Source organism: Salvelinus alpinus, chromosome 15 (assembly GCF_045679555.1).
Source record: "Salvelinus alpinus chromosome 15, SLU_Salpinus.1, whole genome shotgun sequence".
Taxonomy (NCBI): Eukaryota; Metazoa; Chordata; class Actinopteri; order Salmoniformes; family Salmonidae; genus Salvelinus; species Salvelinus alpinus.
In genome coordinates, this window is record NC_092100.1 from 12,133,987 (window position 1) to 12,278,165 (window position 144,179).

The 144,179-nt window shown below is 44.8% G+C and overlaps 2 protein-coding genes and 1 non-coding gene across 9 annotated transcripts; 1 reads left to right on the forward strand and 2 right to left on the reverse strand.

The window, feature by feature from the left end:
* Nucleotides 1-1,287: 1,287 nt before the first annotated feature.
* LOC139539490 (E3 ubiquitin-protein ligase UHRF1) lies at nt 1,288-16,288 on the reverse strand. 3 transcript variants are annotated; one of them, XM_071342494.1, is made up of 18 exons: nt 16,161-16,267; nt 15,149-15,223; nt 14,731-14,893; nt 14,363-14,629; nt 13,993-14,141; nt 11,992-12,207; nt 11,653-11,768; nt 6,371-6,557; nt 5,777-5,900; nt 5,498-5,605; nt 5,181-5,285; nt 4,910-5,016; nt 4,316-4,478; nt 4,020-4,157; nt 3,800-3,923; nt 3,272-3,423; nt 2,819-2,917; nt 1,288-2,714 (listed from the first exon to the last, which is right to left on the reverse strand). In XM_071342494.1, exons 3-18 carry the CDS (start codon nt 14,881-14,883, stop codon nt 2,568-2,570), a joined length of 2,355 nt encoding a protein of 784 aa, XP_071198595.1. In that variant the 5' UTR covers nt 14,884-14,893; nt 15,149-15,223; nt 16,161-16,267; the 3' UTR covers nt 1,288-2,567. The 3 variants fall into 3 exon arrangements, with proteins under 3 accessions (XP_071198595.1, XP_071198596.1, XP_071198594.1); XM_071342495.1 differs by lacking the exon at nt 15,149-15,223 and having other exon boundaries at nt 14,731-14,888; nt 16,161-16,288; XM_071342493.1 differs by lacking the exon at nt 15,149-15,223 and having other exon boundaries at nt 16,161-16,288.
* Nucleotides 6,006-6,142, reverse strand: LOC139540580 (small nucleolar RNA SNORA22). Its single transcript, XR_011668240.1, has one exon. It is a non-coding gene; the product is annotated as a small nucleolar RNA SNORA22 (small nucleolar RNA).
* Nucleotides 16,289-20,729: 4,441 nt separating the features above from the next.
* Nucleotides 20,730-101,358, forward strand: LOC139539491 (dynamin-like GTPase OPA1, mitochondrial). Of its 5 annotated transcripts, none has more exons than XM_071342499.1 (29): nt 20,730-20,858; nt 22,205-22,523; nt 24,443-24,539; nt 25,227-25,343; nt 25,913-25,954; nt 28,383-28,471; nt 37,187-37,240; nt 37,477-37,587; nt 37,822-37,908; nt 38,388-38,501; nt 39,307-39,387; nt 39,528-39,602; nt 40,113-40,184; nt 40,285-40,384; nt 40,596-40,726; nt 41,025-41,097; nt 46,338-46,410; nt 47,334-47,449; nt 53,894-53,958; nt 54,083-54,159; nt 55,407-55,572; nt 56,523-56,675; nt 59,545-59,653; nt 59,915-60,135; nt 68,426-68,542; nt 69,159-69,252; nt 69,639-69,749; nt 99,070-99,142; nt 99,534-101,358. In XM_071342499.1, exons 2-28 carry the CDS (start codon nt 22,206-22,208, stop codon nt 99,132-99,134), a joined length of 2,928 nt encoding a protein of 975 aa, XP_071198600.1. In that variant the 5' UTR covers nt 20,730-20,858; nt 22,205; the 3' UTR covers nt 99,135-99,142; nt 99,534-101,358. The 5 variants fall into 5 exon arrangements, with proteins under 5 accessions (XP_071198600.1, XP_071198598.1, XP_071198599.1 ...); XM_071342497.1 differs by lacking the exon at nt 20,730-20,858 and adding an exon at nt 21,251-21,474; XM_071342498.1 differs by lacking the exon at nt 20,730-20,858 and adding an exon at nt 21,252-21,474 and having other exon boundaries at nt 37,477-37,581.
* The last annotated feature ends 42,821 nt before the right edge of the window (nt 101,359-144,179 follow it).

Consider the following 144,179-nt stretch of genomic DNA (forward strand, 5'->3'; position numbering starts at 1 on the left):
CGCCTCTTTCTACAATCTATTTTCCTAATATCTGATTGCAAACCTAATTTTAACCATAAACTTGAACACAATGCTAACCGTATGCCTAACACTTAAATTACAAAAACCAACAAGCAAATTGTTTTCATTTTTTACTATAGCAAATTTTGACTTTGTGGCTGTGGTAACTAGTGGAAACCACCAAAATGGTAACAAAATGGAAACTTGTACTACAGAATTCCTCGGAACTGTTTTTTTATTTTAAGGAATGTTCTGTTGATCCAAATGTAGCCATGTTCTTAGAAACAGTGCAGTATCCTTTGCAACAAAGAAATACGTGTAAATGTTCTTACAACCAAAACCAATAACATGGATATCAGGCAATGCTTGCCCAGAAAAATGTAACATGGGGCGGCAGTATATTAGCTATGATTTCAAATTGTATTAGTTACATGCGCCGAATACAGGTGTAGACCGTACAGTTTAATGCTTACTTACGAGCCCCTAACCAACAATGTAGTTTAATAAAATTGTTTAAAAAAAAAATACGAATAAGCAAAGGTAACAAACCCTCGACAACTACTGTGATTATTATTATTTGACCATGCTGGTCAAACATTTGAACATTATGAACATTTGAACATGTTCTGTTATAATCTCCACCAGGCACAGCCAGAAGAGGACTGGCCACCCCTCATAGCCTGGTTCCTCTCTAGGTTTCTTCCTAGGTTCTGGCGTTTCTAGGAAATTTTTCCTAGCCACCGTGCTTCTACACCTGCATTGCTTGCCGTTTGGGGTTTCAGGCTGGGTTTCTGTACAGCACTTTGTGACATCAGCTGATGTAAGAAGGGCTTTATAAATACATTTGATTTGATTAACGAGCAGCAGTAAAATAACAATTATATATAAATAGTCTCACTGAATATCGGTAGTGTCAATGTGCAGTGGCACCGGTTAGTTGAGGCAATATGTACATGTAGATAAGAGTAGCAGCGGGAGGGGGCAGTGCAAATAGTCTGGGTAGCCGTTTGATTAGACGGTCAGGAGTTTTATGGTTGGGGGTACAAGCCGTTTAGAAGCCTCAGACCAAGACTTGGCGCTCCGGTACCGCTTGCCGTGCAGTAGCAGAGAGGAAAGTCTATGACTAGTGTGGCTGGAGTCGATTTAGTAGTGTTTCAAATGCAGTTCTAAAATGGACACAGAATTATCTACACATTTTATTTTTCACAATACTGTGGTCATTAAACTGACACCTAGGACAAAAAGGCACCATTACATCTTTTGTTAGCGAGAAAGTAACATTTAAAATTTGCAATTTTATAAAAAGGTTTATTGGAAAATTCTGCACTTTGTAAAAACATGTGCAAGCAACTTCTAATACTACATATCAAAAAACAATTCTAAAAATATACAATTTTAGAAAATATACATTTCCAGTTTATGCAAATTGTAAAATTTGAGGTATTACTAACATCTGCAGCCACTGGCATTCATTTGCAATATTGGAGAAGAACAAGCAAAAATATAAAACTGAGCAAAATTTCAATTCTGGGTCTTAAATATTTCCTGTTGAACCACCAGAGAAAAAAGTTTAACAGAGCTAGGTGTTTAAGTGTTCTATAGCCCTGCCTTGAATCAAAAGCATTTTGTGGGACACCTAAACAGGAATTGTGCACAACAGTACAAAGGTTACGCATGACATCTTTGGGCTTGTTCAGAAACAGTGTGCTTCGACAGCAGTTAAAGGATTAAGGTGACATACATTTTACAATTAAAAGGGATAATTATGACAAATTGCAACAAAAATCAATAATTTTATAGATTAATGAAAGGTATAGATTTCTGGTGAGTAAATCTGCTCCCCTCAAATTGAAATCAAATGTTCACTAACTCCATCAGATTACACATGGGAAAAGAAATGTTAAAAAACTTTTGTAAAGAGTACACACAAAACAACGAGTACGTTTGTTACTGAAATGACCCTCACATCCACCATGAAGTAATTTCTATAAAACGTTTAAAAAAAATAACTTGGGGGCGATGGGGGTTCCAATATCAAATCCATACCGACACAATAAATTGTTTAAATGGGGTCGCTAACAGATTTATCAGTTGTGCTTCGCTTAAGAAATACATGAGTTACGGACAGTTCTATTGGACATCAAACTTAGAATATAAAATACATTCAATAAGGGAGTGTTTCCTAAATATAAGTGTATACAATTGATTAACATGTCCATCTGCTCTAACAAAAGATTCCGCAAAGTATACACATCATAGTCATCTTAAAACCACATGTGCTTGAAGGAATTAGACTTGTGTATTAATTTTGGCAGTTCAAGTTAAAATGCATTGTTAACAGAATAACATTAAGGTTACAGATACATTTGATCAAGGCAGTTTAATTACATCAACTACAGTTAATGACAAATAGGACCAGAGAAGAGGGGGTGGCATTTCGCCAAACAGACAGTGTTACATTTGTAAAATATATTAGGAAAAGTAATTATTTTTGTCTTTACTGAAATGCTTAACTTCCCTCATAGTTCATGTTGTCTCCATGCTGGTCAAGCATGTGGAACAAGTTATCACCGTCCACTGCTGTATCCTGGGAAGAACTGGTTGAGAATGGCTTGGAGGGGATTGTTGACAGTCATTGGGTTGTTTTTCCCCAGATCGTGCCTACATGCCGGGCATGAGTACACCTCTGCCTTGAAAGACCGCTGAAGGCATTCCTATAAAAAGGAAAAGTGCAACTTTCAATCTCTTGTCTATTTTTCTTGCTCTCAAAATGGACAGAAAGGCAAAATGTCAAGGCTAGCAAAGAAGATCAACTTACCCTGCAGACATTGTGTTGGCACTCGGTGGTGATAGGTTGAAAGACCACTTCCTGGCAGCATATACATGAGAAGACTTCCTCAACTTTGTTCAGGAATTTCTGGAAAAGCAAAAGTAAACTGTTAAGTACCTAGTATCCAAAGCCATGGTGAGGAGAATGACATGGAAAAGGAGAAGCTGCAAAACCAAGTCATTTTACACATCCTAATGCTTTCTATCAGCCCTTCAATGGACATAACGTAAAGACAATGCTCAGTACACCACCAGTGATGATGACAATCAAAAGATCCAGCATTAACATCAATGCTTGCCTGGTTAAAAAGCTTCAGATGGTCATATCAAAAGTGATTGGCTTTGCATTAGTCTCACTGAGAAAAAATAACATCCAATCTGGATAAGTAAAGGGTAAATAAATTAATTCCAATGGTGTGAAATCTGACGAGAACTTTCTTACCGGGCCAAGGGCCAGAGACTCCATGGCTTCACCCCACAGCTTCCTGTTGGACTCGTCACCCTTGATCCAAGCCTTCTGTTCTTTGGTCAGTTTATAAGCCTCAACTTTCATCTTCTTGGGAGTTCCCTTGGCTGGTGACAACTTCTCTTCAGCTACAAAATAGGTTAGGAGAGGTACATTTACATTTAAGTCATTTAGCAGACGCTCTTATCCAGAGCGACTTACAAATTGGTGCATTCACCTTATGATATCCAGTGGAACAACCACTTTACAATAGTGCATCTAACTCTTTTAAGGGGGGGGGGGGTTAGAAGGATTACTCAGGTAGCACATGGACACAGAAGGTTGGGAGAAAAGAGATGGACACCCATTTAGAACTTACTCCACGGTCAATACCACTCATGATTGTAAAAGTGAGAATAGTGTTCATTAACCATTTGCACCTGTATTCTGTTGGAAATCTGAATGCTACCAATGTATTTTGTGTGGCTAAAGCTAATTCTGCAGCTACTTTGAAGAAGTACCCACCATTACACTGAGACTTTCTCTTCCGCTTCCCTTTGGTGGGTGTTTCAGTCACCTCATTTTCCTTCTCCTTGTTCTCCTTTTCCTTCTCCTTGGCAGCCTGGGCCTCCAGATAGCCCTCAGGATACTACAAAATATTAAAAGGATGTAGACTCATCAAAACGAGTTATAGAAAGGCATAGAGTGCCTGAGCTGCAGTTAACAGGATAATCCGTGCCTCTACCTGCATTGTGAGTCCCAGTTTCTTGATGCGTTCCTTGCCATCCCGGGTCCATGGCGCTGGCTCGTAGTCGTTTCGTTTGAGCAGGTACCTCCAGACCAGGAAGCCGGACTTGCCCTTCTCTGGCCAGTATTTCACCACCTGGAAGAGATGAGGGAATTGTTGAGTCAACATGGAACCACAGGACAAGACAAAGGAAGCAGGCTTGTGAATTGCTAAGGGTGTAACAATACACAGTATTTTCATATTGAAATTTATTTCAGAATCAACATCCCCATTTCACGCCTGGGCATTCCCACCTTGTAGATACCGTCGTATCTGTTGCCGTCTTCGGGGCTGAACTTGCTATGCTTGCGGCCCTTGGAGCTGCGCACCACCCTGACCGGCTTGCCTGCCTTCCAGTCTTTGGCCTCAGCCCCGTCCTTCTCGTTCACCGACGCGTTGCAGTTCAGAGCCAGAGCTCTGGGTCACACAGGCAAATGAGGATTGGGTCATTCAAATGATAAACAAATTGTGGATGGCAGTGAATAATCCATGCCAATACTTTACAGACAGTTTAAACAGCAAATAAGATGTCCTACTTGAATAATTTTGAATTATACTGAATACAATAAAAGGTGAATTGTTAGAACAGGTCATGATTGTTAAAAACAGTCAACCTAAAGCTCAAGAGGCATAGACATAAAAAGCAAATAAGCCCAAGCGTCCACCCATTTCAACCTCATTCAAGCCACTATCACACACGTAGCGTTAATAGTGGCATGGGGAAAGTTGTGCTGGTCTGATGAATACATGTAGGAGAAGAGGTAACAAGAACACACTTCACTGTAGCACAGATATGGAGACCAGGGGAGGTATACCAGCACCAGTGGGTGTTCTCTGTGCAGACTTACCTGTTCATATTGGTGAGCTTCTGATCACACGACTGTTCAGCTGTCCTCTTGTTGCCAGACAGGTCTCGTCCTCCTGAGCCGGTGTAGGTGAACTCGTTGCCATTATCCTGGGAACCAATTGAAAACCAGAATTTGCACAGTGACTTCTCATGCTTAAGGTGTTCACAACATTCCGTTACATCTAGTCAGACTTAATCTTCCATTTACTTTTTAACTATGTACATTATGGGCACATGTAGTAAAGGAAAAATATGGAAGAGAGCTTATGTACCTGGTCGTCTTCATAACCCCCTGCCAGCACTAGGGAGTAAGATCCATCGTTGCTCCTCCCGTGGATCCCAGCTACATGTGGCCTGTGACAACCAGACTCACTCACCTGTACACAGTGTTTAATGTCAGAGAACAACCTACCAGGACCGACAGCCATTACAACAAACACTAAGGGGTTCATTCAATCAAATCCACCCACAAGACTCCTTTTGACATCGTCAAATTAAAATGACAATGTTTTTGGGTATATTATACAAAAATAATAATACTGCAGTTATGACTTTCCTCTTCAGCCTGTTGCAAACAGAAGTGACTCACCTGGACCCTGAACTTCCAAATACTTCCAACGGGGACGCCAGGTACTGGGCCGTAGTGGTTTGAGGGCACGATAGTGCACTGCTTGCTGCGGCCGACACAAGCCATGCCCTGATAGGAGAAGATGTCGTGTAAAAACACTTGGGTATACACAGTTTACTAAACTAACAACAAAAAGCTCAGAAGGGTAACTGGGTGTATGATGTCTCAGGACCCATCATTATACCTCTGCTATTTCACTAAGAGGTAGATCCACCCATTAACATTCCTCAATGCGCTTACCTTTCCCCAGTCTCTCTGGCTGGTTGAGCTAGCGGACGCCATCTTGGATTTCTTCTTGCTGTCCTTGAGTTTCTCTCCTGCTAAGACCACTTCACTGGCATCGTTGCGGCACTCGGGACAATACCTAGATAAATACAGAGGTTAAAGCAAGCAGGGAACAGGACATCCAAAATAAATGCAGTATAAAGCCACTGCATGGCTCGTGTAGTGTTAATATGGGCATGTGGAACGTTGTTCTGGTCTGCTGAATACATGTAGGAGAGAAGACAACTCCCCCAATGCAGAGGTAACAGACCACACTTCACTGTAGCACAAATATGAGACCAGGGGGAGCAACACTAGCACCCGTGGGTGTTCTCTGTGCAGAGACTTTTTTCTTCAAGTAATTTGGACAGTACAGCTCACGGTAGAAAGAAACTAATGAATAATACTCAATTCAAATTGGCCAAATAAACAGCTTGAAATCACATCAAACTCCATTTAGAAACATGCTTCAAGTGCATGACTAAGACAGTCACATAAGCAGCTCTAGAAGGGGGTACTGGCCAGACAAACAGACTGCCAGCACAGACATCAGTACTGTAGCATACTTACCAGTCGTCATCGTCGGGGAGGCTGGTCAGCGGGGGGTTAAGGCAGTAGATGTGGAAGGCCATGTCACACTCGTCACACAGCAGCTGCTTGTCAGGGTCCTGCTTCACACCGCACATGTGGCAGTTGCACCAGCGGCAGTTCTTTTTGAGGTCATCTTTGCAGTGTTTGCACTCGGGTCCGTTTGACCCTGGAGTAAAAACAGGAGCGAAGACAATGTCAGCCCTTTGACTGTGTAAACATTAAGATGAGTACTGTAAACACTTCAGTAGGAGATGCATGTGTGTACTGGGAATATTTAAGATGAATAAAGTTCATATTAAGTTAAGAGTAATTCACACAATGCTTAGCATATCCACACGTTTTCCCTTTCTGCAACACACATGATTTCCAGTGTTCTGTTTGTGACACTGATGCGTGTTGGTTGATGGTCACGACACTTGATACTGAATGTTATGGGTTGTTCTCATATCATTTGATAGTGATTGACGTCAGCTACTGAAGGCACAAGGACACACTGAATATTATAGTATTGATGACATTATGAACAATGTGATTCTGTAGCAGCTGGCAAAATCACAGTCTAATGTTTGTACTTCGTACAAGCCTCTCAGGCTGATGTTTAGAGAACATTTGATACCGTCTGATTAGACCAGGGCTCTCCAACCCTGTTCCTGGAGTTACCCTCCTGTAGGTTTTTGCTCCAACCCCAGTTGTAACTAACATGATTCAGCTTATAAACCAGGTAATTATTATAAATCAGGTTGGCTTGATAATGGTTGGAGTGAAAACCTACAGGACTGTAGCTCTCCAGGAACAGGGTTAGAGAGCCCTGTATTAGACTATAAAAGTCCTTCTCCAAGAGGCCAGTGAGATATTTTCTATGCTTCTGAAGGCATTTCCCTAAATTCTAGTATTAAACTGGGTTCTTCTTTTCGACTGCTCTCCTTTTTTAGTTTGCCTGAAAATTCCAGTTACAACCAGTGTTTTGGATGAATCCACACAAGCAAACTAAATATGCTCAGGCAGCACTTTGTAAAAAACTATAAGAAGATATTGATTTGTGTAGCCATCATAACTAAAAATGAATCTTGTGCTGGATCGCGAAATATGTCAAGATTAATCCCAGTCTCTATGGTAACAATAGTATGTGTATGTCGTTTTCTAACATCTGCCTCCAACGTTGAACTAAAACCTGATTTCAGCCTGCAGAACATTTGCAACTCTGCATGTGCTTTACATGCACCCTCATCCTTCATGAAAACCGGGCTGATAAATGCACGGACCCTACACGAGAACAGACTAAACACGTAGGCCGTTTGTGACAAAATAGAAACTACTGCGCTGTCTGCATCTGTGTATTGAGTGCAAGTCAATTATTTACATCAGTGTATAAAATGTGTTGATACTTCAATTTGCATTGATATTAGTGAGAGTATGAGTAATGGAAGGGATAGCTGCTGTTTTACGGGCTCCTAACCAACTGCTGTATTGTTTCCCCCCCCCGCATTGTTCATAACTTATTTTGTACCTAATGTTGCTGCTACCATCTCTTATGATCAAAAAGAGCTTCTAATATCAGAACAGCGATTACTCACCTCGAACAGGAAAAATATATTTTTATTTAACGAGTGAGACGCAAAGGCTGTACTGCTTTCGTGACCAGGCCCAAATCCACATCATTCGCGTGAAGATGGAGAAAAAGGGGTCCGTGGTGCCTTGTGAGAATTCAGAGACTAATGGGTAAACCTCGACTACCGTCTCTACTTTTGGCCAACTTGCAATCATTGGGAAAAAAACAGAACAATCTACAATTAAGACTATCCTACCAACGAGACAAACTAATATCTTATCTTTCACTGAGTCGTGGCTGAACGACGACACGGATAATACAGTTGGCTAATAATATACAGTTTTCCATGCATCAGCAGGACAGACCAGCTACGTCTGGTAAGACGAGGGGCGGGGGTGTGTGTCTATTTGTCAATAACAGCTGGTGTGCCATGTCTAATATTAAAGAAGCCTCAAGGTATTGCTCGCCAAAGGTAGAGTACCTCATGATAAGTTGCAGACAACACTATCGACCAAGAGAGTTCTCATATTATTCGTAGCCGTCTATTTACCACCACAAACCGATGCTAGCACTAAGACTGCACTCAACAAGTTGTATGAGGCCATAAGCAAACAAAAATAAAATTATCATCCAGAAGCAGCGCTCCTAGTGGCTGGGGACTTTAATGCAGGCAAACTTAAATCCTTTTTACCTCATTGCTACCTGCAAGTCACATGTGCAACCAGGGAAAAGAAAATCCTAGACCACCTTCACTCTAAACACAGAGACGCATACAAGCTCTCCATCACACTCCATTTGGCAAACCGGAGCATAATTCTATCCGCCCGATTCCTGCTTACAAGCAAAGACTAAAGCAGGAAGTACCAGTGACTCGCTCAATACAGAAGCGGTCAGATGATGCGGATGCTACACTACAGGACCATTTTGCTAGCACATACTGGAATATGTTACGGGATTCATCCAATGACTTTGAAGAGTATACCACCTCAGTCACCGGCTTCATCAATGAATACGGCGACGACGACGTCCCAACAGTGACCGTACGTACATATTCCAACCAGAAGCCATGGGTTACAGGGAACATCCGCACCGAGCTAAAGGCTAGAGCTGCCGCTTTCAAGGAGCATGACACTAATCCAGAACTAGATGACCCATAAAACAGGCAAAGTGTCAATACAGGACTAAGATTGAATCCTTCAACACCGGCTCTGATGCTTGTTGGATGTGGCAAGGCTTGCAAACTATTACAGATTACAAAGGGAAACCCAGCCACGAGCTGCCCATTGACGCAAGCCTACCAGACGAGCTAAATGCCTTTTATGCTTGTTTGAGGCAAGCAACACTGAAGCATACATGAGCACCAGCTGTTCTGGATGACTGTGATAACAGTCTCGGTAGCCGATGTGAGCAAGACCGTCAACATTCAAAGCCGCGGGGCCATATGGATTACCAGGACGTGTACTCAAAGCATGCGCAGACCAACTGGCAAGTGTCTTCACTGACATTTTCCACCTCTCCTTGTCCAAGTCTAATACCAACATGTTTCAAGCAGACCACAATAGTCCCTGTGCCCAAGAAGGAGAAGTTAACCTGCCTAATTGACTAGCGCCCCATAGCACTCACATCAGTAGCCATGAAGTGCTTTGAAAGGCTGGACATGGCTCACAACACCATCATTACAGAAACCGGAGATCCACATACCACCCCAACAGATAACAATCTCCCTTTCCCACCTGGACAAAAGGAATAACTATGTGAGAATGCTGTTCATTGACTACAGCTCAGCATTCAACACCACAGTGCATACAAAGCTCATGACTAAGCTAAGGACCCTGGGACTAAACACCTCCCTCTGCAACTGGATCCTGGACTTCCTGACAGGCCTCCCCCAGGTGGTAAGGATAGGCAGCAACACATCCGCCACGTTGATCCTCAACACAGGGGCCCCCCAGGGGTGTGTACTTAATCCCCTCCTGTACTCCCTGTTCACCCACGACTGCGTTGCCAAACAACTCCAACACCACCATTAAGTTTGCTGACGACAACAGTGGTAAGCCTGATCACAGACAACGACGAGTCAGCCTACAGGGAGGAGGTCAGAGACCTGGTCGTGTGGTGCAAGGACAACAACCTCTCCCTCAATGTGAGCAAGACAAAGTAGATGATCGTGGACAACAGGAAAAGGAGCCGACATCACCCTTTCCCCCTCAGGAGAGTGAAAAGATTTGGCATGGGTCACCAGATTCTCAAAAAGATCTACAGCTGCACCATTGAGCGCATCCTGACCAGTTGCATCACCGCCTGGTATGACAACTGCTCAGCATCCAACCGTAACACCAGGTCCTCTACTCCGACAATTAATCCATACATAAAAGTCATCCAAATTGTTTCTAGTCATCTCTCCTCCTTCCAGGCTTCTTTTTCTTGGACTTTATATGGCAACTAACTTTCATAATAAGGTGCATTACCACAACCGACCTCAGTTAATCTTCAATCACCCACGTGGGTATATGTTCCTAAAAACCAATGAGAAGATGGGAGAGGCAGGACTTGCAGTGCATTCTATGTCACAAATAGAATCAACTCCTATTTTAGCGCCTGGCAGCACAGACGCTCGTTGGCGCGCGCGAGCAGTGTGGGTGCAATGATTGAAAACGTGTGTAAATGTATTTCTCGCAGCGCGTCTGGTTTGTGCATGGTGTAAGGCGCTACAGAGGGCAGTGCGTACGGCTCAGTACATCACTGGTCCAATCTTCCTGCCATTCAGGACCTATATACTAGGGGGTGTCAGAAGAAGGCCCAAAAAATTGTCAAAGACTCCAGTCACCCAAGTCAGAATGTTCTCTCTGCTACCACACAGCAAGCGGAACCGGAGAGCCAAGTCTAGGACCAAAAGGCTCCTTAACAGCTTCTACCCCCAAGCCACAAGACTGCTGAACAATTAATCAAATGGTCACCCGGACTATTTACATTGACACTCCCCCTTAGATTTTGTACACTGCTACTACTTATTATCCATGCATAGTCACTTTACCCCTACCTACATGTACAAATTACCTCAACTAACCTATACCACCACACATTGACTCGGTACCAGTACCCCCTGTATATAGCCTCGTTATTGTGTTACTTTATAAATATAACTCTTGAACTGGATTCTTTTATTTAACTAGGCAAGTCAGTTAACAACAAATTCTTATTGACAAAGACAACGCTGGGCCAATTGTGCACCGCCCTATGGGACTCCCAATCACAGCCAGTTGTGATTCAGCCTGGAATCGAACCACGGTCTGTAGTGATGCCTCCAGCACTGAGATGCAGTGCCTTAGACCGCTGCATAATAACTATCCTACTGTGTACGTGGATTCAGTCAGATTCTGGTGCAAAACATTTGGCACAGTAGCAAAACAGAAACAAACTATTGGACAAATCCAGGTAGGTCCATTAAAGGGGCGGCAGGTAGCCTAGTGGGTTACTGGCCCAACGCGCTAACCGAAAGGTTGCTAGATCGAATCCCCGAGCTGACAAGGTAAAAATCTGTCCTTCTGCCCCTGAACAAGGCAGTTAACCCACTGTTCCTAGGCCGTCACTGTAAATATTTATTTGCTCTTAACTGACTTGCCTAGTTAAATAAATAAAAATATATAGTTTTGTTGCGTTTGCTTTCTAGTGAAGACACCCGATGAAATCCAGCTAAACAGCTCCAACTTACTTTTCAATGGACTGTCAGATCCCACTCCAGATCCATCCAATGCTCCAGGCTCCTCGATTTTGTAAATTTCAGTCAAGAACATGATCCTACAGTCGTTCAGGGAGTCACCGGCATCCCTGAAATAAAACACAAGCTCTTAGGATACCTGTCATGGTACTACTGTGCAAACAAAATGCCAATGGAAAACTATGGCATCAACATAATAAAAAAGTGCAATCTATACCGTGTAGATAATATATAACAAGTAATCAATAGAAACACACTATTGAATTATTCTATGAGAGACAATGTACTCTCTTTTTGCTTATTAAAGCAGAGATGAACTGGACCAATTATTACCCGAGCAGTATTTTGGTGTAGATCTCATGCAGGGTGCGTGTCTCCCTCTTCCTCTGGATCTGGGCATCGTACCAGTAGCCGCGCTCCTTGGGTTCGTCGGGGTTGAAGTTGACCATGACCACCATGCCCACTTCTAGCTGGTGCCACTGGTAGACAGTGCGGGCACGCGGGCGCACATCCTTGGAATGCAGCGGCACCACACCATTCTCTGGGTAGCTAGAGAGACCACACAGAGGCAGTGTCAGTATTCAGCTCAGATGCACACGGCAGGTGCTTCCTACACAAATGGGGCTTTTGTAAGCTGATTGACATATCTGAAAGAACAGAAGCAGCTCAAAGTAGTGTTTGAATTCTGAGGGACTTGACTGCCGGGGGCACATTGGAGTAATACAAATCGTTAATTTCAAATGTTCCTCTGGTTTTTACACACTGGCAGGCAAAACAATGTGGCATGGTAATGTACAAATTATCAAGCACAAATATTTGTAATTCGTTTGCCAATTGTCGTGTTATGGAATTATATATATATTTTTGCATAGACTTATCAGGAAAGAAATGAATGTCGAAGCCCCACTAGGAACAAGGTGTTCTGCAACAGATACAGAAACCGAGTGGTACACTGTGGTATTGGCAGCATGTGGTCAAAAAGAAATGGGTGCATCCCAATAGTATCTTTTGTCCCCTGAAGCAGGGCTTGACATTAACTTTTTTAACCACTAGTCCTTTAAACGTGTCCAATTTTTTTTATACAACAAAGTCTGTAACACCTTTTTTACACCGTTGTATGACGCAAAGAAGCACTTACAAAATAAAATGCATTACTATATTTTTAGAGAATCAGACAAATGTAGGCTATACCCTCCCCATTAGCTTCTTTACATATTCAAGCATGTTTCAAAATACAGCAGTTTCACGTGAGATGGAAATATTTATTAGAAATTAAGAGATCTAAAGATGCATCAACTAGCATGGGTTACTGATATAACTAGGATTATGGCTTGCCTGCTGGACAACACAATAAAGTTGATTTGAAAACCACTAGAACATGTGGAAAATGCTGGTTTCAATGGCATATTAAAGTGTTTTTAAAATAATTCCCTCAACACTTTTAGTTGTATTTTGACTAGGCTACTTTGAAACAAGGTAAGACATGCTTTATAAAATGACAAAATTAAGTTGAAACAATTAAATCATTTCAAAATGCTGATCGCCTCCACGCAGGGTGATGTGCAACAGGCGCTGTCCATATAATCTGAACGAACCGTATGTCGACTGAATCAAGCCTTCAGACATTAATGTAAATTAACCTGCATTAGATTTGTGAAACATGACCTATTAGTGTAATTTAAAAAGTCTCATTAAAGTTAGACTCCATTTCCCAGCGCCTCCCTCACGTCTGCATTGGTTTTGACAATTTGCATATCACCTACAATTTGTCCCGTGGGCTTTATTTTTTATACATGTAGGCCTACATGAAAAACAGATTTGAATATTATTCCAATGTTGGCTCTCTGATCCAATTCTGATATAAGTAATTGTTTGATATTGTGCAATGATTAACTTGTTTTTTTATTTTAAAAATGTACTTGTCCATTTGTACTACTTAAATCTATCATGTCATCCAACAAATATATATATATTTTTTTTTAAATGTCCCAGACAAGAGTTAATGTCGAGGCCTGTGAAGTGTGCACTCGTTCACGTCACACAAAATCTAAAAGCATTAGATGGGTGAAGACCTGGGCTAGTGAGAGTATCACAATATTTCTTATACCAGTCATTTCCTTTAAAAATCAGTAAAGGGAAGTGAACAAGTGCACCTTTTGGGAGGAAGGAGAGATAATTGGGACATGGCCAATCTTTTCCCCCCCATTGGTCCACCTCTTTACTAAACGGCAATAAGTTCCACATGAACACATGTTTGTGGAGGGTAACAGTCACCAGTGAGGCATGACATATCCATCCGATCTTTAAATATAAAATACTTGATAAAATGCTCACTCTTCATATTTGACATGGTAGTGAATAACTTCCTCTTCGCTGGGTTTAGTGTCAGAGCCCTCCTCTCCAGATGTCTTTGTAACGTTCACAATTTGGGCCTCAAACCAGGCACCCATGTTCAAGTCTCTGGCATCAACAAACTCGTTAATCTGGGGGGGAAATTACACAAAGTCAATATTAAACAAATGTTTAACTTGTGTTTTGCAAACTTTAAATTAAGACTAGCTATTATATTCAACCCCAATTCAAGAACTCCAAAATATTAACGCAAATAACATTTTTGATTTTAAGTTAAAAGCATAATTTCACCCCATCAAATGATACCAGTTCAGCAAATACTAGGGCTTTTAGAGATCCGCCCTGTGTTTACCTTGTAACAGCCAAAGCCGGGGTCGACCAGGTCTGGAAAGTCGGTTTGGGTGGAGGTGCCAGCTGCCTGCACCTCGGCCTCCCCGTGGGTGGAGCTCTTGTCCGACTCACTCTGCGCCGAGCTACAGCCAGAGTCAGAGTCAGACAGCTCGGCCTCTTTGTCCTTGCTTTTGAGGACAGCAGCAGGGGGCGCGGCCTGTCTAACAAGCAGCTGCACTATGTCGTTCAAACCCACGTTGTAATCAAAGATTGTGTGGCCGTCCTCCATCTGGGACCAGAAACAGAACATATTCATACAGACATGATTACTAAGGACCCCAGCAACACGGTTGTAACTGAATTAAACAGAAAAGTATCCATCTTCCCCACCTGCTTTCCCCGGTAAAAAAGCCTCTGCTTCTCTGGGTCAACCTTAAAAAGTTCCAAGATCTTGAGGCGCAGCTCGTCCACCTTGGTAAGTTTGGACAGGGAGTCAATCCGGTGGGTCTCCTTGCCATCCATGGTGCGCACTTGAATCCACATTGCAGCTGCCCTGTGCAAAGGGGAGCCAAACTGTGGGTTAATGGCAGCATTGCACCATCTGAGCTTCAAAAGCAGCACCATTCAATGTTTCTCCCACTTTCCTTTGAGTATTACTGTGCCAACTATTGATCAAGTGGATCAAACATTCATTATTTACTTGAAGAAATACTTCCCCAAGTCCCATTCAATGACTGGGGGAACATTCAACAAACATGCCATGCTGATTTTAACAGTGCGGGAAACTGGGTGAGTAAGCCACTCCTACCCTTTTAAATGCAGCTATTGCGACCCCATCCTGGCGCGAAGGCAGCGCTCGTATCAAACAACGTGGCTTCGCTTCCTGACAATGTTCCAAGCGCACATATTTCCAAGCGCACATATTCTCGAAACTTGAATAGAATTGCTATGGTAGACAGTATGAAATATAATTCGTTTTATTTTACATTAGCTAGCGAAGCTTTGTGTTCAGCTGGGAGGAGGCTGGTTCTCTCGGGTCAGCTGGGATGAGCTACACTGTTGTGGCAGTAACTACTACTGTTACTATACTTGACCAGTTACTTAGACTTACAATTGTTGGCTGGTTAGCTTGCTACACAAACGAACCATTAAACAATATTGGGAAACAATTGACAAGCAGCTCGCTATTTCAATTGACTAACTAAATATCAGGTAATTTAATGTAATAATTAGCTAGCTATGATTCAAGAAAACGCGCTATTTTGTTTTCTCGGCTGGTGGACAAGTAACACTAACTAACATTAAATAAACAAGATCAGTAATATTCAGCCGTCGTAAACAAACATTTTTGCAATAGCTAACGTTAAGTAAGCATCTTAGTAAGTTAGAACTAACTAGCTAAGAAGTCATACTAACGTTGGTTAACAGCTAATGTAATGGGGGTAGCCATTGAAATGTTGAAACTAACTAGAGATAACGTTATCATCCACGATAGTAACAAATAGTACACTGATAGTAACGTTAATCGACATTGACAGCACAGCACACCACGTTACATTAGCCTAGCTAGCTAGTTAACGTTAGCTACAACATCAACTAATAGGTTGGAGTTGCTACAACTAGCTAACCAAAGGAAATATTATCGTTACATTGATGGCACTTACACATAGCTTGTGAGTTACCATGCAAACTGTCGAGTGAAATTATAATATTAATAATTCACTACCAAAAGTTAGCTGGTTGGAATGAGGCATTCACTGTACCAAGTTAGCTAGCAACTTATAAAAATCAAACTTGCCAAAGAAGAAACATTACGTTACCTGTTCTTTTCTTACAAATGCAAATAATTATATGACGTTTATTAAACCGTCAAACGTAATCCTATACTACTTCTTGATCAAATTCACAACTCTTCTGTAGACTGCTTTTAGAGGACTCAATCAATAAGACTCTTCAACAGTGAATGTCGCCGCCTTCTTTCCGCTATTGGCTATTACCATTCTGAATTTGTCTCTGATGGGCTGAAATTCCTGTCAATCAAAACTGTGACCGGAGCTTAGCCTCAGCCCGCGAAACTAGGGTCTCGCTGGCCTTCCCTCTTCCGAGAATTTGGCGCCAGATTGATTGTACCGTCAATTTACACAAACACAGAAACAGAACTGTGTTCTACAAACTTTTAGCACAACTTTATGCCTGCGAGATGACAGATCGACACCAAACATTAGATACATTTGACAAAAAATGCACAATGTGATTTCTTCAAACTGAAAAACGACTTTCTCATAGCAAACTTGATGGCCACAGCCATGTCCTGCCAGAGCGTGATGTTGTGCATCCAGTGTTCCTGTCTTGTTGTTCAGTTTGGCGGGAGAATATCATGCCAAGTGTGAACAAAGTAACATCAAACTCCGTTTTTGTTCACAGTTAACGGAAAACCTCCTGATGCCCTAAATAATGTTTTATATTCATGCGAGATCCAACCCAACACTAAAACGATGAATTCCTTGTTTTAAAGGACAGCACCCTGCTTCAAACGCCACTGTTCATCTTACCACAACAGCGTGATAGCGTTGGTTCTTCTATGGATTTTATATGGCATTTGGTAACTAACTTTAAGGTGCATTACCATCAACAACTGGACTGGAGTGTGGACCAAAGAGAGAAAAATCCTAACGATTCTCATCTCCCTAAGGAAACGAAATACATAATTAAATACTACATCCCCGGAAGATTTTCTCAGCAGTTCACTTAAGCTTGGCTCTTCAACACCATTACTTAATTCTAATAACAGACTCTCCCTTTCCCTCCAATATTTCTGCCATTGAAATATGTTCCACTGTCTCCACATTGATCACACCTCCCAGTTGGATGTTTTCCTTCCAATTTCAATTTGCTGTTGAGCTTTGTGTGTCCCAGTCTCAGCCTAATGACACTTTCCTACCTGAGAACCTCCTTGCCTCCACCTTTTCCTGAATCGTATACAGGTGTCTTCCCTTTCCCACAAGACTTGCCATTTGTTTTTTAACACTGTTCTTATATATCTTAAGTTCATCAGTGCTGCACAGGAGTCAGACTACCCTGTGAGGCCTCACCTTCAACCACTCTGCAGCCAAGAGTATGGCCAGCAACTCCAATGTGTAAACAGAGCTTTCCTTTACAGCAACAAATAATCTTCAAAGTATGTGACAGAACATGAATGATGCTCTGCATCTAACAGAAAATAGACATATATATGAGAAAAGTGCTATAACATAACACCCATAATGATCCTTATCTGCACTATAATCAAAAGAAACCCCATGTGAAATGCAAATCAGCAGCATTGTTTGCCTCAGTATTTAGGAAAAGAGATGTGGATCAAACCACAATTTAGGAGTGTAAACCTAAGCATTTTGAGTGGTTCTGGGTCTATAAACCGTCTGGCACCTTGTCCGGCAGACCCTACGGTAGCATCCTCTGCTACAGACTCTACGACAGACCCTCCGAGGAGCATGTCCCTCGAGGTTGGATTCGGACTCACCCTATACAAGTAGAAACAAGGAATGTTTCAATTCATAGTGTTCAATACACATTATGAATGCTTTGTGAAGCCTCAATTTAATATGATTTATAAGGCCTTTATTAAGTGGCGCTTCTGCCATCACTTATAAAGTGCAGGTTTATGTAATATTTGACATAGTGGGTTATGTCAAATTTGACATGGGTAGTTATGTCACACAGTTATGTCACATTAATGAACCCTATATAAAGCATGATATATGGTTATAGATGATTTGTGACATATTTGTGTAGTGTTTATGAAGCCTTTATAAGCTTCATGTCATTTAAAGCGGGACCATGTTTTGTTATGTGTCGAGAAAATCCTAATTATTCACTTTCTTTCACATACTTTGAAGATTATTTGTTGCTGTAAAACAAAAGCTTAACCCTGTGAGATGAAAACATTTTATTATCCTTCAGAAATACGTGCAATAGGGCTCTGATTATCATTTGTAGAACAATATTCTGGAAACGTTGCAAAATGCGTTGCATTGAGCTTCAATAGTAGAAAAAAATGTGTGATAAGAAAACTGAGAAATTATATTAAAATCACATCAAAATGGATCAAAAACATTTGACCACTGCAAATGTTAGTATTTTCCTATCAAAAACATATATATTTTTAAATGATAAACTATTTTGTGGGCTTTCTATGTATGGAGAAGATACACTAAGTTTGTGTAGGCATCCAGTGTGGTGTCAGACAAGTGTGTCACGCCCTGATCTGTTTCACCTTTGTAATTGTCTACACCTCCCTCCAGGTGTCGCCCATCTTCCCCATTATCCCCAGTGTATTTAAACCCGTGTTCTCTGTTTGTCTGTCAGTTTTTGTCTCGTCAAGCCTACCAGTGGTTTTCCTGTCGTTCTCTAGTTCCTGGTTTCGACCATTCTGCCTGCCCTGAGCCTGACTGCTGTTCTGTACCTTGTCACACCACCCTGGATTACTGACCTCGGCCTGCCCTGAGCCTGTCTGCTGTTCTGTACCTTTCGCACTCTGCTCTGGATTACTGACCTCTGCCTGCCCTTGACCTGTCGTTTGACTACCCCCCTGTTTTTGTAAATAACTTTGGTTATGTCGAAACTGTCTGATTCTAGGTCTTCTCCTGAGCCTTGACAGAGTGGACAGTTTTCCAATGTTTGAGGCTACTGAAGCCACAATAATCATACTGACACACAACAAATACTACTAAGAGATGCATGTGGGTCTAAGATGCATTATATAGTGTTTATTTTTTAGGACCTGTACGGGTACAATTTAGGAAATGTATTTTTGCAATGTTGGGTCTGTGTTAAGTCACTTGCTCTTGTTCATAAATGTTGAGAAATGATTTTGCCAATAAAAGCAGTGTATACATTCATTTTATTTCCTTTCATGAGTCATTAAACATGCATCATTCCGCAGTAATGGTAATGGGCATCACAAAATAATTGAGAGATTTAGTAATATTATGAAGTGTCACAGGTTCTGTTTTATTTGAGTGTTGTTTCCTTAGGTTACCCCTGGAGGGCGCCCTTACCTTGTTTTCCAGGTTACACTGATTATTTCTTATTGGTTTCACCTTCTCTGTTCACATGGTTGCCTGGTTATTTAGGTTCGTTCCTCAGTTGGCCTGTATTGTTGCTGTGGTTTCATGATTTGTTAGTGTGCTCTTGCCTTGTTTCATTTTAGACTCTAAGTAAAAGTTCTGGATTTACCCCTACTCATGGGTTTGAGTTCGTACAAGCATTATTGTCACAATGAAGCAGAATGCATTTTGATTAAGTGTTTACACTTTGAAACAGCTCTCCTGTATTTTACGGTTTGTCTACTTGCTCTCACATTCATACATTGAGTCACTAATAAAATTATGTTGGTGCGACTTCTGTGGGCTGTGTGTCAGTGATGTCATAGAAAGTATTAGTCGATAATGTTATAGATACTTCTGGTTGGGTATATCCATATTTTTATTTAATCAAAAATGACCAATAGGTTAAATGTCAATGTGATGTTTCTAATGAGGTGTTACCCAGTCTGACACAGTAACACAGGCTCATGGTAGTTCCATCACTTTATTCATGAAACATTCAACTGAAGTACTGTTGAATTTCATTTATTCTGATGCAGGATGCTCCTTCTGAGCAGTACCAATATGGTAGATGGTGGCATCAGAGCCTCTCATTGGCCAACACATAACATTAGCAATTAGCATAACATTAGCAAATAGTGTTTGTATACTGTACATCATTGCTCCCCCTCTGCCTCAGCCTGATGGTGAGACTATGGGTGCATCTCAATTGGCTTCTCCTCGTGTCCTCTCTCCTCCCCCTCAAAACACATTGGAGGAAAAAGCCAGAGGTCCCGCCCCTCTGACCTTCTCCTCCAATGGGTTTTGATAAGGTGAGGAGAGCGGATGCGAGGAGAGGGCAATTGAGATTCTCCCATGTTTTCCACATGTTGGGGGCATTATTTAATGGTAAAAGCACACTTTTTTTCATATTTAGCCTATTTAGTGTTCAATAGATCATTGTAAAAATCAGACGAATCAAATCAAATTCTATTTGTCACATGCGCCCAATACAACAGGTGAAATGATTACTTACAAGCCCTTAACCAACAATGCAGATTAAGAAAATATAGTTAAGAAAATATTTCCCAAAAAATGTAATAATAATAATGAGGCTATATACAGGGTGTACCTGTACCGAGTCAAAGTGCGGCGGTATAGGTTAGTCGAGGTAATTTGTACATGTATGTAACGGATGTGAAATGGCTAGCCAGTTAGCGGTGGTGCGCGCTACTAGCATTTCAATCAGTTACGTCACTTGCTCTGAACTTAAGTAGGGTTGCCCCTTGCTCTGCAAGAGCCGTGGCCTTTGTGGAGCGATGGGTAACGATGCTTCGTGGGCGACCGTTGTTGATGTGTGCAGAAGGTCCCTGGTTCGCGCCCGTGTCGGGGCGAGGGGACGGTTTAAAGTTATACTGTTACATGTAGGTAGGGGTAAGTATCTACTATACATAGATACTAAATAGCGAGTAGCAGGAGTGTAGAGAGCAAAAAGCAATGACACATCATAATTGTACAACGTTGAATAGTTCATTTTGATATTGTGCATTATCAGACCATCCACACCACAGATAATGAGTAGTAGTAGATGTGTGCAGTTTGTTATGCCCTCAAGCATTTGTGGGTTAATTATTCCGTTTTGTGAGGTCTACAGCGTCCATGGTAGAACAATTATTAAGACAACATTGTATTTTTAGTCTGATTAGGTGTGGAAATTCTTACATTTTTTTTTTTTATCATAATTTATCCAATTGATTTAGCTATATGTTGACAAATTAGAGAACATTACTATTGACGTGACTGAGTATGTGTGTAGGAACTTGAAGCACCATAGACAGTTTTGTCAGTGCTGATTTGGAGGTTGGACTCGTTTCCAGCAAGCAGACATGTCATTCTGATTTCATGCTGTGTCCTTTTTAGTTAGCAAGTTAACCAATGTGTTCCCTCTGTAAAAATGATTTGAATTGTGCGTGAGCGCGAATATAACACATTTTCATTTACCCGTTGTTGGTAATAGCATTATGTTACGAGTTGGAAGCGCAGTGGCCTGGTAAGTAGGGTAACAATATTTTCGAAAGCTCAACCTTTAGCGTTAGCCTGCTAGCTAGATAAATAGATAGCCAGCTCGCTATCTAACAGTAGCTATCTGGGCATGAGGACGGTGTTGCTCGCTGTGCTATATTGAGATAACTACCTAGCAATGTTGACCACAATGCTAGCTAGATAGTTTATGCAGAATTCAGCATTCATTGATTGACTTAACAGCAATAGCTAATTGATGACAATGCTGTACTTCTCCTAATTACATGACTGTCTTGCTAACGTTAGTTTAGTTGCTTGTTGCCTAGAGGCTGGCTACGAAAAGCTTGTTATTACCCTTGATGATGTTCAAGAAGGTAACGCTAACAGTTAGCTAGACATTAGCTTGGTGTTAAACAAATTGGAATCACTGACATCAAGTGGACAGCTAGATTGGGTGTGGGTTAGGTAATTATCTGCGAAACAAAAGGTTGACATTGTAAGTTAACGATGCATTGTAGCTCAAACAACGTTACTGTATTTAGCCAGGCAGATGTGCAGCTACTGTAGCTAACTAACGTTATTTGTTCCCCATTCAATCAACACTATCATGCCGTTGTTGTTCATCATGTTGTACTGTACAGTATACGATCAATCGTTCTACTCATCACACCTAACTGATGTCTGCAGAAGGTACAGCGTTAATGTTGCTTGTGGGTCTAAATCCCTGACACATTTTTTCCATGTCTCTGTCCTGTCAGCATGGCCTGCAGAAACCTGGTCTCCCCTAACATGGGGGTGAGGTTCAGGATGCCCTTACAGAAGCTGCACCCTCTGTCTCGTGCCATCCACCACCGGTACAACGCCAGTGTCACCCCCCCGCACCGCTCGGCCGCCCGCCACTTCACCTCCATGTCCCGGCTGCCCATGCAGCCCCCCAAGCCTTCCCCGGGCGGTCACGGCAGCTGGCGCTACCAGCAGCACCGCAACTTCTGGATGCTCCGCCTGGCCTCCAGGCTACTCAAGCTCCGGTACATTGTGCTGGGCTCAGCAGTGGGAGGCGGGTACACCGCTAAGAAGGTACAGTACATTTGAGGTAGAGGAGAGAGAGTTGTATGGTAACGGCCAGTTTCCCAGACACGTATAACCGGAGCCAGGTTACTGCCCCATAATGTTGTTCGAAAGAAGCTGTTGTACTTGTCTGTTAGACTTAAGACACATGATACAAGTGCATCTCTCATCTAAATACCAGTTGGCACTCTGATCTCTAATTGGCTGGACCTGCTTGGTAAGCGCAGTGAGAGTAACAAACACATAGAAAGTGGTTTACTACCGTTCACATTGTCCTTAAGCGATATTGGCTTTGAGTGCTGCTTTTCTAATCCTAATGTACGAGTCGCTCTACTTACCTCCACTCCCAGTGGAACAGAGGTGACTTGCTCTACATTTGATTGGCGCTCTGCTAGGGTATGTGTTTATGCCAGACTGCCAGCACAGATGAGATTCCCTTATGAGCTGGTTATTTCAAAACCCTTTCACTATATGGACTAGGTTTACATATGATTCTGTTGAAGTTGATCTTGTATAGGCTAGATGTGTCTAGACTCCCCTCACACCTGTTTTTTAGCCTAGACTCATACAACATAGGTAAAACGACCCTTGTGTTTTCCTCTAAGAGTTAACCCTCTCATGTCACTTAGAATGGGAAATACAGTGCATTCAAAAAGTATTCAGACTCCTTAACTTTTTCCACATTTTGTTACAGCTTTATTCTAAAATGGATTTTAAAAATGTCTTCCCTCAATCTACACACTATACCCCTTAGTGACAAAGCAAAAACAGGTTTTTATACACATTTATAAAATGAAACAGAAATACCTTATTTACAGACCCTTTTCTATTAGACTCGAAATTGAGCTCAGGTGCTTCCTGTTTCCATTGATAATCCTTGAGATGTTTCTACAACTTGATTGTATTCAGTATTCAGACCCTTTACTCAGTACTTTGTTGAAGCACCTTTGGCAGCGATTACAGCATCGAGTCTTCATGGGTATGACGCTACAAGTTTGGCATACCTGTATTTGGAGAGTTTCTCCCATTGTCAGGTCTCTAGAGATGTTCGATCAGGTTCAAGACCGGGCTCTGGCTGGGCCTCTCAAGGACATTCAGAGACTTGTCCTGAAGCCACTCCTGCGTTGCCCTGGCTGTGTGCTTCGGGTTGTTCTGTTGGAAGTCACCATTGGGTTCTTGGTCACCTCTCTGACCAAGGTCCTTCTCCCCCGATTGCTCAGTTTGGTCGGGCGGCCAGCTCTAGGAAGTGTCTTGGTGGTTCCAAACTTCTTCCATATAAGAATGATGGAGGCCACTGTTGTTTGGAACCTTCAATGCTGCAGAACTTTTTTGGTACCCTTCCCCAGATCTGTGCCTCGACACAATCCTGTCTCAGAGCTCTATGGACAATTCCTTCGATCTCATGGCTTGGTTTTTGCACAGAAATGCACTGTCAACTGTGGTACCTTATATAGACAGGTGTGTGCCTTTCCAAATCATGTCCAATCAATTGAATTTAGCACAGGTGGACTTCAATCAAGTTGTAGAAACATCTCAAGGATGGTCAATGGAAACAGGATGCACCTGAGCTCAATTTCAAGTCTCATAGAAAAGGGTCTGAATAATTATGTAAATAAGTTCTGTTTTATTTTATAAAAATGTGTAAAAACATGTTTTTACTTTGTCATGATGTGGTATTGTGTGTAGATTGATGATGGAAAACATGTATTTAATCCATTTTAGAATAAGGCTGTAATGTAACAAAATGTGGGAAAAAGGAAGGGGTCTGAATACTTAACAAATGTATGTCCAATTATTGTACCCTAACCTATCCCTTGAAATATTGTTGTTGTTAATCTTTAACTGAGGTAATTTGTTTTCCCATTATCACAACAACATTTTTAAGTTGACCATGTGATTGAAATGCCACGTCTGTTCTGTTCTTCCAGACCTATGAGGAATGGAAGGATATGCTGCCTGATATGGGTGAATACAATTGGGTAATACCTGATTTCTTTTGGGAGCTGAGTAAACAAATTGACCTCGGTAAGATTTTTTTCTGGTTCAAAATGGGGTTTAGGTGGTAGACTTGGCAGTAGGTGTGTTGGTCGACTGGAACATTTAGTGGCCCTCCTTTCTACTCGTTTTTCCATGGCTTATGCCATGTTGTTATGCTGAGTGACTCAAACATAACAAAATCAGTGGGCCCCATGCTATCACAAAGAACTCCTGAATCCATCGTTTCTGTAGTTTTAGATTCTCCTGGACCGTCTAGCTTTATTTTGGTGATTGTTAGCTATCAAAGATGTTATAAAAAAATATATAGATCCATTGTCTTTTTTTGGGTACTTTCTGTCTGTTTCACTTTACACTGAAAATGTTTTTCAATGCCCCCAAAATATTCGGATTTGTTTTACTGTTTGGATTGAGGAGGGTCGAAGAAACACATATGCAGAAATCCCCTACGTGAAATGACTCATTAGAAGCCTGTGAACCAAAAATTCGTATATAGATTTAACACTGTTAAATAACTTGTCATGTTGGTTTAATTCCTGTTAATCAGTAAAGTGTGTGTGTGTGTGGTTAATCTGACGTGAATTGTATGTACTATTTGGGCTGAGCCAGTGCTGTCTTTCTGTTAAGGCTGCTCAGTTAGTTTGGTTAATTTGATTCCCATGTTCAAAGGATAAACTCCACCTACCCTACCCTATCACAATTCTCTTCTGCACACAGATAAACTAACCAAAATGCTGCCTGAGTTAGTGGAGATTGCCAAGTTTCTACCAGAGTTACCTGATTTAGATAAGATAGGAGAGAACTTCACCTTCCTCAAGAGCATCCTCTTCACCGGTGAGTACAGTCTTGTCAGATTAAAAAATAGATTGCCTTTTTGGAGGCTATGTCAGACAAAGCGGTTACTAAACTCTTTTTGGCCAGGATTGTATATATTTTGTGGCAAAAGTGATAAATTAACATCTTGAGCTTTGTGAACCTAGAATAGCAATAGCAGCTGCTTCAAGTGGTAGAAAAATGTACGTCATTGGTAATCTGAACTTGAAGTGGGCTTCTTTTGTTGATTCATACCTGCATGCCTAGCAATCTACCTTCATACTTTCCAGCAAAAAAGCATTTAGATTTTTGCTAATGTACTGTCAGTTGCAATCACTTAACTTGCCCGATTTAGCTATTCTGCATTATTAGTAGTTATTCTGCATTATTAGTAGTATCACAATGACGTGCACAGATTGCACACGTAGCCAATGGTATCTGACTCTGGACTTAAAGGATCCAGCCATGACATCAAACTCACAGCAGGGCCTTGAAACATGTACCCTGCAGTGACCCTGCTCCGACCCCTTTGCTTCAGTCTTTTGATTTGTTTTGTGTTCTTCCCTTCTCCTCCTCTGCGTTCTTCACAGGTGTTGGTAGTAAAGGAGCTTCTGGTCAGCGTTTGTTGTTAGGTGTGTATCCCCTACACTCAGTCCCCCCTCTCCTCCATGGTGCTGTTTGAATACCCACCCCTCGGCGTGTGTGAGGCAGCCCCTCGGCGTGTGTGAGGCAGCCCCTCGGCGTGTGTGAGGCAGCCCCTCGGCGTGTGTGAGGCAGCCCCTCGGCGTGTGTGAGGCAGCCCCTCGGCGTGTGTGAGGCAGCCCCTCGGCGTGTGTGAGGCAGCCCCTCGGCGTGTGTGAGGCAGCCCCTCGGCGTGTGTGAGGCAGCCCCTCGGCGTGTGTGAGGCAGCCCCTCGGCGTGTGTGAGGCAGCCCCTCGGCGTGTGTGAGGCAGCCCCTCGGCGTGTGTGAGGCAGCCCCTCGGCGTGTGTGAGGCAGCCCCTCGGCGTGTGTGAGGCAGCCCTCGGCGTGTGTGAGGCAGCCCCTCGGCGTGTGTGAGGCAGCCCCTCGGCGTGTGTGCGGCAGCCCCTCGGCGTGTGTGCGGCAGCCCCTCGGCGTGTGTGCGGCAGCCCCTCGGCGTGTGTGAGGCAGCCCCTCGGCGTGTGTGAGGCAGCCCCTCGGCGTGTGTGAGGCAGCCCCTCGGCGTGTGTGCGGCAGCCCCTCGGCGTGTGTGCGGCAGCCCCTCGGCGTGTGTGCGGCAGCCCCTCGGCGTGTGTGAGGCAGCCCCTCGGCGTGTGTGAGGCAGCCCCTCGGCGTGTGTGAGGCAGCCCCTCGGCGTGTGTGAGGCAGCCCTCGGCGTGTGTGAGGCAGCCCCTCGGCGTGTGTGAGGCAGCCCCTCGGCGTGTGTGAGGCAGCCCCTCGGCGTGTGTGCGGCAGCCCCTCGGCGTGTGTGCGGCAGCCCCTCGGCGTGTGTGCGGCAGCCCCTCGGCGTGTGTGAGGCAGCCCCTCGGCGTGTGTGAGGCAGCCCCTCGGCGTGTGTGAGGCAGCCCCTCGGCGTGTGTGAGGCAGCCCCTCGGCGTGTGTGAGGCAGCCCCTCGGCGTGTGTGCGGCAGCCCCTCGGCGTGTGTGAGGCAGCCCCTCGGCGTGTGTGAGGCAGCCCCTCGGCGTGTGTGAGGCAGCCCCTCGGCGTGTGTGCGGCAGCATCCTGTTTAGTAGTGCGTTGGAGCCAGAGACGTTGTGCAGTGCTCTTAGATATTGACCTCCAAACCCAACACGATTGGCTTCCAGACTACCAACTTGTTGTCTTTATCTGACGATGCTGCTGTTTCAGACACCAGTGACAAGTTATTGATGGAAGGATTTGTTTTTTTGGGTGGAGAAAATGCTTAGATTGACACAGTCTTTAATTGATGTACAGGATATATTCTTACATTATATTGTTGATATCAGATAAGTGAAAAGATTGATATTTTGTTCACCGTCTTATTATGTAATCGAATTCCTCTAAAAACACTTCCTCTGAAAACCAAAGTTGACCACTGAATAGAATGTATTTGTATTGAATTGGATGTGATGCTGCCGATCTTGTGGTCCACAGTGGTTTCAACAACAGATCCACTGCATCCTCTCCTTCTCCCTTGGGTTTGGTTTCATCTGACTGTGGCTTTTGTCTGTCCTACTTGGGTGTTTTTTCCTCCTTTTGATTTCCAAGTTCCTCCTCCTTTCTCCCTGGCTTCCCTGGCCTCTTTGGTCTCTCTCCCCCTCTACTTACACGATGGGAGGATAGTCGTCCTCTTGGAGGGCTCTCCTTGTCTGCTGGTAGCTGATGCTTCTCAAATGTTTGGAAAATACATCTGTCTATGATAGATGGAAACATCTTGAACTCCATCCATACCTCTTCTTTGACTTGCTAAAACAATAGGTGTGTTCCTGGGTTGTGTCGCATGTGGCACCCTATTCCCTATGTAGTGCACTACTTTTGACCAAGGCCCCATATGGATCTGGTCAAAAGTAGGGCACTATATAGGGAATGTAGGGAATAGGGTGCCATTTGGGACACAGCACTGTAGTTGTGAGGCTTGTTATTGACAGGTCTTTCATTGGCTGGATGAAGGATTGTTCCATGATGTTCTGAAGGGAAATATATAAATATGTTTTGCTGCTGGTTCAGCTGGCTCTGTAGCACCTCCCAACTCCAAGCTGAGTTGTACAGGAGAGAAACGTCTTTCATAACAGCACTGTGTAAGGGTTTGCCAATTTGATGGCAATTAATGAATGATTTCATTGTCATTATTTTATAGTACCATATCAGACATAACTGGTCAGAGAGCCAATGAAAAGCACAAGCTCCCGAATGTTATTGTGAGCAATATTTTCCAAACCTTTGAGATTCCATCATGCAGGTTCTGACCTGGGGCATAGATGGTAGATAGAGTCCTCTCTAATGTTGGGCATGCCAATACTTTTCACTCATTACTGCTATTTGCTAATAAACTATAATCGATGATGTGTGGTGCAACCTGGTGATGTTTCTCATGCGTTGTGCTGTTTTTGTGTCCTAGCCGAAGCCCCTGGGGACACTCCAGTGAAAGCTGCCACAGATGCCCCGGTCACGGCCACACCAGAGGCCAGCGGCAAGCAGTTTAGGAAGGCAAGTCTGCTCTGCACTGCCTGACTAGCTCACCCTCACTCCCTGTGGCATATAGCTCACCCTCACTCCCTGTGGCACATAGCTCACCCTCACTCCCTGTGGCACATAGCTCACCCTCACTCCCTGTGGCACATAGCTCACCCTCACTCCCTGTGGCACATAGCTCACCCTCACTCCCTGTGGCACATAGCTCACCCTCACTCCCTGTGGCACATAGCTCACCCTCACTCCCTGTGGCACGTAGCTCACCCTCACTCCCTGTGGCACGTAGCTCACCCTCACTCCCTGTGGCATGTAGCTCACCCTCACTCCCTGTGGCATATAGCTCACCCTCACTCCCCGTGGCATATAGCTCACCCTCACTCCCTGTGGCACATAGCTCACCCTCACTCCCTGTGGCACATAGCTCACCCTCACTCCCTGTGGCACATAGCTCACCCTCACTCCCTGTGGCACATAGCTCACCCGCACTCCCCGTGGCATATAGCTCACCCTCACTCCCTGTGGCATATAGCTCACCCTCACTCCCTGTGGCATATAGCTCACCCTCACTCCCCGTGGCATATAGCTCACCCTCACTCCCCGTGGCATATAGCTCACCCTCACTCCCCGTGGCATATAGCTCACCCTCACTCCCCGTGGCATATAGCTCACCCTCACTCCCCGTGGCATATAGCTCACCCTCACTCCCCGTGGCACATAGCTCACCCTCACTCCCCGTGGCACATAGCTCACCCTCACTCCCCGTGGCACATAGCTCACCCTCACTCCCCGTGGCACATAGCTCACCCTCATCAGCAGACTACTGCTTTTTGGAGTTGGCAGTTTGGCTCAATGGAAATGCCATTTCAGTTCCAGTCAATTTGGGAAATGAAGTGAAATGCAGGTCTTGGATTCAAACTCCTTGAGGTAAATGGTTGTTTTTTAGGTCATTAACTGAATTTCACATCATTTTGGGATTGACCACAGTCCTGGCTGACTGCCTATACAGTGCATTTGAAAACTGTATAGACCCCTTGACTTTTTGTTATGTTACAGCCTTATTCTAAAATGGATAAAAAAATGTTTCCCTACACACAATACCCCATAATGACAAAGCAAAAACTGTTTTTTAGACATTTTTGCAAATGTATAAAATAAAAAAAACACTCCTTATTTACTTAAGTATTCCAACCCTTTGTTATGAGACTTGAAATTGAATTTAGGTGAATCCTGTTTTCATTGAGCAATCTCGATGTTTCTACAACTTGATTGGAGTCCACCTGTGGTAAATTCAATTGGTTGGACATGATTTGGTACACCTGTCTATATAAGGTCTCACAGTTGACAATGCATGTCAGAGCAAAAACCAAGCCATTAGGTCGAAGCAATTGTCCGCAGAGCTCCGAGATGGGATTGTGTCGAGGCACAGATCTGGGGAAAGGTACCAAAACATTTCTGCAGCATTGAAGGTTCCAAAGAACACAGTGGCCTCCATTATTCTTAAATGGAAGAAGTTTGGAACCACCAAGACACTTCCTAGAGCTGGCCGCCCGGCCAAACTGAGCAATCGGGGGAGAAGAGCCTTGGTCAGGCAGGTGACCAAGAACCCGATGGTCACTGTGACAGAGCTCCAGAGTTCCTCTGTGGAACCTTCCAGAAGGACAGCCATCTCTGCAGCATTCCACCAATCAGGCCTTTATGGTAGAGTGGCCAGACGGAAGCCACTCCTCAGTAAAGGGCACATGATAGCCCGCTTGGAGCTTGCCAAAAGGAACCTAAAGGACTCTCAGACCATGAGAAACAAGATTCTCTGGTCTGATGAAACCAAGATTGAACTCTTTGGCCTCAATGCCAAGTGTCACATCTGGAGGAAACCTGGCACCATTCTTACGGTGAAGCATGGTGGTGGCAGCATCATGCTGTGGGGATGTTTTTTATCTTCAGGGACTGGGAGACTTGTCACGATCGAGGGAAAGATGAACAGAGAGATCCTTGATGAAACCTGCTCCAGAGCGCTCAGGACCTCAGACTGGGGCGAAGGTTCACCTTCCAACAGGACAACGACCCGAAGCACACAGCCAAGACAACGCAGGAGTAGCTTCGGGACAAGTCTCTGAATGTCCTTGAGTGGCCCAGCCAGAGCCCGGACTTGAACCCGATCGAACATCTCTGGAGAGCAACGCTCCCCATCCAACCTGACACGGCTTGAGAGGATCTGCAGAGAAGAATAGGAGAAACTCCCCAAATACAGGGTTGCCAAGCTTGTAGCGTCATACCCAAGAAGACTTGATTCTGTAATCGCTGCCAAAGGTGCTTCAACAAAGTACTGAGTAAAGGATCATTATGGGGTATTGTGTGTAGATTGATGAGGGGAAAAAACAATGTAATCCACTTTACAATAAGGCTGTAGCGTAATAATATAGCAAAAGTTAAGGGGTCTGAATACTTTCTGATTGCACTGTACATAATGTTTTTTCATATATGCTATAGGGTGTCTACCCACTCTGACAGAGTGGGTGAAAACGTGCTTTGGTGATGATATTTTACTTCCTTGTGTTTATAAAATACATTTTACAAAGACATAATTATTCGTGTTCTGAATCATTCAGTTGTATCTTTCTCTAACATTTTAGTTAACAGTAGATCCAAAAAGTCGGATTTCGTAACTTAATACATCCGATAATAAGCACCGAGCTCGGTTGAGTGGTTCAGCTTTCTTGCAGCTACTTTTGAGGATTTTACATGTATATGTAGTGGTGGTCGTCTTCAAAGCTGTTTCTGCCGTTTTTCAAAAAGCTCATTTGGCGTTTTTGTTTGAACCTTTATTTAACTAGGCAAGTCGGTTAAGAACAAGTTCTCATTTACAATGACGGCCTACAACGGCCAAACCCGGACGACACTGGGCCAATTGTGCGCCGCCCTATGGCACTCCCAATCACGGCCAGTTGTGAAACAGCGTGGATTCGAACCAGGGTGTCTGTAGTGACGCCTCTAGAACTGAGATGTCGTGCCTTAGACTGCTGTGCCACTCGGGTTCGTGCAACACGAGCTGAATTAAATGTAAAAGGAAAATAAAAAGCTTGTACATTCGATGCTCTGTTGACATTTCAGAGATACGCATGTTTTTGTGAGAAATCTTTGAAAAATAACAGTAATTTTGCATTTAATATGAAAAGCGTGTAGTGAAATATGAAAATACTACATGTCATGTCTCAAAATCGATATCTATATTGTTTTATGACCTACGGATTCGAGAATAAAGATGACGGGTTCAACGGAAAAGTGAGCCTGTCAGTTGGCCTTTATTCTTGATCAGAATTCAGTTTAGCTGACACAACACACTGCAATTGTCCTTATTTTGACAACTTTTTCTGTCTGGCCTCCATTGATTTAGTCACCCTAATTCTGGCCATCCTACAGGGGTGAAAACTCCAATAACTTAACAGATTATAATAGAGACATGAGGTTTGGACCATTGGTTTTCTTAGACATTTGTACTCTGTAGGACTGAGTTTCATTATACTGTGGCAGTTTTTCTGTTGTCCATTTGTATGCTGTCGGTAATATTCTTCTTTCTTGTGTTAGAAAGATACATGTTCAGTGCTTGACCTTACAGAATTTAACTTCATCGGTAGAATATGAATATAGGCTACTGCTATACGTACATATGAGGATATTTGCCGTTGCTTTTTCATCTCATGCTTCTCCATGTGTTTGTTTTTTCCAGAAGCCTTGAGCTGCGTTCATAACATAATGCTCTTTAGCTTCTGAACCATGACACCGTTTTGCATCCATCTCTGTTCTGTTCTCTCCTCAGTTCATCCATGTTGTATTGTTGCTCTCCTCTCAAGGGCTCTTACACTGTTGTCCCCATGTTCAGTGGAGTAGTCCTGCTTTTAATGTTGTTTTACACTTTTCAACCTTTCACACTGTTGCACTCTGGTGACTTTTTTAAGAGGAACATGTTTCAGTCTTAAGCAGTGGTGCCTAACATGGAAAAACATTATCATAGATCAACTTGATTCCTGAGTTGGGGTCAATTTTGTCTCAACTCAGCCAATGTTTATTTGTATTTTAAATGAATGAGTTTGAAATATAATTTCTATTAATTACCTGAATGGACTGAGGTAAAACAGACGGACCCCAACCCTGCTTCACAAACATTTTTGGAAAGTCTCTCAATATAAGCAGTTCCCTCAGTTTTTGGATGTACTGTTCATTGGGCAGCTGAATCCAAGGGAGAGGGATGAGTTGAGGATCATTGGACTGTGGCTTTGCTCATCTTCCCCTGGGCTGTAGCACGCTTCCTGCTCCATCCCTGACAGATCACTCATTCCCTGCTAGGGGTTGCAACATTCTGCTGCTGTAACTTTTCCAAATTTCCCAGGTTTTCCCAGAAATCGTGGTTGGAAGATTCATAGATTTCCTGCTTATTCCCTTCTGGTTCCATCAAATCTTCCAACTGGGATTTCTGACAAATCTAGGGATGTTAGTAATGTTACTGGCATTTTAAAACCCTCTTCCCTGCGTAGCTAGCTTCGTTTTATCATCAGGGTGATTTTAGCAGATAATATAATTGTATGATACTGACCAACATCCCACATTTTTACGGTGATTATATTACATTTTTTTTAATATCAGCAATTATTTTAGTAGTTTATCCACATTCAATAATGTATCCACATCTACATTATCCTAAAACCTGTTGAATATTAAGACAGTTTTCCAGAGTGTTCATGTGTCATTGCGTCGAATAGCATGATCATTGTGTAAGTTGGTAGGCATCCGTTGTTTTAGTATTACTATAAAATCCATAGCAGTGGACACTATGGAAGACTGCTAAGAAACTGTACAGAATCTTACCCACTTGTGCCACTGGCTGCGAGACACTGGTTGTGGTATCTGTTGCCTCTTCCGCTTCCAGTCTCCCGACTGTTCTGGAGTCTGTGACAGAGAAAGCCTGACTGTTGGGTACCGCTGATGGTGGCAAGATATAGTCCTAGACATGGATTCAGTGACAGAATTTTGACCATAGAGGTCCGATGATGATGAGTCTGTGGGCATAGATTGGACATAGACAACCCGAAGCCTGGTTGGTTGGGTTAGTGTGTTGCTTGAATGACGGGTACAGTACGTTGTGTTGACGGCTGTGTTGCTCCTGCCTCTCTCTCACTGTGACGTCCCTCAGGGTCTGCTCCACGAGCTCATTCTCATATAGCAGCAGATCCATCAGGCTGAGGAGGAGGTCAGGCGAGCCTCCGCAGCCAATAACGCACAGCCAAGCCCAGAGCCCGCTCCCAGCCCACCCCTGCGCCTGTCTCCACCGCCGCCTCCACTTCTGAGCCCGCCTCCGCGCCAGATACCCGAGCCAATCCCAGCCAGCTCCCCGAGTCCCAGCCCCCCTCGGCAGAAAGGCAAGGTGAAGGTCCTACCTCCCCCGCCCCACACCAACACCCAGCACTCGCCTGTAGAAGCCCCCGTCTGAACGTAAACGGTAGAACCGCACCCAAAGGCACCCACCCTCCTCAAGAAGGACAAACCCCCTGCCGTTCAAATTCAGATTAATGGAAATTTGCCCGGGTAATCCCATAAGAGGACTGTTTATGAAATTGGTGGATGGAATTGCTATGGTCATATGTCGTTTGGATTAGTAGCACTGAGCAAGCCTAGAGCTCTTTTCTAGCTCACATATGAAAGTGGACAAGAAGGCACTGTAGTGTACTGTATTGAACCTCTGGTCATTGTTGATTTCTACCAGTCTTTTTTATAGCCAAGGCTATATCCTACTAACAACAGATCCTATTGTGTAGTGCTAGTTTCCAGTCGCTGAATACAATGTAATGATAAGTAGCAAATATTTAATTAACCACATCTTTTGTGTCACTTTGCCCAAAATGTTCTTGTCAGTTTATTTGATTCTGGGCTAGCTGTTTTTGTATTAAGGTAGTCTACATATGCTAGGTAGTCTACATATGCTAGGTAGTCTACATATGCTAGGTAGTCTACATATGCTAGGTAGTCTACATATGCTAGGTAGCCTACATATGCTAGTTAGCCTACATATGCTAGTTAGCCTACAATGTGTTAGTTAGCCTACATTGTGTTTGTTAGCCTACATAGCACACATTTTAATCTCGCCAGCCTGCCCAAACATAGTACCTTGTCATCTCCCTCAAACTTCCTCTTAGTTTGAACGAGGCATTGAAGGAAAACTCATCCGTCCTTATGGTATCCGTCAGGGCAGTGTGCCGTGACACACTCTTTTGTTCCTCTGGTGGAATAGCATGTCTGATGCCTGGCAATCTCAGAATCCCTCATGCCAGTTCAGTACCACAGTAACATAGTCCTGGCTCCCTCTCTCATGTAAACCGCTGGACTGCGTCCAAACGCTCCTCCCGTAACACTCCACTAACCTACACTGCATGGAGGGACACCCTGCTCCATGGTGTGCTGTGAACTTATGGAATAACTCTAGATATCAGCTATACAGTGAAATCTAATTGAATTATAGATCAGGATCAGAACTAGATCAGGATCAGAACTAGATCAGGATTAGATCAGGATCGGGACAGGACTAGATTAGGACTAGATCAGGACAGGACTAGATCAGGATCAGGACTAGATCATGATATAGGAATCAATACTAGATCTTTCTTAGTTCCGTAATCAGAATGCTGTAGGCTGTTATCACGGCTTTGCAAGTAGTTAGCACAATCACCTTAGCTGCAGTCCCTGTCTTTCGTCTGTGTGTACCGTATGTACAGTACCAGTCAAAAGTTTGGACACACCTACTCATTCCAGGGTTTTTCTTTATTTGTACTATTTTCTACATTGTAGAATAATAGTGAAGACATCAAAACCTATGAAATAACACATATGGAATCATGTAGTTACCAAAAAAGTGTTAAACAAATCCAAATATATTTTATATTTGAGATTCTTCAAAGTAGCCACCCTTTGCCTTGATGACAGCTTTGCACACTCTTGGCATTCTCTCAACCAGCTTCATGAGGTAGTCACCTGGAATGCATTTCAATTAACAGGTGTACCTTGTTAAAAGTTAATTTGTGGAATTTCTTTCCTTCTTAATGCGTTTGAGCCAATCAGTTGTGTTGTGACAAGGTATATGTGGTATACAGAAGATAGACCTATTTGGTAAAAGACCAAGTCCATATTATGGCAAGAACAGCTCAAATAAGCTTAGAGAAACGACGATCATTACTTTAAGACATGGTCAGTCAATCCTGAAAATGTCAAGAACTTTGAAAGTTTCTTCAAGTGCAGTCGCAAAAACCATCAAGCACTATGATGAAACTGGCTCTCATGAGGACCGCCACAGGAAAGGAAGACCCAGAGTTACCTCTGTTGCAGAGGATAAGTGCAATAACTGCACCTCAGATTGCAGCCCAAATCAATGCTTCACAGAGTTCAAGTAACAGACACACATCAACATCAACTGTTCAGAGGAGACTGTGTGAATCAGGCCTTCATGGTCGAATTGCTGTAAAGAAACCACCACTAAAGGACACCAATAATAAGAAAAGACTTGCTTGGGCCAAGAAGCAATGGACATTAGACCTGTGGAAATCTGTACTTTGGTCTGATGAGTCCATATTTTAGATTTTTGGTTCAAACCGCTGTCTTTGTGAGACGCAGAATAGGTGAACGGATGATCTCCGCATGTGTGGTTCCCACCGTGAAGCATGGAGGAGAAGGTGTGGGGGTGCATTGCTGGTGACACTGTCAGTGATTTAATTAGAATACAAGGCACACTTAACCAGCATGGCTGGACTAACAATGGTTTTTCAACAGGACAATGCCCCAACACACCTCCAGGCTGTGTAAGGGCTATTTGACCAATAAGGAGAGTGATGGAGTGCTGCATCAGATGACCTGGCCTACACAATCACCTGATCTCAACCCAATTGAGATGGTTTGGGATGAGTTGGACCGCAAAGTGAAGGAAAAGCAGCCAAAAAGTGCTCAGCGTAGTGGGAACTCCTTAAAAAAAAAAAAAAAAAACATTCCAGGTGAAGCTGGTTGAGAAAATTCCAAGAGTGTGCAAAGCTTTCATCAAGGCAAAGGGTGGCTACTTTGAAGAATACAGAATATTAAATATATATTTTGGTTTAACACTTTTTTTGGTTACTACATGATTCTATGTGTTATTTCATAGTTTTGATGTCTTCACTATTATTCTACAATGTAGAACCCTTGAATGAGTAGGTGTTCTAAAACTGTTGACTGGTACTCTATGTGTGTTTTTAATCTCCTGTGCCTCCTTGCCGTCCCTATCCATCCAGTCATTTGTGCTCGGTCTCCATCTGTCTGGTTTGTGATCTCTTTCTCTCAATAATGCAGTGCAGGTGTGGAACTGTTAATGTGAATCATCATGGAGTAATAATCTTTAGAATGATCTCTTTGATGATTGCGATAATTCAGCTGTCTTTTCCAGGGTTGGATTTGACTTGTGCCTGTGTGATTTTTGCACTGTGATTCACTGTAATACAGATTAACACCAAACAAATGACTACAACCTGGAATGGAATCAGTTTTCCCCCTTTTGTTGCGTTGTCTTTCCTCCACTGTTGTGCCCGCTGATCTCTGTAACGTTGGCTGTCTGTCAGGATGCTAGTTGTCTCAGTGGGTTTGGACTGGATCACAATGTCCCAGACTTGTGAGAGCGAGGTTTAATAAACCTGCTTGCTCTGTGACTGATCTGTGTGTCTCTAGTCTTCAGACAAGGAGAAGGTGGACCAGCTTCAAGAGGAACTGCTCCGAACTCAGGTACAGCACAATCCTTCCGTACCCTTCCATGTCCAAGTATCTTACAACATTTACACAGTAAAGATCCAGTTTAATTTGGTGAAGGGACCGACTGGTCCATCTGTTTCCTCCAGTAGATTCCTCATATTATACCACATTGACGTTAAAAAACATCCGTTTTACTTTGATAAATGGACTGAATTAAAGAGATAATTTGTTGTTAAAGATGAAGTCTTCTTTCTCTCTGTTGTCCTCAGATGAAGTACCAGCGCATGCTGGAGAGACTGGAGAAGGAGAACAAGGAGCTGAGGAAAGTGGTGCTGCAGAAAGATGAGAAGGGCATCCACCAGAGGAAAGTCAAGGTGAGTGTGAGTCACGCACACACATGTACACACACATACGCGCACACACGTACACACACACGTACACACACGCGTACGCACACACGTACACACACACGTACACACAAAGACACACGTACACACCAGGGTTGTGCATGTGAGTAAAAGTTCATCATTATTTTATAGTCTCTGCAGTAAATATACTAATTCTCCCATCAGGCATTGCTCTTAAGTGTTCTTCCATCTGTGTTCCTTCTACAGAAGTCTCTAATTGACATGTACTCTGAGGTCCTGGACATCCTCTCAGACTTCGACTCTAACTACAACACCCAGGACCATCTACCCAGGGTAAGGAACAACAAGTGGCTCATGGCTTTCTGGAAATGCAATCAAATTATGGAGACGTTATTGTGAACCCTTTCTTGAGTGTACTGTATACTGTACTGCCAGAAATACATTGTTTCCTGTTGGAAAGGCATTGTTGTAAAATGGTAGGTCTCTGCTATCTATCACACCTATGTCATCTAATCCCTCCCCTCTACCACCCCATCCATCTGTCCTCTCTCTCTCTCTCCCTCCTCTCTCTCTCTCCCTCCTCTCTCTTCTCTCCCTCCTCTCTCTTCTCTCCCTCCTCTCTCTCTCTCCCTCCCTCCTCTCTCTCTCCCTCCCTCCTCTCTCTCTCCCTCCCTCCTCTCTCTCTCCCTCCCTCCCTCCTCTCTCTCTCCCTCCCTCCTCTCTCTCTCCCTCCCTCCCTCTTCTCTCTCTCTTTCTCCCTCTTCTTCTCTCTTTCTCCCTCCTCTCTCTCTCTCCTCTCTCCTCTACTATAGGTGGTGGTGGTGGGAGACCAGAGTGCAGGGAAGACCAGTGTGTTGGAGATGATCGCCCAGGCTAGGATCTTCCCCCGGGGCTCTGGAGAAATGATGACCCGCTCTCCTGTCAAGGTATAGGAACTCATTTACTAGACTACCTCAGCCCCTCAAGACACCTACCTTCCTCCACTGTAGCTGTAAAGATATCAAAGATGTATAGAAGCCAGCATTTTAACTTTGGTATTTGGTATTTTATTAGGATCCCCATTAGCTGTTGCAAAAGCAATAGCTACTCTTCCTGGGGTCCACACAAAACATGAAACATGACAATACAGAACATTAATAGACAAGAACAGCTCAAGGACTGAACTACATACTTTTGACACAGAAGTGTTGATTTATATATATATATTTTTTTACAATTTAGTCATTTAGCAGACGCTCTTATCCAGAGCGATTTACATGAGCAATTAGGGTGAAGTGCCTTGCTCAAGAGCATAGACAGATATTTCCCCCAGTCTGATCGAGGATTTGAACCAGTGACATTTCGGGTTACTGACCCAACGCTCTTAGGCTACCTGCCAACCCAATTTATGTTCTTATTTTAAAGGGGCAATCTGGGATTTGGTACATCCATTTTTGGATTTGATATGTAGCCATTATTCTTGAAGAATATAACTTATTAAGTGGTGGGATGACTGCTTTGTTGTTTGTCCAGACTTGTCTTACTACTGTGGCTCTGCCTTGGTGGATTTCTTCTGTTTGTCTGCACTGTTTCATATGGGACGTTGTAGTCCACAGTTTGAGTGGTGGAATGAGGCCTGTGTGGTCTGGCTGGATGGGCAGCATTACTAGCATTGTGCTTTTGGACTGGGGACTTTGAATGTTTTTTTTTTTATTAAATTTTGCCACCTGCTTCTGTCTCCTCCTCTACTAGGTGACGCTGAGCGAGGGACCTCACCACGTGGCCATGTTCAAGGACAGCAGTCGAGAGTTTGACCTGGGAAAAGAGGAGGACGTAAGTTTAACCCAGCATAGAAGAGTGAGGCGTTCTCTCTCCCACCATGGAATCATCCTTTCATTGGGGTTCATTCACACCGCTTCACTTGTTGATTGGTTCATTCATATGGTGAACCACTGATTCTCTCCTCCCTGCAGCTGGCTGCCCTGAGACATGAGATCGAGCTGAGGATGAGGAAGAGTGTCAAGGAGGGACAGACAGTCAGCCCTGAGGTGAGGACAGAACTCCCTATTGCTCCACATCTTCTGCCTTCTGCCTGCGTCCCTAATGGCACCCTGTAGCCTATTTGATTTATGTCACCTTTATTTAACTAGGCAAGTCAGCTTAGAACAAGTTCTTATTTACAATGACGGCCTACACCGGCCAAACCCGGACGACGCTGGGCCAATTGTGCACCGCCCTATGGGACTCCCAATCACGGCTGGTTGTGATACAGCCTGGATTCGAACCAGGGTCTGTAGTGACGCCTCTAGCAGTGAGATGCCGTGCCTTAGACCTCTGCACCACTTAGGAGCCCCCTATATAGTGTACTACTTTTGATATAATAGTAGGGCTCTGTTCAAAAGGAGTGGTCAAAAGGAGTGCACTAGACTAGGGAATAGGGCTCTATTTGGGTCTCTGCCAGCTATATAATGAAAGCTCACTAGTACTCTAGTACCAGCTCTGTGTCGATCCCTGACTGTTTTTAGTGCTAAATGTTTTACCTTTTTCTTGTGTGACAGACGATCTCTCTGAGTGTCAAAGGACCAGGTATCCAGAGGATGGTGCTTGTAGACCTACCAGGAGTCATCAGTGTGAGTACTTCACTCACGTGCATGCAGAAACACACACACGCGTGTATGAAAACAGTGACCGTACAGTGGTAGGAGCAGTGATGGTGTGTGTTCCTCTCAGACTGTGACTGCAGGCATGGCAACAGACACCAAGGAGACCATCTTCGGCATCAGTAAGAACTACATGCAGAACCCCAACGCCATCATCCTCTGTATCCAGGGTGAGTCAACACTGGAGTCACCTTCCTCTGACCAAACAGAACATCCTGGAGCTCCTCCCCCTCTTTACTCTCTCGCCTCCACTTTGATCCTCTGTTCTTTTCTCTTCTGTCTGCTTCGGTCTCAACTCTGCCGCTTCAGTCTCCTCTTGTCTCTTCTTCTCTCCTCTACCTGACCTGCTGTTTTCTCATCCTTCATCTCTCTGGTCCTCAGATGGGTCAGTGGATGCGGAGCGCAGCATCGTCACAGACCTGGTCAGTCAGATGGACCCGCATGGGAAGAGGACCATCTTTGTCCTGACCAAAGTAGACCTAGCAGAGAAGAATCTGGCCAGCCCTAACCGGGTGAGATATAAACTCACACACCCGCACGACACATGCATCACACACATGTTCAAGACGTTTTTCAACGGGAAGCGCAAATGACAACAGTGGTCAAGGTACTCCCAATGAGCATGGACAATATACATTTGACAAGTTAAAATGGTCTGAGAACTATTATATGCCTCCTCAGCCACAAAGGGGTAGCCTTTCATTAGTTGTAAAAGCTGAATGGTACTCTCAAACAGTCACGAGGTACAGACTGAATGAAATCTAAAGCCTTCTCATCTGGGATTTTATTCATGTGTTTTTCTCCCTACAGATTCAACAGATTGTTGAAGGAAAGTTGTTCCCTATGAAAGCCTTGGGTTACTTTGCTGTGGTGACCGGGAAAGGTAAGATGCATTCCCCTTTCGAGTCTTACCCATCAGATCTTATTTCCAATTTAATTAGGCTACACATGTAACTCAAATCTATACTTTTCTAAGGAAGCATCTAAAAAGACAGGACTGTTCACTTCAACATGTTCTGTTGTTTTTATGCTTCCTTAGAAAAGTAAAGATTTGAGTTACGTGTGTAGCCTACGAGAGAATGCATGGCTGGCGTTGAAAATGAGTGTGTTGTGTATCGATGTCAAACATTTTAACAAAAAGGTTTGTAATTTGAGTATGTATCGCTTAAAAAAAAATACTCTACAACCAAAGCAACTGTTGAAGGTCAACATCGTTAACAACATGATTTAGAAATACGCAAGGAGTACCAGGGGGAAGACAAGAAAGAATCTGACTCTGGCTTATAGCATCAGCCGAAGCTGATTTAACAACAAATAGACCGTATATTGTTTAAGCTTCACGAAACAGCTGAACAGTGACGTTGACAGTCTGCAAGTGACCCTAGAAAAATAATCTATGTAAACATAGACGAACTTAAGAGAGAGAATGAAAGAAAAGCCAGAGAATTCCAGGAGAACTTAGACTTGGATATAAGGCACCTAGCGAGAAGAGGAAATGTGGAAGCCAAAATGCCCAGCGCAAACCCACCCACTAAATTCAACCCTGAGGCGTCCATCATTCTAGCAGGCCGACCGTTTAAAGAGGGAGAGGATGTGATGGAGAGAGCGATGGTACTTCTGATCCAGTGTGACCCCGGAGCTAGTAGTTGCAGAGCGGATGCGGGCAAGGGGCCGGGGACGGGGCCGGGCGTAATCAAGCTGGAACTACGCTTTGTCTAGGAGAAAGTGGCTGTCCTTTGGCAGAAACAAAAGCTGAAGAGTTACTTAAGGTTCAAGGATCCCCAAAGTCTCACACGGAACGACTCATTGATCTGAGATCCCAACCAGGAAGAACTTCTACATCACTGGGAGTTGTCGAGTGATGCAACATCTTTTATCTGGACCTGATGCTGGCAGTAGGGTCCGGGAGAACCGGAGGACTGAGACTAACTGCCCAGCCATTAAGTGCAGACCAGTTTATTCTAGTTCAGTGGAACGTTAATGGTTACCAGTTTACTCTGGTTCACTGGAACCTTAATGGTTACCAGTTTATAATGGTTCACTGGAACATTAATGGTTACCAGTTTATTCTGGTTCACTGGAACATTAATGGTTACCAGTTTATTCTGGTTCACTGGAACCATTATTAATGGTCACAGGAACGTTAATGGTGGGACAGCTTTGAACTGTGAGCTAAGACAATTGATTTGACTTTCACTGAATCCTGACATTATATCCCTGAATGAGACACATTTAACGGGTTAGCATTCAATTGAAATGGAGGGGTTTTCTTGGTTTGGACATAAGAGGAAAACCCATGTAAGAGGGAGCCTAAAGTGTCTGGTCCAGGTTAGAAACAAGATGCTTGAATCTTATAAAGTAAATGTGAATGACAAATGAGTAGATGGCATAATGGGACTGAGATTTGAGCTTCAAGTATCTGAATATTGTTTTAATATTTTCTCCTGTTATTTGCCTTCTGAGGGCTCCCCTACATGGGGACTTGATTCTCATTCATTCTTTAGCCACCTGCTGGCTCAAATGTGTATTTTTTTCTGAGGTTGATGCTATTTATCTCCTTTTGGAGATTGAAATAGTCCTATTTACTGGTTTGGAAGAGAGTCTTAATGATGTTGATAATGCTACACCCAGGGCCAACTTAAACACTGTGTTAAATAAGCATGGTGAAACTACTGGAGTTCTTAAAGGATTCAAAATGCTGTATTCTAAATGGAACAATATCCCCTGAGAAAGATCATTTCACATCAATCTCCTCAGAAGGGAAAGCAGTTTATTACATCATTCCCCCCATGACTGTTTAAATACACATTTGGAGTTGAATGTCTTTACTCCTAATGAGTTGGCAGAAAGTATGGGAGTTGACTGCGTCTCTTTAATTGTGGATCGATGTAGAATACCAGACCACTCTGGGGTTCCATCTTGTCAGAATGTTTGATGGTATATCTGAAGGCCAGACTAGGGTATGTATCAAACGAAGACCCAGAAACCTACCCGATCATTTCCTTTTATCCAAGATGGGTTGTAAAATGCTCTGCTGCAGCTTATTGAAGTACACCAGAAAACTCAAGATGGCATTGGCTCCTGGTATGACAGATTCTGGGATGTACTATATAGTGAGTTGAATGACTGTGTGTAGGGGAAATCTGTAAACAATTCCAGAAAAAATAAAGGCCCAAAAGTGGGTAAACCCGTCTGGAATAAGGAACTAGATGCATTATGGTCACAGATGAGGTTGTCTGGGGGGAAAAACGGGTTCTAAAGTGTATAGGAAATTAAAAGCTGAAGGAAGAGCTAAGAAATGAAGCATGGCAACATACATTTGATAAAAGATTATGGTCTATAAAGCATAGATTTAGTTGTGGAAAGGCATTACAACTGGAGCAGCTACAGACCAACAACACACAACAGTTTTGGAGTGAGAAACAAGTTGGGCCCCAAAAAGGCTAAGCAAATTCCCATGTAAATTGCATTGGAAAATGGAGAACTTCACTATCAAACTGATTATTGTTTTATGGAAATGGACAATTTTCTATGTTTGATGATGATTTTTTAAAAGAAACATGTTCTTGTCAAGATGAGTTGGAAGAGGACATGCAAAGGCAGTCGTACTCCCCTAACCAGTATCTGAATGCAGAGGGAGTCGTGCTCCCCTAACCGGTATCTGAATGCAGAGGGAGTCGTACTCCCCTATCCAGTATCTGAATGCAGAGGGAGTCGTGCTCCCCTAACCAGTATCTGAATGCAGAGGGAGTCGTGCTCCCCTAACCAGTATCTGAATGCAGAGGGAGTCGTACTCCCCTAACCGGTATCTGAATGCAGAGGGAGTCGTACTCCCCTAACCGGTATCTGAATGCAGAGGGAGTCGTACTCCCCTAACCGGTATCTGAATGCAGAGGGAGTCGTACTCCCCTAACCGGTATCTGAATGCAGAGGGAGTCGTACTCCCCTAACCGGTATCTGAATGCAGAGGGAGTCGTACTCCCCTAACCGGTATCTGAATGCAGAGGGAGTCGTACTCCCCTAACCGGTATCTGAATGCAGAGGGAGTCGTACTCCCCTAACCGGTATCTGAATGCAGAGGGAGTCGTACTCCCCTAACCGGTATCTGAATGCAGAGGGAGTCGTACTCCCCTAACCGGTATCTGAATGCAGAGGGAGTCGTACTCCCCTAACCGGTATCTGAATGCAGAGGGAGTCGTACTCCCCTAACCGGTATCTGAATGCAGAGGGAGTCGTACTCCCCTAACCGGTATCTGAATGCAGAGGGAGTCGTACTCCCCTAACCGGTATCTGAATGCAGAGGGAGTCGTACTCCCCTATCCGGTATCTGAATGCCAGCGTTACCCTAGTGGTCAGAAAGGTGGTTGAGTGTGCTAAATCAAAGAAACCTACCTAAACCTATTAATGATTTTTCAAAGGAAGTTTTGAAGTCATCTAAATTGTTCCAAATACTATTTGAACTCTTGCAGGCTTTTACATTTGTATTTATTTAATGGCATTAATACATCTGTATGGTACAAATCAATAATCAAGCCTATCCTCAAATCCTCCAAATAGGACCCTGAAATCCCATTGAACTATAGCTGGATAAGTCTCATTACCACTGTATTCTTGCTTTCTAAATAACAGGCTCTCCCACTATCTAGAACAGTCTGGTCAGCTTGCTGATGAACAGTGGATTTTCAAAAGGCTTTTGATTGGGTGAATAGAAACCATCTTGCTTTTTAGACCAATTAAAATGTAAGATTCTATGATGTCATCAGAACTCTTTATCCGGCTCTAGTTGCTTGTGTTTAAGTCAATGACCTCAAGACTGGCTGGTACGGCAGGTTCCCCAACTGGCGGCCCGGGGGCAGAATTTTGCCAGCGGGTGTTTTTATTTGCCCCCCCCATTTTTTTTTTTTTTTTTTTACAATTTTCATTGTTGGACATAAAATGTAATAACACAATGTAATCGGCTCCAAGTGATTTTTGTTTGGAAAATTTCTTCACAAGTGTTTCCACGAGTAGTAGAAGACACGTGATCATATACAAATGTAAGCAAGCCAGCAAGGGTGGAAATGATTATGCTTTAATCAGATACTATATATGTTAGGCTTCTTGCGGTCAATTTACAGTCTACAAATGATTTGTTATTATGCTCCCCCCCCGACCATCTGCTCCAGAAAACATTGGCCCGTGGCTGAATCTAGTTGATGATTCCCTGCCTTCCTGTATAAAGCAAGGAGATGTACTCTGGCCCACTTTATCTGCACTATATACTGGTGGAGGTCTGGTGATGTAATTATGTGCAAACACCACATCTGTCTTTTTTGTCATGTCCGTATCTGCCGTGTCAATACTTTTTACATGGCAGGAGAGTAACAATTCCAGCCAGAATAACCTACAGTTTTTTGGCAAACTCCAAAGTCCTCTGACAATACGAGTCACGTGCGTAACAGGTGCTGCGCTGTTTGAGCAAGAAGTGCTGTGCATATATAGTATTTCATATGAATAACCTAAATTTATCAACTTTCACAGTGAATACTTTTGTTTAGAGGCTTTTTTTTGTGCCAATGAATGGAAGTTGAACATGGCCAAATTAGTCAGTTTAATTCAATCTGATATCGTCCCTAGGCCTATTTTAATGAAACTCTGGCTGTAAATATAGGCAGTAGATCGCAGGGCATCCCCGATTTGTCCCTCTAAGCTAAACTTTTTGGAAATTGAAAAAGTTCACTTTCTCATCTATAAACACATCTCAAGTGCAGGTGCTCTGTCCAGCAGCTCAAAATAACAGGACAGGGGCCATTTTCATTAGGACAGACAGTTTCAATATTATTGGGACACCTACACATTTGGCAGCCAAGCACGAGTTATCAGTCTTGCTTATTATTGTCTAGACCTGTTGAGATCTCTTCACGCCTAGAATAAAATCCTCCAGGCTTCCATTATAAGAAAATATATATCAATTAAAAAAGGAATTACAGGGGGCAGTTTGGAAAGCCTTTTCCTGTGTGAATGGTTCTCTGGAATAACGGACATGCTGGGGTAATAATTACATAACCAAAGTTCTATAGTAATACTAGTCCCGTGGTCAGGCCTTAGATTCACATCAGTGATTCATTGTCCCCTCTTCTTTAGGCAGTGCCGGGGAAAGCATTGACTCCATCAAAGACTACGAAGAGGACTTCTTCCAGAACTCTAGACTACTGAGGTGGGTGTCCTACCTCCCTGCCAACTAGACTACTCAGGTGGGTGTCCTGACTCCCTACCATCTAGACTACTCAGGTGGGTGTCCTACCTCCCTGCCAACTAGACTACTCAGGTGGGTGTCCTACCTCCCTGCCAACTAGACTACTCAGGTGGGTGTCCTCACTCCCTACCATCTAGACTACTCAGGTGGGTGTCCTGACTCCCTGCCATCTGGACTACTCAGGTGGGTGTCCTCACTCCCTGCCAACTTGACTACTCAGGTGGGTGTCCTCACTCCCTACCATCTAGACTACTCAGGTGGGTGTCCTACCTCCCTGCCAACTAGACTACTCAGGTGGGTGTCCTCACTCCCTACCATCTAGACTACTCAGGTGGGTGTCCTACCTCCCTGCCAACTAGACTACTCAGGTGGGTGTCCTACCTCCCTGCCAACTAGACTACTCAGGTGGGTGTCCTCACTCCCTACCATCTAGACTACTCAGGTGGGTGTCCTACCTCCCTGCCAACTAGACTACTCAGGTGGGTGTCCTGACTCCCTACCAACTAGACTACTCAGGTGGGTGTCCTGACTCCCTACCATCTAGACTACTCAGGTGGGTGTCCTGACTCCCTACCAACTAGACTACTCAGGTGGGTGTCCTGACTCCCTACCAACTAGACTACTCAGGTGGGTGTCCTGACTCCCTACCATCTAGACTACTCAGGTGGGTGTCCTCACTCCCTACCAAGTAGACTACTCAGGTGGGTGTCCTCACTCCCTACCAACCACATTTCCATCTGATTTGGTTTAGAAAATGAATTGCCAGTCAATTCATTCATTTGGTGAAAGGCCATGGTTTTCAATGATATAATTTTTCTAATTGAATAGAAATGGAACTGCGCTGGAACACGTTAACCTGACCGGTGTCCTTCTGTCCACCCCAGAGACGGCATGCTGAAGGCCCACCAGGTGACTACTAAGAACCTGAGTCTGGCCGTTTCCGACTGCTTCTGGAAGATGGTCAGGGAGTCAGTGGAGCAGCAGGCCGACGCCTTCAAAGGTAACCAGGCGGCTTAGGGCCCCAAAATAGTCCTCTGATGCGTGATCCCCAAAGGCTTATCGATTTAACCTACGTAGAGACACAAGGGACATCAAGAGTTAACCAACCCTGTGAGCCCGTTGGTGCATCATATTTCTCTACTTTAACAGGGAAGTGTGATATGTCGGAAGCTTGTGCAGCAGAGCGTTGTAAACAAAAAGGGAGAAATGAAGTGATCTACAGGAATTTAGAGGTCCAGTCGACCTTTTGACAAAGGATGCAGTGATCATTATTAAACCTGCCACTTCTGATAAAGCGAGGCCTGATATGATACACTGCATCCAAGGGTTTTAGAGAAGTGGCTGCTGCATTCTGATAAATGTTGTCACCATAATGAAGAGCTGGCAGGAAGGTTGCCTGTACATCCTGTTTCCTGCTGTTTATGGAGAGGCAGGAACTATTTCTATTTAAGAGGCCTACTTTAAATCTTAACAAGTTCATCCGTATGTTTTTACAATTTTTTAAACGTCACATTTTTGTCAAGCCAAAATCCCAGATATTTATAGGCGGGAACCTGCTCAATGAGAGAACCATCCAATGCATAAATATGTAAACCATCTGAAATATTTCTAAGAGATCATACATTTCATTTTTCCCGCATTAAGTACCCATTTTAAACCAACGGCTATCCTACACAGCAACAAAATCAGGTTGGGGTTCTAACATGGCCTCGTCAGCAGTAGGGGCTCTAACATGGCCTCGTCAGCAGTAGGGGCTCTAACATGGCCTCGTCAGCTGTAGGGGCTCTAACATGGCCTCGTCAGCTGTAGGGGCTCTAACATGGCCTCGTCAGCAGTAGGAGCTCTAACATGGCCTCGTCAGCTGTAGGGGCTCTAACATGGCCTCGTCAGCAGTAGGGGCTCTAACATGGCCTCGTCAGCAGTAGGGGCATGTCTAACATGGCCTCGTCAGCTGTAGGGGCTCTAACATGGCCTCGTCAGCAGTAGGGGCTCTAACATGGCCTCGTCAGCTGTAGGGGCTCTAACATGGCCTCGTCAGCAGTAGGAGCTCTAACATGGCCTCGTCAGCAGTAGGAGCTCTAACATGGCCTCGTCAGCTGTAGGGGCTCTAACATGGCCTCGTCAGCTGTAGGGGCTCTAACATGGCCTCGTCAGCAGTAGGGGATCTAACATGGCCTCGTCAGCTGTAGGGGCTCTAACATGGCCTCGTCAGCTGTAGGGGTTCTAACATGGCCTCGTCAGCGGCAGTAAGGGGCTCTAACATGGCCTCGTCAGCAGTAGGGGCTCTAACATGGCCTCGTCAGCGGCAGTAAGGGGCTCTAACATGGCCTCGTCAGCGGCAGTAAGGGGCTCTAACATGGCCTCGTCAGCGGCAGTAAGGGGCTCTAACATGGCCTCGTCAGCGGCAGTAAGGGGCTCTAACATGGCCTCGTCAGCGGCAGTAAGGGGCTCTAACATGGCCTCGTCAGCAGTAGGGGATCTAACATGGCCTCGTCAGCTGTAGGGGCTCTAACATGGCCTCGTCAGCAGTAGGGGCTCTAACATGGCCTCGTCAGCAGTAGGGGCTCTAACATGGCCTCGTCAGCAGTAGGGGCTCTAACATGGCCTCGTCAGCAGTAGGGGCTCTAACATGGCCTCGTCAGCAGTAGGAGCTCTAACATGGCCTCGTCAGCAGTAGGAGCTTTAACATGGCCTCGTCAGCTGTAGGGGCTCTAACATGGCCTCGTCAGCTGTAGGGGCTCTAACATGGCCTCGTCAGCTGTAGGGGCTCTAACATGGCCTCGTCAGCTGTAGGGGCTCTAACATGGCCTCGTCAGCAGTAGGGGCTCTAACATGGCCTCGTCAGCAGTAGGGGCTCTAACATGGCCTCGTCAGCAGTAGGGGCTCTAACATGGCCTCGTCAGCGGCAGTAAGGGGCTCTAACATGGCCTCGTCAGCTGTAGGGGCTCTAACATGGCCTCGTCAGCAGTAGGAGCTCTAACATGGCCTCGTCAGCTGTAGGGGCTCTAACATGGCCTCGTCAGCTGTAGGGGCTCTAACATGGCCTCGTCAGCAGTAGGGGCTCTAACATGGCCTCGTCAGCTGTAGGGGCTCTAACATGGCCTCGTCAGCTGTAGGGGCGCTAACATGGCCTCGTCAGCAGTAGGGGCTCTAACATGGCCTCGTCAGCAGTAGGGGCTCTAACATGGCCTCGTCAGCAGTAGGGGCTCTAACATGGCCTCGTCAGCGGCAGTAAGGGGCTCTAACATGGCCTCGTCAGCGGCAGTAAGGGGCTCTAACATGGCCTCGTCAGCAGTAGGGGCTCTAACATGGCCTCGTCAGCAGTAGGGGCTCTAACATGGCCTCGTCAGCAGTAGGGGCTCTAACATGGCCTCGTCAGCAGTAGGGGCTCTAACATGGCCTCGTCAGCAGTAGGGGCTCTAACATGGCCTCGTCAGCAGTAGGGGCTCTAACATGGCCTCGTCAGCAGTAGGGGCTCTAACATGGCCTCGTCAGCAGTAGGGGCTCTAACATGGCCTCGTCAGCAGTAGGGGCTCTAACATGGCCTCGTCAGCAGTAGGGGCTCTAACATGGCCTCGTCAGCAGTAGGGGCTCTAACATGGCCTCGTCAGCAGTAGGGGCTCTAACATGGCCCGGTCAGCAGTAGGGGCTCTAACATGGCCCGGTCAGCGGCAGTAAGGGGCTCTAACATGGCCCGGTCAGCAGTAGGGGATCTAACATGGCCTCGTCAGCGGCAGTAAGGGGCTCTAACATGGCCCGGTCAGCAGTAGGGGCTCTAACATGGCCTCGTCAGCGGCAGTAAGGGGCTCTAACATGGCCCGGTCAGCAGTTGGGGCTCTAACATGGCCCGGTCAGCAGTAGGGGCTCTAACATGGCCTCGTCAGCTGTAGGGGCTCTAACATGGCCCGGTCAGCAGTAGGGGCTCTAACATGGCCCGGTCAGCGGCAGTAAGGGGCTCTAACATGGCCCGGTCAGCAGTAGGGGATCTAACATGGCCTCGTCAGCGGCAGTAAGGGGCTCTAACATGGCCCGGTCAGCAGTAGGGGCTCTAACATGGCCCGGTCAGCAGTTGGGGCTCTAACATGGCCTCGTCAGCAGTAGGGGATCTAACATGGCCTCGTCAGCGGCAGTAAGGGGCTCTAACATGGCCTCGTCAGCAGTAGGGGCTCTAACATGGCCCGGTCAGCAGTAGGGGCTCTAACATGGCCCGGTCAGCAGTAGGGGCTCTAACATGGCCCGGTCAGCGGCAAGGGGCTCTAATAAATGTAAAAAATCTTGACATACTGTAGCTTACTCTAATATATATTCTGCTGTACATATCATTCTTAGTATATTGAGTGGAAATTCACCCAGTGTATATATGTGTAGATAGCGTTTTGATTGCTGTTAGTGCTATTTAGGTTAATTGGATTTGTTCAACATTTCTTGTTATTTAAAAAAAACAACATTGTGTACTTGTTTGACATTTTACTACATTTTTAGGAGCTAGTAACATAAGCATTTCACTGCACCCGTTATAATATCTCCTAAACTGTGTACGCGATCAATAAACTTTGGTTTGATGACCTAGCATGAATGAAAGGCTATCAACCTCCTCTCCTTTACTTCATGCTATAGGTCATCAACCTCCTCTCCTTTCCTTCATGCTATAGGTCATCAACCTCCTCTCCTTTCCTTCACGCTAGGTCATCAACCTCCTCTCCTTTCCTTCACGCTAGGTCATCAACCTCCTCTCCTTTCCTTCACGCTAGGTCATCAACCTCCTCTCCTTTCCTTCACGCTAGGTCATCAACCTCCTCTCCTTTCCTTCACGCTAGGTCATCAACCTCCTCTCCTTTCCTTCACGCTAGGTCATCAACCTCCTCTCCTTTCCTTCACGCTAGGTCATCAACCTCCTCTCCTTTCCTTCACGCTAGGTCATCAACCTCCTCTCCTTTCCTTCACGCTAGGTCATCAACCTCCTCTCCTTTCCTTCACGCTAGGTCATCAACCTCCTCTCCTTTCCTTCACGCTAGGTCATCAACCTCCTCTCCTTTCCTTCACGCTAGGTCATCAACCTCCTCTCCTTTCCTTCACGCTAGGTCATCAACCTCCTCTCCTTTCCTTCACGCTAGGTCATCAACCTCCTCTCCTTTCCTTCACGCTAGGTCATCAACCTCCTCTCCTTTCCTTCACGCTAGGTCATCAACCTCCTCTCCTTTCCTTCACGCTAGGTCATCAACCTCCTCTCCTTTCCTTCACGCTAGGTCATCAACCTCCTCTCCTTTCCTTCACGCTAGGTCATCAACCTCCTCTCCTTTCCTTCACGCTAGGTCATCAACCTCCTCTCCTTTCCTTCACGCTAGGTCATCAACCTCCTCTCCTTTCCTTCACGCTAGGTCATCAACTCTCCTTTCCTTCACGCTAGGTCATCAACCTCTTCTCCTTTCCTTCACGCTAGGTCATCAACCTCTTCTCCTTTCCTTCACGCTAGGTCATCAACCTCTTCTCCTTTCCTTCACGCTAGGTCATCAACCTCTTCTCCTTTCCTTCACGCTAGGTCATCAACCTCTTCTCCTTTCCTTCACGCTAGGTCATCAACCTCTTCTCCTTTCCTTCACGCTAGGTCATCAACCTCTTCTCCTTTCCTTCACGCTAGGTCATCAACCTCTTCTCCTTTCCTTCACGCTAGGTCATCAACCTCTTCTCCTTTCCTTCACGCTAGGTCATCAACCTCTTCTCCTTTCCTTCGCGCTAGGTCATCAACCTCTTCTCCTTTCCTTCGCGCTAGGTCATCAACCTCTTCTCCTTTCCTTCGCGCTAGGTCGTCAAACCTCCTCTCCTTTCCTTCGCGCTAGGTCGTCAAACCTCCTCTCCTTTCCTTCGCGCTAGGTCGTCAAACCTCCTCTCCTTTCCTTCGCGCTAGGTCGTCAAACCTCCTCTCCTTTCCTTCGCGCTAGGTCGTCAAACCTCCTCTCCTTTCCTTCGCGCTAGGTCGTCAAACCTCCTCTCCTTTCCTTCGCGCTAGGTCGTCAAACCTCCTCTCCTTTCCTTCGCGCTAGGTCGTCAAACCTCCTCTCCTTTCCTTCGCGCTAGGTCGTCAAACCTCCTCTCCTTTCCTTCGCGCTAGGTCGTCAAACCTCCTCTCCTTTCCTTCGCGCTAGGTCGTCAAACCTCCTCTCCTTTCCTTCGCGCTAGGTCGTCAAACCTCCTCTCCTTTCCTTCGCGCTAGGTCATCTAGTCATCTACATCCTCTTATAGCCATGGTTGACCACCACCACCCACTACTCGCTCCCCTCTTCCCCTTCCTGTTGTCGCCCACCCTGCCACACTTCTCCCTGCGCTACTTCCTAGTGGCCATTATCCACGGCAGCCGGTGGTCCTCTCTAACAGTAACATCAGGGACTAGATTTATGGCCCTGTGGCTGTGGTGTGTCCCCATGGATCTCCTTCCCATTGTGTGGTGTTTGATCTGCTGCACGTCAAAGCCCCTCACAGGCATCAAGCCTGGTGCCGGACATCCTGGCCCAATAACCCACCCACCCTGACAATTACCATCATCACCTTTTTGTAGGGAGAGTTAGGGGATGATGGGAAGTGTGTGGGAGGGGGGGGGTGTAGGGAGAGGTGAGGGATGATGGGAAATGTGTGGGAGAGGGGAGGTGGGTAGGGAGAGGTGAAGGATGATGGGAAATGTGTGGGAGAGGTGTGTAGGGAGAGGTGAGGGATGATGGGAAATGTGGGGGAGAGGGGGGTGTGTAGGGTGAGGGATGATGGGAAATGTGGGGTAGAGGGGAGGTTTGTAGGGGGAGGTGAGGGATGATGGGAAATGTGGGGGAGAGGGGGGGTGTGTAGGGAAAGGTGAGGGATGATGGGAAATGTGGGGGAGAGGGGGGGTGACGGATGATGGGAAATGTGGGGGAGAGGTGGGTGTGTAGGGAGAGGTGAGGGACGAGGGGGAGTGTGTAGGCTTGGATTGTGTTTTTGATTAGGAGTGTGTTCTCTAGCGTGTGATCTCAGCCACGACGCCGTCCCTACTGCCCTGGCGTGCGTGCCAAAATAGGTTTTATTTTTACTTTTGAACTCTCATCAGCATAGCAGGTAGTAGTGAAGCTGTCCCTATACAAACTGCATGTTATCTACTGGTTAATTCATAACACCAAACCGATGAGACATTCGGACAATGAGACCGTCTAACCAGCTAGCTCACCCATGCTACTATCTGGGGCTGCTTGACTCTCAATCCTGGCTTGGATCTTTAGCAATGGAGACAAAAGACATGGTATTGATCCTCACTCACTTTTTATATACCGTATATCCGTTATAATGTCTCTAATTTATACCTCTGTAATTTCATCTGTGGTTTGTTTGTTAAATACAGTACAGAGGAAGTTACAGACTCACTATGAGAGAACCTCTCCCCCAAAGGTCTGGTCCACTGACTATCTGTCCTCTCCTTTCTCAGCGTCCCGCTTCAACCTGGAGACAGAGTGGAAGAACAACTACCCCCGTCTGAGAGAGCTGGACAGGGTATGTCAAGTCAACAATATTTTCCTTCACTCGTCTACTGATTCTGAGATTTTTGGAGCGGACATATTGGAGTGCCAGATTCCGCCCAATAATCACGCGTCTTCTGTTTGTCTTTTCCTCCCAGAATGAACTCTTCGAAAAAGCCAAGAACGAAATCTTGGACGAAGTCATTAGCTTGAGTCAAGTGACACCGAAACACTGGTTAGTGTTTGACCTGATGTTTCCCCTTTAAAGGATGTTTGGTCACCTGCAGCTTATGTACATCATTATTATTGATTATTATGTATCGATAAAAATAAAAAACATGTTATAATTTTTACATGGCCAACATCAACTGTTGTGTTGAATGCTTCATATTCAAAGGCCGTTAAACTAATTCTGAAATGCCCGTCTGCCAGCTATGTTGTAGATGCTATGAATGGTGGTGATAAATTTATGATAAATGAGTCTTTACAGAAACCCATGGGGATTGAGCTGGGGTTTGTCCCATTGTCACAGAGCCCTGTTCAGATAAAGAGCCTTGCTTTAGTTAACAAGCTGCTGGGCTTTCATGGCTATGCGTCATAAATGGCCCCCTATATAAGGAGTAGGTCACCATTTGGGATGCAGCCATTGGGACTCTACAGTAAAGTGCAGTCTGAATAGTGAGTTTTTTTTTTCATTTACCAAAAGAGTAATTTTCATTCCCGTCATAAAACCTGATATGACAGATCTGGCAAAGTCAAAGGACACATCACTACCGCTTTCTGCCCTATTGCTTTCAGCTATTATGCCTGTTCAGATCAGCTGCAAATGTGGAGAGGACATAACCAAAGGAAGACAATTTAGACTTTTTACAACAAAAAAAATTGTGTTTGTGAGTTTATATTTATTTATTGAGATGGAACCGTGAAGACAGGTGAGGTTCTAGATTGTGAGTCAGAAGTGCGCTGGGTTGGATTCAAGCCCATGCTGACTCTGGTGTAGGCTGTGTGCATGACTCTGGTGTAGGCTGTGTGCATGACTCTTACACTCTGGTGTAGGCTGTGTGCATGACTCTGGTGTAGGCTGTGTGCATGACTCTGGTGTAGGCTGTGTGCATGACTCTGGTGTAGGCTGTGTGCATGACTCTGGTGTAGGCTGTGTGCATGACTCTGGTGTAGGCTGTGTGCATGACTCTGGTGTAGGCTGTGTGCATGACTCTGGTGTAGGCTGTGTGCATGACTCTGGTGTAGGCTGTGTGCATGACTCTGGTGTAGGCTGTGTGCATGACTCTGGTGTAGGCTGTGTGCATGACTCTGGTGTAGGCTGTGTGCATGACTCTGGTGTAGGCTGTGTGCACCGGTGTTTGCGGCACTAACCGCTGAACCACACGGGCCAGTACTTTAGACTTAACTTAGTCACACAGCGTCGTCTTCAAAACTGCTGTCCAACCAAGAAGCGCTTGTTTTCCTATCTTAACCCTGTAGGGAGGCCATCCTACAGAAGAAGCTGTGGGAGCGCGTGTCCACCCACGTCATCGAGAACATCTACCTGCCTGCAGCCCAGACCATGAACTCTGGTACCTTCAACACCACCGTGGACATCAAGCTCAAACAGTGGACGGACAAGCAGCTGCCTCACAAAGCATTAGAGGTAGAGTTCTGCTGCTGCCTCACAAAGCATTAGAGGTAGAGTTCTGCTGCTGCCTCACAAAGCATTAGAGGTAGAGTTCTGCTGCTGCCTCACAAAGCATTAGAGGTAGAGTTCTGCTGCTGCCTCACAAAGCATTAGAGGTAGAGTTCTGCTGCTGCCTCACAAAGCATTAGAGGTAGAGTTCTGCTGCTGCCTCACAAAGCATTAGAGGTAGAGTTCTGCTGCTGCCTCACAAAGCATTAGAGGTAGAGTTCGGCAGCTGCCTCACAAAGCATTAGAGGTAGAGTTCGGCAGCTGCCTCACAAAGCATTAGAGGTAGAGTTCTGCTGCTGCCTCACAAAGCATTAGAGGTAGAGTTCTGCTGCTGCCTCACAACGCATTAGAGGTAGAGTTCGGCAGCTGCCTCACAAAGCATTAGAGGTAGAGTTCTGCTGCTGCCTCACAAAGCATTAGAGGTAGAGTTCTGCTGCTGCCTCACAAAGCATTAGAGGTAGAGTTATGCTGCTGCCTCACAAAGCATTAGAGGTAGAGTTCTGCTGCTGCCTCACAAAGCATTAGAGGTAGAGTTCGGCAGCTGCCTCACAAAGCATTAGAGGTAGAGTTCTGCTGCTGCCTCACAAAGCATTAGAGGTAGGGTTCTGCTGCTGCCTCACAAAGCATTAGAGGTAGGGTTCTGCTGCTGCCTCACAAAGCATTAGAGGTAGAGTTCTGCTGCTGCTGCCTCAATAGCTCTTTAAACCTCTTCTTGCTAACGGTGGAGATACATGTCATAAGGAGATGTTGGTGTCAGGTCTAAGTCAAGAGATCATTTAGATAATTGAAGATTGGATTTACTGTGCCAGTCAAATTTTCATGTTCTGGTTGGTCTGACAGGAGTGGTGTATGGGTGTTGTAGTGTTGTCTGTAGCAGGCCATGGTGTCGTGTTGATACCTGGCCCTCTGTCCTCCAGGTTGCCTGGGAGACGCTGCAGGAGGAGTTTGCCCGCTTCATGGCGGAGTACAAAGGGAAGGACCAGGACGACATCTTTGACAAGCTGAAGGAGGCGGTGAAGGACGAGAGTATCAAGAGGCACAAGTGGAACGAGACAGCCATGGACAGCCTGGTACACTTACACACACACACACACAAACACACACACCAGGGTTTCTTCTGGATCAAAAAGTAGCTTAGGTGGTTGGCGTGGCAATGGGTGGAGTGGAATTTAAAGAACATTTTAGAGGCTCCCATCTGTGTAGAGAAATTGTAAAAAATGTAAGACCATTTCCTGCAATTCTACACGTTTCTCCATGGAGACAGACATTTTGCCATGGCTAATGCGGTGTTCTTTTGCTCAAACATAATAACAATCAGTAATGCTAAATTCATTGTTTTTCACATTTTTGATTCTCCCTGAATTTCTAGCTTGTTAGTTCTCAAAGATTATATTATAACAAAAATATATGTCAGATTTTCAGTAGTTTAAGTTAACACTGAAAGCGTTTTTCCATCCCCAAAATGTATAAATACAAAAATGATGGATGTCCACTACATGACCTAAAGTATGTGGACACCTACTCGTCAAACATCTCATTCTAAAATCATGGGCATTAATATGGAGTTGGTCCCCCCTTTGCTGCTATAACAGCCTCCACTCTTCTGGGAAAGCTTTCCACTAGATGTTGGAACATTGCTGCGGGGACTTGCTTCCATTCAGCCACGAGCATTAGTGAGGTCGGGCACTGATGTTGAGCGATTAGGCCTGGCTTGCAGTCGGCATTCCACTTCATCCCAAAGGCATTCATTGCGGTTGAGGTCAGGGCTCTGTGCAGGCCAGTCAAGTTCTTCAACACCGATCTCGACAACCCATTTCTGTATGAACCTCACTTTGTGCACAGGGGCATTGTCATGCTGAAACAGGAAAGGACCTTCCTCAAACTGTTGCCACAAAGTTGGAAGCACAAAATCGTCTAGAAGTTAATTGTATGCTGTAAAATTAAGATTTCCCTTCACTGGAACTAAAGGGCCTAGCCAGAACCATAGAAACAGGCCCAGTACATTATTGGCACTATGCATTGGGGCAGGAAGCATTCTCTTGGCATCCGCCAAAACCAGATTCGTCCGTCGAACTGCCAGATGGTGAAGCGTGATTCATCACTCCAGAGAACATCTTTCCATTGCTGCCGAGTTCAAATGGGCAAGCTTTACACCACTCCAGCTGACGCTTGGCATTGCACATGGTGTTCTTAGGCTTGTGTGCGGCTGCTCGGCCATGGAAACCCCTTTTATGAAGCTCCCGATGAACAGTTATTGTGCTGATTTTGCTACCAGAGGCAGTTTGGAACTCGGTAGTGAGTGTTGCTACCAAGGACAGAACATTTTTATGCACTTCAGCACTTTGAGGTCCCGTTCTGTTAGCTTACGGCTGAGCCGTTGTTTCTCCTCGACGTTTCCACTTCTCAATAACAGCACTTACAGTTGACTGGGGAAGATCTAGCAGGGCAGAACGTTGACCAACTGACTAGTTGGAAAGGTGGCATTCTATGACATTGCCACATTGGAAGTCACTGAGCTCTTCAGTAAGGCCATTCTACTGCCAATGTTTGTTCATGGAGAATGCATGACTGTGTGCTTGGTTCTATACACCTGTCAGAAATGGGTGTGGCTGAAATAGCCAAATCAACTCATTTGAAGGGGTGTCCACGTATGTGTATACAGTGCATTCGGGAAGTATTGGTTTTTGCTCTGACATGCACTGTCAACTGTGGGACCTTGTAAAGACAGGTGTGTGCCTTTCCAAATCATGTTCAATCAATTTAATTTACCACAGGTAGACTGCAATCAAGTTGTAGAAACATCTCAAGAATGATACATTTAAACAGGTTTCATCAGACCAGAGGACAGATTTACACCAGTCTAATGTTCATTGTTTGTGTTTTTTGGCCCAAGCAAGTCTTTTCTTCTTATTGGTGTCCTTTAGTAGTGGTTTCTTTGCAGCAATTCGACTATGAAGGCCTGATTCACGCAGTCTCCTCTGCACAGTTGAGATGTGTCTGTTACTTGAACACTGTGAAGCATTTATTTGGGCTGCAATCTGAGGTGCAGTTAACTCTAATGAACTTATCCTCTGCAGCAGAGGTAACTCTGGCTTTTCCTTTCCTGTGGTGGTCCTCATGAGAGCCAGTTTCATCATAGTGCTTGATGGTTTTTGACACTGCACTTGAAGATACTTTCAAAGTTCTTGAAATGTTCCTTATTGACTGACCTTCATGTCTTAAACTAATGATGAACTGTCGTTTCTCTTTGCTTATTTGAGCTGTTCTTGCTATAATATGGACTTGGTCTTTTACCAAATAGGTCTATCTTCTGTATACCACATCTACCTTGTCACAACACAACTGATTGATTGGCTCAAACTCATTAAGAAGGAAAGAAATTCCACAAATTAACTTTTAACAAGGTACACCTGTTAATTGAAATGCATTCCAGGTGACTACCTCATGAAGCTGGTTGAGAGAATGCCAAGAGTGTGCAAAGCTGCCAAGGCAAAGGGTGGCTACTTTGAAGAATCTCAAATATAAAACACTTTTTTGGTAACTACATGATTCCACGTGTTATTTCATAGTTTTGATGTCTTCACTATTATTCTACAATATAGAAAATAGTAAAAATAAAGACCCTTGAATGAGTAGGTGTGTCCGAACTTTTGACTGGTACTGTATATCTTTTTTTTACACTGTTGGGCGACCGGAAAACATGCCCAAGATTTTAAAAATTCCTCCATCCCTCCAGGGTTAGGGTTAGGGTTAGTTTACACACATTCATGCGCATGTACAGACATGCGTACGTTTACAAACACACACACACACACACACACACACACACACTTTGTCATATTCAACCACATATACAGCAGGCAAACATTGGTATGCATTGATTTCCTGTCTTGCCATGCCTTGTGGGTAATGTAGTTCCTCCTCTCTGTGTGGTGTCAGAGGGTGATCCAGCACAATACTCTGGAGGACCGCTCCATCACAGACAAGCCCCAGTGGGACGCAGCCATCCAGTTCATGGAGGAGACCCTGCAGGCACGCCTCAAAGACAGTGGGTTTTACACCCCCACCTTTACCATGACTTCTCCTCTCTTCTGTCACATGCTTTATTTACTTCACCTGCTTTCTGGGTTATGGTCGGATATGTCAGACATTCAAATGTTTCTCCCCCTCATTTATCTCCCCCTCCTATCTCTGCTCTGTCTCTCTTACTACCACTATCTCTGTCTTTCTTCCCATCTTCTCTTCTCACTTCCCTTCATCAATCTCTCTCTCTCTCTCTCTCTCTCCTCCTCTCCTCTCTCCTCTCTAGCTGACTCTGTGATAAATGACATGGCAGGTCCTTACTGGAAACAACGCTGGATGAGCTGGACGAGCCGCTCGCCCGAACAGCACATCTGCAACGAAACCAAAAAGGAGCTGGAGCGCCTGCTAAAACTCCATGAGGACCACACAGCCTACCTGGCAAACGACGAGGTCACCACCGTCCGCAAGAACCTGGAGGGCCGAGGAGTGGAGGTGGACCCTGTCCTGGTAAGAACCTGGAGGGTCGAGGGGTGGAGGTGGACCCTGTCCTGGTGAGAACCTGGAGGGTCGAGGGGTGGAGGTGGACCCTGTCCTGGTGAGAACCTGGAGGGTCGAGGGGTGGAGGTGGACCCTGTCCTGGTGAGAACCTGGAGGGTCGAGGGGTGGAGGTGGACCCTGTCCTGGTGAGAACCTGGAGGGTCGAGGGGTGGAGGTGGACCCTGTCCTGGTGAGAACCTGGAGGGTCGAGGGGTGGAGGTGGACCCTGTCCTGGTGAGAACCTGGAGGGGTGGAGGTGGACCCTGTCCTGGTGAGAACCTGGAGGGGTGGAGGTGGACCCTGTCCTGGTGAGAACCTGGAGGGTCGAGGGGTGGAGGTGGACCCTGTCCTGGTGAGAACCTGGAGGGTCGAGGGGTGGAGGTGGACCCTGTCCTGGTGAGAACCTGGAGGATCGAGGGGTGGAGGTGGACCCTGTCCTGATGAGAACCTGGAGAACCTGGAGGGGTGGAGGTGGACCCTGTCCTGGTGAGAACCTGGAGGGGTGGAGGTGGACCCTGTCCTGGTGAGAACCTGGAGGGGTGGAGGTGGACCCTGTCCTGGTGAACACCTGGAGGGTCGAGGGGTGGAGGTGGACCCTGTCCTGGTGAGAACCTGGAGGGTCGAGGGGTGGAGGTGGACCCTGTCCTGGTGAGAACCTGGAGGGTCGAGGGGTGGAGGTGGACCCTGTCCTGGTGAGAACCTGGAGGGTCGAGGGGTGGAGGTGGACCCTGTCCTGGTGAGAACCTGGAGGGTCGAGAGGTGGAGGTGGACCCTGTCCTGGTGAGAACCTGGAGGGTCGAGGGGTGGAGGTGGACCCTGTCCTGGTGAGAACCTGGAGGGTCGAGAGGTGGAGGTGGACCCTGTCCTGGTGAGAACCTGGAGGGTCGAGGGGTGGAGGTGGACCCTGTCCTGTCCTCCTCACTTCTATTTGACAAGGGCTGTTCTCTCGTCTCCTCACTTCTATTTGACAAGGGCTGTTCTCTCGTCTCCTCACTTCTATTTGACAAGGGCTGTTCTCTCGTCTCCTCACTTCTATTTGACAAGGGCTGTTCTCTCGTCTCCTCACTTCTATTTGACAAGGGCTGTTCTCTCGTCTCCTCACTTCAAATCAAGTTTATTTTATATAGCCCTTCGTACATCAGCTAATATCTCGAAGTGCTGTACAGAAACCCAGCCTAAAACCCCAAACAACAGCAAGCAATGCAGGTGTAGAAGCACGGCGGCTAGGAAAAACTCCCTAGAAAGGCCAAAACCTAGGAAGAAACCTAGAGAGGAACCAGGCTATGAGGGGTGGCCAGTCCTCTTCTGGCTGTGCCGGGTGGAGATTATAACAGAACATGGCCAAGATGTTCAAATGTTCATAAATGACCAGCATGGTCAAATAATAATCAGGATTAAATGTCAGTTGGCTTTTCATAGCCGATCATTAAGAGTATCTCTACCGCTCCTGCGGACTCTAGAGAGTTGAAAACAGCAGGTCTGGGACAGGTAGCACGTCCGGTGGACAGGTCAGGGTTCCATAGCCGCAGGCAGAACAGTTGAAACTGGAACAGCAGCAAGGCCAGGTGGACTGGGGTCAGCAAGGAGTCATCATGCCCGGTAGTCCTGACGCATGGTCCTAGGGCTCAGGTCCTCCGAGAGAGAGAAAGAAAGAGAGAAGGAGAGAATTAGAGAGAGCATACTTAAATTCACATAGGACACCGGATAAGACAGGAGAAGTACTCCAGATATAACCAACTGACCCTAGCCCCCCGACACATAAACTACTGCAGCATAAATACTGGAGGCTGAGACAGGAGTGGACAGGAGACACTGTGGCCCCATCCGATGATACCCCCGGACAGGGCCAAACAGGAAGGATATAACACCACCCACTTCGCCAAAGCACAGCCCCCACACCACTAGAGGGATATCTTCAACCACCAACTTACCATCCTGAGACAAGGCTGAGTATAGCCCACAAGGATCTCCACCACAGCACAAACCAAGGGGGGGCGCCAACCCAGACAGGAAGATCACGTCAGTAACTCAACACACTCAAGTGACGCACCCCTCCTAGGGACGGCATGAAAGAGCACCAGTAAGCCAGTGACTCAGACCTTGTAATAGGGTTAGAGGCAGAGAATCCCAGTGGAGAGAGGGGAACCGGCCAGGCAGAGACAGCAAGGGCGGTTCGTTGCTCCAGAGCCTTTCCGTTCACCTTCACACTCCTGGGCCAGACTACACTCAATCATATGACCCACTGAAGAGATGAGTCTTCAGTAAAGACTTAAAGGTTGAGACCGAGTCTGCGTCTCTCACATGGGTAGGCAGACTATTCCATAAAAATGGAGATCTATAGGAGAAAGCCCTGCCTCCAGCTGTTTGCTTAGAAATTCTAGGGACAATTAGGAGGCCTGCCTCTTGTGACCGTAGCGTACGTGTAGGTATGTACGGCAGGACCAACTCGGAAAGATAGGTAGGAGCAAGCCCATGTAACGCTTTATAGGTTAACAGTAAAACTTTGAAATCAGCCCTTGCCTTAACAGGAAGCCAGTGTAGGGAAGCTAGCACTGGAGTAATATGATCAAATTTCTTGGTTCTAGTCAGGATTCTAGCAGCCGTATTTAGCACTAACTGAAGTTTATTTAGTGCTTTATCCAGGTAGCCGGAAAGTAGAGCATTGCAGTAGTCTAACCTAGAAGTAACAAAAGCATGGATTAATTTTTCTGCATCATTTTTGGACAGAAATGTCTGATTTTTGCGATGGTACGTAGATGGAAAAAAGCTGTCCTTGAAACAGTCTTGATATGTTCGTCAAAAGAGAGATCAGGGTCCAGAGTAACGCCGAGGTCCTTCAGTTTTATTTGAGGCGACTTTACAACCATCAAGATTATCCTCTTTTGACCTCACCCTCTCACCTTCCCCCCCTACTCACAAGGCAGGCAATACGCTTGACCTCATCTTTACTAGATGCTGTTCTTCCACTAATCTCATTGCAACTCCCCTCCAAGTCTCCGACCACTACCTTGTATCCTTTTCCCTCTCGCTCTCATCCAACACTTCCCACACTGCCCCTACTCGGATGGTATCGCGCCGTCCCAACCTTCGCTCTCTCTCCCCCGCTACTCTCTCCTCTTCCATCCTATCATCTCTTCCCTCTGCTCAAACCTTCTCCAACCTATCTCCTGATTCTGCCTCCTCAACCCTCCTCTCCTCCCTTTCTGCATCCTTTGACTCTCTATGTCCCCTATCCTCCAGGCCGGCTCGGTCCTCCCCTCCTGCTCCGTGGCTCGACGACTCATTGCGAGCTCACAGAACAGGGCTCCGGGCAGCCGAGCGGAAATGGAGGAAAACTCGCCTCCCTGCGGACCTGGCATCCTTTCACTCCCTCCTCTCTACATTCTCCTCTTCTGTCTCTGCTGCTAAAGCCAATTTCTACCACTCTAAATTCCAAGCATCTGCCTCTAACCCTAGGAAGCTCTTTGCCACCTTCTCCTCCCTCCTGAATCCTCCTCCCCCTCCTCCCTCTCTGCTGATGACTTCGTCAACCATTTTGAAAAGAAGGTCGACGACATCCGATCCTCGTTTGCTAAGTCAAACGACACCGCTGGTTCTGCTCACACTGCCCTACCCTGTGCTTTGACCTCTTTCTCCCCTCTCTCTCCAGATGAAATCTCGCGTCTTGTGACGGCCGGCCGCCCAACAACCTGCCCGCTTGACCCTATCCCCTCCTCTCTTCTCCAGACCATTTCCGGAGACGTTCTCCCTTACCTCACCTCGCTCATCAACTCATCCTTGACCGCTGGCTACGTCCCTTCCGTCTTCAAGAGAGCGAGAGTTGCACCCCTTCTGAAAAAACCTACACTCGATCCCTCCGATGTCAACAACTACAGACCAGTATCCCTTCTTTCTTTTCTCTCCAAAACTCTTGAACGTGCCGTCCTTGGCCAGCTCTCCTGCTATCTCTCTCAGAATGACCTTCTTGATCCAAATCAGTCAGGTTTCAAGACTAGTCATTCAACTGAGACTGCTCTTCTCTGTGTCACGGAGGCGCTCCGCACTGCTAAAGCTAACTCTCTCTCCTCTGCTCTCATCCTTCTAGACCTATCGGCTGCCTTTGATACTGTGAACCATCAGATCCTCCTCTCCACCCTCTCCGAGCTGGGCATCTCCGGCGCGGCCCACGCTTGGATTGCGTCCTACCTGACAGGTCGCTCCTACCAGGTGGCGTGGCGAGAATCTGTCTCCGCACCACGTGCTCTCACCACTGGTGTCCCCCAGGGCTCTGTTCTAGGCCCTCTCCTATTCTCGCTATACACCAAGTCACTTGGCTCTGTCATATCCTCACATGGTCTCTCCTATCATTGCTATGCAGACGACACACAATTAATCTTCTCCTTTCCCCCCTCTGATAACCAGGTGGTGAATCGCATCTCTGCATGTCTGGCAGACATATCAGTGTGGATGACGGATCACCACCTCAAGCTGAACCTCGGCAAGACGGAGCTGCTCTTCCTCCCGGGGAAGGACTGCCCGTTCCATGATCTCGCCATCACGGTTGACAACTCCATTGTGTCCTCCTCCCAGAGTGCTAAGAACCTTGGCGTGATCCTGGACAACACCCTGTCGTTCTCAACTAACATCAAGGCGGTGACCCGTTCCTGTAGGTTCATGCTCTACAACATTCGCAGAGTACGACCCTGCCTCACGCAGGAAGCGGCGCAGGTCCTAATCCAGGCACTTGTCATCTCCCGTCTGGATTACTGCAACTCGCTGTTGGCTGGGCTCCCTGCCTGTGCCATTAAACCCCTACAACTCATCCAGAACGCCGCAGCCCGTCTGGTGTTCAACTTTCCCAAGTTCTCTCACGTCACCCCGCTCCTCCGCTCTCTCCACTGGCTTCCAGTTGAAGCTCGCATCCGCTACAAGACCATGGTGCTTGCCTACGGAGCTGTGAGGGGAACGGCACCTCCGTACCTTCAGGCTCTGATCAGGCCCTACACCCAAACAAGGGCACTGCGTTCATCCACCTCTGGCCTGCTCGCCTCCCTACCTCTGAGGAAGTACAGTTCCCGCTCAGCCCAGTCAAAACTGTTCGCTGCTCTGGCACCCCAATGGTGGAACAAACTCCCTCACGACGCCAGGTCAGCGGAGTCAATCACCACCTTCCGGAGACACCTGAAACCCCACCTCTTTAAGGAATACCTAGGATAGGATAAAGTAATCCTTCTAACCCCCCCCCCCTTAAAAGAGTTAGATGCACTATTGTAAAGTGGTTGTTCCACTGGATATCATAAGGTGAATGCACCAATTTGTAAGTCGCTCTGGATAAGAGCGTCTGCTAAATGACTTAAATGTAATCAAGATTAATTGTCAGATTTAACAGAATATCTCTTTGTTTCTTGGGACCTACAACAAGCATCTCTGTTTTGTCCGAGTTTAAAAGTAGAAAGTTTGCAGCTATCCACTTCCTTATGTCTGAAACACAGGCTTCTAGCGAGGGCAATTTTGGGGCTTCACCATGTTTCATTGAAATGTACAGCTGTGTGTCATCCGCATAGCAGTGAAAGTTAACATTATGTTTTCGAATGACATCCCCAAGAGGTAAAATATATAGTGAAAACAATAGTGGTCCTAAAACGGAACCTTGAGGAACACCGAAATGTACAGTTGATTTGTCAGTGGACAAACCATTCACAGAGACAAACTGATATCTTTCCGACAGATAAGATCTAAACCAGGCCAGAACTTGTCCGTGTAGACCAATTTGGGTTTCCAGTCTCTCCAAAAGAATGTGGTGATCGATGGTATCAAAGGCAGCACTAAGGTCTAGTAGCACGAGGACAGATGCAGAGCCTCGGTCTGACGCCATTAAAAGGTCATTTACCACCTTCACAAATGCAGTCTCAGTGCTATGATGGGGTCTAAAACCAGACTGAAGCATTTCGTATACATTGTTTGTCTTCAGGAAGGCAGTGAGTTGCTGCTATGAGTTACTTCTATTTGACAAGGGATGTTCTCTCGTCTCCTCACTTCTATTTGACAAGGGCTGTTCTCTCGTCTCCTCACTTCTATTTGACAAGGGCTGTTCTCTCGTCTCCTCACTTCTATTTGACAAGGGCTGTTCTCTCGTCTCCTCACTTCTATTTGACAAGGGCTGTTCTCTCGTCCCCTCACTTCTATTTGACAAGGGCTGTTCTCTCGTCTCCTCACTTCTATTTGACAAGGGCTGTTCTCTCGTCCCCTCACTTCTATTTGACAAGGGCTGTTCTCTCGTCTCCTCACTTCTATTTGACAAGGGCTGTTCTCTCGTCCCCTCACTTCTATTTGACAAGGGCTGTTCTCTCGTCTCCTCACTTCTATTAGACAAGGGCTGTTCTCTCGTCTCCTCACTTCTATTAGACAAGGGCTGTTCTCTCGTCTCCTCACTTCTATTTGACAAGGGCTGTTCTCTCGTCTCCTCACTTCTATTAGACAAGGGCTGTTCTCTCGTCTCCACTTCTATTTGACAAGGGCTGTTCTCTCGTCCCCTCACTTCTATTTGACAAGGGCTGTTCTCTCGTCTCCTCACTTCTATTAGACAAGGGCTGTTCTCTCGTCCCCGAACTCCGCTGCTGCCTCGTTGTTCTCAACACCAATATTCTGGTTAACTTCGCTATTAAGCACATAGCAGCATGGTTGAGGAAAAGTCACCAATTCAGCAGTACACTGATGTTTCAGAACAGCGACCGCTATCCAACACGGGAGAAAGAGCATTTGTTATAAAATAATACAAATGTTATTAGTGTTCTTACGTAATATAACCTCATACAATTTCAGTAGCACATGTCTTAGAGTGATGGACTGTGCCATCTCACGGCCTCCACAATGGTTGAGTCCACTCAGACTAGTACCAATCAGACAAGTATCTTGTACACCATTTTTTGGGGGGTCTACTGCTTTACTAAAGAAATCTTGGTCGACCAACAGCGTGTCGACCAATCAGTAGACCAGTCGACTAAATGGGGTCAGGGGCCCTACAGTCAAGACACCTATTTTATAGCAAAAAAACATGCTGTGATATAACAGAATAAAATAGAACAGAATATTTTTCCAAATAAGAAAAGTTGCCAGTGCGAAGTGATGCCCTTCTGGGAGAGTTATTCTCTGTGACCGTTTGAAACAGGGCTTAGTTTGGCTCTTTTGAAAGACCAATTTTTTTTCAGGGTTACAAACCAAAATCTGTCGTCTTTTTGCTAAATCAAATCAAATATATTTATAAAGCCCTTCGTACATCAGCTGATATCTCAAAGTGCTGTACAGAAACCCAGCCTGAAACCCCAAACAGCAAGCAATGCAGGTGTAGAAGCTGCATTGTCCTACAGACATTGGATAGATTTTATTTGGTGTGTTGTTTGTACCTTTCTAAATGTATTAACAGTGCTGCATGGTGATGAATTACGGCCACTACATCTATTTGATGAGTAGGCCTAGGCTTAATGACTCTGATGAAAATACGCTCTTTGTCTTCATCAAACTGTTTTTACATATCTTCAGTGTGGAACCTGTATGTTTAGTGGGGTTATAGCCTAGGCTAACCTATTCTAAATGGTACTAGCAGTTCGCAAAGTAGCCTAAGCGGAAAATAGACGAGAAGCAATTATTCCCAAACTGCAGCTCGTTGTTTGAACACATTTCCGTACTTCAATTAACCAGTCCATTTTGAATTAGTGATAAAACTGTTGTCGTTTGGCATGGAATGTAGCTTGTGTATCCCGTCAGTTAGAGGGATTTTTTTTTTATGCCCGCCTTATAGGCACTTATTTCTGTAGGCCTAACGAGCTTGTGTGCAAACTCGGCACGTGTGTGTAGAGGGAGCGGTCGGAACGCAATTGATTAAGTGAAACATGGAGGGGAAATGGAATTTAGGGAGAAGAACTGTGTGATGCTTGCCTTGGTTTCTTTTTTGTTGTGCCCCGCAAATGAACGGCGTCTTCAAGACACATTCCACCAATTACTTTTACAGTATTTGAAAACAATGTGATCTCTAGTTAAATATGGATTTTTGACGTCGTCTGTTTGAGTACTCATACCTATTCTTACTTCAGACAGTAATGTAATCAGAGAGGGAGACAAGCAGGTGTGGGAAAGGTGGACGCAGGTTTTGAACCCGGTTTCTGTTGGGGTTGTATATGTGACATGCCAGGAAGAGTTACCTCTCGACCACAGCTCTGCACGTCTTTTGCCTATAAATTGCCCCTCTCACTCCGGTTCCCTCTTTTACTTCCTGTATTTCTAGATCAAGGACACATGGCACCAGCTGTACCGACGTCACTTCCTGCAGAAGGCGCTGCATCACTGTAACCTGTGTAGACGAGGATTCTACTACTACCAGAGACAATTTGTTGACTCGGAGGTAAGGGACCTAGGCTCTTTGGTAAGCTGCCAGAGTTAGCTGATTTCAGAGGGATGTAGGTTTGGACGTAGGTTTTCAGAGGGACGTAGGTTTTGGCCGTAGGTTTGGACGTAGGTTTTCAGAGGGACGTAGTTTTTCAGAGGGACGTAGGTTTGGACGTAGTTTTTCAGAGGGACGTAGTTTTTCAGAGGGACGTAGGTTTGGACGTAGTTTTTCAGAGGGACGTAGGTTTGGACGTAGTTTTTCAGAGAGACGTAGGTTTTCAGAGGGACGTAGGTTTGGACGTAGGTTTTTTCGAGGGACGTAGGTTTGGACGTAGATTTTCAGAGGGACGTAGGTTTGGACGTAGGTTTTCAGAGGGACGTAGGTTTGCAAAATTCCAGTAACTTTCCCAACGTGTTCTGTATTTCCAGAAATCCCGGTTGGAAGATTCCTGGAAAGATTTTTGGAATATCTTGGAAATATGGGAAAGATATTGGAATTTTGTAACCCTTTATGGACTGTAGTAAGTTGTCCATCTACAGTACTTCCTGTTGTCTCTGACTGTTGCATGTAACTTAATAATATAATACATGCCCTGTCTCAGTGCATGACTATCATGTTTCTCTCTCCACAGCTGGAGTGCAATGATGTAGTCCTGTTCTGGAGGATTCAGAGGATGCTGCTCATCACAGCCAACACACTCAGACAGCAGCTCATCAACACAGAGGGTAGGCTGGGACTTGGGTATAGATCTGGGGCTGTGTTACAGGGCTGTATAGGCCCCTGTCTGGAGGCCTGTCTTGTCTGTCTGGAGGCCTGTCTTGTCTGTCTGGAGGCCTGTCTTGTCTGTCTGGAGGCCTGTCTTGCCTGTCTGTCTTGTCTGTCTGGAGGCCTGTCTGTCTTGTCTGTCTGGAGGCCTGTCTGTCTTGTCTGGAGGGAGGCCTGTCTGTCTTGTCTGGAGGGAGGCCTGTCTGTCTTGTCTGGAGGGAGGCCTGTCTGTCTGTCTGGAGGTCTGTGTTCCCTTTATCTTTGATGTCTGATGTTTTGTCTCTGTGTGGGTGTGTCCGGGTGTGTGTGTGTGTGTGGGGTTGTGTGTTTGCATTTGCACACTCAGTACGGCGCCTGGAAAAGAACGTGAAGGAGGTGCTGGAGGACTTTGGTGAGGACAACGAGAGGAAGGTCCACCTCATCACCGGACGCAGAGTACAGCTGGCAGAAGACCTTAGTGAGTCACCTAAACACACACACTGGGTGCACACACACACTGGGTGCACACACACACACACACACACACACACACTGGGTGCACACGCACACACACACTGGGTGCACACACACACACACACACTGGGTACACACACACAGACTACATTATACCAATTTGGGTTTAACCAGAATGGTATCGTTAGTCACATTTGGGTTTAACCAGAATGGTATCGTTAGTCACATTTGGGTTTAACCAGAATGGTATCGTTAGTCACATTTGGGTTTAACCAGAATGGTATCGTTACAGTCACATTTGGGTTTAACCAGAATGGTATCGTTAGTCACATTTGTGCTGGTCCCTCCTGCTTATGCCTTACTTAAGTAATAAGTTCCGAGGGGGTGTGATATATGGCCAATATACCACGGCAAAGGGCTGTTCTTTGGGACAACGCAACACGGAGTGCCTGGACACAGCCCTTGGCCGTTGTATATTGGTCATATATCACAAACCCCCGAGGTGCCTTATTGCTATTATAAACTGGTTACCACCGTAATTAGAACAGTAAAAATAAATGTTTTATCGTACCTGGCTTTCAGCCAATCAGCATTCAGGGTTTGAACCGCCCAGTTTATAATAGTGAATAGATTACTACCTATATTATGGAAAATAATAAATAATTTATATTATAGTGATAATATGTGGAGCAACAGAGACTTTTTATGCAGATAAATGAATGTGATTGTATCGGCTGTGAGTTTTGATTGTGTTTAGTGCAATATACCTGGCACCACTAGATGGCAGTGGTGTTTTTTTTAATCTTTGTGTTTATTATGGATCCCATTTAGCTGCATGCCAAGGCAGCAACTACTCTTCCTGGGGTCCAGCTAAATTAAGGCAGTTCCACATTACAAGACATTCACAACAGATTTCACAACATATGAAGTGTGTTCCCTCGGGTCCCTACTCTACTACCACATATCTATAACACAAAATCCACGTGTACGTGTGTCTTTAGTGTGTATGTTATCGTGTGTTTGTATACATGTGTCTGTGCCTATGTTTGTGTTGCTTCACAGTCCCCACTGTTCCATAATGTGTATTTTTTATATATATCTTTTTTTAAATCTAATTTTATTGCTTGCATGAGTAACTTGATGTGGACTACAGTTCCATGTAGTCAGTGGCGGTTCTAGGTTGTATGGCTCCCTGGTCCCACCCCCCCATTCTGCACTAACTGTCATTTTTACTCAGATATTTGGAACAACACAAATAAATAATAATGTAATTTAAAACTATATAAATATAAAAATATACAAAAATAGGATTCATTAATATCAAAAATAATTTTACAAAGACAAATTAGAAACAAATTGTAGTGTATATAAATACAAATAAAAGAGACTTTAATTATTACACTATTACCCTATTGCTAACAAAAAACACATAAGACTAAATTGCACAAATCCTATATGACACAAATAGAATAACACACTTATAAAGAAGAGAACCTGATTATTACATTATTGAACTTCAAACAAGAAACACACAAACTAAATTACACATCTAATTGCATTTGTACTGTACAAAGTTAGAGGTGCACTATTTGATAGAGTCCCCCACTCCCCTACCTCGGGCTTCCAGTGGGGAGACCTGAGGTCAACCTACCTCCGCCCCCCTCCCCATCTCGTACTTCTGTTAGGGAGATCTTCCCAGGCAGTAGCCTGCCTAGCTCACAAACTACAATCAGGGCGCCCCCTCCGACAAGGTTAATATACCCACAGTCCCACACGGTGACATAATATCATTGACGTGACGTGTAAATGAGCGATAGAAAACCGATCGCGCAAATGTCACCATTCCGAATATTGTATATCATTTATTTATTTTGTGCGGTTGCCCCGTGCCACCCCCGGCAAGATGCCGCCCATGTAGGCCATACCTAAATCCGCCACTGCATGTAGTCATGGTTACCATGAAGAAGAGGTGAAGTCGTCACTCATTGGACAGGGTCGAGTGGATCTCTCTCCTGTTTCTGTTACTGCTACAGATTGACAGCTGCTCAGAAGGAGGGTGTCTCCTTTTTCATTTTTATTTATTTCAACTTTATTTAACTAGGCAAGTCAGTTAAGAACAAATTCTTATTTACAGTGACTGCCTAAGAAAAGGCACAAGGCCTCCTGCTGGGACACTGTGACCTCTGTGTAGCTTATTTACCTATAGCCTATACATGTGCCTTCTATTGGGAAAGACATTCTCTCCTTCAAGAAACACACGTTCTTTCTCTTGATCCTCGTTCTCTTTCCTCTTCTCTCTCTCGCTCTTTCCACGCTCTCTCTCCCGCTATTTCCACGCTCTCTCTCCCGCTCTTTCCACGCTGTCTCTCTCTCCTCTCTTTTCACGCTTTCTCTCTCTCTCGCTCTTTCCACGCTGTCTCTCTCTCTCGCTCTTTCCACGCTGTCTCTTCTCTCTCCTCTCTTTTCGCTCTTTCCACGCTTTCTCTCTCGCTCTTTCCACGCTGTCTCTCTCTCTCGCTCTTTCCACGCTGTCTCTCTCTCTCGCTCTTTCCACGCTGTCTCTCTCTCTCTCGCTCTTTCCACGCTGTCTCTCTCTCTCTCGCTCTTTCCACGCTGTCTCTCTCTCTCTCGCTCTTTCCACGCTGTCTCTCTCTCTCTCGCTCTTTCCACGCTGTCTCTCTCTCTCTCGCTCTTTCCACGCTGTCTCTCTCTCTCTCGCTCTTTCCACGCTGTCTCTCTCTCTCTCGCTCTTTCCACGCTGTCTCTCTCTCTCTCGCTCTTTCCACGCTGTCTCTCTCTCTCTCGCTCTTTCCACGCTGTCTCTCTCTCTCTCGCTCTTTCCACGCTGTCTCTCTCTCTCTCGCTCTTTCCACGCTGTCTCTCTCTCTCTCGCTCTTTCCACGCTGTCTCTCTCTCTCTCGCTCTTTCCACGCTGTCTCTCTCTCTCTCGCTCTTTCCACGCTGTCTCTCTCTCTCTCGCTCTTTCCACGCTGTCTCTCTCTCTCGCTCTTTCCACGCTGTCTCTCTCTCTCTCGCTCTTTCCACGCTGTCTCTCTCTCTCTCGCTCTTTCCACGCTGTCTCTCTCTCTCTCGCTCTTTCCACGCTGTCTCTCTCTCTATCGCTCTTTCCACGCTGTCTCTCTCTCTCTCGCTCTTTCCACGCTGTCTCTCTCTCTCTCGCTCTTTCCACGCTGTCTCTCTCTCTCTCGCTCTTTCCACGCTGTCTCTCTCTCTCTCGCTCTTTCCACGCTGTCTCTCTCTCTCGCTCTTTCCACGCTGTCTGTCTCTCCATGAGGCTTGAGACTTCACTTGTATCTCTCAGGAGAGGAGTTGGAAAGAGAGGAAGGGAGAGTGTCAGGCAGCAGTAGCTAACAGTATGCTTCCTGCCACCTGTCATGTCCGCCCTGCTCCCTGGTAAGAAGCCCTACTGATTAAACACAGCAATTTGTGGAGCGGCCGAGTGGATTGCCGACAAGCCCAGACTAGCTCTCACTCGCACTCTCACACACCACCTGCCTGCCCTCTCGCACACCGCCTGCCCGCCCGCCCTCTCGCACACCACCCGCCCTCTCGCACACTGCCTGCCCGCCCTCTCGCACACCGCCTGCCCGCCCGCCCTCTCGCACACCGCCCGCCCTCTCGCACACCGCCTGCCCGCCCGCCCTCTCGCACACCACCCGCCCGCCCTCTCGCACACCACCCGCCCGCCCTCTCGCACACCGCCCGCCCACCCTCTCGTACACCACCCGCCCACCCTCTCGTATACCGCCTGCCCGCCCTCTCGTACACCACCCACCCTCTCACACTCCGATAACAGAGGAAGCACATTTTTTTGTGCTGCCACCTCAATTAGCACATGATCATGTGGCAGGTGACACATTGCTTCTTCAATATCTTGACAACTTGACTGCTGACATTTAGGAACTGTATCAACAGTGGACTAATGAAATAAATACCAAAAGATAGTTTTTGAATGGTATTTGTGTGCATTAGTGAAGCAGCACCCGAGTCCTGCTGCCAGGCCCTTGTTGTCTTGGTTACACACACACACACACACACACACACACACACACACACACACACACACACACACACACACACACACACACACACACACACACAGTGTTAGAAAAATAAGGGTGCTGGGCTCTCTCAAAACCAATCAGGGCACCCTTATAAGTCACAAGTCAATGTTTAGTCAATTTGAACCCTAGACACACACACACACCACACTAACACTAGACTGTTATTTCCCCCTAAGTTTGGTGAAGGTGTCTGCATTGCTAAAGCCTTCCACCTGCAGCTATTGATGTTGTGTTGTAGAGGAGCTAATGTCTCACTCCTACCTGGGTGCCAGCTAGGTAGACAGGTATTCAGGTGTTGCCTTAAACATACACATCTCTCTTTCACTGTGTGCCACCTCGCCGCCAAAGAAGAGGCGACTCTGGGATGCTGGCCTTCTAGGCAGAGTTGCAAAGAAAATGCCATCTCTTAACCTAATCACTAGTTAACTACACAAAAGAACACAGACACTGGACAGAGGAACACTGCTTAGAAGGCCAGCATCCCGTAGTTGCCTCTTCACTGTTGACGTTGAGACTGGTGTTTTGCGGGTCCTATTTAATGAAGCTGCCAGTTGAGGACTTGTGAGTCGTCTTGTTTCTCAAACTAGACACTGTATTTTTCCTGTTGCTCAGTTTTGCACCAGGGCCTCCCACTCATGTTTCTATTCGGGTTAGAGCCAGTTTGCTCTGTTCTGTGAAGGTGGTAGTACACAGCGTTGTACGAGATCTTCAGTTTCTTTGCAATTTCTCGCATGGAATAGCATTAATTTCTCAGAACAAGAATAGACTGACGAGTTTCAGAAGAAAGGTCTTTGTTTCTGGCCATTTTGAGCTGTAATCGAACCCACAAATGCTGATGCTCCAGATACTCAACTAGTCTAAAGAAGGCCAGTTTTATTGCTTCTTTAATCAGGACAACAGTTTTCAGTTGTGCTAACATAATTGCAAAAGGGTTTTCTAATGATCAATTAGCCTTTTAAAAGGATAAACTTGGATTAGCTAACACAACGTGCCATTGGAACACAGGAGTTGATGGTTGCTGATAATGGGCCTCTGTACGCCTATGTAGATACTCCATTAAAAGTCTGCTGTTTCCAGCTACAATAGTCATTTACAACATTAACAATGTCTACAGTGTAATTCTGATCAATTTGATGTTATTTTAATGGACAAAAAATGTGCTTTTCTTTCAAAAACAAGGACATTTCTAAGTGACCCCAAACTTTTGAACGGTAGTGTAGATATTTTTATGGCCCACTAGACACCTGTCTTATTTGCGCCCATCTTACTAAACTAATTGATTGTGGAGGTTCGGGGAAGTCCAAGAAGGGGCATGTGGCTGCACGATGCACTTCTCTCTCCAGAATGCGGGCTCTCCCGCCAATTTGTGCACATTCATTGTTTCATATCTTCATTGTGTGAATTATTTGCGTTTGATTGCTCGTCTATCCATTCCCCATTGCATGTAGTACATTTTAGAGGTCGACCGATTAATCGGAATGGCCGATTTTAATTAGGGCCGATTTCAAGTTTTCATAACAATCTGTAATCGGCATTTTTGGACACCGATCATTGCCGATTACATTGCACTCCACGAGGAGACTGCGTGGCAGGCTGACTACCTGTTATGCGAGTGCAGCAAGGAGCCAAGGTAAGGTGCAAGATAGCATTAAACGTATCTTATAAAAAACAATCAATCTTAACATAATCACTAGTTAACTACACATAGTTGATGATATTACTTGTTTATCTAGCTTGTCCTGCGTTGCATATAATCGATGCGGTGCCTGTTAATTTATCATTGAATCACAGCCTACTTCGCCGAACGGGTGATTTAACAAGCGCATTCGCGAAAAAAGCACTGTCGTTGCACCAATGTGTACCTAAACATCAACGCCTTTCTTAAAATCAATACACAAGTATATATTTTTAAACCTGCATATTTAGTTAATATTTCCTGCAAACATTAATTTCTTTTAACTAGGGAAATTGTGTCACTTCTCTTGCATTCTGTGCAACAGAGTCAGGGTATATGCAGCAGTTAGGGCCGCCTGGCTCGTTGCGAACTGTGTGAAGACTATTTGTTCCTAACAAAGACAGCCAACTTCGCCAAACGGGAGATGATTTAACAAAAGCGCATTTGCGAAAAAAGCAACCAAAAAAAAGATCCCGTTAACGGGATCGACTTGACAACAGCCAGTGAAAGTGCAGGGCGCCAAATTCAAACAGAAATCTCATAATTAAAATTCCTCAAACATACAAGTATTTTACACAATTTTAAAGATAAACTTGTTGTAAATCCAGCCACAGTGTCCGATTTCAAAAAGGCTTTACGACGAAAGCACACCAAACGATTATGTTAGGTCAGTCCCTAGTCACAGAAAAACACAGCCTTTTTCCAGCCAAAGAGAGTCACAAAAAGCAGAAATAGAGAAAATGAATCACTAACCTTTGATCTTCATCAGATGACACTCATAGGACTTCATGTTACACAATACATGTATTTTTGTTCGATAAACTTAGTTTACATTGGCGCATTATGTTCAGTAATGTTTTGCCTCCAAAACATCCGGTGATTTTGCAGAGAGCCACATCAATTTACAGAAATACTCATAATAAACATTGATAAAAGATACAAATATTATACATGGATACACTTCTCCTTAATGCAACCGCTGTGTCAGATTTCAAAAAAACTTTACGGAAAAAGCACACCATGCTATAGAGCCCAAACAAGCCCAAACAAGCCATACAGATATCCGCCATGTTGTGGAGTCAACAGAAGTCAGAAATAGTATTATAAATATTAACTTACCTTTGATCTTCATCAGAATGCACTCCCAGGAATCCCAGTTCCACAATAAATGTTTGTTTTGTTCGATGACGTCCATAATTTATGTCCAAATACGTCCTTTTTGTTAGCGCGTTTAGTTCCAAAATCCAAATTGATGATGTGCAGGTCAGATGAAAAGTAAAAAAAAATCCATTACAGTTCGTAGAAACATGTCAAACGATGTATAGAATCAATCTTTAGGATGTTTTTAACATAAATCTTCAATAATGTTTCAACCGGAGAATTCCTTTGTCTTCAGAAATGCGATGGAACGCAGGTCGCTCTTACCGGAGCGCGCGTGATTAACTCATGCCAGACACCTGACTCAAAGAGCTCTCCTTCCCTCATTCTTCACAGTAGAAGCATCAAACAAGGTTCTAAAGACTGTTGACATCTAGTGGAAGCCTTAGGAAGTGCAATATGACCCAAAAGACACTGTATATTGGATAGGCAAGTGGGATAGATTTCCCACTTCCTGGTTGGATTTTGTCTTGGGTTTTTGCCTGCCATATGAGTTCTGTTATACTCACGGACATCATTCAAACAGTTTTAGAAACTTCAGAGTGTTTTCTATCCAGATCTACTAATAATATGCATATCTCAGCTTCTGGGACTGAGTAGCAGGCAGTTTACTCTGGGCACCTTATTCATCCTAGCTACTCAATACTGCCCCCAGCCATAAGAAGTTAATGGCCTAAGGCTCGTATTTCTGTGTGTTATTATATTATAATTAAGTCTATGATTTGATAGAGCAGTCTGACCGAGCGGTGGTAGGCAGCAGCAGGCTCGTAAGCATTCATTCAAACAGCACTGTTCTGCATTTGCCAGCAGCTCTTCGCTGTGCTTCAAGCATTGCGCTGTTTATGACTTCAAGCCTATCAACTCCCGAGTTTAGGCTGGCAATACTAAAGTACCTATTAGAACATCCAATAGTCAAAGGTATATGAAATACAAATGGTATAGAGAGAAATAGTCCTATAATAACTACAACCTAAAACTTCTTACCTGGGAATATTGAAGACTCATGTTAAAAGGAACCACCAGCTTTCATATGTTCTGAGCAAGGAACTTAAACCTTAGCTTTTTTACATGGCACATATTGCACTTTTACTTTCTTCTCCAACACTTTTGTTTTTGCATTATTTAAACCAAATTGAACATGTTTCATTATTTATTTGAGGGTAAATTGATTTTATTTTTGTATTATATTAAGTTAAAGTAAGTGTTCATCAGTATTGTTGTAATTGTCATTATTACAAATATATATTTAAAAATCGGACGATTTAATCGGTATCGGCTTTTTTTTGGTCCTCCAATAATCGGTATCGGTATTGGCGTTGAAAAATCATAATCGGTCGACCTCTAGTACATTTACCATTTATTTCTAATCTATAATGTTAGGTTAATGTCTTATTGCATTCAATATAATATTATTCTGGTCTTTTACCTACACTTGTGAGAAATAAGTTTGGGTTTATATCATTCTTTTTACGAGTTTTGTCAATTTAGTAATTGTCTATATTTGGAGCGCTCCTATCAATGTTGGGTAATCACGCGCACCAGATTACGCATAGAATTAGGCCTAGAGGCTACCTGGCCTGCGCGCAACTGTAGGCATATAAATGTGCCCATTTGGGGATCTAATTACTATGTTTGATTGGCTTAACACACCACTACTAATGAGCTGTGGAGCTTCTCAAAGTAGTGTTTTCTTCACCTCAAACAGCAAGCTAACGTCTGTTTTTTATATCCATTGAGAATAACAGAAGTTCCTCAATGTATTTAGAAAATATTTCCATCTCTCTCCCTTTTTGATAACCACTAAGCATGAACAATAGTTTGTCAAATGTTTTTGAAAAATATTTCCATTTCTCCCTTTTTATAACCACTAAGCGTGAAAAGGGAAAAATGCCAGTGGAAACATAATTTCTTCTTATCCCTTGTGCAAATAGCTTCCAGCTGTCTGTCCTGAGCTCACTGGTGCAGGAAACTCTGAGTGTCCAGAATATTTTATACAGTGTTGCATGCATGAGCTTCTGGATGGACACATTAGTTTATTTTTATCAGGGTATTTACTACCTGCAGGCTGCAATGTTTTTATTTGTTGACTTTATAGGCTATTTTTACATAGTTTGCAATAGAATATACTTTTTAGGTTTGTCATTTACATTTGGATCGAATTTTGATTTACCACATGACAATGATTTTGAGATACGAAATGAAACTGTTCCACGAAAACGTGCAAATGAAAACCATAACTGGCATGCAGATTGGTAGAAAATGGTAAGATAAATTGTCATTCCACATGAGAATTTTGCAGACTCCTCTTGTAGCCTATTACCGGCAACTTCAGGAGAGTAATGGCAGAGTCTGGGAAAGCCAGTAGGAGCGGGAGGAGGATGGTCGGGACAGGGGATTTCTTTCTCCTGGTTATCTTGATCTCTGGCTCCCTCTTGAGTCATTTGTCATATTTCATCAGACAAGCTCAATGGATATATAGTTGATTTTATTTAAACACACATCTGTCTATAAATGGACAATAGTCTTAAAAATGATTACGAATCGATTGGTCGAAAGGACAGATGACTTTCGGTCGACCAAGATTTTTGTTAGTCGGGACCGTTCTAATTTGGTTAAAGGGGTTCAATGACTTCATGTAAGGTTGTCCGTGTCAGTCAGCTTGATATGGTGAGTGTTGAGTAGCGTGCTGGTTAGCTTTCTGAAAGTGTGGAGGTGACTGTCTGTCTGTGATGTAGACCTAGATGTGTGGAGTAGGCTGGAGGGCCGTGTCCCAAATGGCACCATGTCCTGGTCAGAAATGGTGCACCATATAGGGGGAAATGGTGCCATTTTGGGATGCAGCTCCGGAGGTCTCAGAAGGGCAGTGGAGCCAATCACTCTAAATGACCAGACGGACACTGCTGTCTCCAAGGGGAGCCTCAACGCACAGTCACAAGACTAAGTGTGGAAGTCTAACTATGGACTCCATCTCCAACTAGAACGTTTTGAGCTCTCGCTGAAAGTTATTCCAAAGATTTTTTTAGAACCTAACCAAGATAGACCACAGCCTGTCATTTTATATCTGAAATATCGGTCTCATTGTTCAATATGTGGTTGTGCTCTTGTAATTTCTCCTCTCCATCAAGTCTCAAACTACTGGTCTGCGATCCAAATGCAGTCCCCAGGCAAAATGAGTTTGAGACCCCAGATCTAGTCTGATAACCCAACAGTAATCATCTGATGATGATCGTTAACGTTTCATGTTATTCAATGCTTTTTCCAGGTAAATAGTCAATACCGAGCTAATGTGTGTGATGGAGATATTAGACATGTGACATGGTACAAACAAAAGTCTTGTGATGTTTGGAGCAGCTGGGAAATTAGATTAAACTCTGATGTAAGCCTGTCCCCTCTCGCACACCTGTGTGCTGTTTCGCCCTCCCCTGCAAGACTCAACAGGAGATTCCACTAGTTTAGCCGGGCTGGGTGGGGAGGTGTGTATGTGTGTAAAACTGAACACGGTGGTACTTGAAATCCCCTCGGATCTGTTTTTACACGCTCCTCTTCTCTTCTGTGGAGGCGAGATGACGGCCCCTCGTTAAGGTATTAGGTCAGGTCAGGACTCAGCCCCAGGAGTCTGGTAGTTACTGGATGGAAGGGAAACAGCTCTTTCTTTCTCTCGCTCTCTTACTCACTCTCTAGCTCTCTCTCTTTCTATCTCTCATTGATGGAGGGAACGTGTACAACAGTACTCACACACACAGGCAGACGGGAAGACAGGCAGGCAGGCGGAGGAGTCCTTTTTATATACACGGCGTGTGTATACAGACTCATGTGCCCGCCAGCACGGCCACACACTCACACCAGACTAGAACACGCCTCTTCACCTTTTACCCCAGGTCTTTTTCAGCTGTTCCTGTGAGCTTAGTGCTGGTATTGTGGGCGTGTTTGCATGCATGCATGCTGTGTAAAGACCACAGTAGCACTCTTGGTAGTCTGTACCTGCTCCCCGGAATGTCCTTCCTCTCTCACGCAGTCCTCCATCTCACTTCTTCTCCCTCCATATCTTTCATCGCTATTTTTGTTTCTCCCCCCTCCTTTTCTTTGAGCAGTTCTTCCTCTGTTTTTCCCACCCTCTCACCAACACAGGACTGTTTATACCCCTCCCTGACTGCCAGGGGAGGAAACAGCTTCCGCAATTCCAACAGCTGGATCAGAGGCCCTCCATTCCTCCTCCTCTGCTCTCCACACCCTGGCCAGCCAGCCGCTCCCAGTCACAACCCCCTGCCTTTACCTCTCTCTCTTTTCCTCCCCCCTCCCCTTCTTCTCTGAGGCTGGGAACCGGGGCTGTCCACGCTCCCTCCGACACCTGGTGTTTTAGTGACCCACTCCGCTCTACACACATCCTGCTCCACCACATGTGTTTGACAGCCCTGCAGCAACAGTCTCTGGGTGGGTGTAAATCTGTCCTCACTGGGCCTGAGTGTGTGGATGGGAGAGAGGTGTGTTCCGGGAGACTGTTCAGTCTGTCAGCCAGAAGGAGAAGGGCTAGGCTGTTGGCCCTGCCTTTCCCAGGACCGGCCTCATTACTCTCATCTTGCCTCATCTTTTCCAAGTTCACTGAAGGCAACAGGTGAAAGCAATAATGTTAAATGTAACCAATCAAGTCCTTTCATTTATCCATGATAATGAAGTAAAGAGCAAAGGAAGCTATTTTTAAACTATTGGGACACAACCTTACCTGTCACCTATCTACTGCTGACCCCATTTAGTCGATTGTTTGGTTGATAGGCTGTTGGTGGACTGAGTATTTTTTTATTTTTTGGTCGAGCAGTGGCAAATATATAAATGTATGGCACACAAGACACTTGTCTGACTCACGCCTTTCTGAGAGGACTAATCCATTGCAGAGGCCGCTGGGATGGCACACCAGTATCACCAGTAGTACATTTGCCGTTAATTCCCATAATTTCTAATCTTCTATGTTTGTTTGGTAAAAACCTAGGCTACACTAAACAAAAGTTTGTTTAGTTTGTTTATTATTTGTCTTTTGTTTGGAGCGCTCCTGTCAATCTTGAGAAAGGAAGTGCACCTGATTACTTGAAGAAGTAGGCCTAGGTTACCTGGCCTCGCAAATGTAGTCCTACTGTATAAATGTTCCCATCTGGGGATCTGATAGTTTTTCTGATTGTCTTAACTCACCATCACTGTGGAGCTTCTCAAAGTAATTTTTTCTTCGCCTCAAACACAAACTAGACATCTTTTATTTTTACGTCCATCGAGCCTTTTTCAATTATTATTATTATTTTTTTTTTTAAATGTACTCATCAATCTACACATAATACCCCATAATGACAAAGCAAAAACAGGTTTTTAGAAATGTTTACAAATATGTTACAAATAAAAAAACAGATACCTTATTTACATAAGTATTCAGACCATTTGCTATGAGACTTGAAATTGAGCTCAGGTGCATCCTGTTTCCATTGATCATCCTTGAGATGTTTCTACAACTTGATTGGTTTGGAAAGGCATTTGGAAAGGCACACACCTGTCTATATAAGGTCCCACCGTTGACAGTGCATGTCAGAGCAAAAACCAAGCCATGAGGTCGAAGGAATTGTCCTTAGAGATCCGAGACAGGATTGTGTCAAGGCATAGATCAGGGGAAGGGTACCAAAACATTTCTGCAGCATTGAAGGTCTCCAAGAACACTGACTTCCATCATTCTTAAATGGAAGAAGTTTGGAACCACCAAGACTCTTCCTAGAGCTGGCCGCCCGGCCAAACTGAGCAATCAGGGGGAGAAGGGCCTTGGTCACGGAGGTGACCAAGAACCCGATGGTCACTGTGACAGAGCTCCAGAGTTCCTCTGTGGAAATGGGAGAACCTTCCAGAAGTACAACCATTTCTGCAGCACTCCACCAATCAGGCCTTTATGGTAGAGTGGCCAGACAGAAGCCACTCCTCAGTAAAAGGCACATGACAGCCCATTTGGAGTTTGCCAAAAGGCACCTAAAGGACTCTCTAACGCTTGTCTGGAGGAAACCTGGCACCGTCCCTACGGTGAAGCATGGTGGTGGCAGCATCATGACCTGAAAATGTATGTGTGCCAAGCTTGTAGTGTCATACCCAGGAAGAGTCCGGGCAGTAATCGCTGCCAAAAGTACTGTGTAAAGGGGCTGAATACTTACAGTTGAAGTCGGAAGTTTACTTACACTTAGGTTAGAGTCATTAAAACTCGTTTTTCAATCACTCCATAAATTTCTTGTTAACAAACTATAGTTTTGGCAAGTCGGTTAGGACATCTACTTTGCATGACACGTCATTTTTCCAACAATTGTTTACAGACAGATTATTTCACTTATAATTCACTGTATCACAATTCCAGTGGGTCAGAAGTTTATATACACTAAGTTGACTGTGCCTTTAAACAGCTTGGGAAATTCCATAAAATGATGTCATGGCTTTAGAAGCTTCTGACATGCTAATTGACATCATTTGAGTCAATTGGAGGTGTACCTGTGGATGTATTTCAAGGTCTACCTTCAAACTCAGTGCCTCTTTGCTTCATGTCGTGGGAACAAAATCAGCCAAGACCTCAGAGAAAAAATTGCAGACCTCCACAAGTCTGGTTCATCCTTGGGAACAATTTCCAAATGCCTGAAGGTACCACGTTTATCTGTACAAACAATAGTACGCAAGTATAAACACCATGGGACCACACAGCCGTCATACTGCTCAGGAAGGAGACGCGTTCTGTCTCCTAGAGATGAACGTACTTTGGTGTGAAAAGTGCAAATCAATCCCAGAACAACAGCAAAAATCCTTGTGAAGATGCTGGAGGAAACCGGTACAAAAGTATCTATATCCACAGTAAAACGAGTCCTATATTGACATAACCTGAAAGGCCACTCAGCAAGGAAGAAGCCACTACTCCAAAAACCGCCATAATAATGCCAGACTACGGTTTGCAACTGCACACGGAGACAAATATCGTACTTTTTGGAGAAATGTCCTGATGAAACAAAAATAGAACTAATTGGCCATAATGACCATCGTTATGTTTTGGAGGATAAAGGGGGAGGCTTGGAAGCCAAAGAACACCATCCCAATCATGAAGCACGGGGGTGGCAGCATCATGTTGTGGGGGTGCTTTGCTGCAGGAGGGACTGGTGCACTTCACAAAATAGATGACATCATGAGGTAGGAAAATTGTGGATATATTGAAGCAACATCTCAAGACATCAGTCAGGAAGTTAAAACTTGGTCGCAAAGTGGGTCTTCCAAATGGACAATGACCCCAAGCATACTTACAAAGTTGTGACAAAATGGCTTCAGGACAACAACGTCAAGGTATTGGAGTGGCCATCACAAAGCCCTGACCTCAATCCTATAGAAAATTTGTGGGCAGAATTGAAAAAGCGTGTGCGAGCAAGGAGGCCTACAAACCTGACTCAATTACACCAGCTCTGTCAGGAGGAATGGGCCAAAATTCACCCAACTTATTGTGGGAAGCTTGTGGAAGGCTACCCGAAACGTTTGAATCAAGTTAAACAATTTAAAAGGCATTGCTACCAAATACTAATTGAGTGTATGTAAACTTCTGACCCACTGGGAATGTGTTGAAAGAAATAAAAGCTGAAATAAATCATTCTCTTTTCTATTATTCTGACATTTCACATTCTTAAAATAGTGGTGATCCTAACTGACTTAAGACAGGGAATTTGTACTAGGATTAAATGTCAGGAATTGTGAAAAACTGAGTTTAAATGTATTTGGCTAAGGTGTATGTAAACTTCTGACTTCCACTGTATGTAAATGTGATATTTCAGTTTTATTTTGTATAAATTTGATAAAATGTCAAAACCAGTTTTTTTGCTTTGTCATTATGGGGTATTGTGTGTAGATTGATGAGGGGGGGATTAGCAATTTAATACATTTTAGAATAAGGCTGTAATGTATCAAAATGTGGAAAAAGTCAAGGAGTCTAAATTCTTTCCGAATGATACTGTAGTTTTTCATTTGTTTATAAGCACACAATGACAAGAGACCGGAGCCTTGTGAGTCACTCACTGGGGTGCAGCACGCACCAGGTGATCTAGTCACAGTATGGAATTCACAACTAAATGTTTTCCAGCTACAAATCTTAACTAATAAGTTAACTGTATAAAATGTGCTAAATGCTCTGCAGTTGTGCATTTGCTTTGCTAATTTAGTAGCTGTGTAGCTAAGTGGTTAGCTTCTTTCAAAATCAAGCTTTGCTTGGTAACAGCAGAGAATCCCCCTTGGATCAAGAGCCTTGCTGTCTATTTGAGTGAGCAGCAAACTGTGTAGCATTTTGTAGTTACTTGTATAATTCATGAGCTGGGGATGTCTGTACTGCAAATAAATAGTTTAGGCTAGAGACTGTATAACATTTTTGCAATGCGCTACATTTTACATGTACTTGTTAGCATTTCTAACCTTTTGGATTACAGAGGCAGTGGGCGTTGGAAATAGCGCCCACCTTGTGTTCTGTGCTGGTATTATGAATATCCTGGGATAGCACATGGTCGGTATGACCTAATGACATTCTGGACCCGTCCGCCTAGTTTATATAGAGGAATAGGATGCCATTTGAGACAAAATCTACAGGCTTAGAGCGCAATCAATCAATCTATATCTATCTATCTATCTATCGCGCTTTATCTATCTCTCGCGCTCTATCTATCTAATGTATTTATGAAGCCCTTTTTTACATCAGCCGATGTCACAAAGTGTTATACAGAAACCCAGCCTAAATCCCCAAACAGCAAGCAATGCAGATGTAGAAGCACTGTGGCTAGGAAAAACTCCCTAGAAAGGCAGTAACCTAGGAAGAAACCTAGAGAGGAACCAGGCTCTGAGGGGTGGCCAGTCCTCTTCTGGCTGTGCCGGGTGGAGATTATAACAGATCATGGCCAAGATGTTCAAACGTTCATAGATGACCAGCAGGGTCAGATAATAATAATCAGTGGTTATAGAGGGTGCCACAGGTCAGCACCTCAGGAGTAAATGTCAGTTGGCTTTTCATAGTCAATCATTCAGAGTTAGAGACAGCAGGTGCGGTAGAGAGAGAGAGTCGAAAACAGCAGGTCCGGGACAAGGTTGCACGTCCGGTGAACAGATTATTGTTCAATAGCCGCAGGCAGAACAGTTGAAACTGCAGCAGCACGGCCAGGTAGACTGGTGACAGCAAGGAGTCATCAGGCCAGTTAGTCCTGTGGCTCAGGGAGAGGGGAGGGAGGGAGGGAGAGGGAACACACAAAAGACAGGAGAAATACTCCAGATATAACAGACTGACAAACTATTGCAGCCTAATGACTGGAGGCTGAGACAGGTGTCGGGAGACACTGTGGCCCCGTCTGACTATACCCCCAGAATATAGCCCCACCCACTTTGCCAAAGCATAGCCCCCACACCACTAGAGGGATATCTTCAACCACCAACCTACTACCCTATGACAAGCCCGAGTATAGCCCACGGAGTTCTCCCCCACGGCACGAACCCGAGGGAGTGCCAACCCGGACAGGAAGATCACGTCAGAGACTCAACCCACTCAAGTGAAGCACCGCTCCAAGGGACGGCATGGAACAGCACCAGTAAGCCAGTGACTCAGCCCCCGTAATAGTGTTAGAGGCAGAGAATCTCAGTGGAGAGAGGGGAACCGGCCAGGCAGAGACGGCAAGGGCGGTTCATCACTCTAGTGCCTTTCCGTTCATCTTCACACCCCTGAGCCAGACTACACTCAATCATAGGACCTACTGAAGAGTTTAGTCTTCAATAAAGTCTTAAGGATCGAGACCGAGTCTGCATCTCTCACATGGATAGGCAGACCATTCCATAATATTGGAGCTCTATAGGAGATAGCCCTGCCTCCAGCTGTTTGCTTAGAAATTCTAGGGACAATTAGGAGGCCTGCGTCTTGTGACCGTAGCGTATGTGTAGGTATGTACGGCAGGACCAAATCGGAATTATGGGTAGGAGCAAGCCCATGTAATACTTTGTAGGTTAGCAGTAAAACCTTGAAATCAGGCCTAGCCTTAACAGGAAGCCAGTGTAGAGAAGCTAGCACTGGTGTACCATTACTGTTCACACACTAGGCTCCTGCTAGATGTCCATCGCTCAGATAAGAGCACTCAACCTGGATGAGGTGTTAGGGAAACCATACACTTCCTCCCTCATATTGTGAAAATAGAGCAGGGCTGTTTTAAGAGCTCTCTCTTGGTCTCTTCTGTTTCTCCGGTCAGGGTAAGTTCCCAGCAGGTGGGTTACCAGGGCAACTCATAGCTAAGATGTAGAATGGTTAAAGTTGGCTGGTCTTCCAATTGTGTATTAGATATTTTATCCAGACTTTTCCCCATCTCCCGCTGTCCTAGATAAAGGCACATATCAGTTTTCAGATATCGAGTTTGAATGCGCTTGCGATGACATTTCACTCTATGGTGTCATTAGGGAATTTAGTTTGTGGTTTGCTGCTCCTGCACAATGGGATGTGTGTGTGGGCTCAGCACCAGCTAGAGGCCCGTATTTACCTGAGGGTGTTTAAGTGTTGGGTGTTCTTCTGGAGGGCTGATGTGCAGAGTATGATGTGTAGGTCGGCATCGGCCGTGCAATCTCTGTGGTTTTTGAGGTTGTTTGGGATCAGCGCTGTGCCTAATGGGATGTAGTGACATGCAGGCCTTAGGGTATGTCCCGCGTCGGACCGCCAGATTCATCCTTGTCTGATAGAAGCCATGGAGACTGAGACAGGTGGGGCTAATGACAGCGACTTCATTCTAAACACTCTGTCATCCCGAGGCCGACGTTACCCCGGAAAATTGATTGTCCAGGCTACTTAACTGGCTCTCTATGATTTACAACCCCCCCCCCCCCCAATCAACTCACAAATTACATATACATTTTCTGAATTTACAACTTGAGTGTCTTGCACAGCTTTAACTGTATAAAGACGTCATTACTTGTAAGCGAAGTAACATTTATTTGGAATTCGCCCCCAATTTTGTTTTGGTGTTGGCTCCTTTTTCGTAAGTCTCTCTGATTTAGGCCTAATCCTCTGCGTTGAACAATTCTGCTGTTTTCCTGCATGAAAGCTTTTGGAACCCAGCACCGCTAGCTAGGATAAATCTACTTTGCAAATGAAATCTCCATATTTTCCCCCGTAACCCAATATTACCTGTTACCCTTCAAAGCCATAGCAATGTCTGTCAATAAATCTTACCCAGGAGACTACAAAACACATCCACACCTGGCAACACATCCACACCTGGCAACACATCCACACCTGGCAACACATCAACACCTGGCAACACATCCCCACCTTGCTAGGAGACTACACTACACAACACCTGGCGTAACGACACAGGAGACTACACAACACCTGGCATAACTGCCCAGGAGACTACACAACACCTGGCGTAACGACACAGGAGACTACACAACACCTGGCGTAACTGCCCAGGAGACTACACAACACCTGGCGTAACGACACAGGAGACTACACAACACCTGGCGTAACTGCCCAGGAGACTACACAACACATCCTGCCCAGGAGACTACACAACACCTGGCGTAACTGCCCAGGAGACTACACAACACCTGGCGTAACTGCCCAGGAGACTACACAACACCTGGCGTAACTACCCAGGAGACTACACAACACCTGGCGTAACTGCCCAGGAGACTACACAACACATCCTGCCCAGGAGACTACACAACACCTGGTGTAACTGCCCAGGAGACTACACAACACCTGGCGTAACTGCCCAGGAGACTACACAACACCTGGCGTAACTGCCCAGGAGACTACACAACACCTGGCGTAACTGCCCAGGAGACTACACAACACCTGGCGTAACTGCCCAGGAGACTTTTCACGTGTTGTTTTCCCCACTCTGCTTTTTTTGTTTAGTCTGGCCCATGTGGTGACACCAGGTTGAACCTGTTCAGTCCCAGGGCTCGACTTCTTGGTTCTGCTCTCCTCATGCATCTGGTTTCTAGATGAGCCCTCCAGAGCCAGCTGGGATTCATGGCTTTGCCACTGACGGGCATTTTGCCCACAAGATCCCCGCTTTCTGCATCCGCCTCCCACGGCCCTGCGTTTTTATAGCATGTTAAAATACAGATTTAGAGACAAATCCAGTGACATGGTCATGCCTCCTCTTCTGTTTTTTACTTTTAGAGATCGCTTTTCAGTTGGGACAGGATCACGCATGCAGACGTACAAAGGATCCCGTCTCGACTGTAACCTTGCCGGTGACAGAAGTTGAATGTAAAAATGTGTTTCTGAATCATGACAGTTTGGGACGGGAGCCTCGTCCTGACCAGGCGCTGAACTCAGTCCTTTCTTCACAGTTGGCTGATGGACTGGAGCACCATACAAAACAAACAGCTATTTGTCTTGGCACCAAATTTTAGCCTCTGAAACTCTTCCGTTGACACTTTATAACACAGTCTCCCATTTCTAATGGCTGCCTCTCTCCTTTCAGATCAAACTCCAAAGAGGAGCATCCTCAATATTAAAGAGATGAAGGTCTCTCCCTCACAGCGTGCTATACGACCCTCTCTCCTCTTTCTACTCTCTTTCCATCTGTATGGAGCGGTTGTTCGACCACGGCCACACTGATTCAGTCTAATTACAGATCAATTAAAGGCTTTTCCCTCAGTCCCTTCTGCTGTTCCTGCTCTGTCCACTGAAGGCTTTACAGCCTTACGGCGCAGATGAGTGGGAGTGAAAGAGACCTATCATTTCCTGTGGAGATCAGCCGAAAGAGGGACCTGAAATAAGGGATTTCAGAGGATTATGGGAATATTCATGACCAGATAAAGGGGAGGGCAGCTGAATGGCAGTGTCTTGGGGCTTATCTCTTAGGTAAACAGGAGCCTAAATTGAGTTTTTTGATCCCTCTGAGGCAACAGGCAACGAACGGCAACTCTGTTCACTTTGTGTGTTGCGTTGCCGCACGTTCTAAAAGAAAAGCTGCCTTGTGAGTTTGTCCCTTGTCATCTTGTGGGACAAACAGATGGCGGAGGAGAAATCAATCTGTTTCGCACCATCACAAACCAGAATATTAGATTTTTTTAAAATCCGCTATTCACAATCTATGCATCCCCTCGCTTTTCCCTTCATGATGACAGGGGCATAATTTTAACGCCGTTATAAATGAATGGCATTAAATGAATGGCATAACATTTTGCCTATCAAATTCTGATCTAAATGGCGAGAGACGTGAACTGTAAAATGTACTTCAGTCAAGGTTCGTTCGTTCAACGTGTGTCGTCTCCTCCGGGCTGACCTGACGCAGTAAGTGGTCCACATCGAGCAATTCAAACACCATTTTATTTCAGCTGGCTTTGAAATAATTGCTGGGCCTATTATCTCTAGGAGATTGGACGACTTAATGCTGATAGGGGGAATTTGCGGAATGATTTGGAAAATGCTAGTTGAGGATATTATTTTCTGTAATTTGCATAAAAAGAGGACCCTGGTGCCCTGCTATCTACAGGCACAAAAGTCCACAGGGGCTGATAAACTGGAGCCGGGGCTGCATCATCGCTGGCGTAATAACCCACATTATAAATGTTTTAAAAAATTGATATCGGGTATGGAAGGCTGCTTATGTTCTGCTACTCCGTAAGGTTGGGGACACTAGTGTTCTTCGTCATTATCATGCCATGTCTTGGGTTTCTTGTCTATGTAAAATGTAAATGTACAACTTCGTTCCTTTTTATCTGAGAATTATATTCTGAATGTACAGTGCCTTGCAAAAAAAAAGTATTCACCCCCTTGGCGTTTTTCCTATTTTGTTGCATTGCAACCTGTGATTTAAATGGATTTTTATTTGGATTTCATGGAATGGACATACACAAAATAGTCAAAATTGGTGAAGTGAAATAAAAAATAAAAAACTTCTTAAAAAAAAAATAATAATAATAATCCAAAACGGAAAAGTGGTGCTCATATGTATTCACCCCCTTTGTTATGAAGCCCCTAAATAAGATCTGGTGCATCCAATTACCTTCAGAAGTCACATAATTAGTTAGATTGCACACAAGTGAACTTTATTTAACTGTCACATGATCTCAGTATATCTACACCTGTTCTGAAAGGCCCCAGAGTCTGCAACACCACTAAGCAAGCGGCACCAAGAAGACCAATGAGCTCTCCAAACAGGTCAGGGACAAAGTTGTGGAGAAGTACAGGTCAGTGTTGGGTTATAAAAAAATATCCTAAACTTTGAACATCCCACAGAGCACCATTTAAATCCATGGAAAGAATATGGCACCGCAACAAACCTGCCAAGAGATGGCCACCCACCAAAACTCACGGACCAGGCAAGGAGGGCATTAATCAGAGAGGCAACAAAGAGACCAAAGATAAACCTGAAGGAGCTGCAAAGCTCCACAGTGGAGATGGGAGTATCTGTCCATAGGACCACTAAGCCGTACACTCCACAGAGCTGGGCTTTACCGAAGAGTGTCCAGAAAAAAAGCCATTGCTTAAAGAAAAAAATAAGCAAACATGTTTGGTGTTCGCCAAAAGGCATGTGGGAGGCTCCCCAAACAAATGGAAGAAGCTACTCTGTTCAGATGAGACTAAAATTGAGCTTTTTGGCCATCAAGGAAAATGCTACAGTTGAAGTCTAGCCGAGGCTAGCTTTTTCAAGCAGAAATTTGCTTCCTGCAACACAAACTCAAAAAAGTTCTGGGACACTGTAAAGTCCATGGAGAATAAGAACATCTCCTACCAGCTGCCCACTGCACTGAAGATAGGAAACACTGTCACCACCGATAAATCCACTATAATTGAGAATTTCAGTAAGCAATTTTCTACGGCTGGCCATGCTTTCCACCTGGCTACCCTCGCCCAAGCCTTCCCCTTTTCTCCTTCTCCCAAATCCAGTCAGCTGATGTTCTGAAAGAGCTGCAAAATCTGGACCCCTACAAATCAGCCGGGCTAGACAATCTGGACCCTTTCTTTCAAAAATTATCTGCTGAAATTGTTGCCACCCCTATTACTAGCCTGTTCAACCTCTCTTTCGTGTCGTCTGAGATTCCCAAAGATTGGAAAGCAGCTGCGGTCATCCCCCTCTTCAAGGGGGGGGACACTCTAGACCCAAACTGCTATAGACCTATATCTATCCTACCCTGTCTTTCTAAGGTCTTCGAAAGCCAAGTCAACAAACAGATTACCGACCATTTCGAATCCCACCATACCTTCTCCGCTATAAAATCTGGTTTCAGAGCTGGTCATGGGTGCACCACAGCCACGCTCAATGTCCTAAACGATATCTTAACCGCCATCGATAAGAAACAATACTGTTCCGCCGTATTCATTGACCTGGCCAAGGCTTTCGACTCTGTCAATCACCACATCCTCATCGGCAGACTCGACAGCCTTGGTTTCTCAAATGATTGCCTTGCCTGGTTCACCAACTACTTCTCTGAAAGAGTTCAGTGTGTCAAATCGGAGGGTCTGTTGTCCGGGCCTCTGGCAGTCTCTATGGGGGTGCCACAGGGTTCAATTCTTGGACCGACTCTCTTCTTTGTATACATCAATGATGTCGCTCTTGCTGCTGGTGAGTCTCTGATCCACCTCTACGCAGACGACACCATTCTGTATACTTCTGGCCCTTCTTTGGACACTGTGTTAACAACCCTCCAGACGAGCTTCAATGCCATACAACTCTCCTTCCGTGGCCTCCAATTGCTCTTAAATACAAGTAAAACTAAATGCATGTTCTTCAACCAATCGCTGCCTGCACCTGCCCGCCCATCCAGCATCACTACTCTGGAAGGTTCTGACTTAGAATATGTGGACAACTACAAATACCTAGGTGTCTGGTTAGACTGTAAACTCTCCTTCCAGACTCACATCAAACATCTCCAATCCAAAGTTAAATCTAGAATTGGCTTCCTATTCCGCAACAAAGCATTCTTCACTCATGCTGCCAAACATACCCTTGTAAAACTGACCATCCTACCAATCCTCGACTTCGGTGATGTCATTTACAAAATAGCCTCCAATACCTTACTCAATACATTAGATGCAGTCTATCACAGTGCCATCCGTTTTGTCACCAGAGCCCCATATACTACCCACCACTGCGACCTGTACACTCTCGTTGGCTGGCCCTCGCTTCATACTCGTCGCCAAACCCACTGGCTCCAAGTCATCTACAAGACCCTGCTAGGTAAAGTCCCCCCTTATCTCAGCTCGCTGGTCACCATAGCAGCACCCACCTGTAGCACGCGCTCCAGCAGGTATATCTCTCTGGTCACCCCCAAAACCAATTCTTCCTTTGGCCGCCTCTCTTTCCAGTTCTTTGCTGCCAATGACTGGAACGAACTACAAAAATCTCTGAAACTGAAAACACTTATCTCCCTCACTAGCTTTAAGCACCAGCTGTCAGAGCAGCTCACAGATTACTGCACCTGTACATAGCCCATCTATAATTTAGCCCAAACAACTACCTCTCTCCCTACTGTATTTATTTATTTATTTTGCTCCTTTGCACCCCACTATTTTTATCTCTACTTTGCACATTCTTCCACTGCAAATCAACCATTCCAGTGTTTTACTTGCTATATTGTATTTACTTTGCCACCATGGCCTTTTTTTTGCCTTCACCTCCCATCTCACCTCACTTGCTCACATTGTATATAGACTTATTTTTCTACTGTAATATTGACTGTGTTTGTTTTACTCCATATTTAACTCTGTGTTGTTGTATGTGTCGAACTGCTTTGCTTTATCTTGGCCAGGTCGCAATTGTAAATGAGAACTTGTTCTCAACTAGCCTACCTGGTTAAATAAAGGTGAAATAAAAGTCGGAAGTTTACATACACCTTAGCCAAATACATTTAAACTCAGTTTTTCACAATTCCTGACATTTAATCCTAGTAAAAATCGCCTTTTAGGTCAGTTAGGATCACCACTTTATTGTAAGAATGTGACATTTCAGAATAATAGTTGAGTGATTTATTTCAGCTTTTTACCCATATTCCCAGTGGGTCATAAGTTTACATACATGGGCTTTAAATTGTTTAACTTGGGTCAAACGTTTTGGCTAGCCTTCCACAAGCTTTCCACAATAAGTTGGATGAATTTTGGCCCATTCCTCCTGACAGAGCTGGTGTAACTGAGTCAGGTTTGTAGGCCTCCTTGCTCGCACACACTTTTTCAGTTCTGCCCACAAATGTTCTATAGGATTGAGGTCAGGGCTTTGTGATGGCCACTCCAATACCTTGACTTTGTTGTCCTTAAGCCATTTTGCCACCACTTTGGAAGCATGCTTGGGGTCATTGTCCATTTGGAAGACCCATTTGAGACCAAGCTTTAACTTCCTGATTGATGTCTTGAGATGTTGCTTCAATATATCCACATAATTTTCCTTCCTCATGGTGCCATCTATTTTGTGAATTGCACCAGTTCCTCCTGCAGCAAAGCACCCCCACAACATGATGCTGAAACCCCCGTGCTTCACGGTTGGGATGGTGTTCTTCGGCTTGCAAGCCTCCACCTTTTTCCTCCAAACATAATGATGGTCATTATGGCCAAACAGTTCTATTTTTGTTTCATCAGACCAGAGGACATTATTCCAAAAAGTATGATATTTGTCCCCATGTGCATTTGCAAACCGTAGTCTGGCTTTATTATGGCGGTTTTGGAGCAGTGGCTTCTTTCTTGCTGAGCAGCCTTTCAGGTTATGTTTATATAGGACTCGTTTTACTGTGGATATAGATACTTTTGTACCTGTTTTCTCCAGCGTCTTCACAACATCCTTTGCTGCTGTTCTGGGATTGATTTGCACTTTTCGCAGCAAAGTACGTTGAGCTTTAGGAGACAGAATGCATCTCCTTCCTGAGCGGTATGACGGCTGCGTGGTCCCATTGTGTTTATACTTGCGTACTATTGTTTGTACAGATGAAGGTGGTACCTTCAGGCGTTTTGGAAATTGCACCCAAGGATGAACCAGACTTGTGGAGGTCTACAAAAACAATTTCTGAGGTCTTGGTGGATTTCTTTTGATTTCCCCATGATGTCAAACAGAGGCACTGCGTTTGAAGGTAGGCCTTGAAATACATCCACAGGTACACCTCCAATTGACTCAAATGATGTCATTTAGCCTATCAGAAGCTTCTAAAGCCATGACATAATTTTATGGAATTTTCCAAGCTGTTTAAAGGCACAGTCAACTTAGTGTATGTAAACTTCTGACCCACTGGAATTGTGATACAGTGAATTATAAATGAAATAATCTGTCTGTAAACAATTGTTGGAAAAATTACTTGTGTCATGCACAAAGTAGATGTCCTATCTGACTTGCCAAAACTATAGTTTGTTAACAAGAAATGTGTGGAGTGGATGAAAAACGAGTTTTAATGACTCCAACCTAAGTCTATGTAAACTTCCGACTTCAACTGTATGTCTGGCGCAAACCCAACACCTCTCATCACCCCGGGAACACCATCCCCACAGTGATGCATGGTGGTGGCAGCATCGTGCTGTGGGGATGTTTTTCATCAGCAGAGACTTGGAAACTGTTCAGAATTGAAAGAATGATGGATGGAGCCAAATACAAGGGAAATTCTTGAGGGAAACCTTTTTCAGTCTTCCAGAGATTTGTGACTGGGACGGAGGTTCACCTTCCAGCAGGACAATGACCCTAAGCATACTGCTAAAGCAACCCTCAAGTGGTTTAAGGGGAAACATTTACATGTCTTGGAATGGCCTAGTCAAAGCCCAGACCTCAATCCAATTGAGAATCTGTTGTATGACTTAGATTGCTGTACACCAGCGGAACCCATCCGACTTGAAGGAGCTGGAGCAGTTTTGCCTTGAATGGGCAAACATCCCAGTGGCTAGATGTGCCAAGCTTATAGAGACATACCCCAAGAGACTTGCAGCTGTAATTGCTGCAAAAGGTGGCTCTTCAAGGTATTGACTTTGGGGGGATGAATAGTTATGCACGTTTGTTTGTTTTTTTTGTCTTATTTCTTGTTTGTTTCACAATAAAAAAGATTTTGCATCTTCAAAGTGGTAGGCATGTTGTGTAAATTCAATGATACAAACCCCCCAAAAATCCATTTTAATTCCAGGTTGTAAGGCAACAAAATACGAAAAATGTCAAGGTGAATACTTTCGCAAGCCACTGTACATCAATCAGGGTTTAGACCAGGGTGCAGTACTGTTACTGTAACCACAATAGTTGTAAATGACATTGTCAATGCTTTAGATGCCTAATTGAATTGTGCTCCCTCGTTTGTTGACTTGTCAAAGGCTTTTGACACCGTTGATCATTCTGTTTTATTGAGTAAGTTGTCCTCAGTAGGCCTGAGCACTGATGCCTGTATGTGGTTTCAGAACTATCTCAGTAATATAACTCAGGCTATTGTGACAGAGGGGGGTCAAATCTGAATTCCTTGATGTGCATAAAGGGATACCCCAGGGTTCGATTCAGGGGCCACTATTGTTTACGCTGTATATAAATAACATTGGAAATACTGTGATTTAAAAAATAAATAAAAAATATATATAAATTTATAAATATATAAATGTTTATGCTGATCAAACAGTGTTGTACTCTGTTGCACCATTTTTAAAACAAGCCTTTTCACATTTGCAGTGTGATTTCCATGCGCTGCAGAAGTCACACTTGGATCTTTAGTTCTTAATGCAAACAAAACAAAATACATGCTATTTTCTAGGTCCCATAACTTAGACATATTTGACCTTTTAAATTACTTGCCTGAACGGAACATATTAAATGAGTTCCCTCTTCTAAATATCTTGGTATGTGGCTAGATGATATATTGGGGTTTAAAACGCACATTTCTGAGCTGGTAAGGAAATTGAAGATCAAAATGTGATTTGTTTAACTGTTGTTTTGCTAATAAAAAGGAAGTTGTCCAGGCCACTTTATCTATATGCATGCAGCAGCTTCCACACTTAAACCACTAGATGCTATTTTCCCTTGTGCCCTTGGATTCATTACTGGTGATCGTTTTAGAACTCACCATTGTGTATTGTATCAAAAAGTGGGTTGGGCCTCTGTATCTAAGAAGAGAGCAGCATTCTCTATGGTTTATTTACAAAGCACTCCTGCAGAGACTTCCAATGTATCTGACAACACTGGTCAAGGTCACAACAATAGCGTACGGTACAAGAGCACAACATTGTATAGTGCTAGAGGTTCCAAGGTTTTTATGCTCCATAGATGTGAAATGTGTTGCGGGGGAAGCTCAGGCTTGAATACCTGTTGTCCTTTTGGGAATTTATAACATTAGTGGGGAATCCTCTAAGTGAAGATTGAGTTTGTTTTGTAATTGAGTATTTCATTGTGTTTGTATGCAGGGCTGATTTTGAAAAGACTTAAAATAAAGGTTCATAAATAAAGAAATGAACTGTACACGGTAGCTCTTTTATAAGTGGCACATCTAGACTCCGCTGAGCTTTGAAGGTGAGCCAGGGCTTTTCCCTGGCTTGTTTTGATGTGACAGAGATGTTCCTCCCTCCCTCCTTCATGGGTCTGGGACAGGTAGATGTTGTTATTGACTCCATTTGAGTTATGTTTTGCGGTCGGTGCCCGACCCACTCTCCTTCCCCCGGTATGTGTGTTCCTTAACTTCTTTTGAGCCCTTGTGGTTTGGTAGAGAGTTCTAGAGTGGGGCTGCAGCCGGGTTAGGTTTCAGCCCCAACGCACCTGCCGTGATGGTGGAACCGTGTCACCGTGCCCTCTTTCCCAGCCCTAATGCCACCATTATGTATTGGAATCTCCCCATGTGCCTCTGTGTTAAAGTATCAAAGGCTGGGGAATTTATTTGTGTGTGTGTGTGTGGAGAGGGAGGGGGGAAAGGTGTTTTTCTACCACTCATCTGCTGTTTTTCATGGCTTAGATGTGTGTGTTGGTCATAGTGATTTCTCAGCACTTTTAGTGTCGTATTTCAGGACTCTGAGGTGTGTGTACTTAAAGACTGCCGTGTGACTCATCAGTCAGAAAGGCATACACCCGTGCCCCCCACCAAAGGGTCTTGCACCAGCCCCTCTCTTTAGAATAAGGTTACCCTCTAAATGCAGCTCCCACCGTCGTATTGACCAGAAATGGACACTTAAAGGTGTACTTCACTTTTATACAGCTTGATGTGTTAGATGATTCCTCACAATAGTTTTTTTTTTGGTTAACATGCTCACATGCCTCTATGACTTCCATTGATTGTTAGCTTGTGGTGGCTAAGATTAGCTGAAGGGGCTGTTTTTACAGATCTGAACCGTGGATTACAGTTCCTCTTGGCCCACAGACTACTTTCAGGGTGAAGAACCATCTAACATCAAGCTGCAAAATAGTGAACTACTCCTTTTAAAACACTGTTGGTCTGCTAAACCGCTATGATTTATCGAGCCGTAGAAATCAAGGAGTCTTCTGGTTTTGAAGCTTTCAGACCTTTTGTGTCTTAAGTTTTTTTGGTTTGTTGTCAAACGCATTTGAAGATACTCTTCTGATAGTATCTCGCCTCAGAGTTTTGTTTGTGCTTGTGGCAGCTCCAGTTGGATTAGTCTACTGGAATAGAGTGAGACGGGGCAGCTGGCACTGCTAGTCCCCTATAGGCCTCTTCTTTTCTCATTTGCTAAGACTTACTCTTGCCATTTGTTTATTCAGCGATTAAAGACTCTTTAACTGCAGCCCATCGTGTGACAGTACATGTTGTACGGACGGATTTCTCCTCAAAACACCATCTTGGACAAAAGGACCCCATCGGCGGGACGCGGTGACTCAACTTTTCTTCAGTGTATTTTCCCTTTCATGTGGAATAATGTTATGGTATCTCCCATCCATTAGCTAGACATGTGCCTGGAGGGACATACCATGTCATGGTTTTGGAGGGGGGGAATCTTTGGTGTGGGTGTGTGAGGTGTGGTATGGTCAACATCTCCCCTCTTCAATAGAATATTTCACTTAAGTGGTCATTTTATTTAGGTTTGAGGGATGTCAGTGGGGACTGTCTGCTGATTGGCTGACACAAGAGGTGGCAGAACAATGGCCTGTGACACGTCTGTTATTCTGCTAGTGAATACATGCAGAATGTCAGGTCATTGGTTTCACACTCGTTCTAAGAAAGTATGCCACAGGATATTTCTTGTGTGTATATATATGGTACTGGTGTTGCTGGTAGTTGGAAGGCCACGGTCACAACAGGAGGACTTAGGGTCTGAGAAACCTCAAGTCGTCTTGGGTCTCGCAGGTGGAAACACAATAGGCCTGTTTAGCCATCTCAACCAACTTGCATGACAACAGTGGTTTCCTGGGTTCTACTGTATCAATTGAGGCATCTTGGATGCTCTCCATATCTACTGTTTTTGTTTTGCAAAGACTCAACTAACCCATCCTCTCTTTCCTCCTCTGCAGAGAAGGTCCGTGAGATTCAGGAGAAACTTGAAGCCTTCATAGAAGCTCTTCACGAGGAGAAGTAGAGCACCAGGTATCTGCCTGTCAAGCATCTCACATGCTACAGTACATAGACTATTAGTGAGCAGTGTTGTACACAAATGTCCCTAATATAAATATATATGTGTAAGCATTTCACTGTGTGTATACCTGTTGTATTCGGCACATCCCACAAATATGATATGATTACAATTTGATTTGAATACATATATACACATACATATACACTACCGTTTCAGCTGTTTCCAAATACAATGGTCGTTTACAACATTAACAATGTCTACACTGTATTTCTGAACAATTTGATGTTATTTTAATGGACAAAAACATTATATTTTCTTTCAAAAACAAGGCCATTTCTAACTCACCCCAAACTTGTGTGTGTGTGATATACAGTAATTAATCTCACCATTTCTCCTTGGCAGAAACCAATGGATCACAGAAGCATTGCACTGATCAAAGAAGACTAATTCCTCCCTCTGTAAATGACTGAACCCCCCAGTGACGCCCAACTGTTGCTCTTAGTTATTTTTTCTGCGAGTGAAGTTTATCAGATGGAGCCCTTAACACTAACACTGAGGAGGATCAGGTTATCAGTGTGGCTGAGCAGATAGCACTTCCTCCGCTCAGAGTGGGCACCATGCTTTAAAGGCCCATGATGAGTTCACCAGACATGTCCTCTTCACACAGGAATCCAACAACTGTCTCCGGGCTTTTTTGCTCTGCATTTTTGGCAGAGAAGACGAAGAGAGAAGGGGGAGGACAAGATTGAAGTTACACACCTCGTGACTGACTGACGGATCGACCTCTCATGTCGTCTTCCTCTCTCTCTCTCATTGCTCCCTCGTTTCTCATAAATGAGGAGGTTGTGAAGGTTTTCTCTCTCACTGCCAACTTCCTTTCCTTTGTTTGGGAATGTCTTTAATCGGCTTGAGCACCTGTCAGAAGTTGTCCCAAATTACACTGGTCAAAAGTAGTGCACTTTTTTGCCATTTGGGACGCAACCAGAATGTCTGCTGGTGATCGGGTGAGTTAGACGTGGTGTGTGATGGAAGGGTGATGGGAACCACCCTCCTCTCTGTAGATTGACTAGCTGTAAATGAATGCCTGTTGGGCTGAAGCCATTCTCCTGCCTATTGTTAGCACTCGTTCCACTTAGGACTTAATGTGAATTCACTTCAGTTATCCCAGCGGCTAGCTTTAACCCAGCTCTACACGTGCATCACTAACCATATAGGTACAAGCCTCAGTTATTAACCCTCACTTGCACAACAGTCAAGCTCCATCCTCCTAAAACTAGAATATATGAACAGTGGATAGAATATTCCACACTAGTTGTAACAAATATAATATAGATTGGCTTTCTTATTTCAGGGAAGCAGACTTAATTTGAGAGTTATGTCTGCTATTGATAGGCAGCGCGCAATGCCCCACTATGTACCACTCTCTCTGCCCTACTGTGTGTTCACCTCATCATCACAAGGGTTTATATGATGGCATTTAATTTCACTGTTGGACGAAACGGCCTCTACTATCTTTGTTCTGGGTGAAGATCCAGTGTTGGACTAGAATCTAGTTCAACCTGCAGTGGATGGAACCACATTGTCCAATCACGTTGGAGGAAAGATGCTAGTGACCTCGTTGTATTCGAACGTGGTGACACAGCTGCACAGGCATCTTTGGGTTCTTGGTACATTCATTCCTTTCACTTTTTCTGCTTCTTCATGCTCTCCTGCCTCTGGGCAGGTCACACTGTCTGACTTGCTGGTCTCTACTGGTCTCTCCTGAGGGACCTTTTTCTCTCTCTGCTCTACTCCATCCATCCTTGTTTTCTTTATTCTTGATCCTCTCTCTTGCTCTTCTCTCAAGCCCTCTATCTTCTATCCTCTCTGTCTCCTATTTCACCCCCCCCAAACTCTTTGTTCCCGGCTCTAAAGAGTGGAATGAAACGGTGACTGTTATACTTAACCCCGGTCCTTCATGTGTTTATGGGTTAATACCGTACATCGTGTACATGTAAAGTTAATACCAATCATGAATCTGTTATTGCTTATGGGAGGAATGTCAGAGTGTGATGCTCTTGTAACAAGATATCCATCGGATGGTTCAACACCTACAGTTCTCTTTGATGTTATAGAATGTAATGTTTGCATGGTATACCCCATCAGATGTGCTTTATTTATTACAAATTTGATTGTTTAAGAAAGTGAAAATAAAATTGATGTTAATAAAAATGTAATTTTCCTAGAAGTTGTTTCCGTGTTATGTCGATGACGTTTGTCTTTTAAAATGTTTTTTATTTCATCATTATTTAACCAGGTAGGCCAGTTGAGAACACGTTCTCATTTAAAACTGCTACCTTGCCAAGATGAAGCAAAGCAGTGCGACTAAAACAACACTGAGTTACACATGGGATAAACAAACATAGTCAATAACACAATAGAAAAATCTGTATACAGTGTGTGCAAATGAAGTAAGGAGGTAAGGAAATAAATAGGCCAATAGTGGCGAAGTAATTACAATTTAGCAATTAACACGAGTTAATTAACACTGATATATGTGCAGATTAGGATGTGCAAGTAAAAATACCGGTGTGCAAAAGAGCAGAAAAAAAATATGAGGTTGTTTGGATGGGTTATTTACAGATGAGCTGTGTACAGTAGGCTGCTCTGACAGCTGATGTTTAAAGTTAGTGAACTAGAGCGATTTTTGCAATTCGTTCCAGTCATTGGCAGCAGAGAACTGGAAGGAAAGGCGGCCAAAGCAGGTGTTGGCTTTGGGGATGACCAGTGAAATATACCTGCTGGAGCGCGTGCTACGGGTGGGTGTTGCTATAGTGACCAGTGAGCTGAGATCAGGCGACACTTTACCTAGCACAGACTACCTTTTGTTACCACAGTCTTGTAGAAGTGTGAAAGACTAAACAGACTGTTGCTGACGAACGGTTAAATGCAACGGGTGGTCGTTCTATAGCCTCTGACCACAGAACATCGGCCGTCATATTCTGTTAATCTCCCGGCGAATCTCCCGGCGATTCTGCCGGTTGAATTGCCACCGTTTATCAAAAACAAGCAGGTGATCTACTGTGCATGGCCGTTGTTTGTGTTGGTCTGTCTTGTACTTTATTATTTTGGTGTTTTTGCATTCTCCTCACCCATACTAATCCTCATACAGTTGTGTAATTCCTCCGTCAGGTTTGTTCCTTATTCCAAGACGATGAATAATGTATAACTTCAGTAAAAACATTTTTTTTTTAAGATTGTCGCTTTTGGAGAGTAAATTAGTACCTTTCCTTAAATGTCCACACCATTTGCTTACAGTATCTGCCTCTCTTTAGAGATGTGTTTAGTGTGTGTTTGTTGCTCAAGCCTATATTGTCCTGAAACTACAGTACTCCAGGGTATCAAAATAAAAGTTTATTGGTTGCGTACATGTTACTAGCTCCAACAGAGCAAAAATACCTAGCCAAATGCTTGTTACTAGCTCCAACGGAGCAGTAATACCTAGCCAAATGCTTGTTACTAGCTCCAACAGAGCAGTAATACCGAGCCAAATGCTGGTGTTACTAGCTCCAACAGAGCAGTAATACCGAGCCAAATGCTGGTGTTACTAGCTCCAACGGAGCAGTAATACCTAGCCAAATGCTTGTTACTAGCTCCAACAGTGCAGTAATACCTAGTTAAATGCTGGTGTTTCTAGCTCCAACAGTGCAGTAATACTGAGCTAAATGCTGGTGTTTCTAGCTCCAACAGAGCAGTAATACCTAGCTAAATACTGGTGTTATTAGCTCCAACAGTGCAGTTATACTGAGCTAAATGCTGGTGTTTCTAGCTCCAACAGTGCAGAAATACCTAGCTAAATGCTGGTGTTATTAGCTCCAACAGTGCAGTAATACTGAGCTAAATGCTGGTGTTTCTAGCTCCAACAGAGCAGTAATACCTAGCTAAATGCTGGTGTTACTAGCTCCAACAGTACAGTTATACCTAGCTAAATGCTGGTGTTTCTAGCTCCAACAGTGCAGTTATACCTAGCTAAATGCTGGTGCTATTAGCTCCAACAGTGCAGTAATACCTAGCTAAATGCTGGTGTTATTAGCTCCAACAGTGCAGTTATACCTAGCTAAATGCTGGTGTTTCTAGCTCCAACAGTGCAGTAATACTGAGCTAAATGCTGATGTTACTAGCTCCAACAGAGCACTGATACCTAGCAAAGAAAAAAAACACAATACACACGTAATCCAGAAAAATAAAATCAAGAAATTAAGAAATATCAGAACGAACAATGTAGGAGACGGAATATAAATGTATAGATATACATATCGTGTTGACAGTATATGAATAGAAAAGGTGTGTACAGCAGTAGTTATATAGAATGAGCCATGAATACAATATACACATATAAAGTGAGTGTAACAGTATGTGAACATTACTAAAGTGTCCAGTTCTCAATGACTATGTACAAAGGGCAGCAGTCTCTACGGTGCAGGGCCAGGTGGTAGCCGGCTAGAACAGTCTCTAAGGTACAGGGCCAGGTGGTAGCCGGCTAGAACAGTCTCTAAGGTGCAGGGCCAGGTGGTAGCCGGCTAGAACAGTCTCTAAGGTACAGGGCCAGGTGGTAGCCGGCTAGAACAGTCTCTAAGGTGCAGGGCCAGGTGCTAGCCGGCTAGAACAGTCTCTAAGGTGCAGGGCCAGGTGGTAGCCGGCTAGAACAGTCTCTAAGGTGCAGGGCCAGGTGCTAGCCGGCTAGAACAGTCTCTAAGGTGCAGGGCCAGGTGGTAGCTGGCTAGAACAGTCTCTAGGGTGCAGGGCCAGGTGGTAGCTGGCTAGAACAGTCTCTAGGGTGCAGGGCCAGGTGGTAGCCGGCTAGAATAGTGATTAAGGTTCAGTGCAGGGTACTGGGTGGAGGCTGGCTAGAACAGTGACTAAGGTTCAGGGCAGGGTACTGGGTGGAGGCCGGCTAGAATAGTGATTAAGGTTCAGGGCAGGGTACTGGGTGGAGGCCGGCTAGAATAGTGACTAAGGTTCAGGGCAGGAGATGTCCTGGAGATGTTTAACACTGTCTCGGTCCCAGCTTTGATGCACCTCTACTGTCAACGCCTTTTTAGATGTTAGCGGTGTGAACGGGCTGTGGTTCAGGTGGCTGAGTTCCTTGATGATCTCCTTGGCCTTCCTGTGACACCGGGTGCTGTTGATACGTTCAGGTGACCCCACCCCACTCTGGAGAGCCCTGCGGTTGCGGGCGGTGCAATTGCCGTTCCAGGCGGTGATGCATCCCAACAGCATGCTCTCAATTGTGCATCTGTAGAAGTTTGTGAGGGTCTTAGAGGCTGGAGTGGCTGAGACAAATTTCTTCAGCCCCATGAGGTTGCGCCTTGTTCACCACACTGTCTATGTGAGGGGACCATTTTAGGTTGTCAGTGATGTACCCGCCGAGGAACTTGAAGCTCTCCTCTGCGGCCCAGTTGATGTGGATGGGGGCGTGCTCTGTTGACTCCTGAAGTCCACGATCAGCTCCTTGGTCTTGCTGACATTGAGGGAGAGGTTATTTTCCTGGCACCACTCCGCCAGGGCCCTCACCTCCTCCCTGTAGGCTGTCTCATCGTTGTTGGTAATTAGGCCTACCACTGTTGTGTCGTCAGCAAACTTGATGATTGAGTTGGAGACGTGCATGACTACGCAGTCATTGGTGAACAGGGAATACAGGAGGGGGTTAAGTGCGCATCCGTGTGGGGTCCTGCTGTTGAGGATCAGCGTGGCGGAGGTGTTGTTGGGGCCGGCAGCCTTGCGAGGGTTATCACGTTAAATGACTTAATCACGTCATCTACGGAGAACAAGAGCACACAGTCCTTGTGAGCGTCCCTTTACAGGCTGGTGTCCCTGCCACATGCGTCTCGTGTCTGAGCAATTGATTTGCGACTACACTTTGTCCCGGCACTGTCTTTTTGCCTCTCTGATTGCCTTACGGAGGTCGTAGCTGGTCTGTTTGTACACGTCCATGTTTGCACCGAGACAATATATACACTACATGACCAAAAGTATGTGGACACCTGCTTGTAAAACATCTCATTCCAAAATCATGGGCATTAATATGGAGTTGGTCCCCCCTTTGCTGCTAAAACAAGCTCCACTCTTCTGGGAAGGCTTTCCACTAGATGTTGCAACATTGCTTCAGGGACTTGCTTCCATTCAGCCATGGGCTTTAGTGAGGTCGGGCACTAATGTTGGGCGATTAGGCCCGCAGACGACATTCCAATTCATCCCAAAGGTGTTCGAGGGGGTTGAGGTCAGGGCTCTGTGCAAGCCAGTCAAGTTCTTCCACACTGATCTTGAGAAACAATTTCTTTATGGACCTCGCTCTTTGCACGGAGACATTGTCATGCTGAAACAGGAAAGGGCCTTTCTAAAACTGTTGCCACAAAGTTGGAAGCACAGAATCGTCTTTCATGTCATTGTATGTTGTAGCATTAATTTCCCTTCACTGGAACTAAGGGGGCCGAGCCCTAACCATGAAAAACAGCCCCAGTACATTATTCCTCCTCCATCAAACTTCACAGTTGGCACTATGCACTGGGGCAGGTAGCGTTCTCCTGGCAGCCGCCAAACACAGATTTGTCCGTCAGACTGCCAGATGGTGAAGCGTGATTCATCGCTCCAGAGAAGACGTTTCCACTGCTCCAGAGTCCAATGGAGCCGAGCTTCACACCACTCCAGCCGACGCTTGGCATTGCACATCGTGATCTTAGCCTTGTGTGCGGCTGCTTGGCCGTGGAAACCCATTTCAAGAAGCTCCAGTCGAACAGTTTTTGTGCTGACGTTGCTTCCAGAGGCAGTTTGGAACTCGGTAGTGAGTGTTGCAACCGAGAACAGACGATTTTTACGCGCTTCAGCACTCCGCGGTCCCGTTCTGTGAGCTTGTCTGGTCTACCACTTTGGTGCATCCTATGACGGTGCCACGTTGAAAGTCACTGAGCTCTTCAGTCAGGCCATTCTACTGCCAATGTTTGTCTATGGAGAATGGAGATAGAAACCACTAATTTTAAGGGGTGTCCACATACAATTTTATTTTATTTATACATGCATAAGTATTTGTCACATGCGCCGAATACAACAGGTGCAGCCCTTACAGTGAAATGCTTACTTACAAGCCCTTAACCAACAATGCAGTTTTAAGAAAATAAATAAATAAAAGTAACAAATTATGAAAGAGTATAATAACAATTGCAAGGCAATATACACAGGGTACCGGTATAGAGTCAGTGTGCAGGGGCACTGGTTAGTTGAGGTTATATGTACATGTAGGTAGAGTTGTCGTGTCTTTGACTATGCCAGATTAATTGCTATGACATGCTATTCTATAAAATAATTTCTCCGTAATTAATATTACCTGATTGAACTAATCATGTAAATGTTAATTAACTAGAGAGGGACACCACGAAAGAATATTTATAGAGCTGTTATCTTTCGAATAAACTCTTAAAGATTTAGTAAGATTTTACATCCATAACAGTCACATTAATCGTCATTTTATTCAGTCTCATCTGAAAGTTGTAAATCCTTGATTATCTGCAAGAATCCTGGCTAACAAGTTGAATCAGCAATACAAAATTGGGTTTAATTATTTATTTACTAAATACCTAACTAATCACACAGAATCACACATATACAATTAAATCATAACTTGATCACAAATTACGTCATACAGAAAAACGTCCCTGGCGGGCGGAATAGATATGACAGCTTGTTACACAAAGGGAAGGGGCTGAGTCTTAGTGAAAGAGCGGGAGACTGGAACATAGGCGAGCTGTGCTATCGTAAATACAGTATCTTATGGATTCTAAATTACCGCCCATTTGAAAAGGAAAATGCAATAAATATTTACTCTGAGCTGCGCTTCAGTAGGTTGGTGGTAGATGGAAGACCGTATCGCCAACCCGAGTCCTCTGTCCTTTGGAGAATGTCTCTGGTAGTCACGGGATACGTTGGAGTAACGTTGTGTGTAGTAGACGGGATACTCGGACTGTCCTTCCTAACCTGCGTTTAGCTGTTGCTAACTCAACGGCTAGGAGATATCACTTCTGTAGTGAATACGAGTTCAAAGTTCATACCATTCACAATCAAAGTCCATGCTGATGTTGGCTTAGTTCTGTAGTTATTATCTGAACCATTCTGACACCGGATCGTCATCCTGGTGTCCCCGGAACAGAAAGTTATAGCCACTGTGAGCAGAGGAAAACTTATGAAAGTCCAAATCTCTCATTTGGAAGCTAAAATTACATTTAATCTCTTCACCAATAATTTCATATTCAAACATTTGAATTAAACAACAATTCCCTGTGAATCCGATACCTCTGACGTTTAGACTTTCCACAGTAGAGTTTATGTCATTCTATCATTGATGAGAATGTGTCAGAGGGCAACCGAACTGACATAATATACCTTAAGTACCACCGCATATGTTCAGTTGGTCGGATTACCAGAATATAGTTCATTTCCCCCCACTTCTGATGTTCTCAGAATCTCTATGTTAACCAAGGGGTTTTCTTATGTCACATCAGTTATAGTAGGGAGAGGGAAAAAGGGGGAAAGAGGTATTTATGACTGTCATAAACCTACCCCCAACCCAATGTCATGACAGAGTTATTAAAGTGTGTATGCATAGATAATAACACAGAGTAGCAGCAGCGTAAAAGTAGGCGGGGGAATGCAAATAGTCTGGGTAGCCATTTGATTAGATGTTCAGGAGTCTTATGGCTTGGGGGTTGAAGCTGTTTAGAAGCCTCTTGGATCTAGACTTGGTGCTCCGGTACCACTTGCTGTGAGGTTGCAGAGAGAACAGTCTATGACTAGGGTGGCTGGAGTCTTTGACAATTTTTAGGGCCTCGCTCTGACACTGCCTGGTTTCGAGGTCCTGGGTGGCAGGAAGATTGGCCCCAGTGATGTACTGGGCCGTACGCACTATCCTCTGTAGTGCATTGCGGTCGGAGGCTGAGCAGTTGCCATACCAGGCGGTGATGCAACCCATCAGGATGCTCTCAATGGTGCAGCTGTATAACCTTTTGCCAAATCTTTTCAGTCTCCTGAGGGGGAATAGGTTTTGTCGTGCCCTCTTCACGACTGTCTTGGTGTGCTTGGACCATGTTAGTTTGTTGATGATGTGGACGCCAAGGAACTTGAAGCTCTCAACCTGCTCCACTACAGCCCCATCGATGAGAATGGGAGCATGCTCGGGCCTCCTTTTCCTGTAGTCCATAATTATCTCCTTTGTCTTGATCACGTTGAGGGAGAGGTTGTTGTCCTTGCACGATACGGTCAGGTCTCTGACTTCCCAATAGGCTATCTCGTCATTGTCGGTGATCAGGCCTACCACTGTTGTGTCATCGGCCAACTTAATGATGGTGTTGGAGTTGTGCCTGGCCGTGCAGTCATGAGCGAACAGGGAGTACAGGAGGGGACTGAGCACGCACCCCTGAGGGGCCCCGTGTTGAGGATCAGCGTGGCGGATGTGTTGTTTCCTACCCTTACCACCTGGGAGCAGCCCGTCAGGAAGTCCAGGATCCAGTTGCCGAGGGAGGTGTTTAGTCCCAGGGTCCTTAGCTTAGTGATGAGTTTTGAGGGCACTATGGTGTTGAACGCTGAACTGTAGTCAATGAATAGCATTCTCACGTAGGAGTTCCTTTTGTCCAGGTCGGAAAAGGCAGTGTGGAGTGAAATTGAGATTGCATCATCTGTGCATCTGTTGGGGCAGTATGCAAATTGGAGTGGGTCTAGGGTTTCTGGGATAATGGTGTCGATGTGAGCCATGACCAGCCTTTGAAAACATTTCATGGCTACATACGTGAGTGCTACAGGTTGGTAGTCATTTAGGCAGGTTAGCTTAGTCTTCTTGGGCACAGGGACTATGGTGGTCTGCTTGAAATATGTTGGTATTACAGACTCAGACAAGGAGAGGTTGAAAATGTCAGTGAAGACACTTGCTAGTTGGTCAGAGAATGCTCAGAGTGCACATCCTGGTAATCTGTCTGGCCCTGCGGCCTTGTGAATATTGACCTGTTTAAAGGTCTTACATCGGCTGCGGAGAGCGTGATCACACAGTCGTCCGGAACAGCTGGTGCTCTCATGCATGTTTCAGTGTTGCTTGCCTCGAAGCGAGCATAGAAGTGATTTACCTCGTCTGGTAGGCTCGTGTCACTGGGCAGCTCTCGGCTGTGCTTCCCTTTGTAGTCTGTAGAAGTTTGCAAGCCCTTCCACATCCGACGAGCATCGGAGCCGGTGTAGTACGATTCGATCTTAGTCCTGTATTGATGCTTTGCCTGTTTGATGGTTCGTCGGAGGGCATAGCGGGATTTCTCAAAAGCTTCCGGGTTTGAGTCCCGCTCCTTGAAAGCGGCAGCTCTACCCTTTAGCTCAGTGCGGATGTTGCCTGTAATCCATGGCTTCTGGTTGGGGTATGTATGTGCAGTCACTGTGTCCACAACGTCATCGATGCACTTATTGGTGAAGCCAGTGACTGATGTGGTGTACTCCTCAATACCATTGGAAGAATCCCGGAACAGATATGTTCCCTGTCTACGTGATCAAAACTCAGGTGACCTGTCTAGTCTAGTGGAGGCCTTTGTTCCTGGTCTGGCCCAACAGCCTGCATGTCCTGGTATCTCTGGGCTCCTGGTCACTGCCTACCTACCCCGAGTGTCTTTGCAACAGACACTCGCAAAGCTTAATTTATCTTCTTTCCAAAAGAGTCATCTTGTTCTCTTTTTGAATCTACCCTCCCCTCACATGCAACCCTCCCTCCCTCCCTCCCTCCCTCCCTCCCTCCCTCCCTCCCTCCCTCACTCACTCACTCACTCACTCCCCTCACTCACTCACTCACTCCCCTCACTCCTCCCTCCCTCCACATGCACCCCTCCCTCCCTTGCCTTTTAGTGGAATAGGTCAGTCAGTGTGAGGGGTGGTTAGCACTACTGTGAATCAATCTTGGAAAAATAGAAGATTTTGGGCAGTTTGGGTCTTGTTAGCATTTGTTTGCTGGCTTGTTGGAGAGGCAGACTTTGTTCATTCTCTCTCTGTGTGCCTCCTGGGTTAGAGAGAAGTACGGAGAGGCTGAGGGACAGGGTAGGAGACCCTGGGAACCCCAACACTGGTCCACCAGCGGAGGGGAGATGGGGGCACACAGGGGGCAAGAGGTGTAGCCTACAACAACTCGGCTATTGAGCAAACTGGCATCTACATTCAAGACTTAAATATTTTTTGTCAAATATTCTGTGGTTGGCCTCAGGTCATTAGGTAAATTGAAACATTACGTTTACCTTTTCAAATTCCATCAGAGGTCATCTTATTTATTGATTCACAGGGATTTTTAAAAAAAGTAAACATATGTCAATTGGCAAGTAAATATGTAAATTGTTTGCACCCTTCCGGGCTGTAGAGAAGCAACAGGTTTCCTTCTCCACGTTCAGCAACAAACCCTTGACTGTCCCCAGGGCCCAGTGTGGTTTCTGTGCGGGGTAGAAAAGATGTCACTATTGTGCTCATTATGTTCCAGACTGTGGGGTCCATTCCAACGCTGAATTGGGCCCATGGGGATTTCACCAAGTCACAGAGGTCAGCGCCCCTCCACGACACACTGTTCACACACACACACTGCTCTCACACACTATTCACACACACATCTCGCATCCTCTCACCCCTGTCCTCAGATTCTGGGTGAGCTATAAATTACGGTAAATGCCTAGAGTTGATGACTGTATTGTAAGAGCAGTGCACACGTGTGAATACTGAGGTGGTGGTGTGTGTGTGTGTATGTGCATGCGTTTGTGTGTGTGTGATAATTTCATGTTGCCAAGGAGTTGCCATGGAAAAACACATCACCACACAAACTCTTAATGTAAGAGGAGAAAACGTGGGTTGACCCGGGCCATGTCGTGGATGTGCTAGTGGGTTAGTATGGATAGGATTACGACTGGCATTCATGACAACCCAGGGGACAGCAGGTTAGATCTAGGCTCCGCTAGCTCATCCTTTAGGTCAGGGGGGTGCAACTACAGTCCTCCAGGTCCTGATTGGTGTCACACTTGTTCTCCATCCTTAGCAAACACAGCTGATTAATCAAATTGCATTCTAAACTGAAGATCATGATTAGGTGATTATTGGAGTCAGGTGTGTTAGCTGGGCCTGGGGCAAAACTGTGACACCTGTCAGGCCCTTGAGGACTGGAATTGCCCACCCCTGCTTTAGGTAAACAGCTCTGGTGGAGTTGTGTTGGGAGGCCTAGTGGTGGTGGTGGGTTAGGTTGCCGTGTCCAGTCTGGGTTGCCAGGCCTAGTGGTGGTGGTGGGTTAGGTTGCCGTGTCCAGTCTGGGTTGCCAGGCCTAGTGGTGGTGGTGGGTTAGGTTGCCGTGTACAGTCTGGGTTGCCAGGCCTAGTGGTGGTGGTGGGTTAGGTTGCCGTGTCCAGTCTGGGTTGCCAGGCCTAGTTGTGGTGGTGGGTTAGGTTGCCGTGTCCAGTCTGGGTTGCCAGGCCTAGTGGTGGTGGTGGGTTAGGTTGTCTTGTCCAGTCTGGGTTGCCAGGCCTAGTTGTGGTGGTGGGTTAGGTTGTCTTGTCCAGTCTGGGTTGCCAGGCCTAGTGGTGGTGGTGGGTTAGGTTGCCGTGTCCAGTCTGGGTTGCCAGGCCTAGTGGTGGTGGTGGGTTAGGTTGTCTTGTCCAGTCTGGGTTGCCAGGCCTAGTTGTGGGTTAGGTTGCCGTGTACAGTCTGGGTTGCCAGGCCTAGTGGTGGTGGTGGGTTAGGTTGCCAAGTCCAGTCTGGGTTGCCAGGCCTAGTGGTGGTGGTGGGTTAGGTTGCCAAGTCCAGTCTGGGTTGCCAGGCCTAGTGGTGGTGGTGGGTTAGGTTGCCAAGTCCAGTCTGGGTTACCAGGCCTAGTGGTGGTGGTGGGTTAGGTTGCCGTGTACAGTCTGGGTTACCAGGCCTAGTTGTGGCAGTGGGTTAGGTTGCCATGTCCAGTCTGGGTTGCCAGGCCTAGTTGTGGCAGTGGGTTAGGTTGCCAAGTCCATCTGGGTTGCCAGGCCTAGTTGTGGCAGTGGGTTAGGTTTCCAAGTCCAGTCTGGGTTGCCAGGCCTAGTTGTGGCAGTGGGTTAGGTTGCCAAGTCCAGTCTGGGTTGCCAGGCCTAGTGGTGGTGGTGGGTTAGGTTGCCAAGTCCAGTCTGGGTTACCAGGCCTAGTGGTGGTGGGTTAGGTTGCCAAGTCCAGTCTGGGTTGCCAGGATGGAAGTGTATCTATGTCCACAGTGGTGGAAGGGAGGGAGGCTGATCCCTCGCGGTAGAGTTGCTTTGACAGGAGGCCAACATTAAGGGCCTTCTTTTACTGTCTAAGTAGCATAGTGTGGCCACAGCAAAAAGGGGTCTGACTACATTACTTGACTGGTCAGAATGGTATCTTAGCAGGCTCTAAAACCTCAGGCAAACAGGGGGACTCAGAATGAATAAACAGACTCCTAGCTAGCCGAAGGGTTTCTCGACCAGCTTCTGTAACGTGGCAGCGTTGACATGGGCTTTTGCCGCGTTGAAGTGACAGCTCGGCTGGTAAAGTGATCAATGCCAAACAGTCTTTTTGTGTCCTTTTAGGAAATGCTGAGCTGATTTAGATGGACCTGATACTCTATATTAGCTTTGTATTCTAAATGGACTATCGTGTTGTGTGTGTTTACCAGGAACTGTCATGCATAAGACCTATGGCATATCAGAGCTGTATGTGTCTTGAGAATCGGTTTTCTTCGACTTATTTCCCTTGGTTTGTGAATATCACTTTTCTGCATTTAGAATGTCTTTCTGTTGGTTAGTGTACATTTATGAATATGACTTCTGTGCATATTTTTTATAGTTAAGAATCTACAATACTCAATTTATTCCCCTCAGTTTCTGTGAAACTGTAAATGTCGTTTGAGATTTATTATTAATATCTGTTGTGTGTTTGACAAATCCATGTCACTAACTGTGAATAATGTTGAACGTTATTTTTATCAGCCTTCCTAGAACATTGAACTGGAATATCTGTCTTACTTGGTCAAGCAGACAGAAGCAGCAAGAAAGCTACAGTGGGGAGAACAAGTATTTGATACACTGCCGATTTTGCAGGTTTTCCTACTTACAAAGCATGTAGAGGTCTGTAATTTTTATCATAGGTACACTTCAACTGTGAGAGACGGAATCTAAAACAAAAATCCAGAAAATCACATTGTAGGATTTTTAAGTAATTAATTTGCATTTTATTGCATGACATAAGTATTTGATCACCTACCGACCAGTAAGAATTCCGGCTCCCACAGACCTGTTAGTTTTTCTTTAAGAAGCCCACCTGTTCTCCACTCATTACCTGTATTAACTGCACCTGTTTGAGCTCGTTACCTGTATAAAAGACACCTGTCCACACACTCAATCAAACAGACTCCAACCTCTCCACAATAGCCAAGACCAGAGAGATGTGTAAGGACATCAGGGGTAAATTGTAGACCTGCACAAGGCTGGGATGGGCTACAGGACAATAGGCAAGCAGCTTGGTGAGAAGGCAACAACTGTTGGCGCAATTATTCGAAAATGGAAGAAGTTCAAGATGACGGTCAATCACCCTCGGTCTGGGGCTCCATGCAAGATCTCACCTCGTGGGGCATCAATGATCATGAGGAAGGTGAGGGATCAGCCCAGAACTACACGGCAGGACCTGGTCAATGACCTGAAGAGAGCTGGGACCACAGTCTCAAAGAAAACCATTAGTAACACACTACGCCGTCATGGATTAAAATCCTGCAGCGCACGCAAGGTCCCCCTGCTCAAGCCAGCGCATGTCCAGGCCCTTCTGAAGTTTGGATGATCCAGAGGAGGAATGGGAGAAGGTCATGTGGTCTGATGAGACAAAAATATAGCTTTTTGGTCTAAACTCCACTCGCCGTGTTTGGAGGAAGAAGAAGGATGAGTACAACCCCAAGAACACCATCTCAACCGTGAAGCATGGAGGTGGAAACATCATTCTTTGGGGATGCTTTTCTGCAAAGGGGACAGGGCGACTGCACCGTATTGATGGGAGGATGGATGGGGCCATGTATCGCGAGATCTTGGCCAACAACCTCCTTCCCTCAGTAAGAGCATTGAAGATGGGTCGTGGCTGGGTCTTCCAGCATGACAACGACCCGAAACACACAGCCAGGGCAACTAAGGAGTGGCTCCGTAAGAAGCATCTCAAGGTCCTGGAGTGGCCTAGCCACACTCCAGACCTGAACCCAATAGAAAATCTTTGGAGGGAGCTGAAAGTCCGTATTGCCCAGCGACAGCCCCGAAACCTGAAGGATCTGGAGAAGGTCTGTATGGAGGAGTGGGCCAAAATCCCTGCTGCAGTGTGTGCAAACCTGGTCAAGAACTACAGGAAACGTATGATCTCTGTAATTGCAAACAAAGGTTTCTGTACCAAATATTAAGTTCTGCTTTTCTGATGTATCAAATACTTATGTCATGCAATAAAATGCAAATTAATTACTTAAAAATCATACAATGTGATTTTCTGGATTTTTGTTTTAGATTCCGTCTCCCACAGTTGAAGTGTACCTATGATAAAAATTACAGACCTCTACATGCTTTGTAAGTAGGAAAACTTGCAAAATCGGCAGTGTATCAAATACTTGTTCTCCCCACTGTATGTATCCACATACACACAGACAGCTCAACAAAGTGTTTATCCACATACACACAGACAGCTCAACAAAGTGTTTATCCACATACAGTATACATAGACAGCTCAACAAAGTGTTTATCCACATACAGTACACATAGACAGCTCTCAGACAGACACATTTCAATTGGTCAAATACAAATAGGGTTGCAACCCTGTTTACCAAAACTACCAAGTTTTTGTGAAAACCTCTCTAGAGAATCTCTGACTATTCCCTTCTGATTCCGGTACTCTTCCAACTGGGATTTCTGGACAACCTAGGAATTTTGGGTAAGTTACCGGAATTCTGCAGTCCTACAGACAAATAAATATCAGATCTGATCCAATGTTGGATTAGAGTGTTTTCAGGAGACAATAAGGTCATGTCTCTCACGGAGTCAGAGGTGTGGACTCATGCTGAACTGGCCCGTACTCATGTGGGAACAAGTGTGTGTGGAAATGCTGAATCACATTCCATCTGGACCCCTGTGGCACCTTTCTTTCTTTCTCTCTCTTTCTCTTCCATCTCTCCCTATAATTCTGACATTATCTTTCTCTCTCTCTCTACTTCTCTCTCCCTCCTTCTCTCTCCTTCTATCTTGGGCCTGTTTGCCCACCTGCCTGGCTGTCAGTTCCCTCTGAAAGGTCCAACTCCTGCCCTCTGCCCCCTCTCCGGCCTCCACACGCCCCTTCTTAGACAAGGGCATCCCGGCGCTTCCTCAAATATTGGGGCAGTGTCTTAGGGAGGCTGCTACGCTGCCTGTTGCGGTTGACAGTAGCTAGCCAAGAGCTTTGTCCCTATTTTCCAGAAAGGGTACATGGCCCCTTCGCCCCTCCAAGCCAGGGTAAACAGAGTGTGTGTGTCCATGTGTGTGTGTACACCCTTTGTGTGTGTGTATCCCTCATATCACTGATGTGGTTCTCAGAAATGTTTGCTCTGACAATACAGAGCAACTGTAGTCCCTGCCTCTCCCCTCTCCAGCCTCATGTCACAGACACTGGCCGGTCGAGAGCTGAGAGGAGGCCCTTTATCTCAGAGACGTGGGTCTTCCTTTAAGTAGAGGAAGGTAAATAATGCCAGGGCTTTAGTAGGTGTATAATGTGGTCTCGGTGCATGGACTGACTGGGACTGTGTAAACAGACCCGTCCTCTGACCAGAGTGATGCAGCACGTTCCTACACACTGACCAAAGAGATCTGACTGCGGAGAGATTTAAAGATCTGAAACACACACATTCTGGGCTTTCATCTGAAACACATACAATAAAAGAGAGTGAGTTTTGTCTTTGTGTCGGTTCTGTTGATTGAGGAGAAGCTGTGTGACTGGCACAGTGGGATTCTCTATCTACGACTGAAAGAGGGGTTTTGATGATGAATTCATACTCAAATAGACTAACATCACATTTTTAATAAATTCAAACTTAATGCATTTTTTTTGCATTAGTCTGGTAGATTCAGCAATACAAGGACATTTTTATATCCTTCCCAAAATTGTTCTGTAGTGGTCTCACTAAAGTGAAATTAGTTTGGGCCAGACTACCGGGGCACAGATTAGGGCTAGTCCTAGACTAAGATATATTTTCAAATGAGGTCCTCCATTGAAAGTGCTTCTTAGTCCAGGACTAGTCTTTATGTGACCAGGAAACAAGCCCTTAAAGTGTTATTAGCTTCCATGTCAGCAGATGGGATGGGACTCCATCATAGACCTACAGCACTTTAGCTGTGTTTACACAGGCAGGCCAATTCTGATATTTTTCCCACTTATAGGTCTTTTGACCAGTCTTTTTTTGACCCACTCTTATTCAGAGCTAATCTGAATGGTCAAAAGACCAATTTATGAAGAAAAAAAAGATCAGATTAAGACTGTCTGTGTAAACGCAGCCTTTGTCACCTGGTGATTCCACATGCTGAACACTGGGCCTGGGGGCCATTGACCTGGGTGGTTAAATGCCCATAGCCTCTGAGCATTGTTAGTGGAGAATTGTTGCTGTGTTTGTCAGGGATGTGTATTTTCAGGACTATCTTATCATGTTGATGCTGTGGAAAGACTGTCGTGAAGTACAATAAACTGATCAATCAATTGGCGCCTTGCAATTAAATCTCGGTCTCCCTTTCAAGCGTGCTGGCACGCACGCACACACACACCAACTCAAACATATGGACACATTCATCATGTCCTGACTGTCTCCAGATTAGCAGTCATCCTTTGAGAACGTTTCCACTGGTTTCATCACTCTGCACACCCTGACCTCCATCACAGTGTCAAGGTGGAGACAGAGGGAGAGTTCAATAGCTTTACCTGAAGGCCTCATTTCCCCTCTCGAAACTCCTATTCCCCTCCCCCTGATCTCTCAACACACACCTCTGCTCGCCCTAGTGTGCTCCACGTCTGTCAAGATACCCCCCCCCCCCCCCACACACACACACACACCTGACAGGCACACCATTCTGCTGAGGTCTTCAGGGACCAATTAAGAGAGTGTTTAACTGCCTGATTCCATCCCACCCCTACCGACCCCTACCGACCCCCCTGACACACAATCTTTGTGCTGAATGAGAACACACAGGAGTGTCAGAGCGAGACCCCAAGCATTTCCACCCTCCACGAGCACACAGACACACACACACACACACACACACACACACACACACACACACACACACACACACACACACACACACACACACACACACACACACACACACACACACACACACACAGAGAGAGATAGAGGTGAGGGGTGAGTTGGGGGCATAGGTGAATACAGTCGAGATTGGGGAGGGTCAGGACAGCTGTAGACTGGGGCTGACAGCAGCATCTCTGATACTCTGCAGACTACAGCCCATGACGGTGGCGCTATATAGACTATGGTAAGACATTATTACATGGTACATACACGTACACATAAACACACACATAGCGATTTGTAAAAGCATTTAACAAAGACTATATGCATGCAGAATAATTGATTACACACAAGTCTACTTCCCAGCCCAGGCCCATAGCAGGCCCATAGCAGATGTAAGCCACGCTCATGTTAGTGGACAGAGAGACTTTCTTACACAGTAAAGGCTCGCTGCTGAGTTTGTTTATCACAACATGCATTGTCAGTCGTGTACCAAATACAATGTAAATATCTTATCAATCAGCCATGTAGTTTGATAAACGTTATTTCCCTAGGACTACCTGAAGGAAATGAGAAACAGTCAGCCAGTATGAAGCTACCGTTTCGGGTGGGTAAATTCTGTCGTAATGCTGTAGATGACGCTTTGTATTTATTGAGATTTAGATTTACACTACCATTCAAAAGTTTGCGGTCACTTAGAAATATCCTTGTTTTTGAAAGAAAAGCAATTTTTTGTCCATTAAAATTACATTAAATTGATCCGAAATGTGTGTTGATTAAAGACATAATAAATCTGGCCTTCTTTAGGCTAGTTGAGTATCTACGCCTCACAAGTCCTCACCTGGCAGCTTCATGAAATAGTACCCGCAGAACACCAATCTCGACATCAACAGTGAAGAGGCGACTCCAGAATGCTGGCCTTCTAGGCAGAGTTGCAAAGAAAAAGCCATGTCTCAGACTGGCCAATAAAAATAAAAGATTAAAATAGGCAAAAGAACACAGACACTGGACAGAGGAACTCTGTTGACGTTGAGACTGGTGCTTTGCAGGTATTAATTAATGAAGCTACCAGTTGAGGACTTGTGAGGCGTCTGTTTCTCAAACTAGACACTCTAATGTACTTGTCCTCTTGCTCAGTTGTGCACCGGGGCATCCCACTCTTTCTATTCTGGTTAGAGCCAGTTTGCGCTGTTCTGTGAAGGTGGTAGTACACAGCGTTGTACGAGATCATCAGTTTCTTGGCAATTTCTAGCATGAAATAGCCTTCATTTCTCAGAACAAGAATAGACTGACGAGTTTCAGAAGAAAGTTCTTTGTTTCTGCCCATTTTGAGCCTGTAATCGAACCCACAAATGCTGATACTTCAGATACTCAACTAGTCTAAAGAAGGCCAGTTTTATTACTTCTTTAATCAGAACAACAGTTTTCAGCTGTGCTAACATAATTGCAAAAGGGTTTTCTAATGATCAATTAGCCTTTTAAAATGATCAACTTGGATTAGCTAACACAACATGCCATTGGAACACAGGAGTGATGGTTGCTGATAATGGGCCTCTGTACGCCTATCTAGATATTCCATTAAAAAAAAATCCAGCTACAATAGCCATTTACAACATTAACAATGTCTACACTGTATTTCTGATCAATTTTATGTTATTTTAATGGACAAACAAAATAGCTTTTCTTTCAAAAACAAGGACGTTTCTATGTGACCCCAAACTTTTGAACGGTGGTGTACTTGTGAGTACCTCTTTAACAAATGTCTGATTACCATTAACCACTTGTTTCTTACTTCTGAACTGTTTATCTGGATCGTTCCATCACTGTGTGCTATAGCTTCCGGTTCCCTGTTGGTCAGTGTATCAGGACATCAAAGCTCCCAGCTCAGTGGTGAAGACATAGGAGGATAAGACTACTGAGGCCAGACAACAAAACTAAGTCCAACCTGAAAGAGCAGAGAGGGGCCAGTAATATGGGATCATCCCTGCTGTAATACCGCCCTACCTCCCCCTACCTCCCCCTACCGCCCCCCACAGCCGGGCCGGTGGTCATTCTCTGACCACGTCTCCATGCCGACCCTGCTCTAACACCACCCCTCCTCTCCTCCCCCCATCACCGCAGAGTGTCTGGAGCCCTTTGCCCTTTTTCATCCTCCCATATTCTAATCTGCTGGATTAGGCCCAGGGCTGCTTTGTCTCTGGACGTGTCCAAACATGGTGGGGTGGTCAGAGGTCACACTGGCCACTGACCTTGGTCCCTGGTGGCCCCATGGTGGTCCCCCGGTTGAGAGGGCGTCAGGGCATAGCGGGGCGATAGCAGGGACCAGGTGCCTCATAGCGGGGCCTCTCTCAGTGGCAGGTCCAGTCTGTAATCACTTCAGAGGCTGGTCTGGGCCCGGCTGGCTTTGTCCAGTTGCCCTCTCAAAGACCTGGCACTGAATGGGAAGGCAGGGAGTGGTCATCGATAGCTCCTCCTCGCCCGTCCACTCTGTTCTGCTCCGGTCCGCTCTGCAAAGGACGCTATCCACAGGTGCTAGTTGTTATAGCAACTATGGACAAAATGTACTTATCCATCAGCAAAATATAGTTCTATAACTAAAACATATCATTCTTATGACGGAAGGTAAATCAAAATGGGTTCATATTGGATGAACAGTTTGTACAGGACATAAAGATACCCCCAACAAACACCAGCGGTCCATCACTGTCCTTATACAGAAGCTTTTTAGAGGTGTCCTAATTGAGTTTGCCCCCTGCTAAGTAAGGAGTCCCCAACTTCCTCCACTCTCCAGACATGTACTCCGTCTGTTGACACAGAACTCACATAGGGCTGATAAACGCACAGGGCCAAGTCATTTGAGCACAGCCGCTAATGTCTTGAGCCTCCCTTCAGAGAGCTAGCCTAAAGACGCTAACTCTATTAGAGATGCATGTTCCACAGTGCCTGGTAATTTCATCAAGTGTCCCGTGCTAATTTAAACGAGAGATACATTAGTCAGTGGGCAGGCAGCTAAAGGGACAGCCTGTTTTTGCACACATTCAACTGGGAACGTTAGGATGAAACCTACTTTTCCTGTTGACCATAACATTCTGTGTTGGAGGTTATCTTTGTGGCTGATATTTGTGGAGCACTGTTTGAGTAATAGGATATTTGGTGCTGGATTTTAAGGTGAATTAGTTTTGCTTATTGTCTGTCTGGTCAGGAGTCCTTACTACAGAGCATTGCACTTTTTGTGGCTCTGTTATCTTGACTGTTGACTGCAGGTTAAAATAACCATCTTTTCAAATTGATCTGATGTCTCTCAGTCAATCAACAACCGTTCCCCCAAATACACTATATCTGATCCCTTCCTGGAATGCAGATACAAACGTAGATTCCTGGTAACGCTCTTCATTACCCTAATGAGATGGCATCTTCCCCTCTAAATACCACCAGAAACCCATCCCAGTAAGTTTGACCCAAAATGTCTGACGTTGCACTGCCCTGAGAAGGAAGAGTCCTACTGTAGCTCAGTGTGTCTCCTCTAATGAAGCAGACTGCCCAGCATCTTGGCTCTACGGAGGATGTGCGAGGACCCAGAAGCCTGGTCTCTGGCACTTTACAGGCTAATAGGACCTGGCAATGGAGGCTCTTTACTTTTCTCTCCGCCCACACAACCAAGAGGAGCAATTAAATGCAATTGGAGCCTGGGACTGGGGGCCCCTGGAGGCCCGGAGCCGGGCCTTTAATCATCAGGTGACCTAGTTGCCTGATAAATGGCCATGGGGAGGGAAAGTGGTCGCCGGTCATTAATCTACAGTCAGAACAGGACAACTGCACACGGCCATCTTGGCATTAATTGCCCACTTATTTTAGCACGAGATGGAGATGAATGTTGCTCAGCTGATTCATAATCTGTCTCTCTGAGGTTCTGATGTAGAGGAATACACATAGAGGGAGGAGGAGAGAGAGATGAAAGGGGATGAGAGGAGGATGAGGAGGAGTCTAGAGGGTGCCTCTAGGGATCCAAGGCTTTCCCCATCTCAAAGTTGTGAAAATATGGGCCAGGGCACCGTGTAAGGAACGGAATCGGAATCCAGTAGAAGGCTTTTGATGGTGTCTGTGACTGTACATTTGAAACTCTTCCCTTTTCAGGTTTTCCTCATAGCCTGTTGTTTATGTGGCAATACATATTGTGTTGGGAAGATTGCATCGTGTGTATCTGATGATTACTTAATGATTGGTATGTATTATGTATGTCCGTCTATTTATTCATGTATAATGTCTAACTGACCTGCACTTCTCCCTTTCTCCCCATGTCTCTGTCTGTGTAATGGGCAGTCCAATCAAGGTTAAGAATTTCTGAGGTGAGGCGTACTCAGTCTTCCAGTCGGCTGGCTGGCTGATGGATGGATGGATGGAGGCAGCAAGGCACAGACCTGATAACAGCCGTATCTCGACAGCGGCTTCCTCCCAATGTTTGAGCCCAGTCAAACACTGTCTGTCGGCAGGGACAGATGGATGGATTGGAGAGTGATTGATGAGGGGACTGAGGGGGAAAGGTGAAACCCGTCCTTGTCACACTCATCATGCAAGCCTCTTCCATCCTCTCCTACACTACCCCTCTATCCCCTCTACCCTCTACCCCTGTACTCCTCTATCGCTCTACACCCTCTATCCCCTCTCCCCCTTTTACCCCCTCTTACCACTATACCCCCTCTACCATCTCTATCATCTATCCCCTCTACTGCAACTTACCCTTCTCACCCTCTATCCCCTACCCCCTCTACTCCCTCTACCTATCTTCTACCCTCTCCCCTTCTACCCCCTCTATCCACTCCCCCTCTATCTCATCTATCCTCTACCCCTTTCCTCCTCTCCCTCTTTACCCCCTCTATCCTCTACTTCCTCTATTCTCTCCCCCTCTATCCTAAACCACTTTACCTCTCTCACCCTCTACCCCTCTACCTGTCTACCCATCTACCCTCTCTCTCTCCCTCTACCCCCTCTATCTTCTTCCCCTTCCCCTCTCCCCCTCTATCCCCTCTCCCCCTCTATCCCCTCTCCCCTCTATCCCCTCTCCCCCTCTATCCCCTCTATCCCCTCTTCCCCTCTATCCCCTCTATCCCCTCTATCCCCTCTATCCCCTCTCCCCTCTATCCCCTCTATCCCCCTCTATCCCCTCTATCCCCCTCTATCCCCTCTATCCCCTCTATCCCCTCTCCCCTCTATCCCCTCTATCCCCCTCTATCCCCTCTATCCCCTCTATCCCCTCTCCCCCTCTATCCCCTCTATCCCCTCTCCCCCTCTATCCCCTCTATCCCCTCTCCCCTCTATCCCCTCTATCCCCCTCTATCCCCTCTATCCTCTCTATCCCCTCTATCCCCCCTCTATCCCCTCTATCCCCTCTATCCCCTCTATCCCATCTTCCCCTCTATCCCCTCTCCCCTCTATCCCCTCTATCCCCCTCTATCCCCTCTATCCCCTCTATCCCCTCTCCCCCCTCTCCCCCTCTATCCCCTCTCCCCCTCTATCCCCTCTATCCCCTCTCCCCTCTATCCCGTCTCCCCCTCTATCCCCTCTATTCCTTCTCCCCCTCTATCCCTTCTCCCCCTCTATCCCCTCTATCCCCTCTCCCCCTCTATCCCCTCTCCCCCTCTATCCCTTCTCCCCCTCTATCCCCTCTATCCCCTCTCCCCCTCTATCCCCTCTATCCCCTAGGCTATATCAGGTATATCAGGTATACGTATATCCGCTTATAGGCTATCTAGGTCTATCAGGTATATAGGCTGTAGGTATCTAGGTATATAGGTATCAGGTATATAGGTATATAGGTATATAGGTATAGGTATATAGGTATATCAGGTATATAGGTATATCAGGTATATAGGTATATAGGTATATAGGTATATCAGGTATATAGGTATTAGGTATATAGGTATATAGGTATATAGGGTATATCAGGTATATAGGTATACAGGTATATAGGTATATAGGTATATATAGGTATATAGGTATATAGGTATATAGGTATATAGGTATATAGGTATATAGGTATATAGGATCTAGGTATATAGGTATCAGGTATATAGGTATATAGGTATATAGGTATATAGGTATATAGGTATAGGTATATAGGTATCTAGGTATATAGGTATATAGGTATGTAGGTATATCAGGTATGTAGGTATAGTAGGTATATAGGTATGTAGGTATATAGGTATATAGGTATGCAGGTATATAGGTATGTAGGTATATAGGTATATAGGTGTATAGGTATATAGGTATATAGGTATATAGGTATATAGGTATACAGGTATATAGGTATATAGGTATGTAGGTATATAGGTATAGTATGTAGGTATATAGGTATATATCAGGTATATAGGTATAGTAGGTATATAGGTATATAGGTATAGGTATATAGGTATATAGGTATATAGGTATAGGTATGTAGGTATATAGGTATAGGTATGTAGGTATATAGGTATAGGTATATAGGTATATAGGTATAGGTATCAGGTATATAGGTATATAGGTATATAGGTATATAGGTATACAGGTATGGGTATGTAGGTATATAGGTATATAGGTATAGGTAGGTATATAGGTATATAGGTATTAGGTATATAGGTATATAGGTATGTAGGTATATAGGTATATAGGTATATAGGTATATAGGTATATAGGTATATAGGTATTAGGTATATACAGGTATATAGGTATATAGGTATATAGGTATATAGGTATATAGGTATATAGGTATATAGGTATATAGGTATATAGGTATATAGGTATATAGGTATATAGGTATATAGGTATATAGGGTATATAGGTATATAGGTATATAGGTATATAGGTATATAGGTATATAGGTATAGGGTATATAGGTATATAGGTATAGGTATATAGGTATATAGGTATATAGGTATATAGGTATATCAGGTATATAGGTATGTAGGTATATAGGTATATAGATATAGGTATATAGGTATATAGGTATATAGGTATATCAGGTATATAGGTATATAGGTATATAGGTATGTATATAGGTATATAGGTATTATAGGTATATCAGGTATATAGGTATATAGGTATATCAGGTATATAGGGTATAGGTTAGGTATATAGATGTATCAGGTATATAGGTATATAGGTATATAGGTATATAGGTATATAGGTATATAGGTATATAGGTATATAGGTATATCAGGTATATAGGTATATAGGTATATAGGTATATAGGTATATAGGTATATAGGGTATATCAGGTATATAGGTATATAGGTATAGGTATATAGGTATATAGGTATATAGGTATATAGGTATAGGTATATAGGTATATAGGTATATAGGTATATAGGTATATAGGTATATAGGATATAGGTATATAGGTATATAGGTATATAGAGTATATAGGTATATAGGTATATAGGTATATCAGGTATATCAGGTATATAGGTATATAGGTATATAGGTATATAGGTATATAGGTATATAGGTATCTAGGTATATAGGTATAGGTATATAGGTATATAGGTATATAGGTATATAGGTATATAGGTATATAGGTATATAGGTATATAGGTATATAGGTATATAGGTATATAGGTATATAGGTATATAGGTATGTAGGTATAGGTATATAGGTATAGGTATATAGGTATATAGGTATATAGGTATATAGGTATAGCATATAGGTATATCAGGTATATAGGTATATAGGTATATAGGTATATAGGTATAGTATATAGGTATATAGGTATATAGGTATATAGGTATATAGGTATATAGGTATGTAGGTATATAGGTATATCAGGTATATAGGTATACAGGTATATAGGTATTTAGGTATATAGGTATATAGGTATATAGGTATATAGGTATATAGGTATACAGGTATATAGGTATATAGGTATATAGGTATATAGGTATATAGGTATAGGTATGTAGGTATCAGGTATATAGGTATATAGGTATATCAGGTATATAGGTATATAGGTATATCAGTATATAGGTATATAGGTATATAGGTATATAGGCTATAGGTATTATAGGTATATAGGTATATCATGTATATCAGGTATATAGGTATATAGGTATTCAGGTATATAGCCTCTCCCCTCTATCCCCTCTATCCCCTCTCCCTCTCTATCCCCTCTATCCCCTCTATCCCCTCTCCCCTCTATCCCCTCTCCCTCTCTATCCCCTCTTCCCCTCTATCCCCTCTCCCTCTCTATCCCCTCTATCCCCTCTATCCCCTCTCCCTCTCTATCCCCTCTATCCCCTCTATCCCCTCTCCCCTCTATCCCCTCTCCCCTCTATCCCCTCTCCCTCTCTATCCCCTCTCCCTCTCTATCCCCTCTCCCCTCTATCCCCTCTATCCCCTCTCCCTCTCTATCCCCTCTCCCTCTCTATCCCCTCTATCCCCTCTATCCCCTCTCCCCCTCTATCCCCTCTATCCCTTCTCCCCCTCTATCCCCTCTATCCCCTCTCCCCCTCTATCCCCTCTATCCCCTCTATCCCCTCTCCCTCTCTATCCCCTCTCCCTCTCTATCCCCTCTATCCCCTCTATCCCCTCTATCCTCTCTATCCCCTCTCCCCTCTATCCCCTCTCCCCCTCTATCCCCCCTCTATCCCCTCTCCCCCTCTATCCCCTCTATACCCTCTACCCGTTTATCCTCGGTCTCCTGTACCCCCTCTACTCTATAGAATAAGGATTTTAGCATATGTTTAATACAGAAAGGGACAATTTAGAACCTTGCTTATCTTCTACTTACACCAAGACCCACTTCATAACCCCATACCTCAGGGCGGCCTCATCAGTCTCCTCTTCACCCTATAGACACCACAGCCCCATCCACAGCCCCATCCACAGCCCCATTTACAGCCCCATCCACAGCCCCATCCACAGCCCCATCCACAGCCCTCACCTTACTTCTCTTACCAGCCCACTGAGGAGAGTACGAGGCCCCTGATCCAAGGTGTCATCTGTAACAACAAACAGCCAGGGAGGATGCCCAGCCCACCACAGATGACCCATTACACTGAGATCAGATTAGATACACACCACTGCTCTGGACGTCTGCGCTGGGATGGTTCTCCTACAGTATGTGGGTGACTGGGCCATGCTGGTGTAAAGAGAGAACTCAAGACTCTGTCTGCTCATTTGTCAGTGCTGCTTGTCTTGTGGAGTTACATAGAGGTTTAAAGAAGACAATGAGTTTAATTAAGGAGTATGACAATATCATTTTGGGGACGATTTGGGGACTTGAAACGTAATACTATCTAATTGGGACTTTTATATGGATGGATATGATCAATCGGGAAGAATTTGATGAATACTGGATCCATATTCTTACTTGATACGTAATTCCACCTCATTGTGATTTTTCACACATATTTCCAGTCTGGATGCAGCTGCTGTGGAGTGTGATTTTACTGCCTGAGATCTAGAGAGCAGCTGGTGTGTGACCTGTCGTGTCCCCATCGGTCAGCACTCAGCCGCCCAGGCCCTAGTTAGCCTCTGCTGAATACAACCTGTTTCCTCTACTCTCCACAGGAGCACCAGGTCAGGGTCAGGCCCCAGTGTCAACAACCCAGGAGCGGACTCCACACCAGCTCGTGCACCCCTGCTCCCTTTCCAGCGGTTCGCACCCTGCTGTGAGGAGGGCCATAGTAGCTGGTTAGCTACCACTGACAAAAGGCCCTCGGGGGCGAGTGGTCAAGACGAGGGGGACCTCGGGGGGCTAGAGTGAGTGAAAAGCGAGGGGATCGGGGTACACCGGTGGCTCGGGCTAATGAGGGTTGCCGGCCTGGCGGCCACTAGTCTCACATTGCCATAGCTCCAAAATCACGTTGTTGTCAAGCCTCGAAGGTCTGGAGAATGTTGTATTGGAGAAACAGTTTGTATGGTCCGCTAGCTCCCATTTGGTCCACTGGATGTTACATTTCAAGAACCCTCTTTCACATGGCCGTTAGTGCTACGTATTATGTTCGTCACTGTTTTCAGACCGGGAAGGACATATTTTACAGAGAATTGTTCCGTATGCTAGTTTGCAATATTGCAGAAAATTTACAAAAACCTATAGGAAAAACTTAATTCTATTTTGTCAGAAGGTTATGCCCTATACACAAAATCGACATACAGTACCAGTCAAAGGTTTGGACACACCTTCTCATTCCAGGGTCTTTCTTTATTTTTACTATTTTCTACATTGTGGAATAATAGTGAAGTCATCAAAACTATGAAATAACACACATGGAATCATGTAGTAACCAAAAAAGTGTTAAACAGATCAAAATATATTTTAGATCTTAGATTCTTCAAAGTATCCACCCTTTATGTCTTAAATACCTCTTGTCAATATGGGGGCGCTGTTTCCACTTTGGAAAAAATCGTGCCCAAATTAAACTGCATCGTACTCTATTCTAGATCGTACAATATGCATATTATTATTACTATTGGATAGAAAACAGTCTCAAGTTTCTAAAACTGTTTGAATTATATCTGTGAGTAAAACAGAACTCTGTTTGCAGCAAACTTCCAGACAGGAAGTGAAAAATCTGAAAACGATGCTCTGTTCCAGGGCCTGCCTATTGAATTGCCTTATATTTATGGATATGCATGCACTGCATACGCCTTCCACTAGATGTCAACAGGCAGTGGAAGGTGGAATGGGGTGTCTAGCTTGATCTGAGGTCGAACAAGAGCTCTTGGAATGACGTGTCCAGAATTTCCTTTCTCTACCTAGGTGCGGGAAGCACCTCCCTATTGTCTTATGATAAGCGTTCGGTATACACGGCTAATATCTCCGGCTTTGTTTTTATTTGATACATATTAGAAAAACATCACAATGTAGGTTTTTTCAACCGAGTTTCATCAGTTTATTCAACGTTTAATGGGACTTTTGGAGTTTTCCGTTCTCTGCGTCGAGAGAAATTGGGAACGTCATCAACATTGGCTAGCCTTGTGGAGCGAATTCGACAGGAGAGAAGGACATTCTAAAACCAAACAACGATTTATTCTGGACCTAGGACTCCTTGTACAAGATTCTGATGGAAGCTCAGCAAAAGTAAGAACAATTTATGATGTTATTTCGTAATTCTGTGGAAAATGTTTAGTCCTATTATCCGCCCTTTTTGCGGGCGCTGTCTCGCTATAACGTAAGCTGTTTGTTATGGTAAAGTTATTTTTAAAAATCTAACACGGCGGTTGCATTAAGAACTAGTGTATCTTTCATTTGCTGTCCAACATGTATTTTTTAGTAAAGTTTATGATGAGTTCTTTGGTCAGATTAGGTGAGTGTCCAAAATAGCTCCGGACAATTTGGTGAATCGATGCTACATATTCACAATGTATAACCACGGTTTGCAGCTCTAAATATGCACATTTTCGAACAAAACATAAGTGTATTGTATAACCTGATGTTATAAGACTGTCATCTGATGAAGTTGGTCAAGGTTAGTGATTAATTTTATATCTTTTGCTGGTTTTTGCGATCGCTACCTTTTGCTGCTAATAAATGCATTTGTGTGTTTGGCTATTGTGGTAAGCTAATATAATGCTATATTGTGTTTTCGCTGTAAAACACTTAAAAAATCAGAAATATTGGCTGGATTCAGAAGATGTTTATCTTTCATTTGCTGTACACCATGTATTTTTCATAAATGTTTTATGATGAGTATTTAGGTATTTCACGTTGCTCTCTGTAATTATTCTGGCTGCTTTGGTGATATTTTTGATGGTAGCTGCAATGTAAAACTATGATTTATACCTCAAATATGCACATTTTCGAACAAAACATAAATTTATTGTATAACATGTTATAAGACTGTCATCTGATGAAGTTGTTTCTTGGTTAGTGACTAATTATATCTCTATTTGGTCGGTTTTGTGATAGCTACCTATGCGGTAGAAAAATTGTGAAAATATGCGGTTGAGTCTTTTGCTATTGTGGTTAGCTAATAGAAATACATATTGTGTTTTCGCTGTAAAACATTTTAAAAATCGGAAATGATGGCTGGATTCACAAGATGTTTATTTTTCATTTGCTGTATTGGACTTGTGATTTCATGAAAATTATATTATATGATATCCCTGTCGCGTTAGGCTAGGCTATGCTAGTCAGCTTTTTTGATGAGGATGCTCCCGGATCCGGGATGGGTAGCAATGAAAGGTTAATGACAGCTTTGCACACTCTTGGCATTCTCTCAACCAGCTTCATGAGATTGGAATGCATTTCAAATAAAAGGTGTGCCTTGTTAAAGTTAATTTGTGAAATTTCTTACCTTCTTAATGCGTTTGAGCCAATCAGTTCTGTTAGGTAGGGGTGGTATACAGAAGATAGCCCTATTTGGTTAAAGACCAAGTCCATATTATGGCAAGAACAGCTCAAATAAGCAAAGAGAAATGACAGTCCATCATTACTTTAAGACATAAAGGTCAGTCAATGTGGAACGTTTAATTTTTTTTAAACGTTTCTTCAAGTGCAGTCGCAAAAACCATCAAGCACTATAATGAAACTGGCTCTCATAAGGACCACCACAGGAAAAGAAGACCTGCTGCAGAGGATAAGTTCATTAGAGTTACCAGCCTCAGAAATTGCAGCCCAAATAAATGCTTCACAAAGTTCAAGTAATAGACACATCTCAACATCAACTGTTCAGAGGAGACTGCTTGAATTAGGCCTTCATGGTTGAATTGCTGCAAAGAAACGACTACTAAAGGACACAAATAATAATAAGAAACTTGCTTGGGCCAAGAAACACGAGCAATGGACATTAGAGATTTTTGGATCCAACTACCGTGTCTTTGTGAGACGCAGAGTAGGTGAACAGATGATCTCTGCATGTGTGGTTCCCACCGTCAAGCATGGAGGAGGTGGTGTGATGGTGTGGGGTGCTTTTCTGGTGACACTGTCTGTGAGTTGTTTAGAAGTCAAGGCACACTTAACCAGCATGGCTACCACAGCATTCTGCAGCGATATGCCATACCATCTGGTTTGCGTTTAGTGGTAGTATCATTCGTTTTTCAACAGGACAATGACCCAACAGACCTCTAGGCTGTGTAAGGGCTATTTGACCAAGAAGGAGAGGGATGGAGTGCTGCGTCAGATGACCTGGCCTCCACAATCACCCGACCTCAACCCAATTTAGATGGTTTGGGATGAGTTGGACCGCAGAGTGAAGGAAAAGCAACCAACAAATGCTCAGCACATGTGGGAACTCCTTCAAGACTGTTGAAAAAGCGTTTCTCGTGAAGCTGGTTGAGAGAATGCCAAGAGAGTGAAAAGCTGTCAGCAAGGAAAAGGGTGGCTACTTTGAAGAATCTAAAATCTAAAATATATTTGGATTTGTTAAAGACTTTTTTGGTTACTACATGATTCAATATGTGTTATTTCATAGTTTTGATGTCTTCTTGTTCTACAATGTAGAAAATAGTAAACATAAAGAAAAACCCTTGAATGTGTAGGTGTGTCCAAACCTTTGACTGGTACTATACATCAACATATTTGGATGGGTTTGAAGCTGCGATTTCCCGGTCATCCTCACGCACTGTTGCAACTACGACACTTATCAAGTCAGCGCTATTGGAGTTCCGCCAAAGTAAGGCATTTGATTGGTTTGACGTGTTGCGAGCCGTCACTGATTTACACCGTGTTATCACCCCTATATAGCTATTTTTCTGCCATGAAATTCCCCAGGCTTCCTGTTTTAGGGAAACCTGTTCCTTGACGAGGCTAGGCTAGGCGGACAAAATAACGCAGGGCCCAACAATGGTTGAGCACACAGGCACATAATAATGTTTTTGCAGGGGCCTTTCTGGGGGCCAATCCAGCACTCTCAGGGCCCATCTGGACTGAATAAGCTGTCCTGAGATGCTATTGAGAACATCAGTTTTCATTTAATGTGTCTTTAGAAGGCCCTCTCTGTGTTCGTACAGAGTAGTGCCATACAGATGGCTGTTGGAATCTGCATGAATAACAAATGCTTCAGATTGGAGATCGTTGGATTGGAGTTATGTATCCTCTGGTCATGGTTGTTTCAGGGAGTCTCTGTCTTGAGGAGTGTGGTAACTGGCATCTATCGAAATACTACATACAGGGCCTTCAGAAAGTATTCATACCCCTTGACTTATTCCATATTTTGTTGTGTTACAGCCTGAATTCAAAATAGATTAAATATTAACAAAAGTCTCACCCAGCTACACACAAATAATGACAAAGTGAAAACATATTTTTATATATTTTTTCAAAAGTATTGATAATTAAATACAAAAATATCTAATTTACACAGGTATTCACACCCCTGAGTCAATACAGAAACACCTGATGGCAGTGATTGCAGCTGTGAGTCTCTCTGGGTAAGTCTCTAAGAGCTTTGCATACCTGGATTTTACAATATTTTCACATTTATTATTTTTTAAATTCTTTAAGCTCTGTCGAGTTGGTTAATGATCATTGTTAGACAGACTATTTCAAGTCTTGCCATAGATGTTCAAGCCAATTTAAGTCAAAAATGTAACTAGGCCACTCAGGAACATTCAATGTCTTCTTGGTAAGCAACTCCAGTGCATTTTTGTCCTTGTGTTTTAGGTTATTGTCTTGCTGAAATGTGAATTTATCTCCCAGTGTCTGTTGGAAAGCAGACTGAACCAGGTTTTCCTCTAGAATTTAGCTCTATTCTGTTTCTTTTTATTCAGCAAACAGAAATAAAACTCCCTAATCCATACCCATAACATGATGCAGCCACCACGTTGCTTGGAAATATGAAGAGTGGTACTCAGTGATGTGTTGTTGGATTTGCCCCAAACATAACACTTTGAATTCAGGATAAAGTTAATTTATTTTCCAAATGTTTTGCAGTTTTATTTTAGTGTCTTATTGCAAACAGGATTTATGTTTTGGAATATTTATTTTTATTCTCTACAGGCTTCCTTCTTTTCACTCTGTCGTTTATTGTGGAGTAACTACAATTGTCACGCCCTGATTTTAGAGAGCCTTTTTATTTCTCTATTTGGTTAGGTCAGGGTGTGATTTGGGTGGGCATTCTATGTTGTCTATTTCTTTGTTGGCCGGGTGTCAATCAAAGGCAGCTGTCTATCGTTGTCTCTGATTAGGGATCATACTTAGGCAGCCCTTTTTCCCACCTTCAGTTGTGGAATCTAGTCTTTGTATAGTTGCTGTAAAGCTCTGTAGCGTTTGTTTGTATATATATATTATTTTTTTTGGTGTCATTTTAAATAAAAGTAAAATGTACGCTTACCACGCTGCACCTTGTTCTCATTCTAACGACGGACGTAACAACAATGTTGTTAATCCATTCACAGTTTCCTTCCTTTCCTGCAACGAAGTTAGGAAGGACACCTGCATTTTTGTAATGACTGTGTATATTGACACACCATCCAAAGTCAAATTAATAATTTCACCATGCTCAAAGGGATATTCAATGTCTGTATTTTTATTTTTACCCATCTACCAATAGGTGCCCTTCTTTGCGAGGTGTTGGAAAACCTTCCTGGTCTTTGTGGTTGAATTTTTGTTTGAAATTCACTGCTTGATTGAGGGGCCTTACAGATAATTGTATGTGTCGGGTACAGAGATGAGGTAGTCATTCAACTATCATGTTAAACACTATTATTGCACACAGAGTGAGTCCATGCAACTTATTATGTGACTTGTTAAGTATTTTTACTCCTGAACTTATTTAGGCTTGCCATAACAAAGGGGTTGAATTCTTATTGACTCAAGACATTTCACCATTTCATTTTTTATGAATTTGTAAAAATGTCTGAAAACATAATTCCACGTTGACATTATGGGGTATTGTGTCTGTAGGTCAGTGACACAAAATCTAAATTTAATCCATTTAAAATTCAGACTCTAACCCAATTTTTCGGTGAAAATGTCAAGGGGTGTGAATACTTTCTGAAGGCACTGTACATTTATACCACAAACCACATATATCAATAACAGAAACATTTACCAGTAGTCAGTATAACACAAACTAGACTCTTTGGAGTATACATAAAGAAATTAACTACATAACACTGCAAATTATGATTTTGAAAGGTCAGGAAATATATTTTCACCAGCAGTTATTAAAGCAATAGAGTACCACAGTATGAGTCATAATACCCATAAAACCTAGCGGTCAAACAGAGAAATGGTTGTAATCGTTTTTCCCAGAGGGGATTTTTAGCAACACTTCATATAAGGGCTGTGTTTCGTGTTGGCAGTGGTAACGACCCGTCACATTGATGAGAAGTGGGCAGTGGTGGGTAAAGTACCCAGGTAATGCACTTGAGTAAAAGTAAAGAAACATTAAAAGAAAATGACTCAAGTAAAAGTGAAAGTCACCTAGTAAAACACTACTTGAGTAAAAGTCTAAAAGTATTTGGTTTTTAATATACTTACGTATCAAAAGTAAATGTTATTGATAATATATACTTACGTATCAAAAGTGAAAGTATAAATCATTTCAAATTCCTTATATTAGGTAAACCAGGCAGCACCATTTTTTAAAATTTAATTTAAGGACAGCCAGGGGCACACTCCAACACTCAGACAGAATTTACATACAAAGCATTTGTTTTTAGTGAGCCCGCCACATCAGAGGCAGTAGATGAGCAGGGATGTTCTCTTGATAAGTGAGTGAATTAGACCATTTTCCTGTCCTGCTAAACATTCAAAATGTAACGAGTACTTTTAGGTGTCAGGGAAAACGTATGGAGTAAAAAGTACATTATTTTCTTTATGAATGTAGTGAAGTAAAAGTAAAAGTTGTCAAAAATATAAATAGTAAAGTACAGATACAAAAAAAAACGACTTAAGTAGTACTTGAAAGTATTTCTACTTAAGAACTCAGGCTTACCCTGACGTGCCATTTTTATAACTGTGTCAATCTCTCTCGGACAAGGTGACTTTTATCAATATATTCGTCTGTATTAACCCCCAATTTTTTTTCGAATGAACTGCAAAAATCACTGAAGCTGGAGACTCATATCTCCCTCACTAACTTTAAGCACCAGCTGTCAGAGTAGCTCACAGATCACTGCACTTGTACATAGCACATCTGTAAATAGTCCATCCAACTACCTCATCCCCATACTGTTATTTATTTTATTTATCTTGCTCCTTTGCACCCCAGTATCTCTTGCACACTCATTTTCTGCACATCTATCACTCCAGTGTTTAATTGCTATATTGTAATTATTTCGCCACTATGGCCTATTTATTGCCTTACCTCCCCTTATCCTACCTCATTTTCACACACTGTATATAAACTTTTCTATTGTATTATGTTTGTTTATTCCATGTGTAACTCTGTGTTGTTGTATGTGTCGAACTGCTTTGCTTTATCTTGGCCAGGTCGCAGTTGTAAATGAGAACTTGTTCTCAACTAGCCTACCAGGTTAAATAAAGGTGAAATAAATAAATAAATAAACATTCTAATTAGCTGCTAATGTGGCTATCATAAAGAACGACTTAATGCCATGATGATCTGGACGAGACTGCCAAATCGAGGCAAAAGTAATAATCTCTGGATTAACGATCTAATGTTAGCTAAATGTAGTAGTAAATAAATTGGCTACATTTCTTTAAATGTATCTGTTAGCAAAAGTGCCAGATAGAGATGACGTGCAGGAGCATGCAGAGATTTCTTGTCTTGCGTGATGTCTACTTTTATGCTAATTAGCATTTTTCGAATCTGAGAGTAAATAGAGACGAATATATTGATAAAAGTCACCTTGTCCGAGAGAGGTGATGGTGATCAAAACATTACGCCAGGGTAAACCTACAAGAAACACAGGCCTTATTTGAAGGATTCCTAAAATCCCCTATGGGAAAAGGAATGGTGAAACACTTTGAATCATTTTCCTGTTTGACTGCTGAGATCTACGGGTATTATGATGCCTCCACTCTGGGGCTCTATTTCACAATCACAAATCAGCAATTGTATTTTTGCAACAAAAAAATAACCATGTTTTTGACTTATCCAGGAAACCTAGTGAATTCTAGTCTTGTGATGTTTCTATTGTGGACGCACTGACCGCAAGTTATTTTGGGTAGGAGAACATCTCCTAAAAGAAATTCATTGTAAGTTCACAGTCCCTAGAAAAGAACCACAGTCCCCTGTATAAAACCTCTCCTGGTGACTGGAGCAGAGTGACTCACGTCCTTGGTAGTGGGTGAATGAGCATCTAGTGTTTCTCACTCTGTTCCCAGTACTGGACTGGACTTGGCTGGGGTGAATGAATGGTCACTTAATGAATGAGAGAAAGAGAGGGAGCGAGAGAGCGTGGGAGCGGGGGAAGTGAGCACAGCAAACAGCAGTAGAGGAGGTTCTCAGCAGGCCCCGGCCCCAGCAGCCCAGGGACAGGATGTGGGATTGTTCTGTGACTAGGGCCTATGTGTGTTCCATGGCCCAGCATGCCATGCTGCATGGGAGAGGTCAAGCAGGAAGTGGCCGGGCATGGGCTGTGACCGCTGGGTAATGAGCGCCAGACTCTGGGGGGATTCCTGGCCTACTGGCTGGCATGCTAACAGCACGCAGCCGCCTCAACCAACCCCTCACTCTCTGTGCGTAGTGTCCATGGTTCAACCCCCTTCCCAACACCTCCCCTGCTCATTTATAGTTTACGTCCCACCAGTCCAAACACTACGCCCAAGTATGTTAACCAGTAGGAACTTGATGAAACAGAAGGACAGCCACAGGCCTCATTGTATTGTCCACATTCCAGCTGGATCTATCATAGCCTTTAGCTGTGACCCCTGGAGAATGACCTCCCGTCACGTCCCCAACCTATACAAACACTGAACTCACTGAAAGACTTTGAGACTTAACACTATCAGCAGGTCAGATCATAGGTTGAAAGTATATGTTGTATTGATAGACTTTGGTCAGATGATTGTTGTGATCACTGATTGAGTGGAGGGGTTGGAACCATCTGTCTCTGTCTGGAATCTGTTGGCCTGCAGCTCTGGTTCTTCTACCTTCCTGTCTGTTGGCCTGCAGCTCTGCTCCTTCTATCTTCCTGTCTGTTGGCCTGCAGCTCTGCTCCTTCTACCTTCCTGTCTGTTGGCCTGCAGCTCTGCTCCTTCTATCTTCCTGTCTGTTGGCCTGCAGCTCTGCTCCTTCTACCTCCCTGTCTGTTGGCCTGCAGCTCTGCTCCTTCTATCTTCCTGTCTGTTGGCCTGCAGCTCTGCTCCTTCTATCTTCCTGTCTGTTGGCCTGCAGCTCTGCTCCTTCTACCTCCCTGTCTGTTGGCCTGCAGCTCTGCGCCTTCTACCTTCCTGTCTGTTGGCCTGCAGCTCTGCTCCTTCTACCTCCCTGTCTGTTGGTCTGCAGCTCTGCTCCTTCTACCTCCCTGTCTGTTGGCCTGCAGCTCCTTCTACCTCCCTGTCTGTTGGCCTGCACCTCTGCTCCTTCTATCTTCCTGTCTGTTGGCCTGCAGCTCTGCTCCTTCTACCTCCCTGTCTGTTGGCCTGCAGCTCTGCTCCTTCTACCTTCCTGTCTGTTGGCCTGCAGCTCTGCTCCTTCTATCTTCCTGTCTGTTGGCCTGCAGCTCTGCTCCTTCTACCTTCCTGTCTGTTGGCCTGCAGCTCTGCTCCTTCTATCTTCCTGTCTGTTGGCCTGCAGCTCTGCTCCTTCTACCTCCCTGTCTGTTGGCCTGCAGCTCTGCTCCTTCTACCTTCCTGTCTGTTGGCCTGCAGCTCTGCTCCTTCTACCTTCCTGTCTGTTGGCCTGCAGCTCTGCTCCTTCTATCTTCCTGTCTGTTGGCCTGCAGCTCTGCTCCTTCTACCTTCCTGTCTGTTGGCCTGCAGCTCTGCTCCTTCTATCTTCCTGTCTGTTGGCCTGCAGCTCTGGTCCTTCTACCTTCCTGTCTGTTGGCCTGCAGCTCTGCTCCTTCTACCTCCCTGTCTGTTGGCCTGCAGCTCTGCTCCTTCTACCTTCCTGTCTGTTGGCCTGCAGCTCTGCTCCTTCTATCTTCCTGTCTGTTGGCCTGCAGCTCTGCTCCTTCTACCTTCCTGTCTGTTGGCCTGCAGCTCTGCTCCTTCTACCTCCCTGTCTGTTGGCCTGCAGCTCTGCTCCTTCTACCTCCCTGTCTGTTGGCCTGCAGCTCCTTCTACCTCCCTGTCTGTTGGTCTGCAGCTCTGCTCCTTCTACCTTCCTGTCTGTTGGCCTGCAGCTCTACGCCTTCTAATCTGTCAGTGACAAACCACTGGGAGAGCAGAGCAGAGGCACACAGGCTTGAGTGTGTGTGTGTGTGTGCAGAACAGTGTGTGTGCAGAACAGTGTGTGCAGCACTGTGTGTGTCTTTCTGTATCAGTCTCTGCCTGTATCAGGCAGATTGCTCTCTTCCCATGCCTCCTGCCTTTGCAGGTGCTCTGCTTGTTAAGGGCTGACATTGTGTGTGTGTGTGCGTGTCTGTGTGTGTGCTTCCCTGACAGGGTGCAGGCGAGTCGGTGTCAGACAGAAGGCTAATAAAGGCTAATTCATGGGGCCGGTCTTTAAAGAGCCCCCCACCATACAGCCACCAGCCAGGTTCCCAGGATACCTCTAGCCAGGTTCCCAGGATACCTCCAGCCAGGTTCCCAGGATACCTCCAGCCAGGTTCCCAGGATGCCTCAAGCCAGGTTCCCAGGATGCCTCAAGCCAGCCCAAGCCAACCCCCAGCCCCAGCCAACCCCACTCCAGACACAACCCAACATACAGAGGGGAAGGAAAGAGACATAGCCCAAACAGCCAAACAGAGACAGTCAGAGACAGTCAGACACAGAGACAGTCAGACACAGACACAGTCAGACACAAAGACAGTTAGACACATAGACTGAGAAACAGACAGACTGAGAGACAGTCAGACCCAGACTGAGAAACAGACAGACTAGGAGACAGACAGACAGGGAGAGACAGAACATATGTGATAAATGTCTCATAACTGTGTCTTGAGCCCGACTGGTAATGAGGAAAGGTAAGGGCACAGACAGGAGAGACTGAGGTGAGACTTGTACCCCCTGTTGCCGGTGTGATCCATAGTCGGGAGAGTTGCCACTCGACCAGACTCCAACACTGAATTCCCCTTTTCAATGGTAAATGCTGTTAATGTTCAACATAAGTATCTTATACTAATCAAAAATACAAACACACAGTGTTGGTCCCATGTTTCATGAGCTGAAATAAAATATCCCAGAAATGTTCCATATGCAAAAAAAAAAACGTTTTTCTCTCAAATGTTGTGCACAAATTTGTTTACATCCCTGTTAGTGAGCATTTCTCCATTGCCAAGATAATCCATCCACCTGACAGGTGTGGCATATCAAGAAGCTGATTAAACAGCATGATCATTACACAGGTGCACCTTGTGCTGGGGACAATAAAAGGACACTCAAAAATATGCAGTTTTGTCACAACACAATGCCACAGATGTCTCAAGTTTTGAGGGAGCATGCAATTGGCATGCTGACTGCAGGAATGTCCACCAGAGCTGTTGCCAAATAATTTAATGTTTATTTCTCTACTATAAGCCGCCTCCAACGTCATTTTAGAGAATTTGACAGTACGTCCAACCGGCCTCACAGCTGTAGGCCACGTGTATGTTGTCGTTTGTGTGAGCGGTTTACTGATGTCAGCGTTGTGAACAGAGTGGCCCATGGTGGGTTGTGCCACTCAGGGCTCCCGAGTGGCGCAGCGGTCTAAGGCACTGTATCTCAGTGCTAGAGGCGTCACTACAGACCCTGGTTCAATATCACAACGGGCCGTGATTGGGAGTCCCATAGGGCGGTACACAATTGGCCCAGCGTTGGCCGGGGTAGGCCGTCATTGTAAATAAGAATTAGTTCTTAACTGACTTGCCTAGTTAAATAAATAAATAAAAATGGTGTGGGTATGGGCAGGCATAAACTATGGACAACAAAAACAATTACATTTTATCAATGACAATTTGAATGCACAAAGATACCGTGACGAGATAATGAGGCCGATTGTCGTGCCATTCAGCCGCCGTCATCACCTCGTGTTTCAGCATGATCATTTTTTTATTTAACCTTTAGTTAACTAGGTAAGTCATTTAAGAACAAATTCTTATTTACAATGACGGCCTAGGAACAGTGGGTTAACTGCCTTGTTCAGGGGCTGAATGACAGATTTTTACCTTGTCAGCTCAGCGATTCGATCCACCAACCTTTCGGTTACTGGCCCAACGCTCTAACCACTAGGCTACCTGCCACTACTTGTACAGCCCCATGTCGCAAGGATCTGTATACAATTCCTGGAAGATGAAAATGTGTCAGTTCTTCCATGGCCTGCATACACACCAGACATGTCACCCATTGAGCATGTTTGGGATGCTCTGGATCAACGTGTACGACAGTGTGTTCGAGTTCCAGCCAACATCCAGCAACTTCGCACAGCCATTGAAGAGGAGTGGGACAACATTCCACAGGCCACAATCAACAGCCTGATTAACTCTATGCAAAGGAGATGTGTCGCACTGCATGAGGCAAAAGGTGGTCACACCAGACACTGACTGGTTTTCTGATCCATTTCCCTACCTTTATTAAGGTATCTGTGGTACCTTCCAGCCCTGGAGAAGAGATCATTCAGTATATGTAGGGTCTTCCAGCCCTGGAGAGGAGATCATTCAGTATATGTAGGGTCTTCCAGCCCTGGAGAGGAGATCATTCAGTATATGTAGGGTCTTCCAGCCCCGGAGAAGAGATCATTCAGTAAATGTAGGACCTTCCAGCCCTGGAGAAGAGATCATTCAGTAAATGTAGGGTCTTCCAGCCCTGGAGAGGAGATCATTCAGTATATGTAGGGTCTTCCAGCCCTGGAGAAGAGATCATTCAGTAAATGTAGGGTCTTCCAGCCCTGGAGAAGAGATCATTCAGTAAATGTAGGGTCTTCCAGCCCTGGAGAAGAGATCATTCAACACCACCATGTTCCCTTACTACAATGTTTTCTCACTCTATAAAGTTTCTGTAAATCTTATAGCTGTGTGGCAGCAGTGAAGAAGTCCCCCCCCAATTCCCAAGGCTATCTGTGTCTGTGTCTGCAGGTGCACACTGCGTGTGTGTGTGTGTGTGTGTGTGTGTGTGTGTGTGTGTGTGTGTGTGTGTGTGTGTGTGTGTGTGTGTGTGTGTGTGTGTGTGTGTGTGTGTGTGTGTGTGTGTGTGTGTGTGTGTGTGTGTGTGTGTGTGTGTGTGTGTGTGTCTGTGTGTCTGTGTGCAGGTGCATGCTGTGTGTGTGTGCACCAGTGGAGGCTTCTCAGGGGAGGACCGTCCTCCTCAGTGAAATTTCATAAAAATAAAAATAGTGAAACATTAAAAAAGTTATCCTTTTTAGATAAAACTATACTAAACATATTCACGTCACCAAATAATTGATTAAAATACACTGTTTTGCAATGAAGGTCTACAGTAGCCTCAACAGCACTCTGTAGGGTAGCACCATGGTGTAGCCGGAGGACTAAAACCTAGGAGGCTCGTAGGCCTCACCCCCTTCCATAGACATACAGTGGGGAGAACAAGTATTTGATACACTGACAATTTTGCAGGTTTTCCTACTTACAAAGCATGTAGAGGTCTGTAATTTTTATCATAGGTACACTTCAACTGTGAGAGAAGGAATCTAAAACAAAAATCCAGAAAATCACATTGTATGATTTTTAAGTAATTAATTTGCATTTTATTGCATGACATACAGTGGGGAGAACAAGTATTTGATACACTGACAATTTTGCAGGTTTTCCTACTTACAAAGCATGTAGAGGTCTGTAATTTTTATCATAGGTACACTTCAACTGTGAGAGAAGGAATCTAAAACAAAAATCCAGAAAATCACATTGTATGATTTTTAAGTAATTAATTTGCATTTTATTGCATGACATAAGTATTTGATACATCAGAAAAGCAGAACTGAATATTTGGTACAGAAACCTTAGTTTGCAATTACAGAGATCATACGTTTCCTGTAGTTCTTGACCAGGTTTGCACACACTGCAGCAGGGATTTTGGCCCACTCCTCCATACAGACCTTCTCCAGATCCTTCAGGTTTCGGGGCTGTCGCTGGGCAATACGGACTTTCGGCTCCCTCCAAAGATTTTCTATTGGGTTCAGGTCTGGAGACTGGCTAGGCCACTCCAGGACCTTGAGATGCTTCTTACGGAGCCACTCCTTAGTTGCCCTGGCTGTGTGTTTCGGGTCGTTGTCATGCTGGAAGACCCAGCCACGACCCATCTTCAATGCTCTTACTGAGGGAAGGAGGTTGTTGGTCAAGATCTCGCGATACATGGCCCCATCCATCCTCCCCTCAATACGGTGCAGTCGTCCTGTCCCCTTTGCAGAAAAGCATCCCCAAAGAATGATGTTTCCACCTCCATGCTTCACGGTTGGGATGGTGTTCTTGGGGTTGTACTCATCCTTCTATTCCTCCAAACACGGCGAGTGGAGTTTAGAGCAAAAAGCTCTATTTTTGTCTCATCAGACCACATGACCTTCTCCCATTCCTCCTCTGGATCATCCAGATGGTCATTGGCAAACTTCAGACGGGCCTGGACATGCGCTGGCTTGAGCAGGGGGACCTTGCGTGCGCTGCAGGATTTTAATCCATGACGGCGTAGTGTGTTACTAATGGTTTTCTTTGAGACTGTGGTCCCAGCTCTCTTCAGGTCATTGACCAGGTCCTTCCGTGTAGTTCTGGGCTGATCCCTCACATTCCTCATGATCATTGATGCCCCACGAGGTGAGATCTTGCATGGAGCCCCAGACCGAGGGTGATTGACCGTCATCTTGAACTTCTTCCATTTTCTAATAATTGTGCCAACAGTTGTTGCCTTCTCACCAAGCTGCTTGGCTATTGTCCTGTAGCCCATCCCAGCCTTGTACAGGTCTACAATTTATCCCTGATGTCCTTACACAGCTCTCTGGTCTTGGCCATTGTGGAGAGGTTGGAGTCTGTTTGATTGAGTGTGTGGACAGGTGTCTTTTATACAGGTAACGAGTTCAAACAGGTGCAGTTAATACAGGTAATGAGTGGAGAACAGGAGGGCTTCTTAAAGAAAAACTAACAGGTCTGTGAGACCCGGAATTCTTACTGGTTGGTAGGTGATCAAATACTTATGTCATGCAATAAAATGCAAATTAATTACTTAAAAATCATACAATGTGATTTTCTGGATTTTTGTTTTAGATTCCGTCTCTCACAGTTGAAGTGTACCTATGATAAAAATTACAGACCTCTACATGCTTTGTAAGTAGGAAAACCTGCAAAATCGGCAGTGTATCAAATACTTGTTCTCCCCACTGTAAGTATTTGATACATCAGAAAAGCAGAACTGAATATTTGGTACAGAAACCTTAGTTTGCAATTACAGAGATCATACGTTTCCTGTAGTTCTTGACCAGGTTTGCACACACTGCAGCAGGGATTTTGGCCCACTCCTCCATACAGACCTTCTCCAGATCCTTCAGGTTTCGGGGCTGTCGCTGGGCAATACGGACTTTCGGCTCCCTCCAAAGATTTTCTATTGGGTTCAGGTCTGGAGACTGGCTAGGCCACTCCAGGACCTTGAGATGCTTCTTACGGAGCCACTCCTTAGTTGCCCTGGCTGTGTGTTTCGGGTCGTTGTCATGCTGGAAGACCCAGCCACGACCCATCTTCAATGCTCTTACTGAGGGAAGGAGGTTGTTGGTCAAGATCTCGCGATACATGGCCCCATCCATCCTCCCCTCAATACGGTGCAGTCGTCCTGTCCCCTTTGCAGAAAAGCATCCCCAAAGAATGATGTTTCCACCTCCATGCTTCACGGTTGGGATGGTGTTCTTGGGGTTGTACTCATCCTTATTTTTGTCTCATCAGACCACATGACCTTCTCCCAATCCTCCTCTGGATCATCCAGATGGTCATTGGCAAACTTCAGACGGGCCTGGACATGCGCTGGCTTGAGCAGGGGGACCTTGCGTGCGCTGCAGGATTTTAATCCATGACGGCGTAGTGTGTTACTAATGGTTTTCTTTGAGACTGTGGTCCCAGCTCTCTTCAGGTCATTGACCAGGTCCTGCCGTGTAGTTCTGGGCTGATCCCTCACATTCCTCATGATCATTGATGCCCCACGAGGTGAGATCTTGCATGGAGCCCCAGACCGAGGGTGATTGACCGTCATCTTGAACTTCTTCCATTTTCTAATAATTGTGCCAACAGTTGTTGCCTTCTCACCAAGCTGCTTGGCTATTGTCCTGTAGCCCATCCCAGCCTTGTACAGGTCTACAATTTATCCCTGATGTCCTTACACAGCTCTCTGGTCTTGGCCATTGTGGAGAGGTTGGAGTCTGTTTGATTGAGTGTGTGGACAGGTGTCTTTTATACAGGTAACGAGTTCAAACAGGTGCAGTTAATGAGTGGAGAACAGGAGGGCTTCTTAAAGAAAAACTAACAGGTCTGTGAGAGCCGGAATTCTTACTGGTTGGTAGGTGATCAAATACTTATGTCATGCAATAAAATGCAAATTAATTACTTAAAAATCATACAATGTGATTTTCTGGATTTTTGTTTTAAATTCCGTCTCTCACAGTTGAAGTGTACCTATGATAAAAATTACAGACCTCTACATGCTTTGTAAGTAGGAAAACCTGCAAAATCGGCAGTGTATCAAATACTTGTTCTCCCCACTGTACATGGTAATTATGACTACTTCCGGGGGATGTCCTCCAACCAATCAAAGCTTTTGCAGTATGAACTGACATGTTGTCCATCCAATCATAGCATTAGGATC

Bases quoted from the DNA above. Each gene is read 5' to 3' on its own strand.
- LOC139539490 (XM_071342495.1), bottom strand. From the start codon at position 14,883: ATGTGGATTCAAGTGCGCACCATGGATGGCAAGGAGACCCACCGGATT. The intron at 14,142-14,362 runs GTAAACACAGGG...TTTCCCCCCCAG, and splicing joins CCGGCTTTGGCTGTTACAAG to ATTAACGAGTTTGTTGATGC. The intron at 5,017-5,180 runs GTACATAAGCTC...ATTGGTTCCCAG, and splicing joins GGGGTTATGAAGACGACCAG to GATAATGGCAACGAGTTCAC.
- LOC139539491 (XM_071342497.1), top strand. From the start codon at position 21,446: ATGTTACGAGTTGGAAGCGCAGTGGCCTG. The intron at 37,588-37,821 runs GTGAGTCACGCA...TTCCTTCTACAG, and splicing joins AGAGGAAAGTCAAGGTGAGT to AAGTCTCTAATTGACATGTA. The intron at 39,603-40,112 runs GTGAGGACAGAA...CTTGTGTGACAG, and splicing joins GACAGACAGTCAGCCCTGAG to ACGATCTCTCTGAGTGTCAA.